Source organism: Desmodus rotundus, chromosome 13 (assembly GCF_022682495.2).
Source record: "Desmodus rotundus isolate HL8 chromosome 13, HLdesRot8A.1, whole genome shotgun sequence".
Classification (NCBI taxonomy): Eukaryota; Metazoa; Chordata; class Mammalia; order Chiroptera; family Phyllostomidae; genus Desmodus; species Desmodus rotundus.
The window spans coordinates 76,417,126-76,561,304 of NC_071399.1; the positions used below are offsets into that span (position 1 = coordinate 76,417,126).

General features: G+C 36.6%; 1 protein-coding gene across 12 annotated transcripts; it reads right to left on the bottom strand.

Moving 5' to 3' along the window:
* Positions 1-29,558: 29,558 nt before the first annotated feature.
* RBM26 (RNA binding motif protein 26) lies at positions 29,559-110,613 on the bottom strand. Of its 12 annotated transcripts, none has more exons than XM_045201553.3 (22): positions 110,063-110,602; positions 85,326-85,444; positions 83,927-84,063; positions 80,279-80,367; positions 79,406-79,623; positions 77,470-77,730; positions 75,790-76,029; positions 75,204-75,374; positions 74,692-74,847; positions 73,761-73,872; positions 72,478-72,637; positions 69,470-69,634; positions 68,694-68,825; positions 67,368-67,439; positions 59,995-60,120; positions 59,575-59,649; positions 57,792-57,959; positions 56,103-56,207; positions 52,599-52,811; positions 51,009-51,095; positions 40,172-40,285; positions 29,559-33,170 (listed from the first exon to the last, which is right to left on the bottom strand). In XM_045201553.3, exons 1-22 carry the CDS (start codon positions 110,131-110,133, stop codon positions 33,147-33,149), a joined length of 3,015 nt encoding a protein of 1,004 aa, XP_045057488.1. In that variant the 5' UTR covers positions 110,134-110,602; the 3' UTR covers positions 29,559-33,146. The 12 variants fall into 12 exon arrangements, with proteins under 12 accessions (XP_045057488.1, XP_024424646.1, XP_024424638.1 ...); XM_024568878.3 differs by lacking the exon at positions 29,559-33,170 and adding an exon at positions 37,836-38,570 and having other exon boundaries at positions 74,692-74,832; positions 75,204-75,344; positions 110,063-110,613; XM_024568870.3 differs by lacking the exon at positions 29,559-33,170 and adding an exon at positions 37,836-38,570 and having other exon boundaries at positions 68,694-68,816; positions 75,204-75,344; positions 110,063-110,613.
* Positions 110,614-144,179: the final 33,566 nt, after the last annotated feature.

The following is a 144,179-nucleotide window of genomic DNA, read 5'->3' on the forward strand; positions in this document are numbered from 1 at the left end:
AACCATTGTCTTGCATTTCTATGAAAAGAGATCCTTTTTTAAAGCACAGTAAGCGCTCAATAAATGCTGACTGCTGGGCTTGTGAGCACCTCCTGCTAATTTCTAAATGGATTCGAGGACTTTTCCAGGACTGATCTAACTGGAGCGCACACAGAGCCAGTCAGCACGAGAAGCAGCCTTACCTGAACTGCCAGTTCGAGATGGTTCCCTGAAGAGCCAAGCTGCATGGTGCCAGACAGACAGATGGAGTTTATTCAGGAATTTCTCCAGGGAGCCCAGGCTAAAAATTGCTACCAGGGCTCAGGAGAGACCGGCCCAGGCCTGGAGGCCTCTGGCCTGAGGCCAGTGCGCATCACAGTTACAGCCTGGGCTTCTTCTGTTGTAAAGAAGCAGTGGGGACAAAGGCTCCCACCCTACACGGAACCCGCCCCCCACAGCTCCGGAGTCAGCCAGCACCTGTTAGCGATGACCCCAGGCTCCCGTGTTGACGGAAGCGCTCCTTGGGTAACATCAACACCTACAGATATTACACACAATTACCCCGCATCGATTTTTTAAATTCCCCTTTATAATTTTCAATACTTTAAGGTTGTTTTTCAGCTTAATTAACGATGCAGCATTGAACTACTTTCTAAAGCACTGTCCCATGTTTACCCCATTCACAGCCCTTATACTAAATACTGTCCCCATTCTAGAGATGAGCAAGTAAGAGTCTGAGGAGGTAAGTGACTTGCCCATCACATGGCTTTGAAGCAATGGGGCCAGAGCCGCCTCCCAGATTTTTCCGCTTCCTTAGCCAAAGCTCCTTCCTCTGTACCGCACCACCTCATGCTTGCTGAGACAGGTGGGCGCGGCGAGGAACTCAGACAGGGTGGGAGGTTTTCTCAGAGGCTGCTCTCAGGTGTGTGTGGCTCTCTGATCAGGAGAGAGTAAGAGAGGGAGAAGGAAAGGAGGGAGGGAGAGAAAGAAGATGGGTGGAATGAAAAGGAGGGGAAGAAAATTTAACTTGCTGATTTCCACCCCTTCAAGTAGACCTTATGACATATCGGTACAAAATTTGGAGCATGTTTCATAATTAGAACTATGTCTAGCTTCAGTCCGAGGAGCTAGACTTTTCAAACGCGCTGAACATTGATGCGTGATTTCACAGCAACTTTTGTCAAACTAGATGTTTTGGGCATTAATTCCCTTTCCCTCTGCCATTGACCATTGTTGCCATTTCTGACCTGATGGCCCTCAGTGACAGAGAGGCAGGAACCTACTGAGGCATTAGGCAACGCCATGCCGGGGGAGGGAGAGGGGGGCCTGCTTAAGGCCTTGGGTGTCGTGCCCTTGGGGGGGTGTTAAATCAGCAAAAAGAGGCATTACATTTACCTTCTGCTACCAACTTCCTCTCCTGCAATCACATTTTGTTTTCCTAAATCTTTGTGCAAAAGCCCACTATTTCTCTGCTTTTCCTCAGAACCCACATCTTGTTCCCATGCTGTACCCAGAATTGTTTTTTTAGGGACAATCTGACTGAGGAAATATCTGTGAGATGCAACGAAAAAGACAGTTCCTCACTGCTCCTTACATAATAGAACTTCTGGGGGCCAACCTTAGAAACATCAAATTATAAATTGTAGGACTTTTGATTACTGAAATGTAACAATTAAATTATACAGAAATTTCCTTAACTGTAGGGTTGAAAGGAACAAAATCACTGGTAATTGGTCTCAACCAGAGTCAATAATGCTTTTCTTTTTATTTACATTTGGTTTTCCTATAAACTGCCTACTGGGTTGTGAGGAAGTAAGAGGCTAGCAGAAAACTGAATCCCCATCCATCAGTATTAATCTCACACTTTACTGTGGCTCCATCCATTTATCTTTCCGACACAAATTAGAAATTCAAGAGTTTTAACAAATGAGCCTGCAAATGTAAACTTATTAGGCCATATATTTTTACTACACACTGTGCAGTGCCTTCCACAAAGCTGTCCCTTCAGAGAGCATTTTCCTATTTTGTGTTATTGATGGCAGCTAACTAATCACATTTTTAATGTTGTCTTTGGGGAGGGCTGTTTGAGTGAATGTGCAAGCTAAACTACCCAGAATAAATCTACCTTATTAAATGCTTGAAATTATGTGTCTTTTACGATAAAGAAACTCCCGAGCATTGTTACATTTGCTAACCTTCTTTCTGCAGGAATCAAAAGACTGGGATTAATTAAAATAATACATCAAAACTGGGGTGGTGTACAGAATGTGTCTATGTGTGAGAAAAGGCCAAGAAAAATTGGTTAATTGGTCTCTTCATCCCTATTCACTCCCCTCCATCTAAACAGCTTTAAGTGTTGCTTTCTGAACTGAAACTGTAATAATGTGAGCGAGGAGACTCATTCTGTCTGCCTGTAGACAATGGCTGGTCCCCATCCCTGTCCCCACCCCTAAGAAAGTTGATCGTTTACATATTGTCTTTCTGATTAACAAAGAACTCCAAAATTTTTGGTCCCCGGACCCAAAAGCTCTAAAACATAGAGGAAGTATAAATATATTGTGAGCCCAGCACTGTATTTCTTCTAAACAAAGATGCAGATTTAAGGCCTCTGAACAATATCATGTTTCACAAGCGTCAAAAGAAAACATCTGGCCAGTCAATACTTCATCCTTTCAGCCCAGGTCCTCCTCTCCTTTAGCCACGGCGGGCATTCGGACGGTGGGCCCCTCTCAGTACTATGTACAATCACTTCATTATTCTGAGTTGGTTTAATTACTGGCAGGTCCTTTATTGCTGAGCTCAAGTGCTAATCTGAGCCCTGAGTGCATCTGCTTTCTACCTCTACTCTTTGTAAGTTTGGCACTCTCAGAAGCGAATGCATACATGGCCATAATTCTGGCTTGTCACATAAATTTCAAGGATAACAAATGAGGCTTAAGCTTGAAAGACGGAACGGAGATCATCTGGGAACCAGGGCTCTCAAAGGCACAAGTGGTACAGAATTTGGAGTCTGCGGCAATATGTCTACTTCGGGACATAAGGAGACGTGTTAGAAATTTGCCAATACGGGGGTGGCGGGTGGGGAAATGTTTGCAAAGTGGGAGGTGATAAAGCAAGAACTCGATTTTTTTTGCAAATTCTGTCCCGCTTGAGGTGTATGGCCTTTGTGAGAATGACATTTGGACACAATCAGCATAGGCTCTTCATAGAAATTAAAAACACAAGCAGTTCAAGACTGCATACGAGATGGTGTTAGTGTTCCTCTGCAATCAGAGTTTTCCCTCTATTACTTAGCTTGGAGGAGAAACATAAACCTGATTAGTACTTAACTAAAGTGTAATGGCTGATAAATTGGCCTTAATGTTTCAAAACTAGACAACTATGCTAAGGTTGCCTAGCATTTATTTCTTGACTAAACAGATACACTCGGTTTTCTCACTCAGTCACAGGAATCAACAATTTCGGAAAGCACTGGCTCTTTTGAAGTGTATTTCTTCTTTATCTTGGATTAAAGATTTAGCTGTTATTTCTAGCCAGGATACCATGGGAAGAAAGGTAAGGGCTGATGAATTAAGCAGAAAGTCGTGGCTGGCAGAGGTGAAACTGACTAGGAAAGCCTTCTGCATTTGAATCTGATTTGAAAAATGAAAGAAGGTGTTTATTTACTCACTCAGCAAATATTTATTGAGCACCTACTTGGAGCCGGGACCTGTTTCAGGTGCTGGAAAGACAAATTTAGTGCCCTCAAGGAGCTAGTGAAGAAGACAGCCGCGAAAGCAGGTAAGGACTGTGATAGAAACATAAACCACGCGTTTGGAAGCTCAAATAATCACTAAAGAAATATTTCTTCCTCTCAAAATTCTATTTGTTACAATGCTTAGAATCTAAATTACATTTGCTTGCATTGCATTCACATGAGGAAAGAAATTCTATTTTGCTCTTATGTTCATGGAAATAATATTCACATTTTAAATAGTTACATTGTTACCTTCATTGTGAACAAGATGAAATTCCACATCAGAGAAGAGTTTCTAAAAAGTTGGTTTACACAGAATTAAATAAATTATCATGTGAAATAGCCCATACCAAATGGTATTTATTCTTAAAGAGCACCCTGCAATTAATCCTTTATTTAAGCAAAGAACCCTGTTTTGATTTGAACAATCCCCATGCTTATTTGCAGTATAAGCCTGGATTTTCATATATTAGGTCTGAATCTCAAAAATCTTAGTGATAGGTCCCCAGGCAATACTGTATTGTCTCCTTAGGCCTCGATACTCTGCTTGCCTGAATAGAACAAAAGGCATTAAAAGCACTAATCCCTCTTGCCCTTAGGATAAGGTCCAAACTCTTTAACCTTTCCGGATCTGGTCTCTGCTTAATCCCCAGCTTCCCAGAGTGACAGAAAGCAGTGGGATCTCTGTCAGCTTAGATTCCTGAGTGTCTACGTGGAACAGAGACACTGCCACCCCTGCCACTGTTCCCTTCAGTCACGTTGGATATATAATGTGAGCCCTGAATGAATAAGCCACTTTTAAAACCATTTTTCTTGTGCTCCTGGATCCCAGGGTTCTTTGCTGCAGCGCAGCCTCCCCTGGCTCTCAGCCCTCCAATAGCCAGCGGTGCAGTGCGGCCTGCAACATTTTCCACACGTAAGCACTCTCGTTATCGTCACAATTTCTTACACGCCTAAGTACTATTTTTACTTCATTTCATTTCATTTTATCCACCTGGAAACTTTGAGTTTAAAGACAGAACTACACTATCACTATGGTAAGTAGAAAACCAGTATCACTTCTGGTAAGGAGGAGATAACTATAAAAACCACGCCTCTTCAAAGAATGTGTTTATTTATGTGCCACATTAAATCTCTGATGTGCCACCAATATAAACCAAACACCCCTTTAGAAACACTAGTAGCGAAAAGAAAGGCATAGGCCTTGGAGTCCAACAACATTGCATTTGAATCCCAGCTCCACTACCTACTGCCGTGTGTCCTCCCTCAGGTTGTTGCTGAACACAGATCCGGCTGCGGGCCGCAGCAAGCCAAACACGTAAGACGGGTACTGGTGAGAAGGAAAGCGGTTTATTCAGGTGCCGGCCTCCTGAGAAGATGGGAGACTCTCGTCCCAAAGCCCATCTTCCCATCTCAGTGCAGGTGAGGTTTTTATAAGGAGGGAGAGGAAAAGCAGAACAGAGATCAAGGGGAGGGGCTTGAAAAGTTCTCTACGTGCAGACCACACAGTGCATTCCCATAAGGACCTCGAAACCGGTCAAGCCATGACCTGGTGTGCATCATCCTTTTTTTATGTCATCCTGGTTTTAGGGTTGAAGGTCAGCAAATCTCCCAAAGCTGGGATGATTGAAGTTCTGAATCTATATATCTTTTGAAGTTATTTCCTAGAACTTTATACAAACGTGCTGTTTATCTATAGGCTACATATTAGTCAGAGTCCGTATTTACAGAAACAATGTCAGAAAGACTGGTGGGATGGATTACAATTCCTCACTGTTACAAGGTAATTTACCTGACCTCTCTGGGCCTCATGCTTTATAAGGCAGGAAATGATTACATAAGATTAATGTAAAGATTAAATAAGAAATATATATGAAATTCCTGGCCCATATTTTTAGTCTCAATTCAATGGTTTTTAGTACACTGACATATTTTTCATGCTCAGAAATATTAGATGTTGCTATTGTTATTATTTTGACATCACATAATCCCTCGATTGTGAATTCCTTAAGGTGTTGTGTTTATTCCTCTCTGAATCGCCATAACAGCTACTACTGGTCTTTGCTCCTCAGAGGAGGCAAATAAATCAAGAGACCTGCATAACCAAAGATTTTTCAACTTGTCTGTGGCATTTGTTTTCCATCCCTTTATGGATAGAGTCAACTGATCAGTTAAATTACTTCTCACGGTTTGACTGTAAATCACTTTGGCCAGGCTTTGCCTAATTCCCACCATAGGCTAATTGGGATTCTTATCTTTAAAACTATCATTCTTGAAAATAATCTGTATTTTCAATCTGATCTGTAATCATACAGATTACATAATCTGTATGTTGTCTTTTAGAAGATTTATTAATCAGTAGCAGAAAGGATGCGAAGTTTGAAAGTTGGAGGCATATGATTATAATAGAAGAAAAACCGTGTTTTATAAATCAGAAGTCACAGGATCCAGGACACTGAGACACTCAGAGTCAATTACAGCTCACCTTTCCCGGACACATCAGGAAGACTTTCTGTAGTGGTGAGGCATATACAGAGTCTAAAATTAGAGACATATGGTGTCCTGTTCGTAGTGGCCTCATCAATAGCAGTCTCCTCTCAGAATTGTCAGAAGGGCTGAGAGAATGTGCAGAGCTTAGATGGAGTTAGTAGGCCCTGACACAGAGCAAATGCTTATTAAACGTTAGCTGCTATTACTATCCTTTGTACACTTGATTATTGTGCTTATAAAACTTTACTGTCTGAGTACAGGGATTCAAACTTGGAATCACTGTAAATGTTTCAAGTAATTGAAGAAAGCCTTTAGGCATCCTATAACTGCTCTTATTTTAATTTTTCAATTCAGTTGTTTCATTAACCAGGATTAACTAGATTATGCTGTGGTTATTAAAAAAAACCAAAAAGTCCAACAAAAGTTTTTCTCGTTCTCTCCTCAATGGCAGACAACCCTCCAGGGCTGCTGGTCCCCAGTGCTGGAGTCTCAGGGCATCTCCCTATCAATCTGCATGTCTTCCATCACAGTGGGAGGGGCAATCACGCTGGAGACTCAGTCATTCTACCATTCTAATTTCCCCTCCACACTTTGGCCAAAGAAAATTGCATGGCATACCCATCCTCAGGGCAGCAGGTGGAGGAAGGCCCGCCCACATGCCGGAAGATGAAGGAGAACCAGACGGTGAAGAGTGGTAATGCATGCCAAGGCTGTGAATGGTCATAACCATCACTCCTCCGGGGGCTGGGGGCTGACCATTATAAATTCCCCGAGCTCTTGACAAAAAGCTGTTATTACATTACAGATCCAATCGAACACTTATCAAAATTCCAGAGCAGACATTACAGGTCCAGACATGAAAGAACAATCCTACTAAAACATTTTTAATTCACCCACAATTTCAGGGATTTATGATAGCTTTTTTCCCCACTCAAAACTCTGATCTTATTTCATGCTAGAAGAAAGGGAGTTGCCTTTCTTTGCTGTCCCCTGAGCAGAAAAAAAAAAGAACCTAATTCTCAGGCCCAATCCATGGTGGTGGGATTTGGACTTCCATCAATGTGACCATGTTACATGATTTAGGCAGGAAAACCACCTACAGAAAATCACTTCCCCGCGGGAAAGAGGCACCCCACGCTATAGACGCCTTCCTATTTCCTTTTATTTTTTGTAAAATAAAAATTTGTGTAATTCGACTTGCTGTATTAGCTTATCTCCCTAGTTGGCTTTTTCCTCTCCCTGTCAAACTATCGATACAAATTATATCCCAAGTCCTGTTCATTAGTTTCCATTTCTTCCTATTAATGTCCACATTTGATCGCCAAATCCACACCCACAGTCTCAATCACCCCAGCTACATACTCGCTGCATCATTTGAATGATCTCACTTCACAAATCTAGAAACACTCAGAATACCCCCCAAGGCCAACAATCTCTGTTGCATTATTTTAGTTAATATTCTGCCCAAATTTGAGATGTGAATGAATTCTGATTTCTTCATCTTTCTTGGCCCCTAATTTTATATGGTCTTAAGGCTTATTCATTCTTTTTATATCTTTGTTTTGCATACTCCTCCCTTTCCACTCTTCACCACATTAGACTTATTACCTCACACCTGGACCATTCAAATCATCTTCTAACACATCCCCCTTTCCCCAGGCTTTTCTGTTTCCCAACTTAAGCAGGCAGCCTGCACAATCATCCTGCAACTTGACCTCCTTTGGGTTAACCTCTAGAGGGAGGGGAAGAGATGCCTTCTATAACTTGTCACTGCATATACTATTAAATGGCAACTCCTCTCCCTGATTGGAAATTTCGTCTTAAGCATAATACTCTACCAAATAAAATCAAAAGCACTCCCTGATCTTAGGAAAGATCATGCACTTCCTTTCTCTGCCTTTCCCCAGCCGTCTCTTCTACCTAGCATTTGGCCTCCTATCTTCAAATCCCACTTGTCATTTACCACCTGAAAGAAATGCCTTCCTAAACTCTTTTGAACCAGGGTTGGCTCTGCAAATGCAACATAATTTGTGTGCAAATAATGAGAAAGCAGCGTCCCACGGAGTGCCGCTCAGACGTAGTCTGTTTGGTCCACATGGCAGAGTCGCTGTTATTGTTTAAACTAACGTTAATACCTTCAGGGACCCTGTACACTCCTCAGTTGCTTAACTGCTTGAGTCTGAAGACCCTGGTCTATGCTATGTCATGCTGGTGGCATCCTTTATTTCATGATCTTTATTTGTTATCAAAAATAATAATAATACATATGTTATGTTGATTTTTCCAACTAACTTGTATGTTTCCTTAGGTCAGAAAAATGTTTTTATACAATTAAAAGTTCAAATAGGGTAAGATGAATGAAAAGCACTTTGTAAACATAACTAGTCCCCAAGTTGTTGAGAGCTATGTCCTGCCAGCACAGGAGGATAAGTTCGAGCCATTCAGCCACCAAAATGGTTTTAGTTAGTGGGGCGTAAAACGTTTATGTTCATCTTAATTCATGATTCCTTCAAGAAAAAAAAAAAACCTATATGTAAAAACATCCATCTGGACTCTTTTGCGGCCATCACTGAAATAACAGCGGTCTAAATGAAGTTCAAGCCCTTTGTGACCTCTGACAGGAGCAAGAACTGTAAAAGGCATTTCAATGCACTTTCCCACATTCGCAGGAAGATTATGTCTTCTCCCCCTTCCAAGGAGCTGAGACAGAAGCACCAGGTTCCATCCACGCCCATCTGAAAGGACGATGAAGTTCAGGTTGTGCGAGGACACCACAAGGGGCAGCAAACTGGCAAAGAGGTCGGGTTCACAGGAAGAAATACGCCATCTACATTGAACGGGGGCAGCGGGAGAAGGTAGTGGGACAATGGTTCCTGTGGGCAGTCACCCCAGCAAGGTGCTTATATCTGAAGCTGGACAAAGACCAAAAAGATCCTGGAATATAAAGCCAGATCACACCAAGTAGGAAAGGAAAAGAGCAAATATGAGAAAGAAACAATTGAGAAGGCGCAGGAATAAAGTAACCTTACATACCATTGTCATTAAAAACTTAAAAACGAAAACCATCCATTTGAGAGCTCTTCAAATTCCAAATAAGAGAAGTAGTTGCTGAAGCAGGTAGGTCCAATATGGAAAGATGAATAAAGATAACTTCAAAGAAAAAGAATATCAAAATTCAGTAGAGAAAAAAAAAGAATCTCCGTGTTTAAAATAATTTAGAAATAGAATAGGAAAAATATTTGCAGGAAATATTTTGAGAAAATAGCAAGAGCTAGAATATAATAGTGACTAAAAGAGTAATTAATACTTATCAACTACTTTATTAATGCCTGACCCAACCCCACATGTCCCCACCCTCCTGCCTCCACCCCCACCACAGCTCTGCTGGGGACCACCAGCTTGTACACGACAGTAACCACAGGAGGCTGATTATGTTTGTTCTCATCCTAAACAAGGAGTTGACGTTCACAGGATTTACCTGAGGTTGCACAACTGGGAACCAAAAGCATCAGGAACCAAACCAGGATCTGTCTGCTTCGAAGCCAACATTCGTGGGACTAGGCTGCACAGTCTCCTATAGAACAAAATGGAAGCAGTAAGCTAAGTGATGACAATTGGTTCAAAAGTTTATTTTGAACTGCTATAAGCTTTACACTTTGTTCCCCCCCAAAAGAAGAAGGCCCAGAAGAATAATTCTAACCATGCCAGAAGATAAACAATTGTTAAGAACTATTGTAATTGAAATGAAGAAGGGGCGTCAGGCCTAGAGCTTGGCTGTGGCCATGGCCATGGCCGTGGCAGTAGTTTGGAGAGGCCTCCGCCTGGCGCGACACTTCGAGGTAGTGAACACACAAAGGCAGGAAACGCCAGCAAGACCAACACTGGTGAGGGCAGAGATTGCAGTTGACATTGTAAAATGGTTCAGACTTTTTGGATGATGATTTTGCAATACAGTTCAATATCTATGAAATGTTTATGCCATACAAAACAGAAATCTCACCTCTGGGAACTTAACGCAGTAAAGTAATACAAAGGTTGGAGTAGGAGGGAGAGAATCCTGGATGAACGGAGATACAGATAACTGTGTTTATAAATTAAAAAGCCTACTAGTGATAATAGAAAGATCCAATAGTTGGAAAAATATGGGGTGAAGTATGGAATATCATATAAACCCATTAAAATGTGAAGTGATTGTTTAGGGACCTTAGAAAAGTATTAAAATCATTCACAGGCAAAAGTAAAGCATTAATCTTATATGTATAATACTAGCTACTATTTTTGAGCACCCCCTGTGCGCTAAATTCTTTTTTTTTAAGATTTTATTTATTTATTTTTAGAGAGAGGGGAAGAGAGGGAGAGAGAGAAACATCCGTGTGAGAGAGAAATATGGCTTGGTTGCCTCTCCAACTGGGGACCTGGCCAGCAACACAGGCATGTGCCCTGATTGGGAATTGAACCGGCAACCTTTCAGTGCCCAACCCACTGAGCCACATCAGCCGGGGCAATGCATGTTAAATTCTGATCTAAAAGCATCACATACAGTAACTCATTTACTCTACTAACTACCCTATAAGGAAAGTGTTACCATCATCCCATTATGTACAGGAGAAATCTGAAGTTAACAAGCTACACCCAAGTTCACATCACCACTGAGAGCATGAGACAGGATTCCAACCACTTAGTCTGGCTCTAAAGCCCAAACTACTAACCAGTGTTAATGGCTACAATGGTTATGGCTCATAACCATATGAGCCGTAATTAAGCCAATGAAAAAATGAAATAGTATATGTGGATAAAGAATAAGGAATATTACTGAGGAAGAATTAGCACACCTTGGAAGTAGAATGAAAGACATTATTAATTTATTTTGTTCCTACTCCACATAGGGTCTGTGATTGTTGTAATAAGAGATTGCTCTGATAATGGTTTCATTCAACCCTTTCTGGAGTGTTAAATTAATTTTTGTGCTTCTTTCCAGATTCTCAGTTTAAAGACATTAAAAAATCTCATGATTGATATCACTCATATGTAACTAGCCATGTCTATTTGAAATTTATACACAGAGGCTCATAGAGACTTTCAGCCACAAAATTAAAAATTATAATAACAAAAATAGTAAAATATAAATAAAATATAATAGGAATCAAATTATTCCCCTATCTGTCAAAAAAAAGTTCAACTCTTGAATGTATTGTTTTTAGAATAGTGAACATTTCATATACTAATGTAACTTCTTTGATCCAAAATGGGATTAAACATTGTAAAGAAATCAGTGCACACCCAATTTTTCTAATTATATTTAATCCCTCAGTAGTTTAGTGGGTGGTGGCAAAGAGAAAGAGATTTTTTTAGGATATTACTATCTAAAATTATATATATTCAACTATTTCTTCAATTAATCCATATCATATGTTCTTCTAAAAATAAATCCCAAAAGAATACCGCAATAAGTGATGTTACATCCAACTTTTGCAAACCACTATCTGTTGCTGTAATGTCACATTTCATGTCAACACTAGTTCAAGAGTGTAACCCTCAAAATCTCCAACGTAAGTTAAGCTGTATTCGACCTTAAAAGGTTTCAACTTGAGTTAATGTCCCCTTCCTTGTTGCTTGACTATTACATCCCTAAAATACACAGGGACAAATTAATGCAGTAAAGCAAGCAGAGGTATTGTTGTAAACAAAAGAAACATTTTCATGTGTGAGCCCTGGAAAACAAGGTTTTTTTAACTTTATAGACATACCATATGCATTGTTTTAATGGGCATCAAGCAATTACCAATCTACTGCCTGTAAAAAGGAAATAGTTAAAGCCTCTTCATAACAAATACTGAACCAGGCTGTACATAGTACACATACAAATTATCAAAACGCCATATCATATACCATTTAAACACAGCCCATGAGATTGAATGTTGTAAGCCAAGGAGTTTTATCCATTGTTTCCAACACTACTTCAAATGGATTTATTTGAAACCTTGATTAAAAATGTATACTGGTGTGTCAGGGAAAGTATTGGGAAGTAGAAGTGTGCCTTTTAAGACCCATTATACAATTTTTATCATTCGAGGAACAGAAAGTAGGAAGCAAAACAACACATAGATTTTAAAATAACATATGAAGCTTACGACTACTCCCATCCTTAATTTTCCCCTACCAAAAAGGTGATATAAAAAAGCTACATTTACCGGATGGAAGAGCGCATGGCGGTGTACACCAGCATTGTAAAAATCAGTTTAAGAAGTGCAACCGCAGTTGTCTTTCCTGGGTGTTTAATTATGTGTTTGTTTGCCATGGTGGCCTAATTTAGTCAAGAAGATGAGCCTGCATTAAAAGCTGGTAGGAGAGGTAAGTAATCCCCAGAGTGGGCTGCTCGTGCTCCAGAGTTTAAAAGCTACACACACAGAGGCAGAAGCCAAGGCACGTTTGAGAAGGGGGTCCGCATGACAAACAGTGAAAGGCGAGCAAATCAAATTTTTCACAATTAGTTGAACAACAACTGTGACAGGTTTAGCGCTTAGCATTTTCATTTGTGTGCTCAAATTTGGTTATCTGTCCTCTTTTATGCAAATGCGATGTGACAGGAGAAGCTGGGAGCGCTGGAGCAGGCCAATCACTCACAACAGGGGCCAGGGCTGCTGGGCTGAGAGGCCGGGATTAAATGGACTGAATGCTGATGGATAAATGACAGGAGCGGCCCTGGAAGCCTCATGAACTGATTTAAAACTTCTGAGGGAGGATGCCAAGAATATAATTATGCTTTATGCCCCAGCCTCAACTGTCAAAAATAAGAAGATAACAGAAGAATACAAATTGTACCAAATGAATATTATCGGCATTCATAATTTAACTAAACCCAACATGTTTATCCTACATTGAAAAATAGATAAGATTGGAAAGCTGTGTTCTTCTGCCACAGGCCTTGGGACTGAAGCAAAGTTTAAGAATTTGTAAATGAAGTGCAACGGCTAGAAATCCAATACATGGCGGCTTTCTTCTTAAAGGGCTTCTCTCTCTGGCCAGGACAAGGACATCTCTGCGGAGCTGCCACAGTATATTCATCTGCAAATTTACGTCTGCCAAGAGGTTCAGGTTCGGGGCGGCGTCTCCTGTGCACTGGAGCACGGTCACAGCCCCCAGGACACTCAGGGGCCATTTCCAGGAATTCGCAGGGTGTCTGCACTCTGTCCCAAAGGGCACTGACAGGTTATGCTTCTATCAGCCAAAAGGGCTGAAGAACATGGAGCCTCTCATCTAGCTTGCTTCACCTAGGTCTGAGAACTTTATTGTCGCTATAAGTTCTTATCCAAATGTTTTGTAACATTAAATTTTTCAGAGGGTAGAGTTGCATCTGAAAACAAGGATATGAAGGAACTATTGTCCTCAGTTCCTTTCAACATTTGACTTTCAATTTCTCTATTACCACTATGCCCACACACACACACACACACACACGTTTCTGGGAAGACATTGGTAATTTTAGACAAAAAGATGAAACAGTCTCACACATGTACTTTATGGATAATTACATACACATAAAAGAAGAATGTAATCTTAACATCTTTCCATAAAAAAGGAGGATATGAAGCAATACCATACAATATGAAGAGATGCAGAAAGTAAAGACAGTAATGAAGGCAAACTATGTCTAAGTGAGCTACAGAATACTCATAGGCAAGAAAATACATAAATGTTAAAGTGTAATTTGTCCTAATTGATTGATGCTATCTATAAACTAATAAAAATTTTTGTTCTTTCTAATAAACTTTGACATAATTTGTTACCTAGTCCAGCTCTTAAAATTCATCACAAGGTTAACTATTGTAAACCCCTTGTTGTGTAAAATAAAAATTTTTTCAAAAGATTATTGTAGAACATGTCATAAAATTCAGAAAATATTAATTGGTACATATATTTTGTATGTATTTTGTATGTACCAATATATTTGGTACATATTGGCATTTAAAGTAAAAACATCAATTCCTGTGCAAAAGACTCTACCTTAATATGCTAATAAGAAACAAACCCATCTTCATAAGACTATAATATTACAAATAAAATGTTTGTTATGAAAGAAACCCCTTTCTAAATTTTTTATAGAGGTAAAAATACATGTTTAGAGAAGTATACACCATAAGTGCATATTTCAAAGACATTTTGCAAAGTAACCACCATCCAGATCAAGAAATGGAGTATTCCCAACACCTTAGAAGCCCCTGATACACCCCTTCTGTGTCATTAACCCCTCAACTGTAACTACTTTGGGGAATTCCTTCAGCACAGCTTAATTTTGCCCTTTTTTGAGATTCATACAAATCGAATCATACAAAATCTATTCATTGTGGTCTGACTTCTTTTGGGGGATGTGGGAGTGTCTGGCTTCTTAATTCAATATTTGGTTTGTGACATTTACTTGTATTATGTAACAATAATTCGTGCTTTTTCATTGTGTTTTCCACAGTATGTATTGAATATTCTACCACTGATGAAAACCTGGTTTGCCGCTATGCACATTCTTGTACATGAACTCTGATGCATTTATTTCCATCTCCATGGAGTGTAACCTAGGGGTGGGATTGCTGGGTCATTGGATGCACACACATATTTTAATATGAATATACAGCTTTAGTAGATTCTGCCTAATAGTTTTCTAAAGTGGAACAAAGTACTTTTTATATATGAAAGAAATCTCAATATGCCCTGTGAAATTTTGTTTTAGGTTCAAATAAGAAGATGGAGGAGGAGAAAGAGAAGGGAAAGAAGGAAAGAAGGCAAGAAAGCAAGAAAGAAAGAAGACACAGAGAGGGAGGGAAGGAAGGAGGGAGGGAGGAAGGACGGAAGGAAGGGAGGAAGGGAGAAAAGAATTAATTTAACAAAAAGTAAGTAAATACACCATACATACAATTCTCAGCCAGGAAATAATGGGCCCGAGGGAAACCTGAATGGGGAGCTCCCCAGCCCCGTCAGCGTCCTATAAGCCTGACCGTGGAAAGGAAGGAGTGGCAGTCATGGCTGCCAACTCTGCTTCTGCCTGCTTAGGGACTTCATTAAACGTGCTGCAGAATGATCAGTTCATTGAGTAGCTTCCCCCAAAGTGTGCTCTGGGTTAAAGCTAGATACCTCTGTCCACAGATCCCAGTTCTATGTGGCAGGCACAGGACCCCTTCTCTATTACTCAGAACACTGTTGGCGGCAGGGAGCACAGCACCTGGTGTCAGACCAGTGGAGTCAGGCCAGATCTTGATTCAGCAACCTCAGTACTTGAGTTCTGGCTAGGACATAATTCAGATTCAAACTATAAGAGAAAATGTATTTAGAAAGTCATAGAAGTAGAAGAAGTGAGTTGAAGAATAAATGGGCTCAGGAAACAAGCTACAGAGTCCAAAGATGGGTCCTTGGAGCTTAGGAGAAAGAAAAGCAAGTGTGCCTGAGGAGGAGGTGGGAGAGGAGTGGGGGAGGGAGGAGAGGGGGAGGGGATAGGCATGGACATGCTCCCAGAGGGTGAGTTGGGTCCTCTGTTCTAAGGGCTTTTCAGAGCAGGGAATCGTAGGGAGGTCCCCACAGGAGGATCTCCATAGAATATGCACCCGCCTTCCAGGTGTGTCCTTTCAGGGCCGTGGTCTCCACTGATTGGCTGGCACCAGAGCACAGCTGGTCCTGAGGTCAGCTGTGGCTTCACGTGTCTGATTTTGCTGCTGTTCTGAACCTCGGGCTGAAACGTAGCTGAGGCCTGGATGCATCTGATGCAGGTCCAAACCTCACTGTCCTGGGGGCTTGATGCTTATGGGCTGTTCTTCAGCCCCTTTTTTGTTCCTTCTCTAAAAGCTCTAACCCTCGTCACTAGCAACATGCCAAGAGAAGAAAGGTCAGGGGCAGGTCCAAACCACATGACCAGAGATATGCTGGGGAGGAAAGGTCGCCCTGAGGGGAAGTCCTTGTTTTCCCAGTCGTGGCCGTTGCTAGGCCGCTGGGGCTTTCCGCCCTGGGGACCCTCTGTACCTGGCCCACTGTCCTTGCTCTGCTCATGTCTGTCCAGCAGCCCAAGCACAGCATGAACCACGTTTTTATTTATCTAACACAACTGACTTTATCCTTTTAGAACAACAATAGTCCTGTTGTACCTTTAGTCTATAAATGTGCTTTTTCAGTAGGTAAATGGAGACACCTCACTGTTCAGACTCATAGTCTCACACAGTCGAGGGCCTGGACACTATTAGCCAATCGTCATACCAATAAGGCTCATCTGTGGCCAAAATGGCTCCATGCAGCTAAGAAGGAAGTCCATTTGCTAACTCCATCTACCAGGCACAGCGACACAACTCAAAACATCAGCAACCAAACACTCCGAACTACACTGAAGTCTATGTCACAGACACAGATTCTAATAGCGGACAGGGAGAAGGAGTGGAGATCTGAATCTCTTCCCTCCAAGAAGATTCCTAGTCTGAGAAGTTCCCCACTTTTCCCCAGAAACCATCAGGGTCTACTCTACAGAGTATTTTCTTCTACTTTTTTTTTTTGGTGGGGGGCACATATTAAAAACAATATGTTTCTACCTGCTAGTACACAGTCAGCTTGATCCTCACTGGATGGGCTCCATATAAGCTTTCTTCTGACAACTTGTTCCCCTGACCACCCCTAGCTCCGCCCCCACCCCCACCGGCCCACCTGCATGTGTCATGTCTTAGCTTTTGGCTGCTTTAATGGCCGGTGTCATAATTTCATCCTAAGGCAAGGATGGGTCTTCTACGACCTCTACGTCTTCACTCTCATTATTTTTTTCCATGGGTTCCAGGTTTTTACATCCATTTCAGCTTCACGACTGTTGCCCATATCCTGTGCCTGAAATTTTTCTCCTCCCAATTTTATAAAGCAGCAAGACAAGGTTTATGTTTTGGTATGTTATTCCTCAACCTTCTTGGGAAGTCAGTAGCCAGGGGGGAGGTGTATAAGCATAAATCCTTTCCGTCTGGAGTTCCCCCGCTCATTTCTCAACTTTCACCTCAGCCTTTAAAGGGGTATCGGTGGCCAATCGAACTACCCATGAATTAAGTAGCCAGCCCACAGTAGTGACCATTCACACTCGTCTTACCTCAGCAGACAGGAGGACACTCAGCAAACAAATGCTCCAGCCCAGCTGGGGTTTTCTGGGGTCTCAGGAGTCACATGGTGGGCCACAGCATCTAACACATGGGCCGCCTCCCCCACACATGGAGGTCGATGGCCAGCTCAGGACCTCCCCCACAGAAACTCCTTTTCCTTTTCCCATTTCTCTGTCTCTGGGCTGGCTTGCCAATTGTTAGGAAAATCTCCTGGGGCCTGAAGACCAAAGAAAGAGGCTGATAACTTCAGAATTACACAAGAGTTGATGAAAGGAACATACAGACTTCGGGGGCAGCAAGACAGTGAATCTCTCCAGTGAAAAGAGACAGCCATGTTCTATGTATATAGCCACGCAGCCCGTGCTCCCACGGGTGGCTTATAGCATGCGGCACGTGCTTGTTGAGAACAGTATAACACAAGGCAGTAAACAACGTAGAGGGCCCAACTTTTCTGTGCAAATACATTCCTTTCAGGTGATATGGGAGCCCCTCCTCCAGTGAACTGGTGGCATTAAATACCAGGAATCACTTAATATAACAAACACCTGATCTATTTTTCTCCACCGAAGTTTTATTCATCCTTTAACACTCAGCTCAGATGCGATTTCTATGAAACCTGCCTGCAGCGACTCCTTGAGACAAAGTTAGTCATTTCGTTTTTTTAAGCTTCACAAGACCATTTATCATTTGACGTTTTGTGCTAGAACTACCTGCTAGAACGCCCACCCTTCCCTGCTGGGCCATGAAGTCCACGAGAACAAAGGCTGTGTGTGTCTTTGTACTCCCTATTTCATTCCAACTCAGCAAATAATCAACACCCAGAATTGTCTCAATTGCAAAGTTGGTACTTAGTAAATGTTTCATGAAAGGATGAAAGAGAGAAAAGAGATAAATTGACATTATTTTAAAACTCCTTCAAAAAAGTTCAGGCAGAGCCCTGGCCGGGTAGCTCACTCGGTTGGACTGTCGTCCCAATACACAAGCTTGCAGGTTTGATCCCTGGTCAGGGCACATAAAAGAATCAACCAGTGTATTGCATAAATAAGTGGAACGACAAATTTATATTTCCCTCTCTCAATCCTTTCTTCTCTCTCTAAATATCAATAAATAATTTTTTATTTAAAAAAAAAAGTTCAAGCAGAAATTTCTTTTTTCACTCTTATATCCAAAAGGAAGAAAAAAAGAGTTTTTTCAAAAGTTGTACTTAAATCAGCAAGCCTCAGGTTTGTTTTTCCCGTTTGTTTTGTGTTTATTCACTTGAATTTAAATGATGAATAACGTGAATTACATGGCATAGCACAAGTGACCTTGGAGGTAATCTAGTCTAGGGAGACAGCTAATATATGGCACTGCTGGGGCCACTCTTCACCTCCTGCACCCACAGCAGACAGTACTAATCGATCATAGCACTCCTTCTCATTAAGCCCAGACTCAGCCTTAGAATTCTCAGCTCAGCACTTAGCACTTTCTGGAGTTGGTGGTCATGATGAATCCTGCTTCCCACTCCTGGTCTAGTTTATTTTATCTTATTACAGGTAAACAAAGGGAGGTCCAGGGAGGGTGAACAGCTTTGCCTAGGGCACAGAGCTAATTACTACTAGAGCCTGAATTGGAACCCTGGTCCCCTAAGGCTCTGTCTACTAAAATATGCTTTTTATTTCTCTAGCTGAATAATAGAAATGAATACAACATAGGACATGTTAGTTTTGGTCATTTTGTGTGTTATATATTACACATAATAGTTTAGAACCTTCACTTACTATTTCTCAACCAATGGTGTCAGCAGACCAATGTATCCTAAAGACCTCATTGGTGTGTCATAACAAGCCAGACTTCCCTTAAAGTCACAGTGGCATAATTTTTCAAAAACTGACTGTAGCTTAGTCCAGAATTCTGGGGCAAACATACCATTCTTTTAAATCAAAAGTGAGGTGCCTTTAAAAGTTTGTAATGAAAAGTAGTAAAACACAAAAAAATGCAATGAAAAAAAAACACTGATCAGTTTAACTGTTTGATATCTTATAACTAGCTTCTTAACATATCAAAAATGCATTTGAGAAAAATAGCTATGGAAATTAGAAAATAAGCAAGACAGGTCATTTACATTATATTTTCAACAAGTTGTTCAGTTGTAATTTTTATTAACTTTTTATGTATATTCATATTATCTTCTTCCATCCAGGAAAAGTAGGTGTTATGGAAGATCCAAGAATTGTCTCAATAGTATTTTTTATTTTTATTTTATTTTTTTAAAGATTTTATTTATTTATTTTTAGAGAGAGGGGAAGGGAGGAAGAAAGATGAAGAGAAGCATCGATGTGTGAGAGACACATCAATCAGTTGCCTCTCACACCTGCAACTGGGGACCTGGCCCGCAGCCCAGGCACGTGCCCTGACTGGGAATTGAACAGGTGACCTTCTGGTCCTCGGTCTGTTAATCAATCCACTGTTAAGCCACACCAACCAGGGCTATTTTTTATTTTTTAACAGAATTTTTTAAGTGCTCAAATGCTATAGATGTCTATCTTTATTACACAGAAATGCTTATGTGTAAAAAAAGAAGGCATGTAAAAGAAAACAAGAAATATATTATGAAGTGCAAGACTGTTTTCTTTTCCAGCACATAAACTTCAAATCCTCCAAAAGGGTAGACTTGTTCCATCCCAGTGGGCCAGCAGAGGCATAAGAAAGAAACGGAGAAAGTTGAAATAAATTAAAATCTCAGATTTCTCAGCCTCTTTTTCTTTGAGTAGCAAACTGAAAAATACTCTCAAAGAATCAACACCCAAGATACCTCATTACCAGAAATAGAAAGGCAAATGAGGAAGGGAGGAAAGAAAAAGCAAGCCTACAGCCTGAGAATAGATAAGAGAAGGCCAACAAAGTTCCTGGACAGGGAATCACACAAAGGTTAGCCATTTGAGGATAAGAAATGAAATAAACTATTAGCGAATAACAATGATAGCCTTTGGAGGGGAGAGAAGCCTGGTTTTTGTTGACCAAGAAAAAGTAGCTGTAGCTGACCTCTGGCTGTTATCTGAGCAACGTGTGTCCGTTTACTTCAGCACATGACGTACAAGTGGAGCAGATTCACGACGGTGGTCCTGTGGACGTGCCCCGTTGGAGACCTGGGGCATCAAAGCAAGGCATCAACAGCCCTCTTCTTCCCACAGTCCTGGGAGAAATGAGACGGCGGCGACTGCTTCTCCGACCCAGCCCAACCCTTCCGTGCTTGGCTCTGTAGTGCAAACTACAGTTCCCAGACACGGGGCCAGTGGGAGGCACTGTGGGGAGACAATGGGGGAGGGGTAAGGGGGAAAAGATGTTCCTACTCACAGCTCTTGTGTGCATCCTTCCAACATCTTTCATCACTTACAAAATCAGCTGTGTGGTCCCCTCCAAAGTCCGAGCAGCCCCTGTGTGTTGGTCCCTTTTCCCTGACAACTATCTGTCCCCTTCTATTCTTTGCTCTTGAGAGAGTGACAACCACCTCCATCGCTGTGTTAACTAACACTTCATTATCCATTTTCGTAAAATGTTATGTGAGTTTATCACCGAGAGACAAGAAGGCAGCACAACTGCATGCTTTGCTATCTGCAAGTGAACTGAATAAAAGACGCACAGGGACCAATCACAATAGACTTTGAAAAGAAGCAACGTGATTGGTCGCTGATCGTGTTGTGCATCTTTTTTACACAATGATTTTCGGACTTAAGAGCTAGCAGTGAACTTTGCACTAGACACAATTAACCATAGGTAACATACCATGTTAATTGATTTTGATTCATGGTGTTGGGGGACTGGGTGATAAGTAAAATTCGTGCACAGAGGAATGGCGTGAAAGCAAAGACTGCCTATAGTTATTTGTATTATTATAGGTACCTTCTTCCCCAGTCCTTGCAAATATGGAGGTTCACCATCTTCAGTCTTCCCTCTTTGTGTGCTCATGTCCTTACTGGGTCCTCTCTCTCATATATATGAATGCCATAAGTCTGCATCCCAGACTTCTCTCCTGCCTACAAGACATTTCGATGTTGATATCCCGCAAGGCCCTAAAGCTCAACATGTCAGAAGTGAATTCAACTTCTCTTATCCTACAACCCTGCTCCCAACCCCACATGTCCCATCTCGGAGTATGACACAACCATCACTGTGTTGCTCGGCCCAGAAATCGGGGGTTCCTTTGCCCTTCTGTCCAATGTCCTCCCTGCCTCCAACACATCCTCCGCACCACTGCAAAATGATTTATAATCAAAGATGAAATATAAACATTTCACACTCCCCTCCCCTCATCTCTGTCTTCCTTCCATTCCCCCTCCTTTTCCTTCCGAACTTTCACACCTTTCAGTGGCCGCTGCAATGCCTCAGGATGAAGTTCAAAGTTCTTAAATGCTCTGAACCTTGTTTCTTTCCAAACTCCATCTGTCTAGCTTCTGTTTTTCTTAAAACTCTCTTTTTCCTCCAAACACCACTTTAATTCGAAAGGAACCTAGCCAAACAAAATCACACACAGTGTTTTCTTCTTTGCACGGCCCTGCCTGTATGTCTGTATATATATACTTTCTTCTTTTGCATTTGACCAAATTGACATTATAGTTTTTATTTTGTGGAAAGTTTAAAATTATTTTTCTGTAACTCATTCACCTTCCTGTCCTGAGGTAGAGCGAATTCTCGCATTTTCCAGTCAGTCTCAGTGTGGCAGAAATGATCAGGGGTGCCACCGTGCCTATTGGTGCGGGGGGGGGGGGGGGGGGGGGGGGGGCGATGGCAGCGTTGGAGCAGGCAGGCCGAGCCAATAAAACACAGCTGGGGATAGGGAACTGGAGAGCAGCTGCCCGGGGTTGCCCCGTGCTGGAGCCCCTGGAGCCCAGCCATGCTCTCCTGTGAAACCCAGCCATGGTCTGGCTTCCTCCCCTGCTTCTTCCTGGGCTTGAGATGCTGGACCTTTCTTGCTCCCTGTTGCAGGCTCCCTCCGCCCACCCTGAACACTGCATTCCGTGTGTAGGAGAGAGCCATCGCTCTGAGCTTACTCCTGCTTCTTGCCCTGGCTGCTGTGGTGCTGGTTTAGGCTCACGGAATAAACAGCATCACACTTAGACAGATCTGTCCTCCTCTTAAAACTCTTCGCATTCTGACTGCTTCATGTTCCTTGCCATTTCTCTGAATACTTCTTTTCATTAATGGACATTTATATGGAGCTTTTTGCCCTCCTAAATTAGAAATCAGGGAAGAGAGTGCGTAGAGCAGGAAGGAATGCTGGGAGGAATGGCAGGGTGTTTGTTTACCCACTGGCTCGCGCAGCTTAGAGCAGGGAACAGGAGGAGCTGTGTTCCAAAAAGACAGGCTCTGAGCAGAGGCTGCATTGCATCCCAGGTACAATGACGGACAGACTTGAAGAAGGACCGTTGACTTCCTCAGACCACAGGGCAGCTTGGGTGTGGGTGGGCGCGGGGGCGCCGTGAGGGCTGGGTGTATCCGGTAAAGCAGCGTTTTAACGGAGGCCACTATGATTGGCAGTAGAGGCCATGGTGAGTGGCCCAGGTGTATCTGGTATGGAAGAATGGAAGGGGACTAGTTAAGACTGGATAGGGGATTCTCAGGTACAACTGGGAAAGATGGTAAAGTGGAGGGGAAGGCGCGATTTAGCAGTTACACAGGTGAGGGTGTACAGCAAATGATTTTCCTACCAGTTGGAAAGATAACTGAAACCATCTGATGGGAACTCTTTGAATGCCACCACCAAACCTAAAAACATAATGAATTTTCTTCCCTCTCTTTGCCTCCTGGTGCAATGGAGAACTCGTCTCTGTTACTAAGAGCAGTCTTTTTCATTGTGATTTGGATCTATTCTCGTCCCATCTTTTCGGGATCTATTCTCATGGCGTCTTAAACTATCAGTGTTTTCCACACTATCTTATTAGAACTCCTTTCTGTACAGACTGAAACATGATTAAGTCTCTGCCGCCTCTTTATCCCCCCTGCAAACTGCTAATGTATCTCATCTACCCTTAAAAGTCTCAAAACACCCTGCTGCCTGTACTGTCTCCAGATTCTTACTTTTTACTCCTTAGCCTATTCATTTCGCTCCCATCTCCCTCTTTAAAACAAACAAAACCACATAAACCAAACAAAAACATATTCCAGGTCCGTCAATCACTTGCTTATCCTAAAATCCAGTGCACATTTTCTGGACTTTTTCGCATTTCATCTTACTTTACCTTATAATATTCTTTATCACTCCCTTCTTCCTAAAACACCTTTTTTATTTTTTTAAGCCTTGGCCTCTATTTATAACTCCCATTCCTGGTTCTGTCTTTTCCCCTTCTAATCTTTCTTTGCAGAAGCTGCCTACATTCCCTGGATTCAATGCAGATTTCATTCTATACTTGATCTCTAGGAATCTCATCCTCACCTGTAGATTAAAATTTCTATAGTAAATAATTCTAAAATTATTTATCTCCACACTGCAACCACACTGGGCTTTTCTATTCTTCAGATGCACCCCATTGGGTCCCTCCATGGAATTCTTGCACAAAACTGTTCATTCCCTCAAGAAAGCACTCCCCATTAGTATACTCCTGCTCAGCTTCCAGATCTCAACTGAAGATCACTTTCATGGGGAGCCTTTCTTGACATTATAGGTTTTGTATCTCCCTTAGAAATCAATCGCTCCTTCAGAGCATTTAATTTATAATTTTGCTTTTGTTCTATGCTTCCTTCCCCTTTTGGATGATTGCAACCCTCCTGAACTGTGGTAAAGGGCAGGGAGTGCAAGGTGAGCATCAGTTGTTTTAATCCTCACACGCCGTTTCGTAGGTAGATGAACTCTGCTGTTTCTCAGACAGGAGAGTCCCTTTCAGGCAGCAAGGCTGAAGGAAACAATGACAGTCACCACGCATGCAGGACTGGCACTGGTGGTGGTGTAACCAGTGGAAGCAGTAAGTCTGTGGTACTTCCAGAAATTCTCAGCATGCAAACTCAGCTTCCTCCTTTTCTACACCTCAAATACGTGCTCTCAAGAGCTCACTCTTTTTCGGTAAGCACACATCCTTCCAAAATATTTCCCGAGACTGGATGGAACTGGGTAGATACTACTCTGCCTTTACTTAACTTTTATTTTGGAATAACTTAAATTCACATGCAATTGTAAGAAACAATAGATTCCACATACCCTTTACCCCAACGGTAATACCTTGCAAAACTGTAGTGCAATAAACCGCTTACCAATATTCATAGTCAAGGCACACGTCCATCACCACGACAACTCCTCCTGCTGCACTTCTGTGCTCACACCGCCTTCTCTCCCACCCCACCTCCTCCAAAACCCTTGGCAACAGGTTATCTCTTTCCTTTATAATTTTGTTATTTCAGGAATGTTATGTAAATGGAACTACAGTTGCCTTTTAGGATTGGCTTTTTTCACTTACAATAATCTCTGAAATTCTTCCAGGGTGGCATACATCAGTTTTGTTTTTACTGCTAATATTGCATGAAATGAATGTATCAGTTTAACCATTCACCCACTGAAAGACATTTGAGTTATTTCCATTTATTATTATGAATAAAGCTTCTATGAACATTTGTGTAAAAGTATGTGTGAATTTAAATGCTCAGGAGAGTAATTGCTGGTTCATAGGACATTTGCATATGTAGCTATTTAAGAAATTACATTGTTTTCCAGGGTGGCTATACAACTACCATAATTTTCCAGAGAAACATTCCCACTAGCAACGTGAGAGTGATCGTTTCTCTGCATCCTTGCCAGCATTTGGTATCACTATTTTTAGTTTCACCGTTCTGAAAGGTAGTTGTATCTCGTTGCAATTTTAATTTCCATTTTCCTAGTGGTGAAGGATGTTGAATATCTTTTGTGTGCTTCTTTGCCATCTAAACGTTATCTTCAAAAACCTCTTTCTGTCTTTTGCCTATGGATTGCTTGTTTTTTCATTGTTGAGTTGGGAGTTATGTGTATATTCGAGATACCAGTGCTGACACATATTGGTGCGCTTTGCCATTATTTTCTCCCACTTCGTGGCTTTTCATCCTCTACAGATTCTTTCACAGAGCCATAGTTTTAGGTTCCAACCAAGTCCAATTTATCATGCTTTTATGAATCATGATTTTGGTATCAAATCTAAGAACTTCTTGCCTGGCTCTGATCTCGAAGATTTTTTTCTTCTAAGAGCTTTACAGTCCTACGTTTGTCCACAATCCATTCTGAGTTCATTGTTGTTACGGTGTGAGACTTTGGTTAGGTTTTTTCTTTTATAAAAATAACGTCCAGTTGTTCCAGAATCATTTGTTGAAAAGGCTGTATTTCCTCTATTCAATTGCTTTTGCACTTTATCAAAAATCAGCTGGCCATGTGTGTAGGTCTACTTCTGAGATCTGTATTCTGTTCCTTGTCTATCATTCTGTGTCTATCCCTCTCAAGATCCCTTTATTAAGTTTTGATTACTGTAGCTATAAAATATCTTGAAATTGGATATACTAATTTTCCTCACTTTCATCTTTTTCAAAATTGTTATTCTAGTTCTTTTGCCTTTCCACATAAATTTTAGGACAATTTTGTTTGTAGCTATAAAAAGCGTCTGTGATTTTGATACCTACCTATACTATGTCGGATTTTCCAGCCCATGAACACGTCTCTCCAATTACATCTTTTTTTCATTCGCATTTTATAGTTTTCAGCATACAAGTCCTGCCACGATTTGTTAGATTGATTCCCAAGTGTGGCATTTCTTCCATCAACGCTTATACTTGGCATTGTATTTTTTTTCAGTCTCCAAGGTCCCGGCCCCATGGCAGTATACAGAAATATGATTGGTATTTGTGTTATGGTTTGTGGAGAGCCACAGATAGAAATGCATGCAGGGGGGCCTAAGTGTTCACATTTGGAAAATTCTGAAGTCCAGCTGGATAAGAGAAGTCATAGGCAGGTTCACGGGTACAACACAGCAAGTATCTTCAAACAATAAACCTGGATGTAAGATCTGAACAGTGCAGCTCATGTGTGACAGTATCAACTGTGCTGAGGTGCTCTTGTGGCGGATGAATGGGTGTTCTTTGGGGGAGGGGGGGAATACCTTGGAACTCACTCAGGTTGCTGTCATCACCTGACCTTAAGTGCTTCCCATGAGGAACATGAATTATCCCACATAAATGTGCTCTTGGCTGCAAAAATTTCTATGAAATTTTCATGTCTTTTGACGCTTGACAAAACTTACCAACTGAGGAAAAAACACACACAGAAATGTACTTGCTTCCAGGCTGCTTTGAATCAGAACGTGCACAAATGCAGGACTAAACCTGCAATCCACCTTTCTCTTCCCAGCCTTGGCGTCTTAGGAGGCTCTACTCTTTTGTGAGTGCTCCCATTTAGATTCTCCCCCTTTTCACTAGAGATTTTAGCAAAATTAAAAAATCCTACTCCTTTGGGTTTACTAAAGAAAGGTTGGTTAGGATTACATTACATTTTTAACATGGAATTTTCATCTATGTAGCATTACAAGTGTGACATGTGTGAGGGTCATCATGACTAATATAATCATATCAGTACTCAAAGAATTTTTGTCGTTACCTGTTTGGTTTTTATTTAAGTTCTTACCGCATTCACATGGCAATTGCTAAGAGCAAGAGAGCTTCCCTCTTACTATTCCTTAATTTTCTGTGAATATTGACTTAAACAACAACAAAAAAAAGTAAAACTGGCATATTACCTATTAGCTATTACCTATTTTGTGGCACATATCACAAAACAACTAAACAAATATTGCATTAAACTTAGTACAAATTCTACAGCTGTCCATTTCTAACTGCAAAACAGCAAATACCTATAACCCCTACAATCTACGCATTTCTTCCCAACACTGCTAATAAAAAACACAGAATGGCCATGAATTGTTATATTCTTTTTAAAAAATAGGTTGGTAATGTCAATGAAATTTTTTATTTAAATGAGATCTTTGGGGTAAAAAATATTTTAACATTAATGTCTCAAGAATGTGACAGACTTAAAAGGCTACTTTGCTTGTGTGTAATAGGCACTCTATCGTCCTTGAAATCAGAAGTAGGAAGTTGGTCTTTTCATTAACTGCATGACTCAAAATCTTAATAAACAAATACACTGAGGACTGTATTTCAAGCAGAATCAGGACCCTCATTATCACTGAATATAAAATATATTCTTGCATACTTTAATAATACATATTTTAAATATATAAGTGAATCAAAGATTGACAAGAAAACTGCATGACATTTGCAAACTCTCAAATAGTGGAATGTCATATTGTTAATTAGCTAAAACATGACCATTACATGGATAGCTCAGGAAAATGTGCATAGTTCGCAAGGAAGTTTATTCTTCCCAATAAAATTATCTGTTCAAAAACTGGAATTTCCTATTTATGACATAGGCGGGAAATATATGGAACCCACTATCTTCCCAATTCTATATTCTTCTTTCATAGCTATTTCATGCTGTTTCAGTAACAAATGTTCATAAACTTCACAGAGAAAATGCACTTTGAAGAAAAAGCAGTTTGGTGACTTGAGATAAAAAAAATACGGGGAACTCTGTTGTTGCTACAAGTAACTTGACACCTCTTTGCATATTCTTAGAGTGGATATGGTATTAAGAAATGTAATTCCCATCCTGGTTCTGCCATTTTTACTTTACAATTTAAAAAATTATCTTCTTCTTTTCAATAGTTATGAGATTACAAAAGTTCTTGAAATTTTATGAAGTGCCATAAGAAAGATAAAAATCAGCCCTGGCTGGTGTGGCTCAGTGGACTGAATGACGGCCTGTGAATCAAAGGCTCATCAGTTCGATTCCCAGTGAGGGCATATGCCTGGGGTGCAGACCAGGCCCCCAGTAGGGGGTGCTTGAGAGGAGACCGCACATTGATGTTTCTCTCCCTTTCTCCCTCCCTTCCCCTCTCTCAAAAAAATAATAAAATCTTAAAAAATAAATAAAACACCAACTTCACATTTGGTCAAATGCATCACATTTTAAAAGCAAGTGTACTTTGGACCCAGTAGTTCTAAGAATATATCTTGAAAGAATAATTAAAGATGTTCAGAGATACAGCGCCATTTATGTTAAAATTAAAAAATGAGCTCTGGCTGGTGTAGCTCAGTGGATTGAGTGCCAGCCTGTGAACCAAGGGCTGGGTGGTTTGATTCCAAGTCAGGGCACTTGCCTGGGTTGCAGGCAGGGTCCCTGGTGAGGGCATGTGGGAGGCGGCTGCACATTGATGTTTCTCTCCCTCTCTCTCCCCCTTCCCCTCTCTAAAAGTAAATAAATAAAATCTTTTAAAAAATGGAAAGGCTTTTAAGTCCTCAAAATGAAAATTGATCCAATACATTATAATTCATCTACAAATGGTGGGGCTTGGAAATAGTATAAATCTGTCATTATAAATGAAGACTACAGAAAAGTATACATTATATTACCTCATTTAAAAATGTCGAGTGATGATTTATAGGTGGCAGGCTTTCTATCATCCTTTCTTTTTATTTTGAATTTCTAGCTTTTCTACAATAACATTTATGTGATTTTTTAGAAAGATTTTAAAAGACCAGCCCTGGCTGGTATAGCTCAGTGGATTGAGCCCGGGCTGTGAACCAAAAGATCGCTAATTCGATTCCCAGTCAGGGCACATGACTGGGTTGCAGGCCAGGTCCCCAGTAGGGGCCTTGTGAGAGGCAACCACACAGTGATGTTTCTCTCCATCTTTTTCCCTCCCTTCCCTTCTCTCTAAAAAAAATAAATAAAATCTTCTTAAAAAAAAATAAAAGACCAAATTTATACATACTTTATACAGAAGTACTTTTCAGGCTAAGGTACAAGAAAGCTCACAAAATGTGCAATCTGCAAGTATTTCACAGGGACTGGCAATATTTATGTAAGAAACATAACTCCTTTAAATAATTTTACCAAGTGTGTCATTATTAAACAAAGTGCTCTCTATTATTTCAAGCTAGAGTCCTCTACTATTTCACATTCAGATCCGGCCAGATTTTTATCAAGAGTTATGCACTTGGAAATAATGTATTTTCTCATAGAAGCAGTGTCACTAGCGGAAACCAAGCTTATTTAACCCAGATTACAGATGACAGAAGGTATTTCTGCAATAAAAGAAATTTTATCATTTGATAACATATGAAATGAATATGCTAAATGCTGGAAAAGCAAATTAAGTCAGGAGAAATGTCCAAATGAAAACCGAAAATTATGGCGGCAACTCCAGTAGTTTTGGAGATTGATACTGTAAGCACTTGATGCCAAATTTCACGTCAGAATCCATGGCAGTCCTTCTCTGACATGACGTACTTCTGTTCTTACTGCTCATGATAAGGAGAAACGTTCTGGCCCCCAAATAGAAGACCGTTCCTGGCAGTAAAGAGGCAGCAGCTCGGGAGCACAAGGTATGGGAGATTTGTGTGTGTGTGAGAAAAGGAGCCACTAGGCCAGTAACACATTGGTACCACAGGTGACCTAAAACAATTCAAAGTGAGAATGGAGGGCAAAAAGGGGAAGAGGCAATGTGAAGCCATTTCTTCACATAAACATTTTCAGAATTCTCAATTGTGTAATGCCTGAGGGCTGCAAACTTTTCTACCTATTGATGTACGATACAGGACAATTTTTAAAAATTTAACAACTGCTTTTAGGTAAGACTATTTTATTTAAAATTTTTTCAAAATATAAAAATAATAAACATCATGGATATTTAACAAAACATAATTCAACTATAAATAAAAATGTTGACAACCCCACATAAACATGTACTACTATAAACATTCTAAGCATAAAAGAGTAGTTTTCAAGTTTTACCCTTTTCAGTTCAAGTTTTAGTACTTTTAAAAATAAACAAACAAACAAAAAAGCTGCTACAGCTTAACCAATTACTTTTCCTCCACTCAAAGAGCAGGGAATTGTTTTCCCCATGCCAACACACACTGATGAAATGGACACGTATGGGCACAGGTATTAAAAACTGTTAACAGTCCAGTCTCCAGACAAGAAAAGATTCCTTTGGTGTTTCAAGGCTCAACAATCCACAGAAACTGAGTTAAATTAAACCACTTATTAAAGAAACTCTTGTGCCAGACAACATGGTCTATCACACCCAAAACAGGTTGCAGGATTCTGAGAATCAAAAATAAACATCTATGAATGCTTTGCTGATCTTAAGAATTGTGTCTTAAGAACATTCACTAAGGTGCTGGAATGAAGTCTTGTGGATGTAGAAAACAATCTACACATTAACACAAAACTTGTACAATGTAAATAATACATCTCTTTCAACTCATCAAAATATTCTATAAACACTTAAGAATTACCCTGCATCTTGTTGAGTAAAAGACAAATGGGAATTTAAACCAGAGCAGGACTACACCATATTTGGGGACTCGAAGAGTTTCCCACTGGAAATACAGACAGGAAAACTGAGCCAAGCTGAATGATCATTTTTTAAAATTCTAGCCAGGTTAACACCGTTCCTCTTACTCAAAAGAGCCGATGACAAACTGAAGAAACTATTTTCTTTTGGGGAAGATGGGCACAAATAAATATGATGTCATTCTGCTTGTTTTTAAATTATGGGGTGTTTCTAATGGCTGGGCTCTTTACTAACCACCAACCACATTTATAATTATGCTCTTATAATAAAATAAGTCACAAGCAATCAGAGATTAAAGCCTAGCAAAGTCTAAATAACAGGCTCAAAAATGATACTGAAAGATTTTATAGCACCAATGACTTTTTCCTAAGACACTTTGGGGCTGCATCACTTTAAAGTATTATTTACCTTGTAAACAAGACCAAAATATTCAATTGATCTGTATTTTGAGCATAAATATTTATAAACTCTATTTTAAAAAAACAAATATAGCATGACTAGAGCAGCTAGTAGTGTAAAATCCAAGTATATTGAAAAATATAAAGATATATATAAAAAGGCTTCCATAATGCAATCATGCAAAGGTAAACTGCTTCATTCAATTACACAAAAGTGATTCTGCACAGTTAACTACACAAGGCTCCATGAGAATTCTACTCAGGAAAATGAAATAAAAAATCCTTATCTTTAATTCATCAACACATGGAAATTTATGTAACTGACCTTCGGACTCTCACGGCAATCTCTAAAAAGTGCAATGATCTTGAGAATCAAATCACCTGAACTCTGATTCCAAATGTAAGTTCAATTTTGTTTTGCTTTATTTTGTTTTTAATTTAAAGGCAAGGGAAAAACAGGAAGATGACAAAAAAACATTGAGAACGGTAGTGTGTGGTCCACACCCAACAATCAGCTGAAACTGGGAACAGCAAATATGGCCTCTACAGACAATGTTCTTTGGGTTTCTAACGCAGCACATAAACCATTACTGGATGGGCAGAATCTTTCCTTGAAAAAATACTGAATTAATCTGGGAAAATATTTACAAATTCCCTGCAACTATATGCTAGTTTGCAAATACAAACTAAAACTAAAGTCTATTTTTAAAAAGGCCTTGTATACTTACTAGGTCATAATTATGTTAGAAGACCTTCCAAAGTATGTATTTTCCTTCACACCATGCCTAACATTAACTATGCTGTCTCCAACTAAAGTAGATCAAAATAGATCATTTACATTATGACTGATGTGTTCATTCTTTTTATTTTTCATGAAGACAAATGCAATGCATACTCAAGAAAGAAATGTTTACAGAATAGTCAACTTTGCACACACACACAAAAAGAAAATATAGCATGAACAAGGGTGAATATAATCAAGTGCCATTTGGACATTTCCAATAAAGAGTTTGTACCACGTATAACCTCCAACTTCTCAAATGCCTCACGAGAATCTGAAATACTCAAAAATTGATTTTCTGAAAACTGGTTTTTAAATTGATGCCCATTATAAAAAGGGTGTTTGGGGTAAATACCTAGGATTAAATTCAATCATACTCTATAAATAATTCTAAGCCATACTGCTTATTAATAAATAATATGGGCATATATCTTTTAAGATAGGAAAATTATAGTAGTCTTTAACAATGTTAGACACACAACATTATTTCCCCTTGCTTTTAAGATTGTCTTTGATGTCTTGAGTGTAAGGAAAATGTGGAAAAACTGTGTAAATTAGACATTTAATAGATATTTTTTCAATACTGATACTCCAACAGGTCATCCTGCAATGCTTGAAAAGAAAGAAAAATGGTCTCATTGTTGGTTTTGAAGAGCTAAGAATATTTTAAAAAATTATTCAGATAAATGGCCTTGGGAACAACTTCACTAAGTATATTTAGAAGAAATAAGCAAGGGTGAGTAAAAAAGTATTTTACCATCTGTTCAAAATCATTTTAAGTGACTATTCTAACTCCAGGAACATACTCCATTGAACCCCCTCCCAAAATGTAAAGTAAACCCATACTTAACGTTTCAATCATTTTCTTCATTCTAAATTTTCATGTGAATCAAAACAGCATCATGTCTTTACAGATTTCCTAGACACAATCTCAGCTTGGCTGAGACAGAACTTACGTCACATTAGGAAACCAAGAGGTCTTTTGCCTTCTTATGGTGTATAAAAAATAAATGGCTATAAAGTAAGGGGGAAAATATTTAAGAATAAGGTAAAACAAAGCAGACACTCAGATATACTTCTGGACTCAGATGTACCCTTAGAGAACTGTAAAGATAAAATGCTAATTATAGCACATGTAAACATCTATTCAAATGGATAAAGGGCAAACATGAAATGCCAGAGTGTTATCATTGTAACAGTCGTCTCCAGACAGGACCAGGTCTTGCTGCTGTAGTCACAAAGCTAAATTCAGGCAATGATGATCTCTCTCTGCTGGAAAAAGAGAAGACTATTAAAAAAACTGAAAATAGTAAATAAATCTAAAAATTGAATCACACCATAAATTGACTTCCAATTTTTCCAAATATCAAAAAGTCTATTTGAGAGAGAATCAAAACGAATGTTGTAGACAGATTTCACAAAAGGTCAACTTTGGCTTAAATGATGTTAACAAAACCTCTCTGCATCATGCTTCCTTAAAACACTAAGCTGCAAAAATCTCAACTCTACAACATGACTATGATCTAAAAATTTTGGTTAGGAAATGTAGTAACCAATCAAATAGCAAATTTTTAGAGGTGTGGGTAGGCCAAGTAATTTGAAAAAATTGTGAACAAATGCCAAGATTTTATATATAAAAATGAAAGCAAAAACTAGTTTCCTGAAGATTTCAAAGTAATTGCAACGTGTATCTAATTTCTTTGAATTCCACATGACAATCATTTTGTTTAGTCACATTGTATATGACATAAAATTCTATGCTAAGCACAATGATTAAACAACAAAAATAAAAAGGAATACATCAAAATGAGACAGTGCTTGGTATACAAAGGAAGACTAATTTTGGATGATGGGGAGGTGAGTGGATAGATGAAGTAACAATGAAGGAGGGACTAGGGAGGAGCAAATATAATAAATTGATACCAAAAAGGTAAAATAAAAAATACTTTCAATTACACTAAGTAGTAACATCATACTTATAAACTGCAAGAAAATTATTTATTACCAAATTAGAAGTTTTTCAACTAAGCTATGTTTTCATTAGAAATTACTGAGCATAGCAGTCATGTTCTCTAAGATTTGTTTCTGAGGACCTTGAGGAAGCTATTTTTGAAGATTATCTGCTGTCATCTGATAGGTATATAAGAATCAGAGAGAGTAAAATACCTACTCTTCTCTAAAAGCCTGCATACATACCTTACAGCAACTAGCCAGTTCAAGAAGTTAACCAGAACAAGGCAGTACCTGAGGTCTGGGAAAAGGAAATTTTCTGCCTGCCTTTCAAATATTATACTCATAATTTAATACTACATTAACTTTCTACTTTAAATTTATAGGGTTTTAGAAGACTAAGAAAAACCCTGAGAATGATCAAAAAGTGAACTAACTTAACCAGAATTTCATGCAGGATATTTTTGTTTTAAAAGGCTAAAAGACTTTTGTAAGAGAAAAAACAATAGTTTACTATAGTACTTATATAAATTCTGGATAAAGTAAAAATTATTTTCTATACTTAGTTCACATTACAGGTAAGGGGAAAAAAGAAAATTAATCAAGTTTGTATAATACTGTAATGTAGCCATTGATATTTTAACATACCAAACATGCAACTGTTTGCTTTCTTTTTGTAACCCTTAGAGTCAGTGATTAGTGTTCCAAGTATGACTGGAAATACCATCCTTACAAAACAGTTCTAATGACAGGACATTTCCTTCAGTTAAGCTCAGCCATACTTCCTACAGACAATGGGCTAAAAAGTGAAGTCTTGTTTTCATAGTAAACTACTATGATACGTCTGGTCATATTACAATAAAACAAGCACTATGGAATACTCTCCCATTCCTACATGATTTCAATAAATGCCTGGGCATTGGTTAAATATTAAAATTAATTTTTAAAATGTTACATCATCCAACATTTAAAACACTGCTTAGAGACATAAAATACTGAAATATGTAAAATGACAACTCAACCATCCCTTGAAATAATCCTATTCAATCTTTTAACCAATAATACATAATTTCCCTCATTTTTTTCCTGTAACAAATATCTACCTACATCGTTCTCAATCCTTTTTTCACTCCCAACTGAGCCTAGATCTATACCAAAGCAAAAAACTTGTTATAACTGTAATTAAAAACATGTTTCACGTTTTAGGTAGCACATTGTAATAGGAGTTTTAAACTGAGTTCAGAAGTGAATGGGAAAGTTGCAGGTAGAAAGGAAAAGTGCTAGTTAATATGGAAGTTAATCTGTACTTCATAGGCTGAATGGAATTTGTGCCGGTAAAGGCAAGCTTTGAAAACACCACATACAAAACTGTACTAAGACACATAATGTGAATTATGATAACCAAATCAAAATTGTTTCTTTTGATAAGATAGAAACAACAATAGCAGTAACATGTACGCAGAGTTGGTATAGATGTATTAAATTGTTTTAGATTAAACACTAATATATACCAGGGAAGCTATAGATGTGAAAGGGATCTTAGAGATCATCTAGTCCAACCACTTTCATTTTACAGACAAGGAAACAGCCCTGGATAAGTTAAGAGACTTGTCTAAGGTCACAGAGTGAGTTACAGAGCTGGGACCAAAAGCTGAATCTCTTAACCCTTGTCCAGCACTCTACACTAGGTCATCTTTGGATATAAAAAATTAGTAGGATGGACTAGAGATTGGTGGCTCTTGCCATTTCCAAAACCAAAAGGCTATTTTACTCCTGCAACTGACTACAACATTTAATTCCCTAAAATATTAATGGCTTACTAATTGTTACAGATATTCCACTAAGACTACACATGCATTCCTCCGTTCAGCATTTGTAACCCCAGTGGTGCAATGCTTAACAGCAACTGTTTAGCAAAATGGTCCCAATGACTGAGAAGACCTTCAAGAGATATTTTTGAAAAATTCATAAGAATTCACAAGGAAGGTAACTGTCACTCCATTACTGGAGGTTCAAATATGCATTCATTCATTAATTCATCCAACAAACATCTTAGTGCCCACTAAGAGTCAGGCTTTGTGATAATCACGAGATAAGAAGATGAATAAGACATGGTCCCCTTCCTAGAGGAGCTTGTAATCTAGTGGGGAAGACAGACGTATAAACCAGATAAATTGTATTACAACATAAGTACTTGTAACAGAGATATGAACAAAGTGCTGTATTAAAAGGGAGGGTAAAGGTATAAACTGGCTAATGACCAAGTAGTCTACTAATATTCTGCAAGAACTACCACATTTATTGCACACACGATCTCATGCTCAATCAAATTAAAAAGGAGGTAGCGATGGAGAGGTTTTTAAAAAACTGATAGTTGGCACTGGAACCAGAATTCGTGCATCAAACCTAGTCCTTCCATGACCAGCTGTGACTTTGGACAAGTCACTCCATCTCTATTAGCCCAAGTTTCCTTATCTGTAAAATGGAAATTAACAACTATACCTTAAAGGGATATCTTAAGTTTTAAATGAGAACAGATGAAAGTACATGTAGAGTACTAGTATTTATAAACATATTAATTTAAAAAGTTCAATAGCAATGAAAATCTAAGTAATATTTATAATTAAAATCATATTAATGCTAATAAAAATATAATTGTGAGCCTAATGAATGTTGCTAATACCCCATACTTCAGGACCAAAGTGAAATATACTTGTCTTCAGATTCATTCATAGCAAAATGGCTTATGTTACTAGAGAATGTAAAACTAGGAAAAGTAATTACCTATTTGCGAATTTAAATAAAAAATAGGTAATTTCAGTTACATTGTAAGATGATTTAAAAATCATCATGGAGATTTAACTGGCCTTTAAAAGATTTTCTTTCTTTATAATACCTGTTTGGTGTAAAGAGAAGAAACGTGAGCCTCTGCCAATTTGGCACTTTCACGACTACTAAAAAGAAAAGAAAACAAACTTACCTAACAAATCAGAATAGCACATAGTCAACATACAAGAGACTACATAAAAGTATATCACAGATCTAAATAAAGAAGTTTTCAAGTAAAGTCACCATTTGACAAAAGAAATTTGATTTTGGAATTTTAAATACAAACATAATGTACCAATTATAAGTCAAAACATTCCTATGAAATAGCATTACTGTCAAGAACATATATATAACTTTAACCCTGAGTGTGGGAAAAATCCATTAGTCACTCCACTGGCAGAAGACTATGGATGATAGAATTATAGTTTGTGATTGTGAGGACCATAGTATGTAAAGAAAATGCTGTTTTTAATGTGATTTTTAATATAATCACTATAACCTCAGAAGGAACAGAAACACTTTAACCAAAAATGAATTTAAAAATGTAAATATATCATCTCCCACCCCCTCATTCTACAAAGTATGTATTTATTTCCTGAATCAACTTTAAGTGATCGTGTTCACTTGCCAGCGATATCCACATAAAATATCACAATATTGTTGCAAATGTCAAAGATTTTTATACAGTATAGGAAATGCACACTTAAAATATCAGACTGAAACACTTACCAAACAGTGTTTTCCTAAAGCAGTATCTATAGTACATTTCTTTATTCATACATCTTCAAATGGTCAAGTGTTCTTTCATACATCCAACATGTAATGTGATGGTTTTCTTAGTCACCAAATGTTAGCTCTACTTGAAGTCTGGCTCCAAACTAATCAGCCTGCTTTTAAATTTTAAGACATCTGTTGAAAATTTATAGGATCAAACCAAACTGAAGTGGTATAAATTTTAAACATTGGATTGTACATTATTGTAAAAGTACCAGTAATCATTATTATTAAGAGTAAGTTAGTGATTATAGCTCCTTTTGTGATAATTGGGGGGAAGGGTATATTACCATCAGGAATGGTCTACTTTAACTTTTTTTTTTCTTTTCTTTCTTTTCTCTTTTTTTTTTAAATCAAGGAACATTGTATTGTTTCTTTTTTTTATCATTACTTTTTTTTCTTTTCTTTTCTTTTCAAGAGACCATTCCACTTTATTTTAAACATCTGAATGCATAAGAAGGGAGTCATATGCAAAGCAGTCATACACCATTATCAATGAAACCCATATGGTAAAATACATACACAAGTCCAACAAAAGGCTAATACATAGTAAAGCCTAAGCATACTACTATGTAATAATATGAATACATACTTGGAGATTTTAGTTAGAGTACTATGTTATCTATTCATTTTTGAAAACATTCATTAAGATTTTAAATGCAAATTCATTCCTTATTTGGAGTAAAACAAAATCCTCTAAGTTATAACAAGTATTGGTCATAAGTTTTCAGACCTATTCATTAAATTACAAAGAACCCAAAGAATTCCATAATGTTCAGTAGAAGTTTGTAATAAAAACATTGCATGTTTCTAGTATGTCTTTAGCAATTGTTTACTGAAATAAAATGCAAACATCAATCTTTCAAAATACAGGATCAGAAGGTAGTTTTCTTCTCTTTTGTCTATTTGTGAAATCCATCTCCATCACATTTACCAAAAATTGTTTTTACAAATATGTAAAAGTACATTAGATAATACTAATGAAACACAGGTAGAGTTCTAGCATATGTAGATCAATGATCAGTCAAATCATCTTCTCCAAGAACGAGATTCATTGTCCTCTTCCTCTTCATCATCATCTTGAAGTAATGAGTCATCCACCATAGACTCTTCCTGAAACTTTAGGTTAAAATGCATTTAGGAATTTACACACACACAAAAAAAAAAAGAAAAAAAAAGAAAAAGGTGATACTTTTAAATACACATTTCTCCCAACAGAGTCGAATACAAAAGGTATTTCTAAAGCTAGAACATTCAAGAAACAAAGAAAAGCAACCTTTGCGGACTCAATGGTTTCTCTACAGTATCTATTCTTGTTTGCATCATACAAGCACTAAATTATCATCAAAGTAAGCCTCTGTACATGTCGTGTCCCCTGCCTCTCTTTACCAAATGACGCTATCTGCTGCAGAACATTGCTTAGAATATATTTTTTTTTAAAGAAAACATCAGTAAGTCTTCTCTGACTTACCCTAACGCTAGACACTAAATCAACCAAAAAATTATATAAAAATCTAACCAGATTTTCTACTGTATGTAAACAAACATTTTCTTTATAGCATTCCTTTCTTTTTTCTATTCCTTTCATAAGACCTTCTTGGACTGCTTTTCAAACTTTTCAAAATACCTAATACCAGGAGCTCTCCTGCTTTGCTCCCCATTCAATTCAAACTCATGGAAGGACAAAGGTATAATCTAAAATATAAAATGACAAATCATGTATGTGAGTTTCAAAACACACAATTTATTCTTGCATTTGACTATGGAGATGTGGAAGATGTGTAACAGCCTTGAATGCTCTTCAAAGTGAAGTGACACTATGAAAATCTAAATATAAAACATGGATTCCTTCAGTGTCCCTACCTTACCTTTATTTCTTAACTTCCTCAACTGTTTCCTATAGCTTATTAATGATTAAACAATACAGAGTTGCTTATTTTTAATATTGGGTTGTTCAAAGGGCTCCCTATTCTTTATGCTCACAAGTCTAAGTCATCAGACTAACTGCTGTACTCAAGAAAAATGTAATCTTCCACACCGACCCTCCGCTCAAATATCCTCTCAACTGTACTTCCCATCTCAGTTCTCGGTTATGGAAAGCTTTATCATCCCTTAGGGTTCAGCTCCACTGTTAGCAACTCCTTCAAGATTCTTCTGGATGGAAATAATCACTCTTTTGGATTCCGGCGGCATATTGTTCAAATCTCTATTCAGCATATCAGTGTGCCTTTTATTATAATTAGTTTCTTATATGTCCGTTACCACCATCCCCCTTTCCAGATTATAAGCTCCTTGATGATAGGGACCGTGTCTTATTCATTTTTATGCCTATCACAGTATCTACAATATAGCAGCCATTCATTCTAGTGAACTAAAACAGTATGAATTAAAATAAAAGATACCTGAAAGATTAATAAAGCAATTGAGCATACTCTAAAACTTGAAATATTATAAGTTCCTGTGGATAAAAATCTACTGAATAATTATTTTCTTCTAACAGTAAATGAAAACTGAGTATGGGTAATTTTAATATATTCTTTTTGAATTAGCAATCCACAGATTTCATTAATCCAGAAAACATAAAGTTGTCTGCATTTATCTGATATCCCTACCTGAAACATGGCTCAGAAATAAGTTTTATGTTAAAATTATAGCCAAAAATACATTTTATATAAAAATGTGAACATTTAAGGACAACTAAGTGAAAAAAACAAACATACTTCCTCTTCATCAGGTTCAACTTCTTCTGTTTCAACAGCTGAAATATTAGTTATTGGTTTATTCCACGCCAGTTTCAGATCCTGCCCTTTGAAACGAGCTCCATGAACTGCAGCCTAAAATAATTAAGACATGGGAATATAAATAATTAATAATTTCTGAAGAAAAAAATAAAATGTTATAGAACCCAATATTTAAATTAAATTAGCTAAACACAGTGAAGACAGCTGTCTATTAATTTACTTTCTGGTTATTCTCTACTTACTATATATTATAAAGTACTTTTTATGGTTATTTCTAACATCAGCCTAGTGACTGGAAATTCCTTTACAAAGAAAACAAGAACAATTTCTCGTAGTTGATTAGAGTGAATTCACTATTGGCCACTGTTTGACTAGAAGACTATGTCTACATGTTTACAATACAATGATAATTGCCATTCAAGGCAACAGTCTCAAAATACTTCAAGATGCTGAATCAAAGTCTAAATGAGAATCAATAGGCTAACTGTTGTTCACTGCATTTTAATTCTTGTTAATTTACAAATGGCATATACAGTAACTATAATTAGAAAACTTTAACAGAATTATAATTTTTCATGTACAAAATATCACATTTTTAAGTTACATCACATGATCACAAAGTATTTGATATTATCACTGTTATAAAATATAAGCATTTCAAATCCTGAACTTTTCTCTTACAAACTGAAGTACTCTCTACAAAGCTTTCAGAATTGCCTATCGAAGAAACTTAGTAAAGTCTAAGTATTTGCCACATTAAGTGGCTGCTTTGGACATTGTGCAAATTGAAGTAACATGGACTAATATAAATCAAAGCAAGCAACAAAATGAAACAGCACAATCTCAAAGTACAGCATAATGTGAAATGTAAAAACAACTACATGTTCAATGATCTGACCATGAGTAGTGTGATATTAAAGTCCCCAGGTATGAATTTTAAATCTGTACATATAAATTTATGATGAATTTAAAAGATTCCATGCCTATTAAAATGTAGCTCAGCAGTCTTTAGTCCAGTCTTCTCACAATGTCACATAACTAAATTGTTTTAAGTACTTAATATATAAGAGTTAAGTTCAGAAACAACTTATAATTTTTTAAGCTGTAACTACTACATAAATAAAAATATATTATTGTAAGCAATTCCAATGGTCTCATGCAAAATGTCTACTCATAAAACTCATCATCCAGCTAAAAAAGCAAAAAGTGTTGGTGACATTTTTTAGAAGTTCTTGACAAAAATTTCTGATGACCTAATATTGTAAATTTCCATATTCAGCATATGCTTCTTCAAATTTATAAGGTAAGTCTACAAATCTCTAAAGTTTTAACTTTAAAATTATCTACAGGATGATTTTCAAAGCTAGGTATGTTTAGCTTTTTATTAACTGTTCCACTAGAAACTTGGCCATTTTACTGTGTAAATTTTTTAAATAACTGGGTTCTTGCCTTTTGAAGATATAAACTTATTTCGGGTAACCTATAACATAAAATCTCTTGCTAAATTTATGTTTTTCCATTACTATTTATCCCCCTTATTTCCCTTCCCCAGTATAAAATCTTTAAAATTTAAAAATTTCTTCTGCAACTCACCCATTTTATTTTTTAAAACTTTCAAGTCACATGAAAGAAAAACATAATCCATAATTACTCCACCCTTAAGTGTAACCGCCATTCAATGAAGAGTTTGTAAAAAAGTCCTACATACATACTAAAAGGGTTTGCATACAAACATGTATGATACATACGTGGAAACATACTTTACCGGTTTTACAACCTCCTTTTTATATTATTAACCCATGTTTTTCATAGACCCTTTCCCTATATCCATACATCACTTTTCTTGAAGGGCTACACACACAGTTATTTATCATATTTAAACAGATTTCTTGAATAGAGTTTTGTCTTATTTGACAGATTTTTTTTCTCGTCAACATTTTCTTCATATGCATGTTTTTCTTCAAGGAGGAAGGGTTGTTGCTGTTTTTGCCACAAAGAAGTTTTAAATTTTCATAAACTGAAACTTATCAACATTTATCTTACTGGCTTCAAGATACTCTGCCAGGCCGTAAAAAGCTCTCTCCACACTAAGATTATTTTCAGAAATCCTGAGTTTTTACTAGTCTTAGGTATTAAACAAAATTTATTCAATTTGAATTTAGTTTGATATAAAAAAATAAAGACATATGTCTTATTTTTTCCAGTTTCCCAACATTATTTACTGAATAATTTGTTTTATTCCCTGATTTAAATATAACATCTCCTTCGTTATTTGCTAAAATTCTTGTATTTACTTATTAGGTCTATTACTAGACTCTATTTTGTTCTATTACCACCCTATTCCTATATTAATTATTTCATAATAAATTCAATTATCATTCCTCATCCTTTTCAGAATGTTCTTGGTTATTGTAATGCTATTGTGTCTTCATGGCTTTTTATTTTTTAGTTTTTCTTAAAGATTTTATTTATTTATTTTTAGAGAGAGGAAAGGAAGGAGAAAGAGAGGGAGAGTAACACTGATTGGCTGCCTCTTGCACACCCCCGGCTGAGCACCTGGCCCACAACCCAGGCATGTGCCCTGACAGGGAATTGTACCAGTGATCTTTTGGTTTGCGGGTCGATGCTTAACCCACTTAGCCATACCAGTCAGGGTGACCTTTGGAATCTTTTGGCTACATCCGGTATCATGCTGTCTTAATTATTGTCACTTATAAACTAGATGAATGCTTTTCATAGTGTGAAGCATACTATGGCAGTTATTTCAAAGTTCTGCAAGCATTTTATTAAAATGTACTTTAAAAATAAACTTTGTGCCCTGGCTGGTGTAGCTCAGTGGATTGAGTGTGGGCTGCAAACCAAAGGGTTGCCAGTTTGATTCCCAATAAGGATACATGCCTGGGTTTCAGGCCAGGTCCCCAGTAGGAGGCATGGGAGAGGCAACCACACATTGATATTTCTCTCCCTTTTTCTCACTTCCCCTCTCTCTAAAAATAAATAAACTCTTTAAAATAAAAATAAACTTTGTAACTATAAAATTTTAATCAAGAATTATGTTTAAACATATTCATTCTATAGGGTATCTATCTGAGCAAACAAAGGTTGTAGTAATCATAAAGGTAAGCGTGGGACTAAATGTAAAAATACAGAAAATGTAATACTAAATGTAGCCCTGGCTGGTGAAGTTCAGTGGATTGAGTACCCTCCTGGAAACCAAACTATCACTGGTTTGATTCCTGGTCAGGGCACACGCCTGGTTTGCAGGCCAGGTTTCCCAGAAGGGGGCATGTGAGAGGCAACCACACATTGGTGTTTCTTTCCCTCTCTTTCTCCCTACCTTACCCTCTCTCTAAAAATAAACAAATCAATTAAAAAAAAATACTAAATGTGAAGTGTAATAAAAAAATAAAATTTAAGAAATACACAAAATAAGAAAGAAAAGTGAAGGAAATAACCTCAGATGGAGATAAAACTAAACAGAAGAAAAAGGAAAAAAACCCCAACCATATTTCTATAAATACACAAAATCATAATAAAATCCATTTAGATAAAAAAAATTTTTTATCTCTACAGCTTTTAATAGAACAAGAATCATTTGCATGTTCTTATTCTACCTTAATTTTAAAAGCCAGCATCATATATAATACTAAAAACACTAGCAGTGACATCATTCATCATTTTCATTCATTTCATGAGCATGAAAATGACATTTCAAGACACTATTACTAATGTTTAAAATTTTCTAAAAATACTAACAAATAACAAAAAGTAAGTGTATAAATACAAAGTTGAAAGTAGAAAATATAATGAAAGAAAAGATCTCATTTAAAATGGCAAAATATAATTACCTATGTAAAGAAAATCTTTAAATGCTCTAAGACGACTAAAATAAAAATGACTGAAAAACTTGAAATACATTGATGTTCCAGAGGAAGATTTAGTATTATTAAGAAGTTAATTCTCCCCTAAGTTAGTCTATCTTTTTGGAACCAGGTAAGTTTATTCTGAAGCTCATATAAAAAGTAAACATGTAAAATCCACCAGAAGATTCAGAAAATAAATAGTAATTGGGCATTAAAGGGAATCCAAATAGTCCTGACAAACTGTTAAAATATGTTATAAAGTCAGTTTAATTACGAGTAAGAGGCACATGAGCAGAAAACTAATAGAAGAGTCCAAAACATGCCCAAATAAACATATTAAGACATTTTTATGTACTAAGGAAAACCAGCTTTACTCAATGAAATCAAAGAAGGCTTCATTTTACTCCTTATACCAAATAATTTTCTTATGAAGTTTTTTAAAAAAATGAACGTAAAACTGAAGAACAAAAAAAAGGGAAAAAGAAAATTATTAAAGGACTAAGGAAAAATGCTTATCATTTCGGATTGGTGAAAGCCTTCCAAACTATAGAAAAAAATTAAATAAACAACTCACTATTATTTCATGGCAAACTATAGCACAAATGAAAATTCATAAAAATGTTTCTGACTTATGTGCTAATTTTCTAGTATATAAAATGCCCCCACAATCTGCTCAGGAAAAAAATCAGTAGAATATATAACTCATCAAGATGATAGGCAAGTGACATTAATGACTGAGGGAAACAGAAATAAATAGCATTTCAACAAATGTGAAAACTGTTCAACTTCAATAAAGAGAAAAGTGAATTAAAACTGAAATGAGTTGGTATTTTACAAAAATAAAACTGTTTTATATGTAACTGTGACTTACATACCCATGGACTTTTTTAAGTAAGAAAATTGGTAAAACTACTATGTATAGTACACACTATGGCAAGAGTATGGAGAAAAGGCACTCAAACATATTTGGTGACTTTGTTCAGTAAGTTAAAAATATTAATGTTTATAAAAACATACCTTTGGTGGGTAAGCAAGTATGGTACAACCTTGTATGGAGGGCAATTTCAGAACTGTCCATAAAACATTTAAATGCACATATCCTTCCACCCAGCAGTAAGGTACCAAAAACATATCCTATAATCATATTCACAGATGTACAGATAAATATGCACTGAGAGTATTTTCACTGCTGTACAGTAAGAGAATAAAAACAAAGCCTGCCAATACAGCTGATTACATCTGGTGCATCCATATAATGAAATACGTATGCAATAACGAAGAAATAAGGCAGCTCTTAACATGAAATTATCTGAGGATAGACTGGTATTGTGTAAAAAGTCAAGGTAAAGAACACTGCACATACGCTATCATCTCTGTGAGGAAAAGATGTATTCTCGTAGATTCATAGGCTCAGTATGAAAATATAAACAAACAAAAAAACCCACCTAAAAATATTTGTAATCCCTGGGCAGGGAGAGAACTAAGGGTAAGGATGAGAAGACGATTTACTTCTTATTCCACAACCTTTGGAGTTCTTATGTCATGAACATGTATTGTCTATCCAAAAAATAAACTAATTAATTTTAAAAACAAAATTTAAAGCTATATTTTAAAGTAGAAAAAAAACCTCAAATGTGTAAACCAGCAACCTTTAACACAATGAACATTATCAATAAATTAATGTATGCTGTCAAAATTCAATAATTTTTAAACATTTGTACAATCTCTACTTTACTGAACCGTGTTTTGAAACTGAAAAGGAATTTGTTTGAAAAGCGTTGTTAATTCCTCATCTAATTACTATATAAAGCACAACTACAGCCATAACAATAAGTCAGAAAAACTAGAGGATCGTCATCTAAACTTCTTCCCAATTTAAAATTTTTACATTCATTAAAACAGTCGCAATGCCTACAAATACATGCCTGCAGTATGTATTAATGCAGTATATAATTAATTAATGAACCATAAGGAAAAGAACTCAGAAATATTAAACTTTTCTTCTCAGCAATCATATTATCTGTGGTAAAGGTGGTATCTTTATTTTCAGACATATATAGAGCACATAACTAATTATGTTCGTGTCAGTGAAATGCTGTTTTCAGCATGAAAAAAGGAGACACAGGTAAGAAGACCCTTGTGATTATGCAAGTACAGTAAAAACCATATAATCCAGAATTAACTGGCAAGTATTAGACCAAGTTCTTATTCTTTCTTCCTACCTCTATATGTGTACATGTATGTGTGCATGTGTGTACAAACCTTATAGTTTAGAATTAAATGGAAAATATCAGCTTGAATTTTCTTTATACACGTGTATATGTGTGTGAATATGTGTGTGTACATGTGTTCATGAATGTATGTATATACTTTCTACTCCCAGCTCTGACCACTGGAAAGGATTGTGACTGTAACATACTCAGTAGTCATGAATACCCCTAGTACACAGACTATGATCTCTAAATACCTTTGCTCAGTTAAAAAAAATCAGAGCTCCTTAGAAAAATAGCCAATCCCCAGGACTGGAAGAGAAAATGAGTAAGATGAACCCAGAACACCTTTTCATACAAAAAGGAAAGATACTATCATAATCCATGAGGGTCCTGTCAGAAGGACCCTCATACCAGCTACTTATACCAGCTACTGACCAAAAGTTGGACAATATATAAATAACTGAGAGAAATGAATCAATACTCATGAAATATTTTGACCTATGAGTTCATGATTGTACGATACCAATCAAGCTACCTCAAAATATGAACCATATTCTGGATCCTTAAACAAAGTGAATTAAAAAAAAGAAGAAGAAGAAAATTGGGGAATGTAAACCCTGATGGATATTTAATAATTCCTAGGAAACATCAATCATTTTTAGGTGTAATAATAGTAATGAGTTGTATGTTTTTAAGGCTCTAACATTGAGAGACACACTGAAATGTTTACAGATGAAATGATATCACCAAGAATGGCTCCAAAATAAGGACAGGAGTATTGTAGTGGGTGAGTTATGGACAAAATAAGATGGGCTGTGTGGGGGTAATTGCTGAGACTCTATGATGAGCATAAGGGATTCATTTCAAAATTCTAATTTCTATACTATGAAATGTAAAGAATAAGTGTTTAAAAGCTAAAGCACTTTATTCACAGGCTTTGCTCTAGTCCTCTGCCTATTTATTCTTGTACATCATCATTCGAAGTTTGAAGCAAATTAAAAACTAAGGAAGCAGGCATATGTACAACAGAAGGGGGAAAAGGCTAAAGATTTGAGAAATGACGGAGGAAGGAAAAGGATGAAAAGTAGTTATGAGGCATGTTCAGTATCTTACATGGAAAATGGTTCTGGAAATAATTAGCATTTGGAAAAAAAAGGGGTTAAGCAAAATTAAACAGATGTTTTTACCTTCTGCCTTTTCAAGTTGCTTAGATTGTGAATCTAAATGAAATACACAAAATATAGCTTTTCACAAACTTATCTAACAAGACAATCCTTTGTTAGGGGAGCTCTTGCAGAACCAGTGTTCTGTAAAAACTGTGAGAAAACTGACCTAAGGTCAGAAGAGTTAAAGCTGCAATCCCATCCTAGTGTACCTTACATTTTTAGTAAACATAATGATTAAAACTAATCTATAAAAGAAAGCTAAAACCATGTTTATTAATGTTTGTAATAACCACAGTATACAATGTTTAGGCAGAAATTACACTAAAGGACCACAAATTAAAAAAAGAAAGGTAAAATCAAATTTTTAGAACTTACAGGGAAAGACCTCTTTCCATTCCTTAAACTCTGGAGTCCAAGCTACATGGCCACTTTCCAACAAGCTTTAGACGTAGATTTACTAATTCTGGTAGCACAGTGCTTATCATATAGCAGCACTTAAAAGTAAATCAGTAAAAACATACACAAAAGACTCTTAGGTATATGATCTGATTTCTCTTGATTGAATCCACTTACACATATTGTTCTTGCTATTAATTTACTATTTATTCAGTCAGCCCCATCAATTATTAGCTATTATTACATTATTCTCTATGAACCCAATTTTGTATTTCTAACTTCAGGTCTAAAGAATACAAGTTTTGAAATTATTTGCTCTTTCTTGTCTCTCTTCAGTTTCCAATCATTTCTCTTTCTGGGGGGAAAAATGCACAATAATAATTATAGCTAACATTAAGAGGATTTACTATGTCCCAAGTATTGTTCTAAGTACTTCATAAGTTGTGAATTAGTGAATCCTCACAACCTCTGGGAGTTGAGGCATAAGTGTAAAAAATATACTAGTAGAACAAGATTATTTTTCCTTTTGAAATAAAAAGCTATACATCACTTTGGGTTTGAGACTGATTTGTATGGAACAGAAAATTAACTGTCCTTTTCTAAAACTGGATCCTTGTATCTTACAAAGGTATAGGAACAATTCAGAGTAGGAACAATAACATTCTAACCAGTCATGGGAAGAGACTACTTTTTTGTCTTGTTTGGATACTAATCTGTCTTTAGTACATGGGGTGGTGATAGGAAAAAGGAAAATAAAGCAGTAGGAACCATCTTCTAACTAGAAAGAATCAAACCATAACCATCTTGGCCTAAAGCTAAAAGTGTTGTGTTTATTATATTATTATTCCTTAAAATATTTTGGTCTTTTTCCTAGGTAAAATTTCTCACTTTTCAGTAATATTTGAATGTCTTAATTAACTTATTCCTGTACTTTCAATTTGAAATATTTTGCATCTATTGATTACAGAAAATAGAGAGACATTCATTCATTCATCTACAATGGTTCAGAAAATAAAAATAAAATATTAGAAAATAAACATTAGCAAAGGCTGACAAATTTCTTGAGGTCTATCCTTTATCTTGACTTTATATCCTCCTACATTTTTATATTAAAATTTTACGAGTGACGATAAATGCAATCTTTTTTGTACTTTTTAAGCATTCTTCCATGACAAAATTAAAAATCAGCACTCCTATGTCAAATATACCAATTTTTCAATTTCTGAACTTAATGTTCCCTGAAATCCAGAAGTTAAAAAATCAGTGCTTTAGCCTGTACTCTGCCTGTATAAGCTTCAATTGAGTTTCCTATTCTCTTCTAAAATAGAATGTTACAAAATTTAAAGAAATGTTACATCTTAAGAAAATGTTTATGGTTTAACAACTTCTATAACTTAATTCCAAGTGTTTAACACACCAACGGCAGTTTCTCCTTTTAGCCTGTTCAGTAAATCCAACTAAAATGGTTATTTATCCTGAAAAGATAACTTTCATTATATCTAACTTAAGCTATTTTATCACTTAACTCACAGTTAAAATCTTTCTTACACACATTAATCCCTGGTCTTTTGAATTGACTGCTATTCGTTTGGAAAATAAATATTGAATAAATTTATACATCTGAGGTGGAAAAATTAAGACTCAAGAAAGAAGGTAAATGTCAATAGGTCTTAGCAACAGCAAAACCTCCAAAAATTACTAAAGAGGCAAGAGGTTTATTTTCCCCCTCATTAGCCATAGAAGTAAGCAGAACGAAGTAATACATATATTTTTAAAGTTGTTACTAAATCCAAAAACTTGGTAATACATTTTCTAACCATGTATACAATAACTAACAACTTCCTAAAAAATAAAACAGAACTCAAGTACCTAACATTATTATACTGAAAATTATCACGGAAGCCATCATTTAAAGGAAGCTTATTCTTAACTTGTATTCACCAATACCTTTGAGGGAAAACTTGATCAAATATCTACTTTTCCAATATAACATTTACATATAAGTTTGTAAGAAAGTTTTAAACTCTTATCAATTATAAATTACAAGTTTTTATTTTCACAAAAGATCATCAAATAAGAGTCAAAACTATATTTATTAAAACAAAAGTTTAGAATAAGGAATTCCTAATCTATAAAACCATCCACTTACCCACCCCACTAACCTAGAAACTAGGTTATTCCAGGGCTCAGCTGAACACTTTTCTGCGACTTATGAGACCCACTGTCTTTAATTGGTTACAATGTCCCAAGAGCAACTCCTACCAGGTAAGCTCCAGCAATGTACCACTGTGCTGGCAGGAGATACAAAAAGGATAAATCAATCTTTAGAAGGTTTTCTAAAACTTATTTACCCCACAATCAACTTAAAACTTCTGAAAACCAACAAACTCTTCCATTCACATTATGTTAACCAATTTGGAACATTAACTGCATTTTGCCAAGGACAAAATGATACATCTATTTTTCTACAATCCTAAACAAAGAACACACAAAGCTTAAATGGTTCCTATAAATCCCCCACACCTCATACCCATTTTTCATTTTTTGATCTTTTAAACCCAGAAGAAAGACAAGGCTGCATATACTCTGTGGTCATTCTTTGGAAAGACAATTCAACATGTAAATAGTTTAAGACAACAATACTGAAAGGACCCTAAAAAGCTAGAGCTTTATACTATGTCTTGGGCAAAAAAGTTGTAGAGGCATAGTTGGGCATATGCTGAGCTAGGGACAATTCCTTAGGGTTTAGGCAACTGGGACTAGGAAGCAGCAGATACGAATGGTTAAGAAGGGCAGCCATGAAGATTCTACCTCGGCTTCTACCTTATCCCTCACCATTCAGTCTGACAAAGACGACTGGGCCATCTGAGAAAAATGATAATGGAAAGTGGGGTGACCTTATCTCCTGTGAAAGAGAAAGGAAGCAGAATTCCTGGTGTCTCAAGAATATAACTTGACAGTGACTATAAATTCTTTTATAAATTATTTCATGTTATACATAGCCTAACTGCTTTAAGACATTCTTTGAGGCCATGAATTCTACTTCATATTTTCTATCTATTGCCAAAATGTAGTTATTTGGTAAGTTAAAAAAAATTCATTTACATTAAAACTTAAAAGCAAGATTTGTACATTTAAATCCGAGTCTTCAATAAGTCAGAGTATTTGTAATACTTACTGCTTCAGCTTCTGCTCTCGTCTTGAATGTAATTACTGCGTGAAGTGAAGAGTCATCAATCTGACAATCTTCAATTTCACCATATTGCTTTAAATTAAAAACAAGTATTTCCTCCAAATAAATATTTTGAAATAGCCAAAATCCTAATGGTTTTTAAAATATTTAAATATAAATAAATATAATCCAGAGCATATAACAATTTATCATGATTAACAAAAATAATGATGAATAATTCATTTTAGTACTTGATACTGTAAGATAAGGGGTGGTCCTATCTTCCAAATACAATTTACTTTATTTTACAATTTAATTGACTATACTTTCTAGAATTGAGGAAAGTTATACTTAATTGAACTATTCTTTAAATAAAGGAAACAATGATCAAAGACAGCTTCCTTACTGTCTTTCCTTTTATACTCATTAGTCTGACCTCAGAATATGCTAAATTCTCTCTAAAGCATAGTATTTAATCCTCAGAATATTCCAAGGTTTTTGGGGGTTTTCTGTATCATTTCCAATTTAAAGATGGGGGTAACAAAGACTAAGAACTTAAGTGATTTCCCCAAAATAATAAAGTTAGTTACCAGGCTAAAAGTCCGGGTCCTTTGATTCAACAATTTAACACCAACTGATCCTGCTTTCAACTTTTACTATAGACTTCGCTAGACCATACATACACATACACTCTTTTAAGACATTTAAAAGCTAAACATATGAAATTTTGCTTGTTTTGTTAGGTTTTATTTTTTACACGGAGAATTTTTCTACAAACAGCAACTTTATCTTTATCATATAAAATTCTATTTCTTTATATATCATTAATACCTTCCTTCTTTCTTACCCCAAAATCAAATTATAAACACAATCTCATTAAATGCATACACACACTCCATACGGAAAAGTTCTGTAGAGCATAATAAAGACAACGGACTCTAGAATCAGTCAGAACCCAGCTCTGTCAGTTACTAGCTATGTACACTTGAGTAAGTTACTGAATCTCCTTATCCTTCATTCTCCTCATTTCTAGAACAAGTACAAAAAAGGCACCTACCTCACAGAGTTGTCAAGATAATTCATAACACAGTGAGTTATATAAGGCACTCAGACTAGCTCCGAAAAAGTAAGTGCTCTACAAGTTTTAAGCTATAATTTTTATCCACTGTGACCAGTAGCAGTTTCATTTCTAGGTTGGCTAGATCGATCAAGAATACAATATTAATAAATAAAATTCCATCTTAATTAAAAAAATCTGGATGACCTCATGGCAATGCATTAAACTTTAAAAGTATTAAATAAAACTAAATTATAGGATTTTCCTCTCTAAAACAATAGTTTAAATCACTTATTTCACAATACCCGAAGGCCTACTAAGTGTAAGAATTGTAACATTTTTTCCAGGTAATAATTAAACAAACAAAAACACCTACAGTTTGTTATTTAAATAATAACATTGTAAATTAATCATACTCTTTGGTCAGATTATGCGTTTAAATTACTCATGTCAAATAATTTCATAATTTCCCCTTTAATATATCCATGATCCCCAGCAACGATTATCAATATTGGTTTTGTGGTGCAGTAAGAAAGTACCGCAAAATGAGGAAGAAGATCTTCTCTATCACTCTCTGTAAATGCAGAAATCTCCAATGCCCTGGGACGGTGATCCACCACAGCATGACCAGGCACACCTCGACCTCGACCTCGACCTCGACCCCGACCCCTGCCTCGGCCATGAGCTGCACCTCGACTTCTTGAATGAATTCCTCTACCTCGACCAGATGAAAGAATCCCTCGTTTTGCAGCCTAGAAGAAATTAGACACACAGGTTAAACATCACAATTACTAACACAAGCCAACTGTTATACTTTGTCAGATAAGTCAGACTTTTATACAATATGACATCATATTCAAATAATGTCCTATAAAAGGATCTCATAATTTCAGTTGAGGTTTATACTTTCTAAAGTGAAAGCAATTTATGTAGTTGATGAATTTAGAAAGCAAAATAACATTAATTTAAGCAATGTTTTGAAATTATTAAATGTGCTTTCTTCTACTAAGTTCTTACTCTTAAATACATCAGGCATCACAAAAAGACCAGCAACTCTTGATTTCCAAATAATAGTGTCAAGTGTTACTTCTGAAATCAATTTAATACAAATATATAAAATACCTACATATACAATAAATGTATTTTCCCATTTGTGACTTTCGAAGTGTTTCTATTTGTTGCCCTGTTGACTTCAGTAGGTAGTTATCTCAAATTCATTATTTTGATCACTTACAGTAACATCATCATCCCAATGTTGCACAGTAATTTATATTCCGCCACATCACTCTATACGAATAGCACACCATTCTTTCATTCCACAAACATTTAATGAATACTTCCTGTGCACAAATCCTTACCCTCATGAAACTCAAATCCTAGACGGGTAAGACGACATTCAGCAACTCAGTTTATATTCTATAATTACATTAATGAAGTGACTCAAAAAATGAAGAACAGAACATTAAAGATCTGCACAGAACCTAAGATATGCAATAAGTAAACTACCAGAATGAAAGTTTCATGAGGATTTTCTCCCCTGGTTTTATTCTCTACTTTATCCCCAGCACATATAATAGTAGCTGGCAGACTGTATATACTTAATATTTGTTCAATGACTCAAAGAAAGAACAAAAAACAAGCAAGGCCAGGGTAAAAGGGAGGGGGGTGGTTACAGCATAAACAAAGGAACAAAGCTAAAAGGAACATAGTATTTCAAAGCATGAATAAAATCCAGTGAAGATGGACCACATGGGATGGAGAGATGAAGCTGGAGAACTAGACAGAGCCAGATCATGAATAACTTTAGGAACCACATTAAAGATTTTGAATTTTATCCCAAGAGCCATGAAAATCCATTAAAGCAGGGGTGTCAAACTCATTTTCACTGGGGGCCACATCAGCCTTGTAGTTGCCTTCAAAGGGCTGAAATAATTTTAGGACTGTATAAATGTAACAACTCCTTAACTGTTAAGGAATTGAAATCACACTCGGCCCCTTGAAGGCAACCGCGAGGCTTATGTGGCCCCTGGTAAAATGAGTTTGACACCCCTGAATTAAAACATTTAAAGCAGAGAAGTAGAGTGATGTACTAAAATCAGGGTTCAGAAAGTTATTCTGGCCAGAGTTTTAAGAGGAGAGTAGAAGGAAGCAGAGAACAAGCTGGGATACCAGTCTTTAGTCTCCTTCAATAACCCAGCTACTGAAGACAGCTGGTCTACAGTGGGGACAGAGAGGTAAACACGTTTAAGATATGTTTGGAATTAACGTGTATAAAACCTGGTAATTAACTGGACATGAATACCGAAGGAAAGGGAGGAATCAATGAAGACTCTCAGATTTTCGGTTTGGGTAATTGTGTAGATGCAGTTTACGGGCAAAATAAGCACAATTTTCAACATGTTGAGTCTGAGGATGTAAAACATTCAAGTGGAAATGTCAAGGAGGCACCACTGCCAAATCTCTGCCAGCGTAAATATTTCCACTTTTTCATCTTAAATCTTAACAGTAAATCTTAACATTAGCTAAAATAATCTAAAACCCAAATATATATAAACTTCAAAGGTCAAGGATTAATGTTAAGAATAGAACAGCATACACAAAAGTATACTCTGAAGAACAAAGTGCTCCCTGAAAAAGGGAGTCTGTGGAAAAGTAAGTTTGAGCAATACTAAATTTTTAATATGTATTTTTGGAGATTTACAAATTAAAAGCTTCTTAAAAGCCTGATAGCCAAAAGTCATGTTTAATATAACCTTTTCCAAATTTATTTGGCCTCAGAGCTTTTTCACTAATATCTGTTAACAAAAAAATGGAATTGGTGTGGTGAATGACCACACTCTGGGAAACACTACATTACTGCATATACTAATTGCAAACTAAAGTTTAGCCATTATAAAAAATGAAGAATAAAAAATTATTCAGTGTTGGGCTATATCATGATAAAGAACTAAAACACAGACAAGTAAAAATATTAGTAATACTATTATTTATTTACTAAAATTATGAGCCAAAACTAATTTTTAAATGATAATTTTTTTAAAATCCCAATACAAATATCAAATCTGCAGAATGGGGAAAACACAATTTCTATATTAACAAAAAAGAAATCTGTATTTTCCAAAACCTGTTACTTTGGGCAGGACACACAGGTAACCACATCAAACTTCCACAGAATGCAAAAATGTGCAGGTTTAGGGGCACCGTCTCACGGCTTTCTATGACTGTTAGATAAGACAGAGTTCTAAGACAAGTGCAGTGGCCGCTAACTGCTAAATCTTTAATACCTGGATGATTTGCACTGTGTCAGAAAAAGATGATCAAGTGGCTAGCAACTTTGTAAAAAATTACTATTCTCAGATTAAGCAAAAGTAATAATCTAAAATATTAAAATTAAATTGGAACATCAAACAATAAATATAGACAAGTACCAAATACGCTAATGACATTAATTTCCTTGTACTTAAATATAATTCTGATTTTTAAACATCATTTTGCTCAATGTTAAAAATTCTCATGTATATAAATCAATTTAACTTGATTTTTATATAATCATACGACTGTAAGAAAGTAGCTTATTTTCTCTTTTATAAACATCTACAGCACCATCTATAGGCAAAACTTAAGTAAGCATGTTCTTCAATATAGTTCTAATGATAGTTCTAATGATAGAAGATTGATCCTTATAGAACTTAATAAAATATGCTTATTTATGCATAGGATATCTATGAAAGAATAACTGAAAAGCCTTCAATAGGTTTTGGTCCAGGGAGAAGGACAAACAAAACCCAGAAAAGTAGCAAAATTCACTAGAAATGGAAGGACTCAGGTATATAGGTAGAACTGCTGCCATCCTTCATTATAAAACAGATTTTATTGGCTCTAAAAAATTTGTTAAATTCCGTCTTTCCTATATCAACTCCCAGTATGTATGCCAGAGACTGCCAAGAATTTTTGACTAGAATGATGGGCATGCGCTTTCAAATTACCCACCACAACTACATCTGCTCCTCTTTAGCACTCTGTGTAGCTATGATGAAACATACCTCCAGCTGTAATTCCGTATACTTTCTCCTAAGTTCAGTGACTTCTTCTCCAGCTTGCATCTTCTTATATAAATCCAGCTCTGTGTCAAGCAATTCTTTCTGCATCTATAAAATAGTAATTAATATTTTAGGCGACAATAATTAATAACCTACACTTATACAAAACTTTTTACAAAGAACTTTTACACATTACCACTTAATCTATATATTTCTTCTCTATCTCCTGGTCCTACCACCCTAGTCCAAGTCATCAATCACCTCTCGTCTACACTACTGCAACAGCTTCCTCACTTGATCCTACTTCCATTGATTTCCCTATAATTCATTTTCCATATAGAGGCCAGAAAGTTCTATGGACTGATACAAAGTAATTTTTAGGAAATAACCGGGGAAAAAAACAATACGCCAAGGTATTAACAAACAATATATAGTACACTTTTATGTAGGAAAGCATACATACATACATACATACACTAAAAAAGGGAAGAGTAGGGAACAATGTCAGGGATCAAAAGGGAAAGGTCATCTATATACTTATATGCCTTTTCATAGTTTAACTTTGGAATCATGTTCATGTTTTACATATTCAAAAAATAAAATTAAATCAGTAAGCCCTGGCTGGTGTGGCTCAGTGGACTGAGCTCCAACCTACGAACCAAAGGGTGGCCAGTTTAATTCCCAGTCATGGCACATGCCTGGGTTGCGGGCCAGGTCCCCAGTAGGGGGCACAGGAGAAGCAACCACACACTGATGTTTCTCTCCCTCTCTTTTCCCTCCCTTCTCCTCTAAAAATAAATAAAATCTTAAAAAAAAAATTATATCACTAAGAATGAGGAGGAGCCAAAACTGAATACATACAGAAATACACTCAACTTTATCAAAATATAATATAACCACACAAAAAGAAAAAGTAATCCTAGACCACAGTTCTGATTCTATACCATTAGTGGAATTTATTGTGAGGCTATGAAGACTACAAATAAATTCTAAATTTTATTTTAGTTAGTTGTTGGAAGTAGCAATTCTGAGACTATATGGAATATATTACCAGACTGCGCAAATGAGTACTGTATTGATGTTAGTGGAAACCAAACTGTCATTATAGGAATGGGCAGATAAAATAAGGAATAAGAGAAGGAAAGGAAGAACCCTATGGTGTTGGATGAGAATCAGAAATATCAATAGGTAATAATGACTTTATATTAGTATACACACACCAAGTGTAAACATGGTATATAACTCTGGCTTTTTTCTTAATCACTTATTACCATCTGAAATTAACTTGTTCACTTATTTGTTATCTAATGAATTTTCCCTTGGTTCAAAAAATACATTCTGTACAGTGCTGTCAGAATGTCAGTCTTCTGTTAATGTTTTATATCACAAATTCCTAATAAAATAAAGCTCAAACTCCTTAGACAAACATTCAAATACCTATATCATTTTTCCTTCAAGCTATCTTTTCAAGATTATCCATAACTATTCTAATTCTACCTGTAATCCACAGAATTCAAAAGATGAGTAATTTGCCTGTTTGTGTTTCCTTATTAATTAATGAAGGAAGAGGGGAACAGTAGCATACATTGGTCAGATTTTGAGCAAAGGGTATTATCTAAAAAAAAAAAAGAATCTTAAAACAATGTAATGTTTTGTTTTTTAAGTAGTAACATGAATAACAACACAAAATACCTGAGTCTTGGTTTTTATACTTTTTGGAAGACAGCGTCCGGGAGAAGTAGCTTTGACCTCATCTTTCAACTTGGTAATATTTTTTGTCAAAACCTCTAACGTTTTCATTATTTCTGCTTTATCTTCAGACTTCATTGCTTTGTTTTTCTCCAATTTTGAAATTAACATCTGACAATTTTTTTAAAAGAGAAAAAATATGATGCTTATTCTTATTAATCCAAACAGCCAACTAAATATAAAAATAAACATATACTACATTTAGTTTATATATTATATTCATAACAAAGATTACAACTACTAAAATAGCAGATTGGTGATGCTACCTATCTCTATTCAATCCTTAATCTTGTCTTACTTCCTAAAAACTATAGTATTACTATCTGAATATAAGAAACTCAATACAGTCCCTGAAGAGTTATCAATATGAAATAGTGCTGATAATTTTATTTTCTTTTTGTCTTAAATTTCTATTTATTGATTTTTTAGAGAAGAAGGAAGAGAGAGAGAAACACTGATTGTTATTCCACTTATTTATGTTTTCATTCATTCATTGGTTGATTCTTACATGTGTCATCACTAGGGATTGAACCTGCAACCCTGGCATATGGGGATGACACTCTAATCAACTGAGTTAACTGCCAGGGCTGGACAATTTCTAATCTACTGGTGATTATTACGCCTCCAAGTACTTCCACTCCAAATGGAAACTGTAACCCAGAATGAATTACAGGAAAAGTTTTGCTTTCCTTCCATATAAATAAGGTATTAGGAATATGGGATGTGTAATTACTTTACTTGTCACAGGGCAACAGTACCTGGCTAGCTTAGGAATGATATTCCCACCATGGAGAGGGAACAAGAAGATAAAGAGTATTATGGGGTAGAAGATACCATACAATACCATATGTTCTCTGAGTCGAGATGGCTTCAGGTTTGGGTGTAAAGCACTGTAATTTGTCTTTTCAAGCATATCAAAATTTAAATTATAAAAGACATCCATTTTAAACCATAATGTAAAGTTTCTGTATTTTCTTCAGTATTTTGAAATGTCATTTCCTTTATTACCAGACTTGATCAAGAACTTATACTAAGTTAAGGTCATAAACTAGAGCAACACTGTAAAAAAGAAATACTGCAAGCCACCTGAGTAATTTTTAACTTTTTAGGAGTCACTTTAAAAAGATAAAAAGATACAGCAAATTAATTTAAGAAATAATGTATTCTATTTAACCAAAGATATTGTGTTCCAATTCAACAAAAATAGAGATGTTTTATTTTTTTTCTTCATACTACATTTCTGAAATCTGGCATGTACTTTATACTTACAGCACATCTCAACTTGGACTAGATGTATTTCAAGTAAATAATAGTCAGATGTGGCTGTTAGCTACTGTATTGGGCAATATAGGACTAGAGGATCACAAACCAGTTAAAGAAAGGTACATATCTCAATATTGAGAAAGAGGCTCCACATCAGTGTCTGTTGAACAAAGTACTTTGCAGCAACATGCCTGGATAAACATTCCTTACCTTCATTTCAAATCTGATAACCATAGTTCCATTAAACTACTAAAATTCCCAGTCTACTGTTTAATGTATGCTCTTTATCCCCCACATACTAGCAATTGATAATATACTTAATCATTTCATAATATTTCAGTTTTACCATTATCAATTACAGTAAATATGTTTTTCAGGAATATGTATACAGTGTAAGATTAAATTAACTCAATGTTATAACATTTATAAATATATTTTGCCAAATCCAGCCTTAATATTTTACCTTCTGTGTTTCAATGTGCTTTTCTAAAATTTCTTGTTTCCTTTTCCTCACATCCTGCTGAAGCTTCAGTGCTTCCTAGAGAAAGGGATTAAAAATATCATTAGACTATTTACCATTTATTTTTCCAATGAACAAAATGATTCAAGAGGACAAAAACGGTTTTAACTGTAGAAGCTTGGCAACGAAAATTAAATGCAAAGTTTTCCTATTTAAAGATTAAATATATATGCAAGTTTTGAAAAGTCAGGACAACGTATTGTTTCAAGAAAAAAAAATTTAACATTTACTGCTACATTACGGAACACAAACTTCAGTGGCAGCTGACATACTCCTTTCAGTCTATTATAACCATTGACAAAACACATACATGCACAAAAGCTTTCCTACATGCAAGTTTTGTACAAAAGCAGCTGTACTTACCTGTTTTTTTTTCTGTGCTTCATTATTATCAACTGCAGAGGGGGAAACAAGTAAGGTTTTTTGTGCAGCCTTCAAAGCAGCTGGATTATACACCGTTTTTGTTAGGCCAGTAGATGTAGATAACACCTACCAATACAAATTCAATTTTGTAAAAAATGTATCAAGCATCCATGATTTCCTAAGTTCTGTTTCCTTATAAAACAATGTTAAAGCAGTTCTGTAAAAATTTAGCACACTAAACTAAATGTATTATATACATATAATTAAATCATTTCTTGATTTGAAAAGAAGGGTATGAATGATGGAGAAGCTGTGACATAAAAAATTTTAAATTAATATACCTACAGGAAAAGAGCTTCACAAAAAACAGACATACAAAAACTTCACAAAAAAGTCATTCCTATACCGCTGAGGAAATATTAGTTGCTGAAACATGTGCTAGTATTTCTAGTAACTAAAGAAAAGCTGTATCTAAGAGCATGGCACAGCAGAAAACTGAATGCTGGCCCTCAAACAATGTGTAGCTGTTTGTCCCTCATGGTACTTTGTAATTTACAGCGCAGAAATTAAGTTTGCTGCTTTCTTTTCCATTCCTTTGCTAGTACTGCTCCTTCTGCTTCAAGTGACCTTATTCCCTTAAGCCCAGCTCAGGTTCAACACGACTAATCGAGACGTCCACAAAATCCTAGTCATTTATTTCTTCTACCTAGGTCCTTCTATGAAAATTCATTCCTACAGCTATTAAGATATTTACTAAATATGACCTGATGATATAGTTTCTCTCCCTGTCTACCCAGTAAGTGCCTTGAAACAAAAACTATGTCTTTCTCCTCTTTGCATTTCTTCCACGACCTAATCCTTGCTACTAATTAATTATGAGACCCTGAGTAAGTTCAAGTACCTTTTTGGGCCTCGGTTTGTTTATCTATAAAATGAGAGAAAATTCAACTTGATGATGTATAATTTCCTTAACAAATGCATAAGGGTTTCTTGGCTTTATTCCTTACTATATATTCAGTGCCTAGAACAGTGCCAGGGCACACTGTAAATATTCAATAAACCAAACTGAATATTCACTAAATATTTAAATATTCACTAAATCAAACTGAAATGATGATAGATCAGAATGGACAACCTTTTCTACATAGGGTTCAAATAAGTACCATATTTTGTCAGGTATGATGGGCACCCACATTTTTAGTGCTAATTCCCATGTACAATGCTCATCCTAATTTTTCCCTCAAAAATTTGGGCAAAAAAGAATGCATTATACACAGCAAAATATGGTATATGGGTTCCTTTTTAATCTGTAAAAGCGAAATATTTTGAGTTCCATGGGGGGCGGGGGAGGGCAGTTGGTTACTGGTTCTTAGAAAAGAATACAGGAATCCCTTCATGGAGATCTATTTTGAATACTACAAAAACAAAACATGAAATCATATATATATGAAGAATGTAACTTCCCAGAGGAAAAAACATAGCTTCCAAAGTCTGAAGGAATTCATGACCAGAAAGAGGTTTTATTAAAAACTATATAAATAGAAGAGTATCAATGAGGAAAAAGAGCTCTACCTTCTAGCCACTAAAATGTAAATATTTGGGTACCAGACAAGCAGCAATCTGGACTCTACACTGTAATCTTTTATCATGAAATTAGATTGGGGAACATCACTAATTAACTAAAGTTTAGTTAACTCTTCACTATTCCAGCACACTAGCTTCTAAATAAAATAGATCAAGAACACTAGTATTCAAGAACACTAGCTTCTAAATAAAATAAAATCCCAGAATACTATATTTATACTTGTTCTACACAGCACAAATGATGTTTAAAAATAAAAGTTCTTTGTAATATTTGATGTGTATCAAAATTTCACTGCTAATTTTCTGCAATGAATGAAAACTAACAGCCAGGTATCACTAATATATAAAATGGTTTATTCATAAAACACAGAATAAACAGATTTATCTAGTTTGTAGTCAAACTTCAGTCACCATTCTTTGTAATTCTAGAGAAAAATTTCTCCCATGCTACCTCACCACACACTGTACACTGCCAAACTGTGCAATTATATAAAGGATGAGACAATAACTTTAAAGGGAGAAACACAAGATAATCTGCTGAAAACAGAGTTGGAGTGTTTGTTTCATAAACACTTCATGAGAGTTCCGTAACAAGTTGAAAGTTGTAACCAAAAAATATTTCTGTACTCAAATCAGTTGGGAACAATAAATATCATAAGCTTATCTTCTAGTTTCAAAATGTATTTTATCCAAAAAGCTGTGAGAAAGCCAGAAGTAAATAAATTATTTCTTTGATTAAACATTTCTCCAATTTCAGTGAGTAGGGAATGCTCCTTTTCAAAGCTATTTTATTAACATCAGATATTAGACTAATGAGAGCTTTTCAAATTGAATAAATGTATTTGACAAGAATGAGAAGACTCCTTTATTCCTAGAAACATCCCACTCCCTTATTTTATCCAGGAACTTCCATTTGTAAAAATAGAACATCAGCTAACATATTTCATTGAGCTTAAGACATCACTAATTTTGAAACACATTATCCTTTTATATTTCCCACTAAAGAATAAAAAAGTTGCCAATTACAACCATGAACACCAATGATTAAAATGGAGCCCAATTTCAGAGGTGTAAAGTGTGAATGTCTTAAAACAATGAAATATATGACTGCAAATATTACCCACAGTTAGAATCTATTTGATTCCAGAGTTTAGACAGTAAGAGTTTGGCTAGCAAAAATATCTGTATATTCAAAAGAAGAAGTCAGAGTTGTGATAAAAGAGAAACCTGTTAAAAATGAAGCCAGTGGAGGGAAGTAACAAGCTCAACAGAAAAGATGCTACAGTGAAGAACACAGTCAAAGTACAGGCAGTGGACTTTGCAAACTACCACACCTTCTCTATTTTCCTAACAGGTTTCTGTATGTGCTGTATTTTTACATATTGACCTTATTTACACTGACCTTATTTCATTCACTTATTAATTCCAACTGTTTGTGAATTTTTATATTTTCTATATATACAATCATGTCATCTGTGAGTAAATACAGTTTTATTTCTTCCCTTCCAATCTTTATGTTACTTACTTCATTTTCTTGCCTTATAGTACTGATGAGGCCCTCCCTATACTACTGAAAAAAGTGAGAGTTGATATCCTTTCTTGTTCCTGATCTCAGAAGGAAACATTCAATATTCCATCATTGAGTATGTTAGCTGTAGGGTTTTTCTGCATATATATTTTGCCAAATTAAGCAAGTTTCTTTCCATTCCTAGTTTTCAAAATGGTTAATGTGATGCTGTTATGAATATTTTTTTGTTCTACTGAGATAATCGTATGGGGTTCTTCCCTTCCATCCTCCACCCCAACTTTATTCTGCTAATGGAGTGAATGATAATGATTTCCAAATATTAAATCAACCTTGCATTTCTGAAATAAATCCTACCTGGTCAGGATGTATTATTACTTTTTTCATATCACTGGACTTCTGCTAATATCTTGTCTAGGATTTTTCCGCCCATGGTTCATGAGACATTGGCTTATAATTTTCCTTTCTTGTTATAGATTTTTCAGGTTTGGTATCAAAGGTATATGGAATTATTAAGATTGGCTAAAAAGTATCATATGCTTTGTTTTTAAAATATACATCACTAAAATTACTACAAAAGAAGGTATTCGAAATAAAGTAATCCAAGTATCACCTTTTAATGAGCAATGCCCAAGTTTGAATCAAATACAAAAGAAACACAGTTATGATGCTTCATAGTCACACTCACAGTAAGTTAGCTGTAACAGATTTCTAGAGCAGAAGTGCCTTGTTTAAATGCCATGAAAATTCAGTATCTGAGGAGTTACATGTAGGAAGTTTATTAATATAAATTACTATATGGTCAATTTTTATATTAAGTAAATAATCATCTTTTCAATAAATCTGAATGTTCATTTATGATAGTCTCTTTCAGTAACATATACATGTGTTTTCTATAGCAAAACCTAACCAATTAGAAATTCTAGTGAGAATAACATGATTTAAAGTTAAATCTGTAAAATATTTTCAGGGATTAACAGTTTTATTTTTCTCAATAGTACTAAGAAGCTTAAGAGACACAAAGGAATTAAAGATCTTGCAGAGAAATATTTTAATGTCAAAGAAAAATGTGTAGTCAGTAATCAATTTTTGCTATAAGTAGGAAATAGCTTAGTTCCCAGAAAATTCTGTATAGTAAATAATTTTAAAAACCATATTTCTTTGAAGGAAAAATAATCTTGATAGCAATTTTGATTGAGTAATCCAGGTAGTAATCCTGACAGAGGCCAATATATTTAAAAAAATAAAAATTAGTCAATAACAGTTATTAAAAAACTCACAAATTTTCTTAATCTTCCTTCCTATTTAAGGTAGCAAAATTACACAAGTACAAATTTAAAAAACAAAGGTTTACTTAAATGACTGCATTTAAAGTTAGGGAAACGGAGTGAGTAAGGCTTGCTCAGAATCACACAGAATGTCAGCTACTAAATCAACAGCATTAAGTTTCTATACGGCATGCAATGTTCCTTCAGTTTTACCACACAATTTCCCTTTTAAAAGTGCCATGGTACAGATGTTAGTATATCATCATGCAAGAAAAAACAAAACAACAATAAAAACAAACAAAAAGATGTATTTCCAGATAACAAAAAAATACTGCGAATAAACAATATCCTGCACTATATGTCTGATATACCTAAAACTGGTAATAAGAACATTAAATATTCAAGTGATCAGCTTGCTTGTCAGAATTTAGATGGGTTTTAAGGAGATAAAGTAGACAATCTAAATCTTTTTAAGAAAATTAACCCGGATGGTATATGCAGCAAATGCCTTTATTCTTCATAAATCTCCCTAGAGTAAGCAGAAGCACTCAAAACATCATTTGACTTCACTCAATATCAATTTCATAGCTATTATAATATCTTTAATATTTAGCTGTATCAATTGGTTTTAAGTTTCTCCTCTCTTAGCCCTCTCACAAAAATGGAAACTTAAAATTTTTTTCAAAATCGCTGCGGGGTATACTCAATGTTATTTACAATACATTTGTGTATTTATTTTCTTTAAGAATGACAGAAGATACTGGGTAGATACTAGTTTTGAGACTCTTCCCTGCCCTCAATAATTTTTTTTTTAAAGTAGCAATATCTGATGATGGAGAACATTCTTCTATTCTTCCTAAGACTTTTCTGAATAATTAACCTCTAAGGATTCTGCAGCAAAAATCACTATGGAGTGGCAAGAAACAGCACCAAAAATAAGCAAAAATAAAATGCTATTCTTTAAACAGGTTCACTGAAGATTACTGAAAGTTATATATTTGTAAATAATTGCTTTCCTGAACAGATTCTTTACAGTATTTACAAAAATTTTTTTCATAAACAGCTCACTGCCATTAGTGATTTTTCACAAATTTAGTTTTAACTATATTAGTATATTATGCTATCGATTCCAGGCTTCTACCCTTTTTATCCTAAAACCATATAAATCATGCTTTAAGAAAAAATGAAAGTAATGTAAACCTAATCAAAGTAAATATTTACATATTGCTAAATTTATTAGCACAGACTAAGGGACACAAATTTAGAGAAAAGGGGGACATCATGTGGAAAAATCTGGAGGTTTCACAGAACAGGTTAGAGAGTCTGCAATCTTTAAAAGAATGACTAGAATTCAGTTAAGCACAGGAAAATGCATTCCAAGAAAATCATCACCAAAAACAATAAAAAAAGAGACAAGAAATAGCAAGATAAAATGAGCAGAAAAAAAGACTCCTTAGAGAAAAAAGGACTAAAGTAGAGGTAACAGAACCAGAATAACTGAGGTATGATGAGCTGTCAACCAAGCTAAGTCCTTTAGCTGCGAAATGAAGATTTCTGTAAGGAACTCACATTAAAATGAGTCTGAGAGCAGGATGGCGGCAGTGAACACTAGAGGAGGGGCTGGCAGCTACGATACTGTATCTAGAGGCCCGCGGGACCTGAAGGTGATAGAGATGTGGACTACAAACACAAGCAAATGACTCAGAAGGCTTTTAGATTATACAAATTGGAAAATGGTAGTATCACTTCCAAAGGTGAGGGCTATAAGAAATTAATTTATGTGGGAAGTAATGAATCATTCTTAGGCTTATTATGACTGAAGTAATGCTGAGGTGCCCAAGAGGGAAATCTAATTTATAGAAGGAGACTGTTTTTACATAGTAAATAAGGAAAACAATATACTAAAGAATCAGTGAAGAGAGCATGTGTTCTATTTACCTATGAAGTCAATTTCCTATGTAATCTTCATAATGGAAAGAGCCGTGGACCAAAAATAGGAAACCCAGATTCTAGTCCTAGCTCAGTAACTCAGGTGTATAGGCCAATCAAAAACTATTTGGGCCTTAACCTCCTACCCCTGCAGAGGTTGTGGTCAAAAAACTTACAGCGTAGGTCAAGTTCATTTGTATCGCTCAGATCAGCCTCGACCTCTGCAGGGTTAAAGTGAGCACATAAAAATCGCAAAGATTACCTAATTCTCATATTCTGTGACTCCATATACCTCAAATAGGACTAAAGATCAGGGCATTTACTCATACCTAAACAGGAAAAAAAACAACCCACATCTACACAGAACCATAAGATAGGCCCATAAATGGTCTTAATTTAATCAGTATTTGCCCCTTCATTAAAAAAAGACTAAATGTACTGTCAGGCTGTACATAATAGTTGTTAATAATAAATAAAAATCTTACATTTACATCATCTTTTCCAATTTACAAACTACTTTTAGCAGTCCATCGCCTTAACCACTCAGTCTCCTCGTCCACTCACAAAATACTTTTAAATAATTTTATTTAATCCTTACAAAACTCCATGAGCAAGACAAATCTTACCATCACCATTTGATGAAAAAAAGGTTCATAAAGATTAACAGCACTGCCCAATGTCATGCAGTTAGTAAGTAAAGAGCCAAAGCTCAAACTCCAGTAAAATCCCTAGCTCATGGCCCTTTCTATCAGCTGCCAGAGTCTTCAAATTAAAATGTAAAATATCTCTAAAGAAAATACAGTAAATACAAAAAAAAGAGAGAAAGAATGGAGCACATGGAAACTATAGTGAGCTGCAAGTATTAAAATGCTAATGCAAAAAGTAAAAAAAAGGTAGGCAAATATTTTTCTTTTTCAGCAAAGAAGGTAGGAAAGCAAAAAGGTAGGAATAAGAGATATAGATACTACTAAGAAGCAAAAGTTTGGATCTATGAAAAAATTAAAAAAATAAGATGCCACCTGAAAACATTTATGAAGCCAAGACAAACACATCATGCTTCTTCTTACCTTTTCAGTTGCTGAAACAGATGGCTTTGATACAAAACCCAACCTGTCCTTCACAGATAATTTAGTTACATTCTAAAAAAATTGAAATGGAAATATTCAGTGTTTCCCCAAACATATATAAGTCTGTTGGGATTTTGAACATTCTGATTCTACTAACATATACTGACTATAAGTATACAGATGTTAATCACAAAACCTGAGTCTTTTTCAAAGACAGAAACAGAAAGAAAATGTGTATGGAAAAAGCAAACAGTATGCAATATTACTCAATCATGAAAAACTATGATATAAAATCAGATGTTTGAACCCGGTAGTTGCTAAAGTCCCCTCCACTGATACAGAATCCATAAATTCTTAGAATCCTATGTTGACAGACAAAGTTTGAACACTGTAATATTAGATTTGAGTAAATAAAGGATGTGCCTACTTCTTGAGCTTAAAAATAAAGGCCATTGTTTCCTAAAATATGTTTGCTTTATAACCAAATATACTACATTTGCTGATGATTTGGAATAGGATTAGTTTTTTTTTTTTAAATAACTAATAATTTACCAATTTACATTCTGCATTTTTAATAGAATGTGAATACATTACTTTTCAGGAATTATTCAGGAAGACTATTTTAATAAGGTGGCATTCATTAGCTAAATAGGATAGTATATCCTAACTATTTTATACAGCAAATGCTGAAACCTCTGGAGACAAAGGAAACCTAAGTTTCAGAGACGGAGGGTGTAGAAATAAGAAACTGCCACTCAAGTATGGAAGGGAGTGGGAAGGGAATGACATATGGAGAAGAAAATCCGAGAGTCAGGAATAAGTGATGCGAAGTCCTGACAGAGCTGCATAAGTAACTTGAGTCAGTGTAATATTAAGCATGCTAAAACCTGATGGTTTAAGCCTTCCTGTCCCAAAAGCTTTGAGTTTAGGCTACTGCATAATTGTCTCTGGAAAAGAATTCTAGCTAAGTAAAAGATGGTGGGAAAAATAAGATTTAATGTACTAAACTTCACTTTTCAGGCAGATTTGCTGGAAAATATCTCTTCCACAAAGTGAAAAAGAGTTCTGTCTTATAAATAAGTTTTAAGTAGAGAATAATTAAAGATTCAGATACTACAGAAAAGATAGAATGTGAAAATGTTATAATAGTAACAAAAATATTTAAAGATGAAGTTCAAATATGTAGACTATATTTCTGTATAAAATATATACAGAAATTAACTACAAAATATACACAAAAATTAACTACAATTTGAATCACCAAGGGAAAATAGTTTACTGAGAACTTACTATGTGACAGACACAACAGTAAGACTTCTAATTTACCTGAGGAAGATCTGAACTGGCACCCTGGGCTTCTGCTGGTTCAACAGTACTCGAGGGTACTGGACCCAACCGTTCTTTGACGGACTGCTTCACAACAGGCAAAATGGGCTGCTGGACTAAAGGCTGCATTACCTCAGAACGAGAAAAAAAGGTTAAATAAGCTAATTAGCTCATGAGCATGGAAAGTTACCTTTCTTATTTTTTTACTAAACTGCCCATGCAAAGGGCGTCTTAAAGTGCAGCTTGTAGTCAAAACTTAGCCACCTTCCAAATTTCTTCATATGTTTTTCTTTGCATTAAGAACTTACAGAGTAAAAGATTAAAATCTACACTACACTTTTTTATTCTTTTTAATAAACAGGGAAAAATTAAAGAAACAGACTGCTGTAAGACACCTCTACAAGCAATTAATCTAACATTACATACTGACTGATTTACTGATTAAAAGAGAGAGACGGAGAGAAACATTTCCAAGATAAACCATAGTCTGACTTCGTGAAATATGTAAAGCTACCATGTTTGTACTGTCTCCTATCTACCCGGGACTTTTCTATATGCTTTACATATATCACCTTATAATTTTCTAAACTACAAAGTAACTTCAAAATAAAATGAAAGAAGAGGTTAGAGAAATTAAGTGACTTCCTCAAGTCTACACACTTAACAGTGGTAAGAGGCAGGATCTAGCTCAAAAGTCTACCTGACTGCAACGCCTCTGCTCTTAAATATTATGTTTTCTAAGAAGAGCATTTAATTCACACAAATTTCTCTCTTACCTTTGGAGAAGTCGTTTGTAACTGCTGGGTGCTTCCTTCTCTGTGCCAATAAACCTTAATAAAGCGATTGTTTAGCACTGCTTCTGTACTTGATATTGCTTTCTTTGCTTCTTCGTAAGTTGCAAATTGGATAAGGGCACCTTCAGGATCACCATTATAGGCAACCTAAGATTTCAAATATTAAAAACAGTGGATTTCCAAATGAATCTGTTGCTTCATAACAGTAAAATTTCTCAACAAGTGAAATACTGCTTCTTCTAAGTAAGATTCTACCTTTACATTTCCTTAAATCTAGATTGTTACCATAGCCTACTTTCACTCCAGAAGAAACGGTAACTGAAGACTGTCCAGCACAGTGGAACAACAGCCTCCTCTACGTGACAATTAAGAGAGGATGCTCATCTGTAATACAGATGTTATAAATAAGCATTCCAAATGCTTTATTTTTACCCCCAATACTAGATTGACTATGAGAAATAACCCCTATGTCAATGAGTGACTTTTGGCCAATATCCAAAGTAGGTGAAGACAGAAAAACTCTTTAAAAGGGGGTAATCTCTAACTAAAAATTACAAAAAATCCATCTGTAAAATCTTCCAAATATGGAATTCTCAAAAATATTTCCAAGAGCATAAGAAAATTTAAGGAAAAAAGTCGTATTTTACACATAAGGAAACTGAGAGTCAAAGAGTATATGACTCTACAGACCCATATTAATAAATAGCAGATACAAGGCTCTTTATTTCAAATTTCTTGTTCTTTCAATAAAAGCGGTATTTTCCAAAGTGTGATATATAAAGTGCTGGTGGTGTGAAGCACTATGAAGTAGGGATTAAGAGCACAGACTCTAAATCAAGCAGCCTGACTAAAACCTTGACTGCTACTCTCACAGGAGCATGAGCAAGTTATTTCATCTTTCTGTGCCTTTGTTTCCCCTTCCATAATGGGGAAACCCACACCACAGCATTGAGTCATATAATTCATGTAGAACAGAGAGTATATAGTACGTATTCATTACTGTATTCAATAAATATTTGTGATAAGGATGATTTTAGATAGCATTTTGATTAATTATGCATTTATTGGGATTTAAAACATCAATTCATCAATATGTTTACTAGGATAAAGTTATTAAAACTGGTGTTTAAAAAGCATGTATTATATAAATAATAATCCAAGTGTATGCAGATACAGCAAAATGACCAGTAAAGAAATGAGAAAATATCAACCTCATTACTAATCAAGGAAATGCAAATTGAATAGTGAGATACCATGTTTTGCCCCTCAGCTTTGAAAAATTTCTTAAATTTAATATTACCAGTGTAGTGAGAAAATTGTGTGAGAAAAAAATATTCTGAGAAATTTTTGTCTAGATCTAACTGTGACACATCAATTAAAATGCCATAAAAAGATACTCAGGCCTTAGCCAGGAAGCTTAGTTGGTTAGAGCATTGTCATGATACAACAAGGTTGCAGGTTCAATGCCTGGTCAGGGCACATACAAGAATCAACAAATCAATGTGTAAATAAGTGGAACAACAAATAGATGTTTATATATATAAGAATCAGAAAATAAAATTTTTTTTTAAATCAGAGATATTCAATGTTAAATAACTATAGGGTAATATATGTAAGATAGGTACACATTTTTTAAATACATGTATGTTTTACATGTGCATATGGATTGATTGATAAGTAGATACATACATACAGAAATTAAAAACAAAATAATCGAGCCCTGGCCAGTGTGGCTCAGTTGAAGCATTGTCCCATAAACCAAAAGGTCGCAGGTTTGATCCCCAGTCAGGGCGCATACCAGAGGCAACCTATCAATGTTTCTCTCACATTGATATTTCTCTCCCTTCCCCTCTTTCTAAAAATCAGTAATCATGTCCTCAGGTGAGGATTTTTAACAAATCTAGAATAATACATGATAAATTGTTAACAATGACATAACTACATTATGGGGATATACGGGGAGAGAAATGTAAAGGACACAGAGTTGACATACAAACTTTTTAAAGTGTATTTATTTATTTTATTTTATTTATATTTAGAGAGAGGAGAAGGGAGAAAGAGAGGGAGAGAGACATCAATGTGTGGTTGCCTCTCACGCGCCCCCTACTGGGGACTTGGCCCGCAACCTGGGCCTGTGCTCTGACTGGGAATCAAACTGGGAATCAAACTGGGGACCCTTTGGTTTGCAGGCTGGGAAATCTCTGTTGCCCTACCACAAGCAAGCATGCATTTTTTCATCAGTTACTTTTATATTATTTCTTAAATGGCAAGAAATAAAAGTTTCCAAATTATCAACTTAAGTTGTACTCTCTAAAATTTATTATTTTTATCAGATAAAGAAAATAATTTTAATTGACAAGATCATAAAAACTGAAAAAGAAAACATTCCAACATTATTTCAACACTTTTAACATACCACATAATGTAAACTCAACACTAAATATCCTCACAAGTTATATGCACCCAAGCCAAGGTCCAATTTTAGGTAAAGTCAAATATAAACTACACTGATATTTATCTTAGAAAAATGTTAAAAAATGGTACAGGAAAAAGTAAATGTTTAAACTAATTACGAATTACATGGTATTTGGGTCCCACCTGTTAAATGCATCTTATCAGAAAAGCAGCAAAAAGAATCTGACTAAAGCATTCTGTTGTAAAAATTTGAGAAACTGAGGAAATGAAAACTACAGTAATATTAAAATTTACTAGTGTGATTATTTAACTTTGCTATAATTTTGTGATAACCTCTACTGAGTAAAAAGTATATATATAATATGATCAACCAAAACTGCTGCCTCTTCAAAGTACAAAATTTATTCAAAAATCATACATCTAAAAATATAAAAAGTTTTATTTCATATCCAATTTAAAAAATTTAGATTACCAAATTTTTCATGGTATTTTGTTATTTATAAGAACACTTTTCTTATTAACCTTTCTCTCTCAATAATTGAGCAAAGAAAACAGAATCACTTCACAGTTCTTACCTGTAAGTTAACCAGAGTTCCAAATCGACTAAAATGCTCATTAAGTTTGCTGATATTATTTAATTCTGGAGGAACTTTTCTAAGTTCAAGTTTGGTATTTTCATTTCCAAACTGAACTTTTTTCTGAAATCCTGGGCTGTTTGTTCTATTAAAATTTGGTCTGTAAGAAAAATCAAGTTAATTAATACATTCATTTATAAATCCTGTTCCCTATCAAGTACAAAGAATTAAATTTTTATAATTTGTTTCTTTTTTCTGAAAACTGAAATTATTAGTTGATAATGAAAACTGAAATTTCTTCCAAACAAATGAAGTCTTCAAATTAGTAGTGTTTCCATCTTCATGGAAGCCAACTGAGAAGGATTCTTCCAATTGTTTGAACTTGGTACTTTCAATCCACTCCTACTTAATTAAAATTGTTAGCAGGAAAGGTCTTAGCACCCTATTTCAGTCAATTTGCTTATATAATCTTTGTTTCATTTCTGCAAAAGCTAGCTTACTGAAATTTATCTTATTTTAAAACGTTGATTAAAAGTGACTGTATCAACCACTTCCCAACTTCAAAAGAAAGTCCATAATGTAGACCATACATTTGGCACTTGAAAAAAAAGGGTAAGTCTATAGCCCAGAGAGGTTTACAATGCTTGCCTTAGGTCACAGATTTAAAGGCAGAGGCACAACTAGAAATTATCCACTTTTAAATGATGTTAAAGCTCTAAAAATGTGTAATCCTAGTTTCTCCTCAAACATGAAAATTTATAAATGAATAATCATCAATACCCCAGCATTCTGATTCTTTACCCCTTTCTCTGAAACCCTCCCTGGACAACTTCAGGGCCTATCCAACCTCCCTCACTACCTCCCCCCAAAAAGATGCCTCACTAGCTCTAAAAAGGAAATGCCCCATGCTAATAATGCCTCTTTCCAGACCAGAACCACCCTTTCTTCCCTTATAGTAAGTTCATGACTACCCTTTATATAGGTAGTATTCAATGACATCTCTAATATAAGGAATGTTTTTTGAAGGTGGGGGAAGGTGGAAAGAGGAAAATTATATCCTCACCCATCACACCATTTCTATATGAAAATGCCTTCCAAGTACCAGACAACTAATTAACAAATTTTCAGAAAACAACTTACACTTTAGGGGGAAATTGCCTATAGAGTAAAATTATATATATTTTACTCTATATATTTTGAAAAAGAATACTGTCATAATAATTCTCCAACTACTCTACAAATTACTGCATAATAAAAGGCCTCGATTTTCCCTTCCAACTTACTTATCAAACCAAGTCTTCTTTGTAGTAACTCCAGGCTCCCCAGAACCAATGGTTCTTTTCCTTGACTCTGAATCCACTACTATCCTCATAGTGCTTTTATTAGGAGGCTTTTCTGTTTGAAAAGAAAATAAAAGAAAACACAGATTAATATTTTCTATTTACCACACCTACTTCCTTAAATTCATATTTTGAAAACAAAGTTCTGGCTTTTTTCCACATTATGTTTTAGAAAAAAATAGAAATAAATGTACATTCAAATATAGTAATAATAAAGGGATTTTAACTTACTTCAAATTCACTTCAACCTAACTAAAAAAGAACTAGTAATTCTTCCATTTAAAATTACATATGATTTTGCAGGCCACTTCTCTTGGGAGGTGGTGGGGGGGGGGGTGGTAAAACCCATGTTACTGTTCCCTTTGCCATCAACCTCTTCACAAACATGACCTTATGACCTTTAAGAATTGATCATTTAGGCCCTGACAAGTGTGACTCAGTTGGTGCAAAACAAAAGGATGCCACTTCGATTTCTAGTCAGAGCACATGCCGGGGTTGCAGTAGGGCGCGTACAAGAGGCAACCAACTGATGTTTCTCTCTCTCTTTCTCCCTTCCTTCCCCACTCCCTAAAACTAAATAATTAAAATCTTTAAAAAAAAAAACGGCATCACTCTCTAGAGTTTAAAGAACCTAGTAAGACTGCAAATGACAGAAAATACTCAACAAAATCTACCTCACAAATTACATTCTTTTGTAAAATTCCCTTTCCCTTAGAAATACAACATTATCTTTACTCTCATGGGAGACCAAAGGATTCAAGAAACAAACATAAATATCTTTTACTCAACCCCTATAAATGTAGGACTTTTTGGTCTTTATAAATGTTTTGTTACTCTTGATATGAAAATGACTTTAAAAGATTAATCATAGTACCTCTGGGTGGCAAATCCATATCTCCTGATGTCAGTCCTATCAAGTTGGGCCTTTGTGCGTGCACTCTGTGTCTGTACATAGGTCTGGAAGTGTTGGTTATGCTCGGGGCCTCAGGATTATAGCCATCTGTGTCATATGTATCTGGTAATACAAAAACTGTAATTAAAAAACAATTATAAAACTTCATAATTTTTCTATATATTGGTAATAGAATAAGTAAACTATATGTTACTAATACAAACCTAACATACTTCATGTTTTAAAAAGAAAATTTAAGTTTTATAAAAATAAAAATGTTATTTAAAAATATAACTTAGTTTTTTTAAAAAATCATAACTGAGGATTTACATTTAATGTACATTCACCACGTCTACATTTTTATTCTATACCATTTTAGAGAGAAAAACAGATCTGCTACAGCAATTCACTCTCTAAACATTTAAAAATTCCTCAAGTAAACTATGATCTAAAAATATATTACATCATGAACATAGAGAGAGCCAAAACTGCACCTGCAGTAAAAAGAGAGGGTGGAGCAGGAGGAGGCTGGTGATGAATGCCAGTTGTTACTACAGCAGGAACAGAACTGGTTGCAGAGTTTGGGGGAGCATCCATGCCAGATGGCTGCAAAGGAGGAAGTGGAGGTGGTGGTCCTGTCAAAACCAAAGAATAAGAAATATCATCTGAAAGCAAACAAATAAAATAAGTTATTTATATATCCAAACATGATATTCTCATTCATCAAACTATAATATCTACAAACACCAAGCTCTTACAACTATATTAGTTTTCTAGGGTAAATATCCTTTAATGTTTTCTCAAATAGGTTTCTCTTGAGCTATAAAGAACTACAGGCAGCTGGGATTTATCAGGGTTGTACATAATTCAGAGCCACTCTGAACCATAGTAATCCAAAGGTTTGGCATAACCAAGCAAAGTAGGGGTGAATTCTAAATAGGAATATCTTGTTCTTGATTTCCAACATCTATAAAATTACTTTAGACAGTTTTAATAAAAGCAGGCATCAAATTATTAACTTTTTTAAAAGGCTATCAATAGACATATAATAAGTACAGGCAAACAAACATATTTACTTACCTGTGACTGGTGGTAGACTGGGTGGTAATGGGCCTGGTGGTGGCACTGGGGGTCTCAAATTCACAGGTGGGGGTGTCAGAATTGGTGGAGGTGGGGGGAGTCCAGGAGGAGGTGGTCCTTCAACAACAGGAGGCTGTGCTGGGAAAGGCAGCATACCAGGAAGATTCACGTCTTCTACAACTACTGGGTCACTTCCATGATCAAAAGGGCACATGTCTCCTCTCATACAGAAACCCTTTTCTGTGAGAAAATAGAGAAATATTAAAAGTGCTGGACATATAAATTGTTCTCTTTACAAAAGTAAGATATTTAAAAAATAGGAATATTTTTAAATATTGGACAACTGTAATTAATCATATCACAAGAGCTAATTACTAATTCCAGTAATTTACAAATACTTGTCAAATGATAACATAGCTAACACATACACTAAAAACTATCAACAAATTCAAGTGAGTGTACCTAGCTAGCAAGATGGCATAATACCTATATATACAAGACTTGTCCAGAAAAAGTCCAGCCAGTGTTAATATAATGAGATGGTTTGCATGACATGATGTAACTGGGTGGTCAAGGAGAGTGTACTAAAATGCACATGTGTGAACAACTTCACTGTAGTAGGCAGTGGGGGCGATAAATACCACTGAGTGAGCATGTATACTGTGTGGCCATCACAATGAAAATGACTGAGCGAGTAGAGCAATGAATCTGCATCAAATTTTACTTTAAGCTTGAACATTCCTCTGCAGAAATTATTTGGATGATACAGAAGGCCATAGTTATGGGCAACTGGTGATTGGCAGCTTCATCATGACAATGCGCCTGCTCATGCATTACATCTCATGCAGAGTTTTTGGTGAAACATCAAATCATCCAGGTGACTCAGCCCTCGTATAGCCCAGATTTGGTGCCCTGTAACTTCTGGCTTTTCCCAAAACTCAAATCGCCTTTGAAAGGGAAGAGATTTCAGAACATAGATGAGATTCAGGAAAATATGACAGGGCAGCTGATGATGATTGGGAGAACTGTGTAAATCCCAATGTGCCTACATTGAAGGGGACTGAGCCATCACTGTCCTATGTACAATGTTTCTTGTACATTGTATCTTCTTCAATAAATGTCTCTATTTTTCATGGTACATGGCTGGATACTTTCTGGACAGACCTTGTATATTTTTCATTACAAATACTTCCTATATTTAAATCTCACTTAAAACTTTAAGAATACTGCAACTATGGCTTTCATATAATTTATAAAACTTTTACAGTAAAAGCTTAAGAGTCTTCATTTATAAAAGTCTTAAATAGGTAGTATCACATTTCTAGGTTCTACTTACATACCAATAACCATTTTACTTTTAAAGAAGTGAGTTTTGTCAAAAATGTTTCAGTAGCAGATTCCTTCATAAGTAATGCTGTAGACATTACTTGTGTTTAGTAAATTCCAAAAATATATTAACACTTACATGCAAATAAGTATCTTTAAATTGATACTCAATAGTGAGTGGTGACTAACTAATGAAGTTTTTAATTATATTGAGGAATTCATGGGTGCTTATGATTAGTCTCCCACCATTTCCAATAGGTTAAGTCTTTGAATAACTATGGGCAGCCTAAACTTACAGAATTTAGTCAGCTGGAAATATTAATTCAATACTTCATGAAACAGGTCAAGACTTACCATCATAGTCTCTACACCGTTTCTTTGGCATTGGTGGTCTGACATACGAGTTATGGTCCACCTGGTCTTCATGAAATTCAGACCAACTTTCGGTAGTGTTATTACCATGATGGGTAGGAGCAATTACTGTTATAGTGCTGCTCAAAGTAGGTACAGGGTAATGACCAGATGAAATATTAGGTACCGAGGAAACAGGAGTATAATTGTTTTCCAGTGGATCTGTTCTATCCAGGTCGTATTTAGGTTTTACCAGATCCCTTTCTGCAACAAAATATAAAAGACCTATAAAACTATATTTAAAAAACACATGCTGCAAATATAAGAAAAAGTAACATTTTTTGATAGAGAAAATGTCCAAATTTTATACAACCCTCCTTTCTTTTAAAAGCTAATAATGAATACACCATGTTCCAAGATAAGCTATCTCTATTCAATATGACCTAAACTATAAAACCACACATAAAGTTGCTGTATTATTTAATGAGTTTTTTCTTGAAGTTGTTTACAGAAAAATGATTTTAAAATTTTCTTCACTGCAATCTTATATGTGTAACTTCAGCCCACAAAAAATATGCAATAAAATAAAACTAATTTTTTCTGCAATTAACATTTAATTGTCATCCATCTAAAGATACCAGTATGCTTTTTTACAGTGAACACTATTTGACGATGTGACTCAATGAGCAGAGGAACAAAAAGGAGTTCATATTAAACATGACAAAGAAATTAACTGGGCTGTATACGGTCCCAAGGAAAGAGGAAAGGTATTAAGGAAATTCATTTAAGTGAAGCAATGTGCAGAGGCCTAGTACACACAGATCACTGGGGCGGGGGGAGGGATCTAAAAGAATAATAATAAAGAACTACACAGCTTATACAACGGCTACAAAATAACTTCCTAGACTAAAGATGGCTATACAATAAAGGTTACAAGGGTAGCTAAAATCTAAGCTTGATTAAAGGTTTTTTACTCAAAGGTAATTGTTGTTTTATGGCTATAGAATCTTCCTTTCAATAATAAATATTGCAAGGAAAGTTATACATGTTGGAAATGACCTCGTCTTGCAAATACACACATCTGAAATGAAAACCTGTAACTGTTTTCATAGATTTGAAGTATAACTGATATATAATTAACTGTAAATATTTAAAGTATACAATTTAATGAATTCTGATATATGTATACACCTGTGAAAAGAAACACCACAAACAAAATAATATGCATACAATATACATACTCATCAAGCCCAAATGTATCACTGTACCTCTTGATAATCCAGCCCAGGCAACCACTGACTTGTTTTCTGTCATCTTAGATTAGTTTCCATTTTCTAAAATTCTGTACATATGTATTCTTTTCTGTCTGACTTCTTTCACTTGGTATAATTATTCTGAAATTCACCCATTTTGTTGTATCAATAATTCTTCCCTTTTTATCCATGGTATGGGTATACCACAGTTTGTTTATCCATTCACTTATTGATGGACATTTAGGTTGTTTCTAATTTTTGCCTATTACAAATGAAGCTGTCATGGTCATTTGCGTACAAGTCTTTGTGTAGAAACACACTTTCATTTCTCTTAGATAAATACCTAGGAGTGGAACAGCTGGATCATTTGGTAGGTGTCAGGTTTTACACTTTTAATATATCGTCAGTGTTTTCCAAAGAGTTCCAGTATATCTCTACCCTCAACAATACTGGATAAAGTCAGTCTTTTTATTAGTCATGCTGATGGATGTGCAGTGTAATTCACTGTACTTTTAATTTTCATGAAATAAAAATTTTAAAAGAAATTTTGAAAAAGCATTCATTTGGACCAAATCAAAATGGAAAAAATGATAACAATGACAAAATTAAAACAACTTTTAAGACCCTAAAATAAGAAGTTTTCCCCAATAAAAGAATTACAACCAAAATATACACATATGATGTACCCCTGCTTCGTGTTCTGCTTCTGCTTCTAGTCCTGCTTCTATCCCTGTCTCTGTCACGAAGCCTCTCTTTACTCCAACTTCGACTCCGACTCCTGCTGTAACTGCGACTCCGTCCTCGTCTTCTATTATACCGGTCTCTGTATGAATCTCTTCGAGGAGGGTTTCGATCATAATCTCTTTTGCGAGAACGATCATCTTTTTTCCTCTCATCACGACTTCTAAAAAAAAAAATATGATCATTTCTGTGTAAATAATTTTTAAGAAGACACAGGAAAAACGCTAATTAAATGCAAAAGTAATTTAATTCTTGTAACATCACGATTTTTCATCACACCATCAGAATATGAACATGGAAAACTCAGACAACTGAAAAATAAATGTGATCTGCTTAAATATTCTAAACTCCTTTAAAAGAAAAATTCAAAGTCTTATGCGTAAAGGCATCTACACCTATGTCTTATAGTACACAATCTTATAAACGTATACTTGTACATATGTACACTATGTCTGTTCTTATAAGCATGTATCACATGCACTGTATTCTAAATGCCTTTGAAGCCCTGACAAAAAATAGTAATGAATTTATACTAAAGGGAAACTTCAGGAAAAAAAAAAGTCTCACTGAGATTTCATGGAATTTTTTAAGAATAAAAATAATAACAATAACTAATAAATGCCAAGCTGTCCTAATCACTTTCAGGAACTTGAAATCTTAACTAGATATTCTTGGTAGAAAAAGACTGAGTTACACTTTCTCAGACTAATAAAAGAATAGACATTACTTGCCCCTGCATAAAAGATAATCAAGTCTAAACATGTGTATAAAAGATAACCAGTGTCTAACCCCCGAACATGGTTCAATGAATTAATCACCTATTTTCTCTGTATCGGGAGCTTGACTGGGGAGGACTATGATTTAGCCTTCTGGAAAACTTCTTCTCTCGCTCTTCCTCCTTTATGATCTGATATACAAAAAAATGAGTAGAACTTTAGCAACAGTTATTCCTTGCCATGTTACTATTTCAATGACTTAACGGATATGAAAATATAAAAGCAAAACTATCATTCTCTAAATGCATCCAAACAAATAATTCTCTTCTAAGTACCATCATTTAGTTTAAACACTTTCACCATTCTGAAAGTTAAAGTGAATCTAAAAGAAACTCATAAAAGCTTATCTTAGGTAACATTTAGTGGTGAGAAAACGTTTTAAGCAAGAGTCCCCATTTTAACATTATGAGTGAAAACCCAACTTTATCCCTTCTTTCAAAAGTCCAACATACATTCATGTTTTGGTTTCATGAATTTGTTTGGCACTGAACAAATTAAGGAATATAGGAGAATGCATTAGCACTAACCAAGTCATAAAAAAGGAGAACATTTGAAAAAACAATACACAAGATAAAATAGTTCTTCAGTTTCTCATGTTAGTGTGGCAGCTATATGTTTCTCTTTCCTCTGTAAAGCCTCCATTCTTATTATATAATTTATAGAAAGCAGCCCTGGAAAACCTGCCCTTGTTCAGTACTACTTTGTCAAGGCCAGAATTTTCCATGCTGTACCGCCCAGAACACTGTTTCCATATGACATTAATAGGAGTTACTAGAAAAGAAAAGGATTTAGAGGATAAATAAAGTCAGAAAATATTGAACATGTGGCGTCTAGAAATGTGATAGGGCTCAAGATTTGCATCTTTAATAAGAACCCTAAGATATTCTGATGTAGGGAATCTACAGATAATATAAACATGTTCTAGTTTATGCCACTTGTTCCAGCACCCCTTTAGGTAAGAGCCTCTCACTATCAAAAGTGTCCCACATTGGATGATAAATTAAATGGAAATCCTACCAACAGACCAAACTCTGACACTGCTGAAAAGCCTTATTTTAAGAGTTTGTCTTTTTTTCTTATACTTTTGTTCTCCCGTCACCCACATCAACCCTCCCCAACCCAAAAATACTGGGCACAAATAAAACCCTCCTCAGGCACTTTTTCCTATTTGCCTCAATGCACACTCGTGAGTAATTTATGTTGGCAGATTATCATATTCCACAGTACGTGCTCAATTGGAAACTTTCACTACACCCACAGCATTTTTAATCCAGATTGCCATATGACATTTTGACAATTCTGAATGATCGAGGTAAATATTTGTAACAATTGGTTAAAAAAAAAACTGTGCTAAAATATTATTATATAAATAGATGTAAAACTAAGGCTTTGCCACTAACTGGTTTTGGCAGAAGACTTCTTACTGTTTCTCAAACCAAGAAACCGTGATTTACTAAAGATTTTTAAAGAAATTGTCCTGACCAGGTAGCTCAGTTGGTTAGAGAGTTGTCCTGATATGCCAAGGCTGCAGGTTCAATCCCCAATGAGGGCACATACAAGAATCAACCAATAAATGCATAAATAAGTGGAACAACAAATCAATGTTTTTCTCTCTCTCCCCCTTCCTCTCACACTCTAAAAAGAAAAAAATTAAAGAATTAAAACATACTTTGTAATAGCAAAATCAGGAACCAACCCAAACTTCCATCAGTGGGAAAAACTTAAATAAATAATTGTATATATCCATATGGCGTAAGTAGTTTCCAGCACAATAGCCATTATTCCTTTCTTTCTTACTAACAGAATCCCTGTATTGTTTGGTATAAAATAAGCAGTTATAAAATTACTTCCCATGCAAAGAGAAGTAATGGGGGTGTTTTATGTGTGTGTCTGTCTAACTATATACATATTCATATGTGTAAATATGTTTAGGTATACTGGAAAAAATTGTATTTCAGAATTATTATGTAATCATTATATACGCATGATATATACATATATTATTGCATAATAAATATGTATTAGTTATAATCTGGGGAGAAAAAAGATCTATGAGGGGTAAAAAAAACAAAGGTCACAACCATACCTCTCACCACACAACAACCTCTCAATACTAATACAATTACCATTTACTAAGAAACCTACTATTTGTCACATATTATACCAGGTGCTTTGTAGACATTACTTAACTATTCCTCACAACAACCCTATAATATTTCCATTTCAAAGCCGAGTAAACTAAGGCTTGAAAAAGGAATGTTTTCAAAGGTCACAAAGCAGTGACTGGTAAAGCCAAACTTTTAACCAAGATTTGTTTGACTAAACTAGGCTAACTGCAGAAATATAAAAGTTTAATTGCAAATAATTTTTGCTGGAATTACAATCTTTAAATATCAAATTGAAGAGATCTGAATTATTATATGATTATTAAACAAGAAGGATCATTTTGTATAAAAAGTAAAAACTTCAAAACATCTTAAAGTATCAGGTCATTTCAATTGTGGTAAAGGTCATTATATTTTGACTACCTTAAAAATAGTTCCCTAGAGCCCTGGCTGGTGTGGCTCAGTGGACTGAGTGCTGGCCTGTGAACCAAAGGGTTGCTGGTTCAATTCCCAGTCAGGACACATGCCTGGGTGGTGGGCCAAGTCCCCAGTTGGGAGTATGTGTGAGTCAATCACACACTGATGTTTCTCTCCCTCTCTTTCTCCCTCCCTTCCCTGCTCTCAAAAAATAAATAAAATCTTTAAAAAAAAAAAATTGTTCCCTACAAAATGGTTGTGGAAAAAAATCAAACAGATCTACTCTCAATCTAATTATTTTCACAGAACATAATTCAGATCATAAGAGTCCATAGCTATAAAATACTGTGCAGAAAGGCCTGCTTGAAAGGTAGATCCTTGGCTGGCGCCTGCGAACTTTTATTTCTGGAGGATTCCCATCATTCCCTGATAATAACAGCTTACTTATGCCTGTATTGTTTGTGCACACGGTAGAGCTTATGATGAACACCTGCTTTCCTCATGGGAATCTAGAACATACTAGGTAGAAGGAACATACTAGGCAGAAAGCACTTATGTGGCTAGACCTAAATAAAAACACTGGGCACTGAACTTTAACAAGCTTCCCTGGTTCACACATATTGTCATTATTCCTTAAGTACATCCTCTGCAACTCCACTGGGAGACACCGGAATCTTGTGCCTGTTTCCCTCCAGGCTTTGCACCCCAGTCTGTTCCCTTTGCTCAATTTGTTTTATATCTTTTCACTGTAAGAAATCATAACTGTGGCCCTGGCCGTGTAGATGGGTTGGTTAGAGCATCATCTAGATACATCAAGGTTGTGAGTCTGATTCCTGGTCAGGGCACATACAAGAATCAACCAATGAACATATAAATGCGTGGAACAACAGATCAATGTTTCTCTCTCTCCACCCCCGCCACCCCCTGCCTCTTCTTCCTCTCTCTCCAAAATGCAATAAATCAAAAAAATTTTAAAAATAACAAATTTAAAAAAAAAATCATAACCATGAGAATGACTATATGCTGAGTCCTGTGAGTGCTCCTACTGAAATCATTGAACCTGGGGGTGGTCTTAAACACTAGTGACACAGATACAAAAAATACAACTCAGTTTAATTATCCCTTACATGTTTTTAAAGGAAATGTAAGGTTTAACACAAATCCTTACCTCTTCCTTTTTTATATCTTTTTCTTGGTGCTGAAAAAATTCTACCTTTAAGCTTCCTGATGATGGCTGCTCTGGAGGAGGTAGATAACTCTTTGTATTCACAGCATCAAAAAGTTTTTCCACAAATATCTGTGTCTCTAAAAATAAAAGGAAACAAAAACCCTACATATTAAGACATTTGCTAAGATAGTATTCTCCACTTAAAAGCTTCCTAACCAGTATGCCATGGTACAAGTCCCGTGGTAATGCTGATCCATTCAATTCTCAGGGTGGTGGGAGCAGGAATGGCCAGAGCTTCTCGGCCAGTCACTCCCAGCCATGTACTTTACCCCATGTGTAAACACAAAGATTACCATCATCTAGATGCTGGCCAGTGAAAAAGCACTGTGCTAGACAACATTCTAAGTAGTTTCCTAAGGAGAAATATCTTTAAATAAATAAGTATTCAGTCATTTCCTTAATCTTTAAAGAAAAAAAAATAGCACCAGTTTAAGAAAGATATAAAATTAGTAATGAAAAGAAAAGGCTATCTTTATAAATAAGCTATGGATATAATCAGTGATGATCTATGGATATAATCAGCAATAATACTGTTTGTTCAACTTCATTACAATTACAGCCTGTGTCTCTCACTGAGTTCCTTTAATACTGTGGAGAATCTTTTTACTCCTATTAGTATTTATTTTTGTTTTTTTTGTTTTTTTTTTGTTTTTTTTTACTCCTATTAGTATTTATTTTATGATGAATTTACTCCTGAGCCATAGGTTTTTGCTTCTTCAGTTTCTTCTGGGATTTTTTTTTCTTCTGTGCAACCTCCTCTTCTGGTTTAGGCACAATCTGCTGTTTTTCAGTGAGGATCATCTCAGCGCCGCAGGGAGAGCTCATGGATGGGTTTATCTGTGGATGAGCTCTCTAAGTTCTGTGCCGCATCCTGGGAGCTTTGTTCACCTGGATGTGCTCAGTGACCAGAGATCTACATCGAAACCCTTAAGTTCAGCATTAATCCCTGTATTTTTAAGCATGTGAAGCAAAAATTCACCACTCTTTTTTGGCCACCGACCCTGCATTCAGCACCCCTGTTTGGTCTGGGCACACCTACCAACTCCACCATTGTAACAACAGAATGGGGCACATTACTTCTATAAAGTGATATCCTTCAGGTATTTGGTGGCTTTTTGGATATGCAAACCTTTGATGGCCAGGGCACTTTCACAAGGGCTCTTAAAGTGAGCACAAAGATCTGAACCTCTTGATCTGCACGATTTTGTGAGGTTTTCTGGGTCAAGTGAATAGCAAACCATTTTCAGAGGACACCTCAGGCTGCTTCAGGAACAGCTGTATAATCTTATTTTAAATAACTTATTAAAATAAAGTAGCATCTTTAAACCAAAGATCTTACCTTTTTGAAGAAATACATCTAGTTGATCAATACATAATGCCTTTAACTCTTTTTCACTTTTGTCTTTTTTCACCAAAGCAAGAACATATTTCGCTAGGGCTGACGGATCTGCATCACAGCTAAAGGAAAAAAAGCAGTTTGAAGGAAATTTAACCATAAATAATTGCCAACTCTACAAATTCCAGTTACAAACTGACTTAACATAATAAGAAGTTTTATGAGTTAATATATGTAAAAAGCACCTGGCTTGTAGAAGGCAATGAAGAAATATAAATTCTCCTTTATATTAATATACTTTACATGATGCATGCTGTTATCATTTGGTATCCTTCCAAATATATGTTTTAAGAATTCAACAGGCTTAATTATTATTAAAAAGAGAAATTATAACAAAGTAAAAATAATTTCAAAATATCAAAAAACTAATATAATTGGTGTGGTATGATAAAAATACCAAAAGACTTTCCTCCCTCCAAACTAGATAATTAGCCAGAAAAACACTGAAAAGGAGTATAATAAAGAGAAACTTAAAAATATACCACTCAATAATTATTATAACAGAAAAGAAAGTCTAGAAATAGACACAAACATATATAGGAATTTAGATTTTACAGTGGTGGCATCCAAATCAATAAGGAAGAAATGAACTATGCTACCTGCTCCTAAATTCCTGACCCTTGGGAATGATAAATGTCATGAGTTGATAAATGTCTGCTGTGCTACTAAGTTAATTTTCATGGTAATTTGTTACTTATCACAAGACAACTTCTCTCATATATCTACTACTATTAATTTGCACAGATACATGACTATTTATTTGCAAAGACTTGAAGTGGCTTATAACCTAAACAAGAAGGAAAAAATCCATTTTAGTGGTACATAAGAGATTTTTAAAAACTTTTTCTTTGTAATTTACTTCAAAATACTTACCCATACAAACAACTTAAAACAAAATGTGGATAAAATAACTTAGAGTAAATCAGTATTTTCACATCTATTTATAATGAGCATGGAAATACTTAAACCTGAGATGCAATAAGCATGAAAAAATGGGATAATAACCTCATGATGTATCTGTAGATATATGTGGCAACCTAACATTACTGCATGAGAGCCAATGAAACAGTACTTACACATGTTAGATAACTTGAATAAACACAAACAACTAAACATTAACCTAACTGGACAATCTAAACATACTTTAGTTCACAGAAATCACTGTGACATGCAACACTATCTGTGTTATACAGTTTCATTGCCAATTGCTGTTAATAACAAATTCAGGGTTTCTATATTAAATCCAAATGCTATAATTTGATTCAATACTGCTTTGATTGTTGGGAATTTCCAATTTAATAATGGCTTTTCTAATTATATAACTGTCACTTTACAATTCTCTAAACTAAACCCCAAATCTATTCGATTCCACGTTAGAGTTTAAACAGAACACTATAAAAGTGGATTACAATGTTAGTAGCTAAAAATCTAGAGGAAGATTTTGTAATTATTATGGTCTACAGACCAAGTTTTATAGACAGCAAGACAGAATTCCCAAACAATCCTTGTTCAACAACTTCTATAGGAAGCAATTGGAAAAAAATCAAGAACCAATAAAAGTCACAACCACAATAAACTACCACACACAAAAAACTTAAGTGCTTAAGACAGTCTAAAAAGCAGGCTACTTTTTAAAATTTGTTAGACTGAAAATTACATATTACAAGGTTTACAATTTCATATTAACATCAAAATAATAGTAAATTTGTTTATGACAGGCAATCTTTGTTAAGTTCTGTAAGAAATTACTTTATTTGTATTTCAATATTTTTGAAAACAAAAAAGGTATGTACTGGCAAATTACAGCCTAGTAAAAAATAATCTGAAGTAAAAACTGACTCCAGAAAAATACAAAGAATTGTAAGACAATATTACAAACAACTATATGCCAACAAATTGTACAATCTGGACAAAAACGAATAAATTCCTAGAAATACACAATCTTTCAAACTGAAACAGGAAGAATCAGAGAATCTGAATAAACAGATAACAACAAGTGAAACTGAAGCAGTAATCAAAAAGTTCCCAACACAAAAGTCCTAGACAGAATGGCTTCACAGGTAAATTTTTACCCAACATTTCACCTGCTCTTCTCAAACTATCCCAAAATCCAAGAGGAAGGAACACTCCACTCCCAAGTTCACTTTACAAGGCAGGCGCTATCCTAATTCCAAAATCACATTAAGACACTAAAAAGAAAGAAAATTATAAGCCAATATCCCTGATAAACATAGATACTAAAATCCATAACAAAACATTAGCAAACCAAATCCAGTAATACAATAAAAAGATCATACACCTCCCTGACTGGTGTAGCTCAGTTGGTTGGGCATCGTCCCATCACAAAGCAAAAGGTCACCTGTTAGATTCTGATTCTCTGTGAGGACACATGCCTGGGCTGCGGATTCAGAACCCCGGTAGGGACATGTGCGAGAAGCAACCAATCAATGTTTCTTACATGTATGGATTTTTCTCACCCTCTCTTCCTCACTCTAAAAAATAAATAAAATCTTTAAAAAAAATCATATACCATAATCAAGTACGATTTATTCCAGGGATGCGAGATTGGTACTGTATCTGCAAATCAATAAAATGTGATACACCACATAAATAAAATGAGTAATAACAAACACATGATTATATATAGATGAAAAAAAAGCATTTGATAAAATCCAGCACTCATTTATGATAAAAACACTCAGAAAACTGGGAACAGAGGAAACGTACCTCAGAGTAATAATAATAAAGGCCACATATGACAAACTCACAGCCAACATCATCCTCAACAGGCAAAAACTATAAGCATTCCCCTTAAGATCAGGAACAAGACAGGGATGGCCATTTTCACCACTCTTATTCAACATAGTACTGGAAGTCCTAGCCCAGCAATAGGACAAGAGGGAGAAGAAAAAAAAAAAGGTATCCAAATTGGAAAAGAAGAAGTAAAATCACTATTATTTGCAGATGACATGATACTGCATATAGAGAACTTGAAATAGAGTCCACCAAAACACTATTAGAACTGATAAATGAATTCAGTAAAGTAATAGTACACAAAATATATATCCAGAAATCAGTTGCATATTTAACTGATATAATATGCAATACTAACAATAATAAACTATCAGAAAGGGAAACTAAAAAAGAAATCCCATTCATAATTGCTTCAAAAAGAATAAAATACCTAGAAATAAATTTAACCGAAGATGTAAAAGACTTGTACTCAGAAATAAAAGACACTGAAGAAAGAAAGTGAAGAAGATACAAATAAGTAGAAGCATACACCATGTTCACAGATAGGAAGAATTAACATCATTAAAATGTCCATACAACCCAAAGCAATCTACAGATTCAATGCAATTCCTATCAAGATACCAATGGTGTATTTCACAGAACCACAACAAATATTCCAAAGATTTATATGGAACCACAAAAGACTCCGAATAGCAATAACAATCTTGAGAAAAAAGAACAGAGTTGGAGGAATCATGCTACCTGATATCAAGCTATACTACAAGGCCATAGGAACCAAGACAGTATGGTGAAACACACAATTCAGTGCACAGATGATGTGTTGTGGAACTGTGCACCTGAAACCTGTACAATTTTGTTAACCAGTGTCACCTCAATATATTCAATTTAAAAAATTTGAACATATCTATATTTTGTTATATTATTAAACTTTGTATAGTTTAATAATATAACAAAATGTTATAGATCAGGGATAGGAAAATTGTGTTCTCTTTTTATTTGTCTTAATTAAAAGTACCAATGCTGCATCATATCAACATCTAGCAATGATAACCTGCTATGCAAAATTAATGATGTAAAAATGTTAAAATTACCTAATAAAAAAATTATATACACATAGTAAGGGATCAGTTACTTTAAAAATCTGTCTCCATGGCAAGCAACATTGATTGTTCATTAGGTACTTTACCATACCAGTTTGTTATCTGAATGATACAAACTGGTAACAAGTTTGTCATTTGAATGATACATATCTTGTGAGAGCTAGACTTTACCCTCTGCTATACTGCTAGTATTCTAGAAACGAGAAATTAAAGTGGGGCTGAAATCTTCGTTCAGATTATAGAGAGACCAAAATATCAGATTCTGAAAATGTGTAAGGACAAAGGACACTGAAACAGTGGCAGACTTCATTCTCACCTTAGCATGCAAAATTCCCAGATTCTATATTCCGTAAGTACTTAGACCAGCAAAAACATAATCTGCCAATAAAGCATGATTCTAACCACAGAGTAATTACCCTGAGAGAGAGAGAGAGAGAGAGAGCGCGAGCGAGCGTGCGTTTGGGAGGGAGGGAACAGTGGAGATAGGGGAAGGTGGGGAAAACTCAAAGAAAACCAGAAATTACAAAATAAGGCATGAGACATGACCTACCAATACCATTGGTGAAAGGTGTAGTGGAAGTGAAGCAACTAAATATTTTAGTCAATAGTAAGTCAAATGAGAAAAGGTATGAAATAGTTGGGGGAAAACTTAAATCATAAAGATTAAAAAAACAGAAAATTGAGAACTAGAGAGGAAAGGGTGCAGTTCTCCTATGCAGTACAGACTGCTACTGATTTCACTCTAGGTGCCAACTTTTGTAAATATATAAACAAACTCAAACAAATTCTTAGAAAATGACCAGAATGGTAAATGGATGTCATAATTAGATAGCTTAGTAGTGATTCTCAGTCTGGATAATTAAAATGCCAGAGAGAATTCTGTAGGTTTTCAAATAACTGAAGGGCTATCACAAGAAAGGATCACATTTATTCACTATATCCTCCATGTGATATGCTGCATTTTGCTGTGTATAATGTGCTCCCATGTATAATGCGCACCCACGTTTTGGACCCAAACTTTCAGGAAAAAATCTTTCACTTTAACTTAATTCAATTTTTATTTATTTATATTTAGAAACCTAACTATCGTATTTTGCAGTATTATTTTGCATATGGATATCGTTATTGCTTTCTAAAATTATACTTTTAATGCATAAGCATAAATAAAAGATGAAAAACATTTATACAGATATGGAATTGGCACTACCCATGTATAATGCACATCCTTATTTTTCCCTCAAAAATTTGGCCAAAAAAAGTGTGTGTTATACATGGCAAAATACTCTCGTTAGAACCAGTAAGTGGAAGCAACAGATTGTGTCTTAAAATACAGACTTTTTTTTAATGATCGGAGGCCTCCCAAAGGCAGAATAAACTGCCTGAGAGAAAGTGAGTTCTCCAACAAGGATAGACGGAATAGCCCCTGACAGATAAGCACTGGCTTGGATAGTAAATCCCTCACAAACCTGAAAGAATAATCCTTAGGTTTAATTTTGTTCATGGGATATTATGTAGATATATGAAATATAATATACAGTATTCTTTTCAATTACTGATCTATAAATGAGTAATAAAAACACTTTAATTACACTGTATAGATAAAATATGTTACATAAGGTATTTTCATCAAAATCCAAAAATAGGATTTCTTACTGATGTGTGTAGCTCTAGGCCTAACACAGTACCTGACACAGAATACTGAAAGAGAGTATGTACAAATCTATCTCACTAGATCAATACAGTTCACTTTTGTCAGGGATCCTTTCTTTAATCTTCATAAAGTTCTGAAAATAAAATAAATATATCATTTACTGATTATCTTCTAAATATCACATTTATCTTTCAGAAATATTCAATAAGCACCTTCTATGTCAGGCACTGTTCTAGATCCTGAGTATACAACTTCGAAAAAAAAATAAAGTTCCTGTCCTTGAAGACTTTACATTAGGGGTGTAGGCAGGAGCTGCTCCAGCAGGGAGGAGCTGGCAGAGCTGGTGTAGGGAGGAGACAGACAATTCATAGATATATACAATGTATTGTCATAGAAACAAGTGGTCTGAAAAAAACAATGCAAGGTAAAGGGATAAAGTATAAAGGGACAGATGAAAGGAAGGAAGGAGAAGAAAGGAATAAATGAATATACAAGTATCTTAAGTAAGACATCAGGGGAGGACTCTAATAAAATGACACTTAAACAGGGTTCAGATTTAAACACAAAATCAATATTGAGTGCAAGCAAGCATTTTGACTATCTGGAAAAAGGACATCGTAGGCCAAGGTACCCAACAGAAAAGGCTTGAGATGGGTGCTTACTTCATACATGAGGAAAGAGTCCAGTGGGGTTGGGCAATGTGAGCATTCAATAAACATTCAGATTTCTAATCTCTCACCCCTGTAAGGATTTAAAATCAATGGCTTCAATGAGCTTTGATAAATTTAATGTACAGATGGCTATGGAGTCATTCAAACCAATGATTTTGAAGGATAAATATAAAATTTTATCAATCTCTGAATATATTGTGTTAAGGATACAACTAATAATAATGGCCTTGAAAAGCATAGGGCTGATCATCTTGGGGGGTCATTCACTTCCAGTTGTTATCTGGGGAGGTAATGTACACACTTAGTGTAAACACTAAGAAATCACAGAAGCTACAGCAATGCAAAAATCAAATGTTATAAGAAAGTCTCCCTCCAAAACTGAATTCTCTTAATACTTTAAATAACATAAATTAAATCAGCACTAATATAAAGGTTATAATTACTCCTAACACCTTCATATTAGTTTTTACTTTTTAAATTAGAACTTTCAAAATAGTAATAAAACAGTTTAAAAAAAGCTAACATCCAATAATATTTCAAAAAACTTTTATTCTACTCAAGTTTCTTAGAGGCTTTAGAAATTCAGAAAAAAAACAGATAAAATTTAATCCAAGCTTCCATTTTCAGTAATCTTGAGAAGGAGGAGGTGGAGGTGGCAGTGGGAATTTAAAATTAATTTTAAATATGTTAACTCAGTAACTTGAGAACACGAATATACACCCACATCTGTTCCTACCAAATTTTCATTTTACATTCAAGAAAAATACCTAATTTGCATAAGCCATGCTTCTATTGTTCTGTACTTAGAATACTCTTTTAAAAATCCAAATTTCAGGCATGGGTAAACACGGCTCACCTCCTCACACAACCACATCAAAATTACAACTAAAGTACAGAAAAACCATCACTCAGAACCATCAAAATCAAGTTGAATGGAAGTCTGAAAACCAAGGATTAAAGAAAATACATCCATCCAGACTGGTTGGAGGGGCAGAGACACAGAATGGGCTGGTCCCACATCCACATGTGGTGGATAAAATTTTGGCAGGGATATCTCCGGAGTGGAGTCCCAGCCCCATACCAGGTCCCCAGCCCAGGGTTCTAAGTCCCTATAACTTCTGGCTGCAAAACCCAGCAGGGATTGAGTGGGTGGAAGAAAATGCTGGAGTCTCAAGTAGTTCCTCACAAAGAACCCACATAGGGACTCACCTACTCAGACTCACTCCCTCTGAGCTCCAACACAGGGGCAGCAGTGTGAAAGGCACCAGTGGCATATGGAAAGAAACTGAAGCGTCTGGCATCAAGGCGAGAGCTGGGGGACAGCTTTTTCACAGACAGAAGGGAAGGCAGAGGCATATGTCCTTTTTCTATCCTTCCGCCGCAGAGTCACAGAGCTGGCAGGCAGGTGGCATATCTGAGACTCCATCGACCTGGCTCACACTGTTTGCCCCACCCTGGAAACTCCAGTGAGACTCCATCCCACCCAACTTACAAGCCCACCAAACTATTAACAGTGACTATTCCATATGAATGGCTGATCTTGGCTCATGCTTCATAACTTCCTAAATCCTTTCAAATAAGCAACAACTGACCCCAGCAAGCCGCCAGCTGCGGCCAGCCACCCCCCGCCCCACCTCTTGCTAAGTGGCCCCAGGCCCCACACTAGCAACAGCCAGCCTAGATTCACAGCTTGGCAAGACTGGGAATCTCCAAGACCAGCACAAGTAGCAGCCATCTCAGACTGCTTTATAGTTCATGCAAGGTGGCCCTGGGCAAAACACAGGTGGGGCTGAACTTGGCCTGTACCACCCAGGTAACCCCAGGGCCAGCTCATCCAGTGGACAGCTACAGACCATGTCAAAGCACCACCACCCTGCCCCTGCACAGCTGATCATCCACAGAGGGCAGAGGTTGGTGGTCAGTGGTCACAGCAAACCCTTGCGGCTGACTGGCCTGGGTAAATCCCTTCCATTGACCTGCCAACAGCAATCAAAGATCAACCACAAAAGGGGGGAGTACTCAGCCCACAAGAAGGGCATACCTCAAGTACCCAGCTTAGGGGAAGTTGCTCTACTGGACCCTACTGGAAACCTACTACATTAAGCCACACTACCAAGACAGGGAGTCATAGCAGCTCTACCTAATAAATAGAAAAAACACAGAGAGGCTGTCAAAATGAGATCAGATGGCCCAAATGAAATATCAGATCAAAAATCCAGAAAAAGAACTAAACAAAATAGAGATAAGCAATCTATCAGATGCAGAGTTGAAAACACTGGTTAAGGATGTTCAAGGAACTTAGTGAGGACCACAGCAGCATAAAAAAGATCCAGTCAGAAACGAAGGAGACACTAATTGAAATAAAGAACAATTGACAGGAAAACAACAGTACAGTGCATGAAGCCAAGAATCAAGTCAATGATTTGGAACATAAGGATGCAAAAACCAACCAACCAGAACAAGAAAAAAAAAGAATCCAAAGAAGCAACGCTAGTGTAAGCAGCCTCTGGGAAAACTTCAAGAGGTCCTACATTCACATCATAGGGGTGTCAGAAAAAAAAAGAGAAAGAGCAAGAAATTGAAAATCTATTTGAAAAAGTAATGAAATAAAACATCCCGAATTTGGTGAAGGAAATGACCTCCAAGTCCAGGAAGCACAGAGAGTCCCAAACCAGATGGATACAAAGAGGCCCACTCTAAGACACATCATAATGAAAACACCAAAGGTTAAAGATAAAGAGAGAATCTTAAAAGCAGCAAGAGAAAAGAAGTTAGCAGGGGAGAAAAGCAGCAGGGGAGTTCCCATAAGACTGTCAGCTGATTTCTCAAAAGAAACTTTGCTGGCTAGAAGGGATTGGCAAGAAATACTCAAAGTCATGAAAAGCAGGGACCTACAGCCAAGACTGCTCTACCCAACAAAGTTATCATTTAGAATCAAAGAGCAGATAAAAAGCTTCCCAGACAAGAAAAAACTAAAGAAGTTCATCATCACCAAACCATTATTATATGAAATGTTAAAGGGACTGAAAAGGAAGTATATCAAAACTGTGAACAATAAAATGGCAATAAATACATAACAAGTGAATCTAAAAAACAAACTAAGCAAACAAGAAGACAGAATCATGGAAACAGAGAGCGTTTTGATGGTCGCCAGATGGGAGGGTGGTGTGGGGGAATAGGTGAAGAGGTGAGGGGATTAAGAAGTACAAATAGGTACTTAAGGAATAGCCATGGGGATGTAAAGTACAGTACAGGAAATGGAATAACCAAAGAACTTATACGTTATGACTCAAGGACATGAACAATGGTGGGGGGTTTGCCTGAGGGAGTGGGGAGTGCTGGATGAAGAGGGGCAAAGGGGGAAAAATTGGGACAGCTGTAATAGCATAATCAATAAAATATAATTAAAACAAATAAGAATTGAAAAAGAAATCCAAATTCCATTGCAACAAATAGCATACATTGAAAAATTCAACTATGGTACTTTATTACATAACTTCATTCAGTTCAAATAAAGAGGCAAAAAATAGGTTATTTATATGTAGCAATTAGTTACAGCAAAGGTTACTCATTGAGAATAATCACACCCACTTAATTTCATAAAAGAAAATCACCACCACAAAACAGCATATCGAATCCATGAGCATCATACAAACCACTTATCACTAAAAAAAAAAACTTATCACAATACATGTAATTATAACACTGAAAACTCTTCAGCCAGTTCCTTCATTTCCCTATATTTTGAACCCAAGAAAAAGCAGTGATTCCTTCTTACCTTGAGAACAGTGGTTCTTAAACATCTTGGTCTCAGGATCTCTTTACTCTTAAAATTATAGAGAACTGCAAGGAGCTTTTATTTAAAAGAACTACATCTACCAATATTTACCATATTAACAATTAAAACTGGAAAACTTTAAAATTATAAATTTTTAAATAAATCCACCATAATATAACTATCCCCCCCAAAGAAAGGATAACCAAAAAGAGGGATTTATTGATACAAATAAGTGGAGCTAAAGATAGCTCCAATGGTGGAGCTATCTTTAGGCATAAGTGAACCCAGGAGTTCAAATAATGGCACCAGGCTCCTCTTCTTTCCATCCTGCTTTCCCTTAGTTTACTTTTAGACAGGTCGCCTTCATGTGGCAATAAAGATGGTCCACAGCAGTTCCAGGCTTACATTATTCTGACAGCTAGTGAAGCCCAAGAAAAGGGCCTGCCCTTCTCTCCCCCTGCACCATATTGGTCCATAAAAATAACAAATCTCCCCCAGCATGGGCCATATCCCCACTGCAGGGCAAGGATCAGCACAGCTCCATGACTAACAACCTCACTTGAAACTAAACACACTATTTTTAAAATTAAAATAAATGTATGTATTTTCACCAAGAAAATGAAATTTTTGTGGGAAGACTGACAATTTTTCACCTTTTTTTTTTTTTTTGCAGACACCATTAATGTCTAGCTTAGACAAGACTGATACTCATGTCTGCTTTTACATTCTACTGTTGTGATATGCTGTTTTGGTTGAAATATATGAAGAAATTGGTTTCACAGAGATATATATAGCTGGAAAAATGGGGACTTCACAAACCCTACAAAATATGAAAGGGTCTCAGGAAAGGCCAAAAGTTCTTATACCACACCTGAGAACCACTGCTTAAAAAATTTAGAAGATATGTATCTATTAGGTGCCTGATTCAAAAGCAAAGTCAATATTCATCTCCTCAGAGATAAAACCTAATAATTAGACTGTAAAACTCTATACTACTGAGTGCAAATACATAGCCCAAATGGCAAACTGAGCAGATAGGTGTGGTTATATAGCATCATACCACAGAACTCTCTCTTAAAAGTGGGACCGCAGATGAAATGCTGATATGGCAGCCCACAACAAAACCCCATATTTATTTTTTAAAAGATTTCATTTATGTATTTTTTAGAGAGAGGGTAAGGGTGGGAGAAAGAGAAGTAAACATCAATGTGTGGTTGCCTCTTGTGCGCCCCCTACTGGGGACCTGGCATGTGCCCTGACTGGGAATTGAACCAGAGACCCCTTGTTTGCAGGCCAGTACTCAATCCACTGAGCCATGCCAGCCAGGGCCAAAACCCTGTATTTAGTGTATGTTTTTACATTCCAATTCATAACTGAGGAAGAGTTAAATTCTCTGGGAAAGGGTTCTGCCTGTGAAAAGCCACCCCTTCAGTTACTCGTAAGTGGCTTCACATTCTACTTAGTTACAAAACAGATTAAACAATGAAACACAGTAAAACTTTAAACTTTCAAGATGCCCAAACCCTCCTCTCCACTTTAGAACAGGTGTTAAAATCTGGTTACTATGTTTTAAGTACTGTTCCCTTTCAAATCTACTAGTCTTCTAAACCAAACTTAAAGAGGACTTGGAGGAAAGTCAGCCTTTCCTTGTAGTAGTCTGGTATTGTGGGAAACAAAAAACAAGAAATGAAAAACAAACAAAAAAACACTGGACCGAACTCCAAAAACCCAGGGTTCTTCAGATTTCTAGTCTAGTGTTATCTTACTTTATTCATTAGTTATATAATCTTGGGTTAGCATTTTATTTCTCTCTAAGCTTCAGCTTTCTCATTTTCAAAACAAAGGCACTAAGCCATATGGTCTGAAAAACTGGGTCATTTTTAGGAATAAAATGCTAAGCTTTCACCATCATTGCACTCCCTCCCCTCCTCTCATTTCCAGAAACCTGTAGTTCACTGAACTTCAAAATAATTAAGAATGTAATAAAAATTGTTTTTCTCTCTAGGTCTTTTTCAAGAGCCATAGAATACCCTTTTCTGAACATTCAAAGGCAAATCTTAAACCTTTAGGAGAAATAAATAGCAAATGAATTTTCAGAAGAAACGTTTTATATACTTTTCCTAAATTGCCAGACCTTAAGATCCGTAGTATTTCTACCACTGTTAAACGATTACTATTGCTGTGCCTGTTTCCCAAACAAGGACTCTACCACAGCTATGTCTACCTTTTCCCCAGATCTAACCACAAGGTGTTACAAAGTATCTACTAATTATTACATTATATAAGGGCATAATAAATCACCAGGCATATCAACCAAAACTCACAAACAACTCTCAGTGTAGGTCAAACCCAATTATGGCAAACATAAAAGTTCACTGTCAAAAAATCTAAGATACAAAAACAAAAATCAATAAAAAAATGTCTCCAGCATTTTGACAAGTCCTTCCTAGTTGCACCTTCCTTCCATATCCTGACTGCTGAGAGATGGCCCTGATATATATTCAGTACATATGCACCAAAAATATTACCTTCCCTTTGCCTAAAATATTACCTTCCCTTTTCCTATCTCCTGCCAATGTCCAAATTCAGGCATTTCACAACTCACTCTTAAAACAAGGATTTAAAAAAAAAAAACCCACTAACTAATCTTCCCTGTCTCCAAAATGCTACTGTCTAATCACACCTATGGTGTCTTTAACACCATAGGATCAGTCTTAAAGAGATATGATCAAGTTATTCCCTTGCTTTAATAATCTTCCCCTCTGTCCATAACCTAGTTCCCAAAACGTCCAAACACTTCGGCATGGCAACAAAACCACTTTTTAAAATGTAATACCAACAGTAATGAGCTGGATTCAAAAACCTCTTCCTGACCATAACAAAGTCATAATTACTCACAGAATTTTACTGTTCTTCCAATTTTGGCTATTCGATGTCATCAGCAGCTTAAAAACCTAATACAATCCAGACTGGTCACTTCAAGTTTATGAAAAAGTTTTCAAAACTGAACTAATCTTTTTCATAATCTTTCTGTTATAAACAAACTTTTTAAAAAGGTAAAGTAAGTACATGAGATATCATTAAGGAAATTAATATAAACATAAAACAACTGTCACACTGACAATTTCTTATAAAATATACCCAAAAGGTCCTACAAGTAAAAGTACTTGTTGCTGCATTTAAAAGTTTATTACAGATGTCAGCATCATGGCAGGATGAGTGCTCCCCTCCCTCTCCCCTTTGATTTACAACTATCAGACATCCATAACTGAAAAAGAAAAAGAAAGCCTCTGCCCAACTATCAGGACACCCAAAAAATCCATCTGTGTGTCCTGAAAGTCAGGGGGACAGGGCCCATAGAGGTGGGGAGCTGGTCACTGATGGCAAAGAAGGTGTTGGCCAGGACAGCAGCAAGCCAGAACCTTTCTGGAAAAGAGGTGGAGGGTCAAGGCTGTGAGTGGGGATCTGCGGCGGCCATGAGTACTACAGCTGAAGGGACCAGTTGCTCTCCCTGAAGAAAGATCACAGTGACTGGGGAAGAAGAAGGGAAGTAGGCAGACAAGGAGAACTGAGGGAAAGTGTCTCCCCACTGTCTGCCCCAGGAGGCAAGAAGACCACCCAGGGAAATCTGGGACCCCTCCACTTGAAGATCCCCCTAGTAGGTCGTGGGCACATCCAAAGCCCCAAGTGCTAAGGCCACACCTCCCCGGGCTTTGCCACCACCCTTTGTCTTTTTTTTTAATGCCCCTACTCCCAAACTTTGCAGCAAGTCAGCTCCAGTAAGAAAAACAAAAACTTGTGCTATAGTGCCACTTTCTAGAAAACAAAAAACTCTTAACTACCAACCTGGATGTTAAAACTAAGAAAAGTGTCATTTTCTAGGACAAGCCAGGTGTTAGGATACAAAACAACTCTCAATAAATTTAAGACGAATGAAACCATACCAAATAAGCATCTTCTCTGACCATAATGTTATGACTAGAAATCAATCACAAGAAGAAAACTGAAAAAAACACACAAAGACATGGAGGCTAAATAACATGTTACTATAAACAACAAATGGGTTAACAATGAGATCAAAGAAGAAATCAAAAGATAACTTGAAACAAACGAAAATGAGAAGACAACAATCGAAACTCTGCGGGACACAGAGAAAGCAGTCCTAAGAAGGAAATTTATAGCATTATAGGCCCATCTTAAAAGACAAGGAAAAGCTCAAATAATCTAACTTTATACTTAAAGGAACTTGAAAAAGAACAACAAACAAAACCCAAAGTGAGTAAAAGGAAGGAAATAATAAAGATCAGAGCAGAAATAAACAAAACAGAGTGTAAAAAAAAAATACAAAATATCCATTAATCCAAGAGATGGTTCTCTGAAAAGGTAACAAGAATGACAAACCTGCAACCAGACTCATCAAGGAAAAAAATAAATAAAATTGGAAATGAAAAGAAGTAACTGACACCTCAGAAATATGAAGGATTTTTAAGAAAGTATGTTATTACAAACAACTATATCCCAACAAACTGGACAATCTTAACAAAATGGATAAATTCCTAGAAACATACAATCCTCCAAAACAGAATCAGGAAGAAACAGAATATGAACAGACAGATTGATTACAAGCAGTAAAATTGAAGCAATAATCACCCCCCCCCCCAAACCAACCTCTGGCCCAAATGGCTTCACAACTGAATTTTACCAAACATTCGGAGAAGAACTAATGCCTCTTCTCAAACTACTCCAAAAAAGTTCAAGAGGAGGGAAGACTTCCAAGCTTATTTTATGAGGCTAGCATTATCCTAATCCCAAAACCAGATGAAGACACTACAAAGAAAGTAAGTTATGGGCAATATCTCAACAAAATAGCAGCAAACCAAATACAGCAATACATTAAAAAGATCATACACCATGATCAAGTAGGATTTATTCCAGGGATGCAAGGTTGGTACCATATCGGCAAACCAACAAATGTCATACACCGCATAAACAAAACAACAGATAAAAACACACGATCATATCAGTAGATGAATAAAAAGCTTTTTGTAAAATCCAGCACCCATTTATGATGAAAACTCCCAGCAAACTGGAAAACAGGAGAAACATACTTCAGTGTAATAAAAGGCATATATGACAAACTCACAGCCAACATCATCCTCAATGGGCAAAAACTACAAGCGTTCCCCTTAAGATTAGGAACAAGGGATACCGGCTTTCACCACTCTTACTCAACATAGTACTGGAAGTCCTAGCCCCGCAATCAAAGAAGAAATAAAAGGCATCCAAATTGAAAAAGAAGAAGTAAAAGCACTATTATTTGCAGATGACATGATATTGTATATAGAGAACCCTAAGGAGTCCACCAAAACAGTATTAGAACTGATAAACAAACTCAGTAATCAGTTGCATATTTATGTACCAACAATAAACAGAAAGGGAAACTAAAAAAGAATCCATTCACAATTGCTTCAAAAAGAATAAAATACCTAGAAATAAACATAACCAAAGATGTAAAAGGCCTGTACTTAGAAAATTATAAGACACTGAATAAAGAAAGTGAAGAAGATACAAATAAGTGGAAGCATACACCATGTTCATGAATAGGAAAGGAAGAATTAATGTCATTCAAGTGTCCTTGTTACCCAAAGCAGTCTATAGACTCAATGAAATTCCTATCAAGATACCAATGGCATATTTCACAGAACCAGAAAAAAATTCCAAAGATTTATATGGAACCACAAAATAGCAATCTTGAGAAAGAAGAACAAAGTTGGAGGAATCATGCTACCTTGCATCAACCTATACAAGGCCATAGTAATCAAGACAGTATGGTACTGGAATAAAAACAGACATATAAGTCAATGAAACAAAACAGAGAGCCCAGAAATAAACCCATGCCTTTAAGGTCAATTAGTATTTGACCAAAGAGGCAAAAACATACAATGGAGTAAAGATAGTCTATTCAATAAATGTTGTCAGGAATATTGAACAATTATGTGCAAAAAATGAAACCACACCACTTTCTTACACCATACACAAGAACAAACTCAAAATCGATTAAAGACTTAAGTGTAAAACTTGAAACCATAAGAATCCTAGAAGAAATCATAGACAATAAAATCTTTGACATTTCTTGTAGCAATATTTTTTCTGATATATCTCCTCAGGTAAGGGCATAAAAAAATAATTATTAAACAAATGGGACTACATCAAACTAAAAAGGATTTTGCACAGCAAAGAAAACCATCAACAAAATGAAAAGAAAACCCACTGAATTAGAGAACATTCACCAGTGATGCATCTAATAAGGGGTTAATATCCAAAATTTATAAAGAACTTACAAAACTCAACACAAAAAAACCCAAGAAATCCAATTAAAAAATTGGCTAAGGACCTGAATAGACATTTCTCCATAAAGGACATACAGATTGGCTAATAGACATATGAAAAGATGCTCAAAGTCTTATTATCAGAGAAATGCAAATTAAAACCACAGTAAGATTATCACCTCACACCTGTCAGAATGGCTATGATCAATAAATCCACAAACAACCAGTGCTGGAGAGGATGTGGAGAAAAGGGAACCCTCCTGCACTGTTGGTAGGAATGCAGATTGGTGCATCCACTGTGGAAGGCAGTATGGCATCACCTCACAAAACTAAAAATGGAACTGCCTTTTGATCCAGCGATTCCACTTCTGGGAATTTATCCAAAGAAAGCCAAAACACTAATTCAAAAGAATACATGTACCCCTATGTTCATGGCTGTGTTATTTACAATAGCCAAGATTTGGAAGCAGCCCAAATGCCCACTAGTAGATGAACGGATAAAAAAGCTGTGGTACAGTTAAGTTACACAATGGAATACTCCTCAAATGTAAAAAAGAAAATCTTACCTTTGGGATGGCATAGATGGACCTGGAAAACATTATGCTAAGTGAAATAAGCCAGCCAAAGAAAGACAAGCACCCTAAGATCTCACTTATAGTGGAATCTAATGAACAAAATAAACTAACTCACAGATGTAGAGAACAGAATGCTGTCAGAAGGAAGAGCTGGGAGGCTGGGTGAAAAAGAAGGGATTCAGCAAAAAACAAAACAACAAAAAAAAATCCTCATGGACACAAACAAAAGTATGGTGATTACCACAAGGAAAGAAGGGATGGGGGAGGCAGAAAAGGGTAAAGGGGGGATAAATAGTGACGCAAGGAGACTTGACTTGGGGTGATGAACACACAACACAATATACATATGATGTATTATATACAATTCTACATCTGAAACCTATAATTTTATTAATCAATGTTACCCCAATAAATTCAATAAAAAATAAAATAAAAATAATTAAAATGATTCTATGTTTCTACAGGTTATAAAATGTTTTCCTAAGTTTAACTTCTTGGTTTTCATTAGAAATTGAGGCTTTAATAGTTGAAATCTCAATATATGTAGGAATAACTTTTTTTTGTTCCAGAAGGAGCCCTGGACCACTTCAAAAGATGTTCTTTCAACTTAGAAAACAGAAATTTTCAAATAAGCAGGCTTTTTGTTTTATGTTAAATTGCATGGGACGCATTATAAAGCAAGTGAAGGAAAATGTGTAGGGTATATTCTATCAGTAAACAATGGTTGTAAATTAGGTCAATAGATGGGCTCCAGGAAACCCAAGACGGCCACTTGGTTCTTCCAGGCTCCCTGGAAAACCCCATTTTTTGTTTTTTGCATTTCTTCATGCATTATGGTGCACTTAAGCTGGACTTAAATTAAATGAAGAAACGTGACATGATATTGAAGGAGACATCTTATGTAAGTGCCAAGGTCTGATAAAGTTACTTTAAGAAAAAACCAAGTTGGTAAATGCTTCCTTTCACAGTCAGCTCCCAGGAGAAATAGGCTTTAAAGATCATTGACTGCCACCTAGAGATTTTGTTTATTATAAAGAAGATCAAATAAAAGCCTCTCTAACATCACTGGAAGGGACTTTACGGGCACCTAACCTTGAATAGATGTCTACCCGTCTCTGACACTCACCTCCACCTACAATGGTCATCAAAAACCCCTCTAAGATGTGAAGCCACTGACATCAGAAGTACACAGCTATCCCAAGATACCAGCAAGATCTGTATACCTAAAGTCCGATGCTGAACTCTGAAACCATTGTCTGTCTTTACCTGTCTGCTAATAACATTAACGATAGTAAGTTATACTTGTTCTTTGGGTTTTTCTATATACTCCAACTGTTTATGATTACTCAAGATGTGTAAGATAACTTTTAATAGTCTTTTTATGGCTTATGTGAATTTTAATACTCGATGCAAAAACTCACATCATGATAGTACACAGAATAACCCAGGGTTGTTTTTCACAATGAAGGCCATAAGACCTCACTGCCTTCCCTTCACCTGCCCTTCCCTTTTCGGAAAATTCAGTCTCAATTCACATCCCATGCTTACCCTATCACCCACCCCCAAAGATCCATCCTTTCAACAAGATGATGTTGATACTGAGACTTCCTAGAAATGAGCCTTCCTAGTGCTATGAGACCACACTATCTGACCAAAAAGTTGGTCATCAATGCATCCTTTGGACTGACTGATGACCAAATGGGAAAACCATAGACCAAAAAAGGGTTATAAAATAAAACTGACAAGTCCAGTGATGGAAAATAACCTCACAGAGTGATCTGATCATAAATTCCTAACTGGGCAGGTCATGGTGGGTAGTCAAGGGAACACATAATCTTGTCAAGTATCTCGTATCTTGAGCCCACCCACCTTTAGGTAATCTCCCTTCTTTCCCTCCCTAATTCCAAATGTATAAAAGAAACTGCAAAACTGTTATTCTCGGAACACTTCAGATTTTGCTTCCTGGTAATGCCATCGGTTTCACTCAAACTCTTTTGAAAATAAAAATTCTCTACAGGTTTGGATATTCATTACATCACCACCTGAATAATTTGGAAAAAATAAAAGGGCAATAAGAGAATTCAGAGAACATTTGTTTTCAAAATATAGTTTGAAGTTCAGATAAGAGAACCTGGTGGATATATAGCTAAAATTGGAGATAAGACCTTAAGGCTTTGAAGAGCGGTTAAGTCCATGATAAACATGAGAAATAAATGCATGGAGTAGAGGCTGTGTTGGAAAAGATCTGAAATTCAATGTAAATATGCATGAAATATATGCAACATCCTACAGAAGGAAGTCTTTAATTAAACTTTTAAAGAATCTGCAACACATACAAAAAAATTTTAAGAACCACTGGCATGGATAATAATAGAAACCATCCATGGGAATGAATGGAAATGCGTTATGAATGACATGGCAGGAGAAGAAATGGTTGAAAAACAGAAAAAGTTATGAAAATAAAACTTGCAAAATATAATTAAAAGGCAAAAAAAAAAAAAAAGAACTAAAGGGAATAGAACTTATCTGAGAAGAAAACCCAAAGTATCAGGCAATCAAGACCTCAAAAGTTTAAAAATATAAAAAAGGCAGCATCAACATTGTCCCACGTTATACACACAGGTCAAAGAATATAAAATTTTTACATTTAGTAAACAAATCACTGATAACACTGAGGTAAGCAATTTTGGTTGAAAAGCAGAAACTATTGTAAAACATTAAAAAACAAATGGTTGGAGGCAAGTGAGTGAAAAATTAAAGACTGACTACTGTATTTCAAGATTTACCACTGAAAAGAAAAGAAAAAGCTAGGATCCAAGTGACTAGAGGAAAAGTATGATTTATTTTTTGTTGTTTTTGCTGCTACTATTGCTGAGATTTTCTTCCTTAAAGAATAGAAGGTTGACTTTCTATGCCCAAAGGAGTCTGCAGAAAGGGAAAGATCAAAGGAAGGAAATAGGAGCAAAGTTCAGGAGTAAAATGATCACCTTTCAGTTCTTCCTACAAAACAGGAACAAAAATACATTTTAATGTGGTGAGAAAGGTACAAGTAACAAGTGAATAACAAGTGTGGAAAGTGAGGAAAGGCTACAGAAACTCCAAAAAGAGGTTTCTTTCTTAAACTCTAAAGGACTGATACCACCATAACGCCTTAGAACCCTGACCCTTTACAATAGCAACTACTACTATGAAAATGTAATAGTAAAAAATATCAAACAATATAGTAAAGGACAGTATAGTAGTAAATTAAAAAACATGACTCCAAAGTCTAAAAGCTTTAAATCACTGTCTGGCCACATGCTATAGCTAACTCCAGGATTCTGGACAAGTTATCTTAACTTTGTGCATCAGGGTCTCAGCGTCATCACTTGCAAAATGGAGGTAACAATGCTCACCTCATGAAACAGAAAACTTTTATCGGTGCATACAAATATTAGGTGGTAGTGGCAGTAGCAACAGTGTAATAGTAACAGTAGCAATAGTAATGTAAACTATTTGTGTTTAACCAACCAATATTTAATGAAGGAAAGAACTAGGCTCTAAAAAATGGGCCTCATTCAATCCTTTCAACTGCAGCAGGACACAAGTATAATTGTCCCTATTACACTAATAAGGTAAGGGGAGGTTCACCTGCCTGAATTACTCAGTTAATAAGTGGCAGAACTATGATCTGAACACTGGTCTATGTGGACACAAAACTTATTTTCTTTTCACCACACAACTGTATCACCTTAGCAGTGCTTAGCATTAGCAGCAGGAGCCCAAAACTACATGTTCTATTCTATACTGCTAACCTCACAAAATCTAGGCACATTATTAAATGTCTGCCTTTCAATTTTATTTTCTGAAAAACTTAAGGGGTTTCATGAGATCTCGAGGTTTTCCTTTAGCTAAAAACATTCATGATTTTATAAAAGATTTAGTGATATGTAAACTCAGAAAAAGTTTTAAAATACAGCAGAAAACCTTTTCTGTATAAAAAACAAAAACAGAAAGATTGAAATTGAACATCCAGAAAAACTAAAACAAACAAACAAACACCTTAAATTTTTCCCAGGACTTCATTCATCAAAAAGAAGTGAATGTTAAAGAAACAACAATATCTATTTTTTTTTTATTATTAGCAAGTACTGACTAAGCAAATGTTTTGGAGAAAAAAAAACATCAATCTTAAGTATTTCAAGATGCCAATTTTAACACCTAAATTTTTAGTAATTTATGGAAAAGAAAACTCTGAACCAAGGTATACCTACAGACCTTATAATCAAATAAAATACAGATTTACAAACTTTTACTTCATGCTGAAACTGCAACCAGGCTAGTTTTATTTTAGGTATCAATCTGAACTCTCCTACCCTAAAACCCTTCACTGACTTCCTATAATCCTCCAGCAACATCCAAAATCCTTAACATGACTCAACAAAGTCATGTGATCTGACTCCTCTCTCTGAAGCTATCCAATGCTATTCTTCCCCTTGCTCTTTTTTCAGTTTCCTTCAGTTCCTCCAAGACACCTTTTTTCTTTCATTTTAGAGAGCCTTCTTCCAATCTCTTCAAAACCTAAAATGCTCCCATCCTTTTGCCCCAGCAAACTATTCTTCATCCTTCCAGGCTGAGATCAAATGTTATCATGCCAGGAAAGCCTTTCCGGACCTCCCAAACATGTATTTTGACTGAATTCTGGACTTCCTAACTTGTAATTACTTGTACAACACCTGTTTTGTCTGCTAAATGGTAATTTGAATACGGGCACTTCATGCCTTGTTTCCTACTATTTTCCCAATACCTAACACATTGCTTAGCACAGAGTTGAATAAGTGTTCAATAAATGTTTGCTGAATTAATATATTCAAAATGTGGGGCAAGTCCAAGCACAAGTACCTAAAAAGTGCTATACAAATTTGAGTTACTTCTTACTCTTAGTCCTTCAAGTGTTTCTCCCTCAAACAAGTACTTTTTGGCAATTACACAGCTTTAAAGTAAAGCAAAAAATCCCTCCAGATTAACAAACTCATCTTAAAGTTTTACAAAACCAAGGTTAGAAACCACAGGCCTTAAATAATTGGAATCAGCTTTAAAACTCTAAAAGAATTCACCTCAAATGCAATTAAAGGGACAGTGTGATTTTACCACACCAACGTACATTATAAAAGGACCAATCCCAATTCCTACTACTGTAGTATCGTACTTATTCCAACAGTAATAACTGCAGTAATAGTGATCTGAGTAGGCTATATACCTGGAATATGCTTTATCAAAACTAAAAAAAAATTTATAAGCATACACACTAAATAACCACAACTAAGCTCCTTTTACGAAAAAAGGGAAATGGTACTAAAGCTGGTAATTAAAAAACTGGAAGCTTAAGAGAAGGAACACTATTTTGACTCAACATTTTTTAAAGTTTTCTGTTCATCTAATACAGTGCTAATTATAAACCAAGCAGTGTTCAAAGATTTTCTTAATACATATTCACCACCTTCTCTATTTTAGAGAACAGAGGTACTGTGTTAAGCAACTTACCCCATATTGTACAGCTGGTAAGTGGCAGAGGCAGAACGCAAAACCAGCCATCCCCACTCGACCTGTCCCTCTACCACTACACCACACTGAGGCGATGCTCACTCTTTCCATTCCACTGCAATAGGGCTCCAATCTCTACCGCTCCACTCCAGTGAAACCATTTTTGCTAAGGTCACCAATGACTTATACGTTGCCAAATCTCAGGGCCACTTCTCTGCCACCACTGTTTTCATCCATGCTGCAGCATCCCATCCAGTCGCCAGTTTGCACTGTCATGCATTCCTTTAGTGATATATATCCCAATTTTCTTCCAACTCGAATCTGGGTTCTCTTCTTCCCTACCTACCTATTGTCCTAGGAAATCTCCCAGTTTCATGGCTTTAAACACCATCTGCAAGACGGTATTTAAATTTCTCTAGTCCTGGCCTGAGGTCTAGACTCATACACCCAACTACCTATTTGACACCTCACTCAGGTGTAACTAACCACCTTTCCCTCCATCCCAGAACCTGTTCTCTTCCTGTCTTCTCCCAGTTGCTTATGTTAACTTCTTAGTCCTCACCCTTGACTTCCCTTTCTCTTATCTTCTACATACAATCCATTAGCAAGTTCTATCAAATCTACGTATAAAATACACAGGGTCCGGCAGAAGTACCACCATTGAGTGTTGGTAGGCACGTGAATGTCTCGCACCAGATGGACAGCAATTTGAACATTTCCCCTGAAATGTCATATGGTGTGTCTGAGTGTGATATTGTTATGTTACAGAATTACATGCTTATGACTTTGTAATACAATTTTTGGTATAGATTACCAAAGGGGCATTATTTGTACCAGACCCTGTATTCAGTTGTGTCCGCTATCACTCTAATGCAAACTACCTACATCTCTGCCCACAATGCCCTTCAGAATAGTCTCCTGGCTTCCATTTTTGCCCCCTTAATCTCCACAAAGCAGGCAGAGTTAAAACAAAATCAAATCAGTCCTTGCCTGCTTTAAATCATCTAATGCCTTCCCATTAGAATTTAAATAAAATCCTAGCTCTCGACCATGGCCTCCAAGATCCTACATGACTTGGCCCCTGCCTATTTCTTCAACTTCATGTCCTTCCACTCTGTCCCCCACCGCCAGGTTCCATGGGACCCCAACAGCCTCCTTTCTCTTTCTGGAACACACCACGACCATTCTTGTTACAGAGCCATTGCACTTGCTGTTCCTTCTGCAAGAAACATTCTTTTTCCAGACTTTCACACAGATGTTCCTTCTTCCCCTAAGGTGTTGCTCAACTGCCACCTACTCTGAGAGGACTATTAATCAGTTTTACATGATCTTCTATTATTACAATCATCATTGCTCTTATTATATTATCTTATCTGCTTATTATGTCTTGTCAACTTTGGAATTTGAAAGCTCCATCCCCAAAGCTTCCCACAGTACCTAGTCAGGTGCGTAATAAATTCCTTGAATGAGTGGATTTTCCTCAATCAATTTTAAGGTGTTTATTGCAAGCCAACCAATTTTGATACAGGACTTGGCCCATGATTTATTTATGTATTCAAAGATGGATCCTTAAAACACTCCTTAATTTTTCTGATGTAAAGCATTTCAGCACTCTGAACCCCCGGCCCCCAAAATACACACGCAGCCCATCATCTTACAGCATCCCACTGAAAACTGCTAAATATTCCATATGGATAGACTGCACGTTCTTCCTCCTCTCCGAGCGAACAACCGTGTAGGTGGGAAAAGGGAATTTTACTGAGCACCTCAGCACCTGTTACATCTTCAATCAGTTGAAGAGAGATGCCGATGAGCCAGACAGCACATGGCATATGTGGCCTTTCTTCCAGAAAGTGTTTAGGTAAAACGTAAGTGGCTTAGACTAGATCCAAATCCCTAATAAAGGCCACTCACTCCGTTTAAAAAAAAAACACAAAATAATCTGTAGGCAGGAGGTTATGCTCGGATTCACCAAAAAAAAAAAAAAAAAAAAAAAAAAAAAAAAAAAAAAGCCGATTTACTAATGAAACACAAGTGTGTCCGTGGAGATTGGGGTCGGTCTAACATAACGGGAAACCAAAAGCGGGAGACAGCGGTTTAAGGACCAACTCGATGATAGGAAAATGGCTCTCCGGGATATGCAGAACCTGGGAACGAGGGTGGAAAAAACAGAGAAAACCCAAGAACCCTGGGACCTCCGTTCACCGCTTCGGCCTCCCCCGCAGGCACCTGGGGAAACTGCAAAGATCTGTGTCCGCCTATCTCCCACCTCATCCCTGCAGATAGCCCGGATACTCACATGGGCTCGAGAGTCTTGCTGAGCCAGGACTTCAGTGCCTCGAAGTTTTCAATGATCATTTTAGAAACCATCCACAGAGGCCCCGAGGCCCGTCTCACTCCTCCGCCCGCCCCGGTCGCGGCCGCTACCGCCGCCGCTGCCCCCGCCCCCTCCTCCGCGCGCCGCCCGCGTGGGCCGCGGTGGGAGGCGCCGGTGGCAGGTTCCCGCGAACTGGGTTCGGTGAACAGCTGCGCGGGGACGGCCGCAGGCCGCAAGTCCACAGGGTGCTAGGAGCTCCCCTCCCCGGACCCCGGCCCGGGCTGAGGCTGCAACGGCTTGCCCGGGCCCTCCCCCTTCCCTCCACCCCAGCGAATCTTTCTGAACCAGAAGCGCAACACGCGTCTGGGCCCGGGCTTTCTCTCGGCCTGGGGACCAGGTGCTTGTCGGTGACGCAGAAAAGAAAAAGTGAAGAAAGCGAAGACGAAGACCGTCTCAATGGAAACGACTCGGGGGGTCTTCCCGGCTCCCAGCACCCCCGAGAAGATGGCTGCCGGGAACTCTCGCGAGAATTGGCGAGGTCTCGCGATGACTCCCGGAGCCTGCTGGGAAGAAACGTAAAATTGGCCGATAGCAAACTGTTCGATTTGTTCTGTGTATTTGCGTGGGTTGATGTTTTTGTGCCTTTTCGCACTTTGATAATCTTAAGGAATAAAGACCTTTTTTTGTTTAACTAGGTGGGAAAGATCGGTGATTTCAGAAACAGCTGGAGCCCCAGCTCGTCCTCTGTAACACGCGGCCGTGGCGCGTCAGGTGGAACCAACCTGGGGGCTGGAGCGCTCCTGGGGGGCGTCCCCACCCGCGTGTGCCCGGGCTCACGGCTGCCCCCGGGTTCCAGCGTCGCTGCGCTGTACTGCCTCCTCTGGTTACTTGCGTCCTGCGGTATGTGTGTGCTGTGCTGTAGTTTGGGAGGCATCGGCCGGTCTAATGTAACCCACGAGACTTCCCGAGGGTTAGTGTCTTGTCCGAAATTACTCAGTTTGTTGACAGAGCACTAAAAACCTGGGGGTACCTCAAATGAAAGGTGAAATAACCTTGACAGCTCTCAAATAGTTTCCAGACCTCTGAAACGTTCGGGCTTTTCCCCAGCTAAAAATAAGAAAAGTGTGTTTTTAATTCTCTTCATTTAGAGCGACTCGGCAGCAGAGAGGGAAATTTAGGTAGTCTCAAAAGAAAGAACCTTCATATCAGCATCGCCCCAAAATTAACTTCCCTTCTGCAGGGTAGTCAAATGAGTTTGATTTCTGCCTGAGTTACTCTATTTGCTATTATTTGCTGCCCTTAAGGTACTAGGTGAAATTTTGCAAAAAGTCTACTACCCATAAACTATAATAAAATGAAAAAAATTCACAATGTAGACACTTAAAGTAGACCAATAAAAAAGTCACATATGACACTTAATTGTCATTAACTACACCAAGTTTATAATTTCCTATTTATAATAGCCTGGAGTGAAGTGTCCAGAAGCAGTAAGTGGAAAAGATTGTCATGTAAAAGCTAGACATTTGTTTTAAAATACAGCATAAAGGTAGGATGCAAATTAAAATCCGGTTAGGAAATAACCGGGGTGTTGATTAAAGCACTTTAGCTAAGTGAAGTAAGCCAAACACAGAAGTGCCACTTGTGTGCGGGACCTGGAATAACCCAACCCAGAGACCGAAAGGCGAGTCGCCAGGGTTGGGAGGGGCCGGGAAGAACTGGGAGTTCTTTTCTGCTGGGAAGAGTTTCAGCTGGGGACGATGGAACAGTTCTGGAGGTGGGCCCTGTTGAGGTACTGAATGCCGTTGAACCGTATGGCTAAAATGACAAATGTATGGTATGTGTATTTTACTTCAATAAAGAATATTATATTTCTAGAGAAAAGTAGCATTTCAATTGTTTAGCCTCTTTATTTAAAAGCCTTGTAACTAGCCGATTCTACCAACGTCTGCAACCTCATCACCAACAGTTCCATAACTCTGGCCATTCATCCCAGACTTCCGAGGCTAGTCATCGTTCTACTGTCGTATACCATATGCTCCAGGAAAACTGATTTACTTTTCCCCCACTTTTCCAAACATTTATTCACATCATTTCCGCAGGAAATGTCTTTGCTTCTTTCCCTGGCAGCTAAACTTCCTTCTCTCTTAATACCACTGCTAGTGTGTGTTTGAAGTCTTCTCTTATTTTCCCTAAACAATAGCAACAACCTTTTAATTTCTCTGCCTCTTAGGTCGCCCCCCTATCAGTCCATATTTGATCACCTGCATCATCATTGCCTTTATAGCAGTCATCGTGAAACTTGGATCTAAATCACGTTACTTCGCTGCTTAAAATCTTCATCAACTCCCACATTGTCTTCAGGATAAAAGTCCAAATTCTTGGTGCTCTCCCTCTCAGGAGCACACCTGTGCCTTTCTCCTCTCTCAGGGATGCATGTCCTGAACTCTAAAGGTCCCCACAAGACTTGCAGCCACCGTAGCAGTGGGCAGTGGCAGCTCGTCCAGGGCTAACCTGATCCCGTCTCCACGGCCACTTCTCTCTGACTTTCCAGTGATCCAAAGCAGACCTGCCTGGGCTCATTTCTTTACTATAACATTTCTAAAGAGCCAAAGCAGCCCCACCTAGACTATCTTTTGTTGCTTCTACTGTCCTAAGCCTTTCCTTGTTTCACTGTCCCCAGCTTTAATAAATGTATGTACACTCAAAAAAATTCCAAAATTTTTAACATCCCATAAAGACCTTTCACAATTAAACCCCTTCCTTTGCCTTAAAAACTTCTTTCAGTGCTTTTCAGCCTTTGATCCAGCCATCCTGAGCTATTTCACCTTCCTTGAAAGAGGTGTGATCTAATTAAACTGAGCCGGTGCAAAATGCGTTTCCCTCCCTTTCACTTGACGGACTCCCACTAATCCATCAAGATCAGTGCATCACCCTGGGAAACCTATCCCTGACCTCTGATCTAAAGCAAGAGTCCTCTGAGGTTTTTCTCAAATCAGCCTGTGCTTCCTTCTATGACAGCATTCATTGCTTTATTTTTGCAGTTATCTTATTATCCGTTCCTTAAGGGACTAAGCTTTGAATCTCTTACTCCACTCACAGCCCCCAATGTAATAGAGACAATTGTTAGTTCTCCATTTTTTGAATGATCAAATGAAGCCCTACCATTTCCATGAAATCTTCCCTGACCAATGCAGCTGATAAGCAATCACCTCCTCTAAATCCAGGATTGAGTGCTTGTTATCACTCCAAGGTTAGTCATCAGAGCTGCCTAGCATGCTTTTCTTCCTTAACCATTAACATTTACCCTCCATTAATTCAGTGCTTCATCTTTGGCTTTGCTTTTAAAAGTGATAATTAATTAATGTGATAATCAATGCTACTAAAAAAAGATTAAAACAACCCTTATAGGCTACTTTCTCTCTTCAGTAACAAACATTTCAGAATGTCCAGTACTAGGTTACTGGTTAACATGTTCCAACACACCATGCTCTTCTTATAAAGCCCTGTGACTGTTAGTGCTGTTCAGTTTGCCTGGATTGTCTTACCTCATTGCTCAAATACCATCTTCTCACAGATGCCCTAGACAAAGGTAGTTGCCTCTTGGTTACTACCTGTAGAAGAGGAATTAAAACATTTTATTTAGTTTTCTCATCTGTCTCCTTATCTAGATTATGAGCTCTTTAAGGACTGGGACACAGGCTTATTTTTCTTCATATTTCCTGCACCTAACACAATGTCTGCAACTCAAAAGTGTTTATTGAAGGGTATGTAAGAGGAAATAAGAGGAAAGTGGACGCAGGGAAAATATTTAGGATAGGCAAGTCATAATGATGTATCTCCTAACAAACCTATATGTATCCTTATGGTTTACTTAGCTGCCCTGATCCTAGGAATGTTTTCCAGAATGTGGTGTACTCAGGTTCTTCCAGGTCTCTCTCCTCGCTGATGGCTACAATCTTACTACTCTCAATAGTGCTTTTGGGGTCTTGTTTAAAAGCTCAGTCTGCATTTCAACATCACAAAGATACTCTGTGTTTTCTTTTCTTTGTTTTACAGTTTATCACTCTCTCCAGCAAATCATATTTAGGTCTTCATTCTCTCTGCAGTGCATTTGTATATCCGGTGTAAGGTGGGGATCTAGCTTGTTTTTTCTCCAAACGGCAAACCAATTTTTCTCCATAATTCTGCTCAATCAATAGTCTGTTCCTTCCCTAATGATTTTTTTTAATCCCCACCCTAGGATATGTTTATTGATTTGAGAGAGAAAAGCATCCATGTGAGAGAAACATTGATCAATTTCCTCCCATACACACCCCAACTGGGGATCAAATCTACAACCTAGGTATGTGCCCTGACCGACAAGGAAGCCCACAACCTTTTTCAGTGTATGGGACAGCATTCCAACCAAGTGAGCCACCTGGCCAGGACCCTTCCTCATTGATTTTTGATGCCATCTTTATCATATCTTCATAAGTCCATTTCTATGTGGCTCTGGTTCTGACCATTTTAACTGGTCTCCTTGTCTGTGACAACACCAGTACCATGTTTTTATTTGCCATTATCTTATAGACTATCTTAATATGTAATAGACTAAATCCCTTCTCTGCTCTTCTTTTTCAAATTTTACTTAGCTAAATGTGAACCTTTGGTCTTCCATATGCTTAAAACAAACTTGTTGAGCTTGTCAAAAAATCCTTCATTAAATGTATAGATTCATTTGGATTGAATTGACATCCTATATAATTACAGGGGTCATTAAAAAAAACCAGAATTATCTTCTGGAGAGTGGGCCCCCTATAGTACAGGGTTCCCCTGCTAGGAACCCATCTATCAGTGTACCAGCTGGGGTTGTTGTGAGAGGCTGCGTTTGACTTCACTGAATTTTTTTGAAGACTCTTTCAACATGTCCATCCATTTCATGAGTGCACCTGCCAATACTGTTCTGAGTGTTCAGGAGTTTTTGACCAAAAACAGAATTACCCCCATACCCCACTCTCCCTATTCACCCAATCTTACCCCAAGTGATTTTTGTTTGTTTGTTTCCCTGGATGACAAAAGTGTTCAAAGGGAAACATTTTGCTAATGTGGAAGAGGTAACACAGAAAATGGGAGAAGCACTAAAAGGCATCAAAATCGATGAGTTCACAAACTGTTTTGAGCAGTGGAAATAAAATCTCCAGAGGTGTATTGCATGAAACGAAGAGTACTTTGAAGGTGACTAAAGTTTAAACATGTAAGAATACGTACACAATTTTTATAAATAAATTCTGGCTTGGGGGGTCCTCCCTCATATATTTGCACCTCGGTGACCGCCCAGATACACATACCTTCAAGAAAGGAGTCACGCTCAACCGCAAGGCATGTAGTTAGCTGACAGCCTCCAGCTGTTAGCTCCTGGGTTTTCTCAGCTGAAGTTGTGCTCTTCTCACAGCAATCTCTTTCTCCCCTGTCCTTCCTCAACCAAGACTGAGCAGGACATCGGATAAGGGTCTACTTAACCCTGGGATAATAAAAGCTTTGCCAGATCTGTTAAACTAATGGCTCCCCGTGCCCAATACTACTTTCTCCCTTTCCTTTTCACAAGTGCTACTCTCCACCACCCTTTCTGTGCTTCTGACTTTACCTCAGCTTCTGCACCCCAGAGAGCCCAACCTGTAAGTTAAATCATCTGATTCATTCTAATTTTATGAATTTTTAAAAATTATAGTTCATAATAAAATTTAACCATAACTTATAACCCAGCTACTTCTTTAAAATCATTCTTAGTCACCTCAATTTAATATGATCTCTCCCAAGACACACCTTCTAACAAGACTGACTTTCTATGGCCATTATTTAATTAGCACCTATCATTTTATTTTTTTAACATACATACATTTTATCTTCCATGTAACGCTCTGAATTTAATCCCCTATGACCTCCTGAAGTACCCTGTTTCATCGGTTGCTTCCTTTTCTCCTATTTTCAACTCTTGCACTCTATTTAGTTTTCCCAATTCAATTTTCAGCTAACGTCTACTGCAGGTCTGTTGTGCTTCGGACATACTTGCTGGAAATACAGTGATGGACGAAAGAGACATGAAACTTACACCCTAATAGAGAACAGGGACATTTAACAAATAATCACATAGGGAAAGATGTGTAGTTACAAATACAATTAGGTATGATGAAAGAAACAGGAAAATACAAACCATTGTAATAGTTTAGAAAGATTCAAGCATGGCCCCTCTAAGGATATGGTATTACGTGATTAAGAAGACTGATTATAAGTAGAAGTTAGTCAAGTGAAACAAAATAGAGGCAAGAACATCGTAGGCCGACATCATAGCTTGTGAGGTGTTCTGAGTGAAGGACGCACCAGGATCTTAAAGAATGGCAGACAGGTGGCAGGGTATCGGGGTAGGAGGAAATGGCTGCTGACTAAATTAGATGACCATGGGCTGTGTTAAGATTTGAACTAGATTTTATTTCGACTATGATGCAGTCATAAAAGGTTTTCAGTATGTCAGGATGAACTGAAAACATGAGCATACATGTGTACTTCTTTTAAGAAACAGTTTAATTAAATGTGGGGATTTTTAAATAAAAAACAGAAGGGATGCAAATTACCTTTAACATAATGCATACCAAGATTTTTAGTTCTCTAGAAATAGAATTAAGAGCAACTTAAAGATAATATAGTTTTCTCACTTGAGACTAGACACATAACTTGGAAAGAAAAATAATGCTTGCTGTGGGAGGTAAGTCCTTAGATAATTCAAGGTGAAACACTAAAGCAATAGGTGATAGTGTAAACTGGGATAGAGAACATACTACAATTTTCCCCTTACTGCGATCAGAGTACTTCTGCTAAAAAAGGGTTTGAAAGACAATCACCAATTCTTCGGTGTATTACTGAACAAAAATGGGGGTTCAGCTGCCCACCTCCAGAAAAGGCAAACTCTAGAGGTAGAGGCTGGTGAGGAAGGAAAAAGGTTTTTATTCAGATGCTGAATGTTCTGGAAGAATGGGGGACTCCCCATCTCAGAGCTCATCTATGCAAAACCCAGACAAAACCCAACCATCCTAAGCAAGAGCAAATGAAAGGCAGTGCCTGAAAGTCCCTGCTGCATTTTAAGACATCATCCTTTGGCCCTGGCTGGTGTGGCTCAGTGGAGCATGGCCTGTGATCTGAAGTGTTGCCAATTCAATTCCCTATCAGGGCACACGCTTGGGTTGCAGGCCAGGTCCCTGGTTGGGGGTGCGCAAGAGGCAACCAACTGATATTTCTATCACACATCCATGTTTCTTTCCCTTTCTTGTTCCCTCCCTTCCCTTCTCTCTGAAAATAAATAAAAATAAAATCTTAAAAAAAAATAAAACACCATCTTTTGCAGCCCAAGGTGGATGCTAAGCAGTCATCCAGGTAGCTTAGTTTGTTCCCAGCTGCAGTCCAGCTTCAGACTCCTTCCTAAAGGCTGCATATGGAACCAGCGTAGCCATTGGCCATGCAGCTGCTAAGGCTGGAAGGCCACAAGCTTCTGAGTGAGAGAGGGCACAAATGCACCAGTGGATGCTTCACCAGTTCAGGGAGAGGGAGAGCCTCCTTCCTGGAGGCCACGGGCCTCGTGACTGCTAAGGCCACATGGTCCATGGAGAGGAGTGACAAGCAAGAAAGAGTTTCTTTGTTCCCCTGGGACTATATTTGTTTGAGGTGTGGAATGGGCCAGGTGCTTTAGCAAAATGCCCAATTCCCAAACTTGCCCGTGCTTTGGGTTGGTCCACTTCCCAACCAATCGCTTTTTTCCCCAGGCTAGACCAGGCCTCTTTGGTCCAGCACCAACCCCCACTACCATTCTAACTTCTTTGTTTTATTTTATTTATTTTTAGAGAGAGGTGAAGTCAGTTGTCTCTCTCACACCCCCAACTGGGAACCTGGCCCACAACCCCGGCATGTGTCCTGGCTGTGAAGCAAACTGGCAACCTTTTGTTTTGCAGTCTGGCGCTCAATCCTCTGAGCCACACCAGCCAGAACTCCATTCTTACCTCCATTGCACATGTGCCTGCCTCCTGCTGGGTCCCCCCAATCTGGTATCAGAAGAGGGTAGGAGAGCCTTGTTCTCTATGCAATTATCTTGCTAGCCTTACACACTCAGTGTAGGAACCTCTCCCTGCCACCATCATGTCCACGGCTGGGGATACTCTACTGGTGCTCTGTCAACTCTGTGCTCACCCCTCCCCCCATCCCCTAGTCCCCAAATACAGCGAGTTGCCTGGACTCGGGGCCCACCAACAGAGAGTGACTGAACCAAGGCCTGGGAAAAGGAACCCTGAAAACCCCGCATATCCTCTCAGGCAGTGCAGAAGGCAGCCTCACTGGAAGAAGCAGGACACCTGCAGCTAGAAGCAGGACCTCCCCACTGGCGTTGAGTGTCTGCTAGGCAGGCACTCGGTTACCTGGGCAACGCAGCCTAACACCTGCAGGACCTGGCACTGTGCCATGAAACTCAGTGTCCTCGCCATGGCCCCAGGTGGTTTGCAAAGGCCTTGACTGGCTATGGGCCATGCCTTCAGTACTGGAACCTCAGACTTTCGTACCTGAGGGGCGTGGCTTGGTGCATAAGCAGCTCCCAGGTCCCTGTTGCCAGGGCCTAGCTCTATCTCCCCGCAGCCTCTCCTGTTCCCTGTCCTCAGCCCACGCCCAGCCGTCTGGACAGGCTGTCCATCCGGATGAAGTACACACTCCGTTTACACTGACTATTGAGTGTAATGGCTCCCTATAGCAGTACTTTTACAGAAGGGATCCAAAATATACCAAAACAGTACAAAGTAAGAAGACTAGGAGTTGTGCTATTAATATCCTGAGCTCATTACTTTGTTCCACAATAGAGGAAATTTCCTTACATTTGAGAAAAGCACTGTCCAATAAAAGTAGGATGTGAGTCACATATACAATTTTAAATTTTCTAATGGCCACATTTTTAAAACATAAGAAACAAAACAAAAAAATAGGTGAAATTAATTTGAATAGTTTTATTTAGTCCAGTTTATCCAAAATAGTGTCATTTCAATGTGCAATTAGTATAAAAATTACTGAGATATTTCACTTTGTTTTGACTACTAAGTCTTTGAAATTCAGTGTGTATTTTACACTTAACAGCACATCTCAGTTCCAACAAGCTGCATCACACAAAGGCCCAATACCCATGCATTGCTAGCGGCTGTGTTGTTGGGCAGTGTGGCTTTCAAACTTTATAGAGTGTCTTATGTGGGCATTTAATGGTGCCTGATGTCTGTTGTTTCATTGTTCTTGGTATTTTCCTCTGCTCCAGCTCTGGCCCCCAGTAAGAGTGTGGGATTAAATTTCAAAGGCCTTAATTAAGGTTCTGCATCGTTACTTTTGTAATGGACAGTTTTGTCCTCAAGCTACTAAGGAAACAAGAACAAAATGTAGAGGTGGACCTTCTTCAAAAGATTGTTTATTACTCCCCTCATTTATATGATCCAGAGAATAACAGAGGGAAGGGGAGGTTAGAGTATACATAGTTTCGTTCTGTTTTGTTTCCTGACTCTTGGCTTGAAGGACAGAGACATCTCCATGATAAATATTTGTTGGAAAAAAGCAGTGAAATAAAATGCTATGGCAGAGTCTCCATAGATCTCTGGGGAGTATATGCATATAAGCATGTAAATACCTACTTCCCATAGAATTCCAAAATGAGGTTTATGAATCTGCTTTGCTCTGTCTTGGAGTGGTTTTCTAGAGGTATTTATCCACACGATAGCTAATAGAATGTCATTTGTAGCATGGCAGATGAAACACGTCCCAGGAGCCTTGACTCGTAGTCTGATTTGTCAGACTCTCGCCCAGGTGATAGGTGTTGTTCTCCAGTGTTTATTCATTCAGCAAACATAGGTTGTCTAAGGTGTGCTACAAACTTCTCTAGGCCCTGGAGGTTCAGATGTGAACAAGACAGGCAAGGTCTCCACCCTCAGGGAACTTGTATTCTAGCCAGTCCCTTAGGCCGTCCCAGGGACCTTTTCGTTTTTTGGGTCTCTGTACCTTAATATTAAAAAAAATTTATTATGGAAAAATTTAAACATATACAAAAACAGAAGTATGATTTCCCCTATCATCCTGTTTGTACAATGATTGACTCGTGGTCAATTTTATTGATACTCCATCTTCTCCCCTTACCCCATTTCAAATCATTTCTGATAGCATGGGCGTTATTACATCATTTCACTGACAGTTTCCCATACTGTGACATATTTTTCCCTCTGGATAGTGAGATTTACACCTATCTGTCATCATCATCTAGGTCGGTTTGTACAGGAGACTTTCGAAATCTATGCATGTGTGTATGAATATATAATATGTTTTTATGTGCATACATATCTTCAACCTCCATGCAGTCAATCATAGGTATCCTTACTCGGAAGCACACCTAGCATGTGCACATTTTCACGCTACCCAGACTATGTGTTTCAGCCAAAGAAAGCCGTAAAAGCCCGTTGTCATGTTGTCACTCTTAAAAAGCCTTTATTGACTCCCCATTTCCCAGGCTAAAGTACAAATTTATTAATAATGATACTTAATTGAAATTAAGTTCTTTCTGGTATTAAGCACTGTGCTAAGTGCTTTGCATTTATAATGTTCATCTTCCTGATTTAGCATTCCCATTTTAAGCCTTGAGTTGCCCAGGCATGGCAGAAATGGAACTCAGGTCAGTAAAAACCAAGGACCACATCTTTTTAGATTTGTTATTAATTGGCACATGCCTAGCACTCCAGCTTCACATCATACTCCTTCACTTTTCACACTCCACAGTGCTGCCAAACCAAAGTATTTGTAGTTCCCCAAACAACACTGCATTATGTAATAGATACCTGGTATAGGCTAAAGAAGTCGTCAAAACAGCTACATAAGTATATCTTATTAGAGAATTTGGGATTTCTTTAAAAGTATCCAACATGATGAGAAAAACTAGATGGAAGGATTTCACCACATATATATTATAATTAGTATTTTTTAAATTTCAGTAGAGGAACATTATAATGTTTTGATGTGCTGGGCCTGTAAAACCTTTAATCAGTTTGTAAAAGCAAGCCACGCTGTTTTTTATTCTGTTCTTTACACAAGGAGGGCCTTCTGTTTAAAGCAACCATACCCAACCCTGTCTTTACATAGCTCCTAATCACCCTTCAGGACTTCTCTTAAAAATCTCTTCCTTCAAAAAGCCTTTTCGGACTGGGCTGAATGTTCACGGTGTTTATTCCTGTTATAATTATATCCCATAAGTACGTATTGTTAATATTTGTCTATCCACCATATTAAAATATTAGGTGCCTGGAAGGCAAAGTCCTTGTTTTCGTTCACTGTTTTACTCTCAGTATCTAAAATACAGTCAATCATTTGCTTGCTGCAGCGAGGGAGAGCGCACACCGTGCAGAGCTCAGCGTTTCAACAGGTAGGTAAAGTTAGAGAAGAACATCTGTAGAGTTAGTCGGAGGATGGCCCCAGCGGAGACTGGTCCGAATCTGTAACCTAGAAAGTTGCCGGAACAATCAGTGTCTTGTCTTCGGAACACATGACTTTGCATGTAGTCACTGTTCTGTTAGTTTGTCTGCGGTCTTATTTAGAACACCGTGGGTCTGACCGAGCCAGCGTTAGGAGTCTGAACTTAGTTTTCCTTGCATGTCATGGTGGTTTTGGACATTTCTTTCCATTTTGTGAATGATAATACTGTTTTGAAAGTTGTGGTTTTTATTTCAATCTTCAGTTCGTCCCGCACATTTTAGTGGTCAGCTGAACTGGTTTTCTCTTTATCAGAAGATTAATAAAAAGTTCCTGTCGTCAAGGAGTTCCCAGTTTAGGCTATTTTAATATCATTGGGTATGTGCCATATTAGCAATACAAATAAAGTATTATGGATTTCAGGAGAAACAACGTTTTTTTAAGCCCCCATTTTGTTGAAATCCTGTCACATGCAAAGCTCTACATAAATAATGTGTTAGAAAAGTTACATACATTATGTGTTAGAATAGTTACATTCATTATTTTACTTAATCCTCGACAGTCCTATGAAATTCATGCTATTTTTTTAATTCTCATTTTAAAGTCAAGAAATTGGGATGTAAAAAGGTTAAATAACTCCCTCAAGCTCACCCAGCTAAAAGATGACAAATCTAGGAATTTATTAAAACTGTGCTGGGTACCATCCTAAGTGGACTATATAAACTTCCAGAATAGACTGTAGAGTAGCTACCACTCTGTCCTATGTCACTGTTGAGGAAACTGAGACATGGGGAAGCAAAGTAACTCATCTCAGATTGCAGAGCTCATGGCCACGTTGGAGAGACAGGATGCAGACCCAGGCAGCCCAGATCCATGGTCCATGTGCATCACCATCTGGTCTGCTGCTTCTCTGGAGCCCTCTCCCCACCCCTCCCCAAAACAATGGAAATTATCATTGTATAACCCTTGCTGGGAACTGAAGAAGCAATAATGATCTATTACAGATGCTTAGCTGACAGGTTCTGGCTCAGTGTCTCATGAAATTGCAGTTAAGACGTTTTCTGGGGCCACAGTCTTGACAGTCTTGCCTGGGGTTGGAGAATGTCTTTCCAATGTGGCTTTTGGCAGGAGCCTGCAGTTTCACCCCGTATGGGCCTCTTCATATGGATGGCTAAGTGGCCTTGTGACATGGTAGCTGGCTTCCTCCAAAGCAAGTCATCCAAGAGGGAGCAAATCAGAAACCACAATGTCTTTTATAAAAAAGCTTTGGAAATCTAACACCATTACATCCACCACATTCTATTAATTAAAGTCAAGTAACAACCCACCTGAAGGGGTAGGCATCACCCTTAGAAAGCAGGTACAATGTCAGAGAGTTTGTGGACATATTTTAAAACCGCCTCACTACCGTTGAGGTTGGGAGAGTACTCTATCAGTGATTCCTCCAGAAGCCTCAGCAGAGAACTGACTACTTGCCTGTCTATATAGTACCTTTTGGGACAGAGACTTTGGTGGTATGCTGGTTAATGTTTAGCAACTGGCTTTCCAGAAAACAAAATATGTGGATACATACGTATGTGCGTAAGTTTTACTGACATAAAGGGTGTGTAGCATACAATTTATGACTAATAACAAAATATACATTATTCTTTATTATAAATTCATACAAATTGGTTCTCACAAAAAATGTTTCAGCTGATTTTTGCAAAATGCTTATGTCTGTAATATTTGCTGTATCAGTCTCTTATGCCTAGACAATCCACAAAACAATAAATCAAGCCCAGCTATGTAGCTCCTGCCAGCCTCCGCGGTGTGAAGGCTCTCACCATAGCCACACCCCAGTTACCAACATATCACTGAAAGCAGAGTTGGGAAGAGAGTCCCAGGGATACACCGTTACACAGTATTTCCACTGTGCAGATACAATAGATACAAATAACCCAAGGAACGTAAGTAATAAAATAAAGTAGAATAATTAGGAAATGATGATTTTTGAGTATTTATTGCCTTTTAAATATAATTAATTTTAAGTTCAGACAATTTACCTTCCACCACATGGGGAATACCCAGTATTTCCCAATATTTAATCAAAATTAAACACATGAACCAATTATGGAAAACAACATCTTATGTAAGAAGTACCAGTAGTTTGAGAGAGGAATATCAGTCAGAACAAACAAGAGGAAATTAGAACTGAGGAGAGAGAGGAAAACCTGAATTTTTTTAGCAGGCATTCTTAAAAAGATTTAAGTACAACACAAAAAATTTAAAGAATTTAGTAGAAAAATGGAAGGATTACATGGTCACCACCGAGACACTAGTCGATGATCTGCAAGATAAAAGTAGAAATCATAAAAAACAAAAGAGGTAGCTGGTAATTCTTTGAAACACATCACGCATTAATACATCATATATTATGCTGCCATGACAAAGAATAAAACATATAGGTACTCAACTTGTCGTGTAAATCATTGCTTAGCTGGGGAAATATTTTATATTCCATTTAGCCTAAAAATATGTATATGGTATCTTAATCAATTAAATATGAATATCTTGACATAACATGATAACACAACATGGTTTTATGATTATTACAATTTGAAACCATAATAAAGTAAAAAACTAAAATTCCTATGTACAATTCTAATACATGTAGAATTTTTTTTCCTGTACAACCCATTTAAGTTGTACCATGTATAGGGATGTATTAAATGGAACAAGTACTTTAACATTTATATTCAGATGTTCATCTTGCCAATATAGGTGGCATATTAGCAGAACTTAACACTTATGAAAGTATAAAAGCAGTTTAAAACTCTTCTCTGTAATGTTGGCAAATGAATTAATGGGATTAACCATGTCCCTTTGTTTCTAAGTAAAACCAAAATACACTCAATACACAACAATGCTACTGCGGAGCCAGCAGAGGGAGCCCAAACTGTTTTTTGCTTTTTAACCTAGAAAATTATTTTAAAAGCTGTTGGATTCTTTTTTTTTTTTTTATTGTTGTTCAAGTACAGTTGTCTCCATTTCCCCACCACCACTTCCCTCCACCCCACACATCCCCACCTCCCACCCTTGTTCCGTTCCTACCCCTCTTTGGTTTTGACCATGTGTCCTTTATACATGTTCCTTGATGACAGGTCCCCTTCCTCATCCCCCTTGTTATCCCCTTCCCCTTCTCCTCTGGTCACTGTCAGTTTATCCTTTATTTCCATGTCTCTGGTTATACTTTGTTTGTTTGTTTTGTTGGTTAGGTTCCACTTATAGATGACATCATATGGATTTGTCTTTCACCACCTGGCTTATTTCACTTCTCATAATAATTTCCTGTTCCATCCATGCTGTCATGAAGGGTAAGAGCTCCTTCTTTCTCTCTGCTGTGTAGTATTCCATTGTGTAAATGTACCACAGTTTTTTGATCCACTCATTTACTGATGGGCACTTAGGTTGCTTCCAACACTTGGGTATTGTAAATTGTGCTGCTATGAACATTGGCGTGCATAGGTTCTTTTGGACTGGACTTCTTTGGTGTTTCAGGGTTCTTAGGATATAAGCCCAGCAGTAGAATTGCTGGGTCAAAAGGCAGTTCCATTTTTAGTTCTCTGAGGAAATTACATAGTTTTCCACCAGTGGCTGCACCAGTCTGCATTGTCACCAACAGTGTACTAGGGTCCCCTTTTCTCCACAACCTCACCAGCACTTGTTTGTTGATTTGGTTATGATGGTCATTCTGACTGGTGTGAAGTGGTATCTCATTGTGGTTTTAATTTGCATCTCTCTGTTGGCTAGTGATGCTGAACATCCTTTCATATGTCTCTGGGCCCTCTGTATGTCCTCTTCAGAGAAGTGTCTGTTCAGATCCTTTGCCCATTTCTTAATTGGGTTGTTTGTCTTCCTGGAGTAGAGTCATGTGAGTTCTTTATATATTTTGGAGATCAAACCCTTGTCGAGGTATCATTGGCAAATATATTTTCCCATAGAGTTGGTTCCCTTTCCATTTTGCTGATGTGTTCTTTAGCCATGCAGAAGCTTTTTATTTTGATGAAGTCTCATTTGTTTATTCTTTCCTTTATGTCCCTTGCTCTAGGGGACATATTTGTGAAACTATTGCTGTGTGGAATGTCTGAGATTTTCCTGCCTATGTTCTTCTCTAGGCTTTTATGGTGTGTGACTTCTATTTAAGTCTTTTATCCATCTTAAGTTTATTTTTGTGTATGGTGAAAGCTGTTGGATTCTGAAAAATACTGTTGTTATTTAAATAATAAAAATGTATTAGTAAGAATAATTTTGTACTTTGCTTAAAATAATACATTCCCAAACAAAAAAATATATTGATATCATTTACTTTATTTATAAATGGCAAGCACTTAAAATTACCAGTCTCCTGGTAATTCTTTCTGTTTACTTTTTGGTTACATTCAATAGACTTGACATCAAAAAAAATTTTGCCAAGATTTCTGGTTTTGTTAAGGTGGACTAAACCAATATGGGAAACTTCCAGCTTCAAACATAAAGCATGTTAAGTAAACTATGACATATTTTAAATTTAATTCTTGCGTATGTAATATAATATAAATATATCCCATCCACCCAATTCTCAGCCCCTCCATGTACACAGATAAATTACCCATTATTAGTTTTTTATTTATCCTTCCATAATTTCTTCATGAATATAAAGTTTTATTCTAATCCATTTTTCCTTATGCAAAAAGTAGTATATCATACATCCTACTCTGTATCTTGCTTATCACTAATATACCTTCAAAATATTTCTGTAAGCCTACAGTATAGACCTTAGGCGTTTGCTTGAAAAATTTGTGTAGTGGCTAGGAAGTGTATTTTCAGAACATATCATGCGGCCCTGGCTGGGTAGCTCAGCTGGTTCAGCTGGTTAGAGTGTCGTCCCCGTCCACCCAGGTTGCAGCTGGGTCCTCAGTCAGGGCACATGCAAGAACCAACTGGTGAATGCATAGATAAGCAGAGCAACAAATCGATGTTTCTCTCTCTCTCTCTCCCCCTGACTTTCTCTTTCTCTAAAATCAATAAAAAAATAATCTATCATAATTCATTTCCCTGTCCTTAGTTGATGAACTTTTGAGTTGTTTCCAATCTTTTCCTATCGCAAACTATTTTTTATTTTTTTCAAAATAAAAGTTTGTTTAGAAGGTTACAAAGGTAAAGAAGGGGCTCTTGGAGCTTAGGGGAAAGGTAAATGTGCGTGCACCTGGGGAGAAGAGGGTAAAGGGAAAGGTGCAGGCATGCTGGGGGTGGGGGAGAGTGCCACAAACTATTTTTTAATAACAATCTGTTACGTGAGCCATGTTGTACGTGTGGAGATCAGGCCGGAAGGATAAAGTCCCCAAAGTGGAATTGCTGGGTAAAAAGACATATGAGTTTGTAATATTGCCAAATTCCCATCTATGAAGGTTATACCCATTTATATTCCCTCAGGAACCATGTTCCTATTTCTTCACAATATTTCCGACCGAGTGTTATCAAACTTCTGAGTTTTTCCAGTCTGATAGACAAAACATGTACCTATGTGTAGGTGTGATGTACATTTCTTCTATGAGGGAGTTGAACCTTAACATCAGATCCATTTGTATTTCCTTTCCACGAACTCACCGTTCATAACTTTTTGATCATTTTTCAACTGAATTGTTGGTCCTTATTAATTTGTAGGTGGTCTCTCTTTGTTAGGACAAGTAGCCATTTGAAGTGTGGGTCACCACTTCATTGTCTTTTGACTTATGGTGTTTATATGGCATGTGGAAATTTTCATATTTACATGGTCAAATGTATCCGTCTTGTTTACTGCCTTGCAGATTTGGGGTCATAGTTAGAAAAGTCATCCTCATTCCCCAGTTATAAAGAATCGTCTCATGTTTTATTCTGGTGTTTTCATGGTTTGTTTGTTTTATTCATTGATTTTTGGATTGTGACTTTACTCTGAAGTACAGTGTGAATTAGGGATCCAATATTATTTTTTGAACTAGGTAACAAAATGTCCCAATGCTACCAATACAGTATAATATTCTAATGACTTCATCAAAAAACTGTCAGAAATGAATTCAGTAATGTTGCAAGAAACAAAATCAGTATACAAAAGTCAGTTGCATTTCTATACACTAACAGTAAACGATCTATAAAAACATAAAGAGAACAACCTCAGTTACGAGAGCATCAAAAACAATAAAATACTTAGGAATAAATTTAACAAAGAAAATGAAAGATCTATACACTAAAAACTGCAAGGAATTGATGAAAGAAACTGAAGAAGACACAAATAAATGAAACAATAACCTGTGTTCATGGATTGGAAGAGTTAATATTGTTAAAATGTCCATAATACCTTAAGCCATCTATAGATTCAATCCCTATCAAAATTCCAATGATATTTTTCACAGAAATAGAAAAAAACAATTCTAAAATATATATGGAACCACAAAAGACCCCAAATAGTCAAAGCAATCTTGAGAAAAAAACAAAGCTGGAGTCATCACACTTTCTGCTTTCAAACTATATTACAAAGCTATAGTCATCAAAACAGTATAGTACTGGCATAAAATTAGACACATAGAACAATGGAACATTGACAGCCCAGAAATAAACCCATATATGGTCAACTAATATTAGCCAAGGGAGCCAAAAATATTCAATAGGGAAAGGATTTTCTCTTCAATAAGTGGTGTCGGGAAACTATATATTCACATGCAAAAGAATGAGTAAAATTAAATCCCAATCTTAAACTGCTCACAAAAATGAACTTAAAATGGGTTAAGGACTTAACTGTAAGACCTGAAATCATAAAAGTTATAGAAGAAAACATGGGAATTATTTTTTGGATATGATACCAAAAGCATAAGCAACAAAAGCAAAAATCAGCAAGTGAGACTACATCAATCTAATGAGCTTTTGCACAATTGGTAGTTACCAAATAGCCACAGAGATGTAGTTTACAGCTTAGAGAATATTGTCGGTAATGTCGAGATAAAAGTGTATGGGGCTCAGTGGGTACCTGAAACAGTGGCAGCACCAACTCTGTAAAGTACATAATTTTCTAAACACTTAGCTATATATCTGAAACTAACATAGAATAATATTGAAATTGAAAAATTAAAAAATAATGAAAATAAATTAAAAGCTTTTGCATAGAAAAAGAAACAACAAAATAAAAAGGCAACCTGTGGAATAAGATAAAATATTTGCAAACCATACAAGCATATCTGATAAGGAGTTAATATCTTAAATATATAAGAAACTCAAATTGCTTAATAGCAAAAAATACTGAATAATCTCATTTTAAAAATGGCTTGAGAATCTGAATAGACATTTTTCCAAAGCAGACATATAGATGGCTAAAAGGTACATGAAAAGATGCTGAACATGACTAATCATCATGGAAATGCAAATCAAAACCACAATGAGATAGCAGCTCACACATGTCAGAATGGCTATTTAAAACAAACAAACAAAACACACAAAAATAATAATTCTAAAAAAAAATAAAATAAAATAAAAACAACAAAAAAAACCCCAAAACAAGCAATAAATGTTGGAGATGATGTGGAGAAAAGGGAACCCTCATACCCTGTTGATGGGTTGTAAACCGATATAACACTTTGGAAAACAATGTGGAGGTTCCACAGAAAAACTAAAAAGATAACTACCATGTGATCCAGCAGTTTTACTTTTGGGTATTTATACAAAAAAATGAAAACATTCATTCTAAAAGATACATGTACACCCCTGTTCCTAACAGCATTATTTACCATAGTTGAGACATGGAAACAGCCTGAGTGTCCAGTGATAGATGAATGCATAAAGAAGATGTGGTATACATAGACAATGGATACTGTTTAGTCACAGAAAATAATGAAATCTTGCCATTTGCAGCAACATCAATGGACTTTGGTAGCATTATGCTAAGTGAAATAAGTCAGGCAATAAGAACTCTCCAAGGCCTTGGCCAGGTAGCTCAGTTGGTTACAGCATCATTCCAATACATCAAGGTTGCAGTTTCAGTCACTGGGCAGGGCACATACAAGAACAGAAGAATCAACCAATGAATGCCTAAATAAGTGGGACAATTAATGCCCCTTCCCTCCCCTTCCTCTCTCACTCTCAATAAGTAAAAAAATATATATATAAAAAGAAACATCCTCTGAGTTAACTTATACATGGAATCTAAAAACAATAACAACAAAACAAGCGCACAGATAATGAAAACAGATTGGCCATTGCCAGAGGCAAAAGGTTGGGGAGGCAGGTGAAAGAGATGAAGGAGTTAAAAGGTACAAACTTTCAGTTATAAAATAAATAAGTTATGGGGATATAATGTATAGTGTGGCAAATATAGTTAATAATACTCTATTGCATATTTGAGAGTTGCTGAGTGGATCTTAAAAAGTTCTCACAAGGAAAAAAATATATAACTATGTATGATGATGGACTTATTATGTGATCAATTTCACAGTATATACAAATTATTGTGTTGTACACCTGAAACTAATACAGAGTTATGTGTCAATTGTACCATAATTTTTAAAAATAGATCAGGTGACTATATTTATGTGGTCTATTTCTGGGCTGTCTCTTCTGTTCCATTGATCTATTTGTCTATTCTTTCATCAATACTACATTGTTTTGATTACTGTAGCTTCAGAGTAAGTCTTAAAGTCACCTAGTGTCAGTTCTCAAGCTTTGTTCTTTTCCTATAATGTTGAGTTTGTTAGTCTAGGGTGTTTTCCTCACATAAACTTCAGATTCAACAAAATAACTTACTGGGATTTTGATTGGGATTTCACTGAATCTATAGATCAAGTTGGGAAAAACTGACATCTTGATAATTTTGTCTTTCTATCCATTTATTTAGTTCTCTTTTTTTTTCTCTGAGATTGAAGTTTTCTTCTATACTCTTGTACATATTTTACTAAATTTATACATAACTATTTAATTGGGAGGAAGGTGCTAATGTAAACGGTAATGTGTTTTTACTTTCAGAACAAACTTGTCCATTGCTGTACAGGGAAGCAATTTTGACTTTGTTAACCTGATATACTGCAACCTTGCTATAGTCCCTTACTACTTCCAGGAGGCTTTTGTTGTTGTAGTTGTTGTTGTTGATTTTTTTTCTACATGGAGAGTTTTATTTCTTCCTTCCCAATCTGTGTAACTGTCATTTCCTTTTCTTGTCTCACTGTATTGGCTAGAACTTCCAGTAAGATGTTGAAAAGCAGTGTGAGGGGGGAACATCCTTTCCTTGTACCTGATCTTAGCTAGAAAGCTTCAAATTTTTCACCATTAGGTATAATATCAGGTGGAGGGTTTTTTTTTTTTGTAGCCATTCTTTATGAGGTTAAAGAAGTTCCCCTTTCTTCTGAGTTTGCTAAGTGTGGTTTTGTTGTTATTATTATTATTATGATTTATTATTTTTTTAACAGGAAGGTAGCATAGCTGGACTCACAGTCCAAAATTTGTTTTCCCTATGGAAGGCAGCAGCTGAAATCTCTGTTCAAATCTTTTGACTTTATCTGGGTTACTTTAAATCTTCCCTGTGCAGGGAGAGTTCAGAGAATTTGAAATTCGTCCTCCCTGAACCTCTCCTTTATGAGACTTTTTTTTTCTTTTCAACTACAGTGGTCACTGCAAACCCTGTGCTTTGTTTTTTGTTTCTTTAAAGCCGATATGACTGTGGGTTTCAGTCCAAGTTTCAACTCCCTCACTGGAGCCTACCTGCAGGATAAAAATTATACATATATAATATTATGTATATTATTTACATATATAATATATATACATATATTCACCTGTTGCTACTTCTTTCAAGTGTTGACTTCTCTCCAGTTTCTGCCTGATGTGGGGCACTCCCCAGCTCATGTAGGTAGTTGTTTTCTACCCACTTTTTAAGAATCATGAAGTATATTTGAATTGCATCTCTGATGTGATTGCAGAGAATTGGGTTTAGCACACAAACATTGGGTGCAGGGAGCCGCAGGTAAGAGACTGATGATGACCTGAAGTGGGGCAGTGATCATAAAAATATAGAATCAAAAAAATTAATAACATCTACAAGCTTATTATAGTGGTCAGCTTTGTGACCCTGAACTGCCACATTTGACCCATCTAAAATTTAGGGAAGAGCATTTTGAGATATTGCGTTCCAGCATGTCACCAGTTTGGTTTAAATAAACTCTTATAAAATTCAAAAAAATTAAAAATAATAAAATTTCCTTCATTGTATAGGGAGGATCAGAAAAGAGGTTGAGGTAGTAACAGCCAGAATTACTAATTGTTTATCACCTAAAAGTTATAAATGAGGCAAAACTGAAGAATTACTTACAGCCTTAAGCAAAAATATTCATTTTCCATTTTTTTCTCATTTTTTAAAATTGTTCTTTTTTTTATTGTATTTTTCTCTCATTTTCCATTCACAGAAAAGAAATCCAGGCATGTCTTGAAGTACCATTGATGTTCAATTGCAGAGATACAAGATATCAAGTAGGAATTTTGTCAGCTACTAGCAGTTAGAGACCGAACTACAATGGCTTAAACAACTAAGAGTATTCTTTCACATAGAAGAAGTTCAAAAGTGCGCTGTCCACACTGGTACAGAGTTCCACAGACAACAGGAATCCAGGCCTTTCTACTTTTCCACAGTACCTTTCTTACCACGCCTTCCGTTTTCAAGGTCACAAGAAGGCCACTGGAACTGCAACCATTATACATCCATTTCAGGCTGGGATAGGTACAAATGGTGAGGAGTAAAGGGACTCATCCAAGCTTTGTGATAAGATCCTTCTGGTAAATCCCATCCTATAACTTCTGCCTCTATTTCCTTGACCAGCACTTAGCTGCATAGTCACACCTACCTACAAAGGAGGCTGGGAAGTATTCTTTTTAAGCTGGAACAGTTAGTACCTTGAATAAAACTGAGATTATGTTACTAAGGACAAAGCAGAAAATTGATACTGGATAAACAGCCAAATTTCTCTGCCATGAGTACCAAATGATCTCATTGGATTTCTCTCTTTCTTCCTGTGTTTTTCTCAAAAAAAAAAAAAAAAGGAGGGGGCATATAATGACCCCCTAACAAAGTTCAGCTGTCTCTCTATAGGCATAACCAATCTAGGTGCTCAAGTGGATTGGATCAGGCTTAGGCTACTCTCCGCCTCATGGTGGCAAGACAGCTACTAGAAAGACTCAGCTTACTGTCTCCCATTTTAGCATTCCCAGTGGAAGGAGACCACCTGTTTCTTGATAATTTTAGAATGAGTCGTAAGAGGGACTCATGGTTCTTGGTATCATGTGCCCATTCCCACAATCCTTGTAGACAAGGCATGTTCTGCTCTGATTGATCAGCTCTGTATCATAGGCCCCACCCTCCTGGGTCAGTCCCAGCTAAACCATAAGGACTGAGTTGGGGCAGGCATGTTCCCCTAAACTAAACTCAGTGTCAGAAAAAAAGGGTGACTGGATGCCAGGCAGGTGAAACCAGCAGGCTTAGTACAGAGGATAAGATTGGAAGGAAAAAAAGTTAATTTAGACACTTTTAGTCTAGAAATAAAAATGTAGGCAAAGTTGTGGTAATCAAACCCCTGGAAATCATGCCAGGGATTCTATTTCTATTGTTTTTAGTAATATTCAATAACACATCCCGGCTGGTGTGGCATAGTGGATTGAGCACCAGCCTGTGAACTGAAAAGTTGTCAGTTCAATTCCCAGTCGGGGCACATGCTTGGGTTGTGGGCCAGGTCCCCAGCTGGGGGCGTATGAGAGGCAACCCATCAATGTTTCTGCTCCTCTCTCTCTCTCTCTCCATTCCCCTCTCTGTAAAAAATAAATAAATAAAATAATAATAATAATAATAATAATCAACAACATAATGTCCACAGGGAAAAGAGTACTACAAGCCAATGCTGGTAATACTGTGAGCATTATGAAAAGCTCTCACAGTTCTAAAACAACTCCCAAAATATCAAGAAGAGGATTTTCATAAGTATGCTATTTATAGGGATATTTATTTGTGGTAACTCCTTTAATACCTAAACCATGGAGATTCAAAATGATACACAATCATAAGTTAATCCTTTCAACATTCTGCAATAAGAAAAGATTATAAGGAGAATGGGACACCGAGGGATGATGTGTGATATTCCAAGGTCACCCGTTAAATCAGCGGCCAGACAAAGCTGCTGATGCTCAAAATATATGACTCATTCTGTTCCATGTTTCTGTACCTTATTTTAGCTTATCACAATGATTGGTCTTTTCTTGGCATTTTTTGGTGGTGGTGGTGATTGGCAGAAAATGAAAATGGTCATATGTTTGAAGCTCAGCGTCATCTGCCCTAGGGAAATAATAAACAAAAGAGGACAGCGCAAACAATCAAAAGAAAAAAGCAAACGGGCACAGCAAGAAATCTAGGGAGAAAACTTGCTAGTTGCTAAAAATAACTGAGAGTGGCATGTAAATTGAGGTACCAGAACTTTCAATGTGTGGTATGACAGTGAGTACACTTGGAACTGTCTTTTACTTTGCTTCTTTTTAGCATAACATCAGACTTACAGAAAGGTTTCAAAAGTACTACAAAGAATTCCAGGATATCCTCCATCCAAATCCCCTGAACTTTTATTGTACTCACAGTCTTCTTCAGTCTCTCTACGTGTGTCCATGCATGTGCGCACACACATTTCTGAACCACTTAAGAGTGTCAGATTTGATACCTCTTTTCTGCTGCATGAGGTCTGTTCAGAGGGTATCCGGCCATGTAACATGAAAAATAGGGACATTTATTGAAGAAGATACAAGATACAAGAAACATTGTACATAGGACAAGGATGTCTCTGTCCCCTTCAAAGTAGGCACCTTGGGACCTCACACAGTTCTCCCAATCACCATCAGCTGCCCCGTCATATTTTTCTGAATCTCATCGACAGTCTGAAATATCTTCCCTTTCAAAGGGGATTTTAGTTTGGGGAAGAGCCAGAAGTCACAGGGCACCAAATTTGGGCCGTAGGGGACTGAGTCACCTGGGTGATTTGATGTTTCACCACAAAAGTCTGCACAAGATGTGATGTATGAGTGGGCACGTTGTCGTGAGGAAGCCGCCAATCACCAGTTGCCCATAGCTGTTGCCTTCTGAATCATCCAAATAGTTTTCACAGAGGAATGTTCAAACTTAAAGCAAAGTCTGATGCAGATTTGTTGCTCTACTTGCTCATTTTGAATGTGATAGCCACAGAGTACACATGCTCACTCAATGGTGTCTACCACCCCCACTGACTAGTATGGTGAAGACATCATTGTTTACACGTGCACATTCCAGTCCACTCTCCTTAGCTGCCAGGTTATGTTGATGTTGCACAAACCATTCTCATTTTTTTAACAATCACTGGACTTTTTCTGGATAGACGTCATACTCTTTAGTGTGTATTTACTAAAAAGAAGGACATTTTCTTCCATAACCACAATACAATTTTCAAAATTAGGAAATTAATACTGATACAACACTATAATTTACTCTACAACCCTTATTCAAGTTTCACTAATTGTCCTGATAATATCAATGACAACAAAAGAAATTTAGGATCAAGCACTGCATTCAGTTGTTGTATCTCATTACTTTCCTTCAATATGGAAATCCTGACATTTTCTTTATAGTTCATGAGGCTGACACTTTTGAAGAGTACTGGACAATTGCTTTGTATAGTGTCCTTCAAATTAGGGTTTGTGTGATATTTTCTCATGATTAGGCTCAAGTTATGCACTTTTGGCAGGAATACAATGGAAATGATGCCATGTTCTCCTCACTGCACCACATTAAGAGGCATATACTGTTGACATATCTCATTACGGGTGAAGTTAACCTTGATCAATGACTAAGGTACTCTCTGTCATGTTTCTCCACTGCAGCGTTATTATGTCACCTCTTACAATTAATAAATGCTTTTGGGAAAGGTAATTTGAAATTATGTAACTATCCTGTTAATCCCCAAGCATTTACACACAAGTTTTAGTATCTATTGATGACCACTGCCTGACTCAATGAATTAAAAGAAGGAGTATCTTTTAATTAAACTTGTTTCTAAAATGTATACTAGTCATATTATGCTAACTGTTAGCATAGTCATAGGGCTTTCATTATAGATGAATTCTTACAACCTAAAAACACTATAATCAATGATAGAGAGGTGGAATACAATTTTAATATGCCTAATAATGAGCTAAGGACCATCAAAAGGCATGCGTAATAGGGGCTTTAAATGTTCTAATACTGACTTATGGTGATGGTCGCACTATTCAATAAAGTTACTAATTGAATCACTGAATTGTATACCTGAAATGGACACATTTTATGATATGTATAATGGTGATATGTTTATTGTACATATCATAAAATTAAAGGTATAAAAATAGGAAAAAATAGTTAAGGAAATAATAAAAATGATTTGATTCAGAACACAAAAACAAAGGCCAATGACTATTCAATGTCATGATTCACATAGACAACAAATAACTTATATTGAAATCAAGGGTTCTCAACTTGCTTTTATATCATGGGCCTATTTGGAAGTCTGATAAAGCCTATGGACTTCTATTAAGAATAATGTTTTGGCCCTGGCTGCTGTGGCTCAGTGGACAGAGCGCTGGCCTGTGAACCAAAGGATCACTGGTTCAATTCCCAGTCAGGGCACATGCCTGAGCTGCAGGCCAGGTCCCCAGTTGGGGACATGCTAGAGGCAACCACACATTGATGTTTCTCTCCCTCTCTTTCTCCCCCCTTTCCCCTCTCTCTAAAAACAAACAAATAAATAAAATATTTTTTTAAAATAATGTTTTGAATACATAGACTATCTAGGGTTATAAAGAAAATCAATTATTTTGAAACAATTATAAAATATTTTTGTAGTGTAACAATATATGTGATTTTAAAAATATGCTAAATAGCAATAGATCTTAAATATAAGCAAGACAAAGTTAAATTTTATTTTTAGAACACTTATTAGTGTGGTGGCTGTTGTTGATATTTTTTTTTAATAGCAATGTGCATGTTATATGAGACATCCAGTTGACTTCTAGAGTTTGTGGGGGGTTTTTTCTTTTTTTTTTTTTTTGGTTACAAGGGTTGACAACCTAGATTTTCCAAAATATATTATCATAAGTTTAATTAAAGTACCCACAGCTTGCTTAACAAAAAGCAAATAGATTCTGTCAAGGAGTACCAAAAGTCTCTAAAGTTGCTTAGTTAAAGTTCTATTATGGGGTTATATAGATTTACCGTTTGGAAGCCCAGGGTTGCGCTGAAGTTGACTAGCCCCAGTACAAGAGCGTCTGTGGACAGGGAGGCTGAGAACTGATACTCAAGTATTGTTTGAGGGACTGATAAACATAAATGATATTTCGAAATATCTGCCACAACTTCACTGTGATTTGAAAGTATCTGTGATTTCTACTGGTTACAAGGTCACAGGTACTAAGATTTTTGCCAACGTTCATACTTAAAGAATTTTCTAAATTTCAGTTAAATGTCACTGAAAATAAAGGTGTATATTATTTTTTACTCATCAAATTCAAGAACCCTCTGAATCCTATCCATGGGCCCTTTGGGCATCCAAAGACTCCGGATTAAGAATTTATAAACAGACAGATAAACAGAATTTGTAGTCCTTTTGGCCTCTTTGGTGTAGTTACAGAATGCCTGAAGACAAGTTAATTGCATCTGTAAAGCTAGAATGTTTTCAGAGAAAAGAAAAATTCTGGTTTTGTCTATGTCAAGTCTAAAGACTCAAAAATAGAATCCTAATTCAGTTTCTTTTAAGATTCTTCCTTACAAAATGTGGTCAAAATACTTAGTGCTATTTAAAAAATTCTGATGACAAGACATCTCTTCTCTGCTCTTTCATTTCTAGGCATAAATCCAGCCCAAGGCTTTTCTGCCTAATCACTTGTGATAGGAAGTAATTGATCTCTTCTTTCTTATTCTTATGTCCAGTTTGGGGCTGCCTTTTTCTTTATCATCCTCATCTAAATTTAGATGTTGCATTCTTTTTCTTAAAGCCATTGCAAACAGGAAAATCCAGTTACGTGTTCTTGAGTAGTTAATTCTTTCCTATGACAAAACTCATTTAGTCCCAAAATATCATCAGGTTTTTCAGTTCTCTGAAACAAAAACATTAGACATAAGTTTTCTGTTACCTATATATTAATCAAAAGAAACATTTCTGGAAATAGGAATTAAGGTATCATAAAACTCACACTGTTCGGAAGTCAGATTTGTGCTTTAATCCATATCATGCCAACCTGGGCACTTCTCACACTATCTCTGAGCTTCAGTTCTCCTTGGGGGGGAAATGAGTGGTAATTTGCTATCTGATCGCTGTCATCTACTGCCCCATGTTGATGCCCTTTCCCCATCTGGCTGGTCTGCCCATCCCCCAGCTGTAAGGAGTATCTGTTGTTAGCCACACAGCTGCCCCGCCTAGGAGAACTGCTCTCTCCTCTTTGGTAGAACGGAACACTGGATCAGCCACATCCTGAGGGTTACAGCTCCAACCCAATAACTGACAAGGGGCACAAAAGTTGGCCCCCTTTCCTCGAGATGGGACCAGAATGTCCTTGTTTCCTTGTGGCACTAGACTAGAGCTCATATCCTGGTGAGACTACACCTGTGTGGAGTTCCTTTCCTCTGTACTATCCTGCCCCCTTAACCCTCCTTCTCCCGAGATCACTCCCTCAACTAGTCATTTTAACAAGAATGCCCATGTCAGGCTCTGTTTCTAGGGAACTTGACATAGTTACAGTCCTACAGTAGGCATTCAGCAAATCTCTGTGGACTGACTGAATGAAGTTAACCCGGTTAACATTAATCATAAAAGATATAGACAAAACCTAAGAATGCTTTACATAGTTTACAGCAATAACTATGTCTTGGGAATATTTTTTTCCCTTTGTTGAGTTTTCATTTACTATTTCTTAATCCCCACCCAAGGACATGCTTATTGATTTTAGAGAGAGGGGAAGGGAAGGAGAGAGAGAGAAAGAGAAAGATCCATGTGAGAGAGAAACATCAACTGGTTGCCTCTCGTACCCTCCTCGAACCGGTACTGAACTGGCAACCTAGGCATGTGCCCTGACTGGGAATCAAACCCAAGACCTTTCGGTTTACCTCTTGGTTTATGGGAGGATGCTCCAGCCAACTGAGTCACACTGGCTAGCGCTGCCTTGGGAATATTTCTTAGCAAGTTCTACAAGCATGAAATGTGTGTCCCTTTCTGATAAAAATAATTAAATACTGAATAATTTCCAGAAAGAGCTTTCCCCAAATGCTTACTCAATGTTCAGTAGGGGACGGCCTATCCCCAGCCACTGACCTAAGTGATCAAAGTAATGAACTCAATATTTAGGGAAGAAAGGAAAGCTGACAGCTCATATTCCCAGGGTTCAGCACCTTTGATTAATTATTTATTTCTATTAGAAGGGATACATTATAAACTTATTAGCAATACAGTATTAAGAATGTATGAGAAGACAATGCAGTAAGTGCTCAACTGTGAGACTAACTTTCAATTATTCAGTGATAAGAGGCGGGTAATGTAGATGAGTGGTCTGGAATGCCTGACACAGTTTGTAGCAAACCAGAGAGAGCGGATGCAACTCTCATTTACCAAGATATCTTCTTTTAACTATCAGTACAGTTTAAGTGGAGAAAGTAGTTGTGTGAGTTTTGGAACTTCGTACTGAGAGAAATTCCATCGTTACTTCTCAGAGCAATCACAAATACAAGAGCCACTCTGGTGTGTAAGAACAGTAAAATCCTGGATGGCACAGTCTGGATTCCAGCTCCATCGGTGTGTGGACCCTGTTCTCAGCTCCAGTTATCAGTCCTTCGGCCTCACGTTGTTTTCTTTCAAGGGGTATTTGGTTTTTTCTCGCCTGGGAAGCTTTTTATCTGCCCTCTGATTCTAAATAATAGCTTCTTCACTGGGTAGAGCCATCTTGGCTGTAGGTCCCTGCTTTTCATTACTTTGAATATTTCTTGCCAGTCCCTTCTAGTACACAGTTTCTTTTGAGAAATCAGCTGACAGTCTTATGGAAATTCCCCTGTAGGTAACTGACTGCTTTGCTTTTTTCTTGCTGCTTTTAGGATTTTCTCTTTATCTTTAACCTTTGGCATTTTCATTATGATGTATCTTGGAGTGGGCCTCTTTGCGTCCATCTTGTTTGGGATTCACTGGGCTTCCTGGACTTGCATGTCTATTTCGTTTACCAAATTAGGGAAGTGTTCTTTCATTATTTTTCAAATAATTTTTCAATTTCTTGCTCTTTCTCTTAGTAGTGCTCCAGCGTGGTCTGTAGCTGTCCATTGGGTGCCAAGATTTTTTTTTTTGATCAAGAATAGATGTTGAATTTTGTCAGATGATTTTTCTGTGTTAATTGGTAATGACAATGTGATATTTTTCTTTAGACTGTTAGCATGGTGAATTACAATGGTTGAATTTTTGTTACTGAGCCAGCCCTGCATTCCTTGGATAAATCCCACTTGGTTGTGATTTATTATTCTTTTTATATGTTGTTGAATCTTATTAGCTAACATTTTGTGAGGATTTTAGTGTCTGTGCTTTTTAAGGTATGAGTCTGTAGTTTGCTTATAACATCTGTGTCTGGATTTGATGTAAGTGTAATGGTTGGCCTCATAAAATAAACTGGGAAGTGTTCTCTTCTATTTTCTAGAAGAGATTGCATATTACTTTTCTTTCTTTTTAAATGTTTAGTAGACTTCCCTAGCAAAAAATGTCTGTACTGGATCATTCTTTTTCAAAAGATTTTAAACTGAATTCAATTTCTCGAATAGTAATAAGGCAATTCAAGTTACGTATTTCAGTTTAGATAAGTTTTGGAAGTTTGTGCTTTTTAAGGAATTGGTCCTTTTTATATTATGTGCATATGAGTTATTAAATTTATGTGCACAGAATTATTTATTGTATTCCTGTATTATCCATTTATTGTCCATAGTGATATCCTTTCTTGTGTTCCTGTTAGTGTTTTTGTGCCACTCATTCAGTCTTGCTAGAAGTTTATCAACTTCACTTATTTTTTTCCAAAGAACAAGCTCTTTGTTTTACTGACTTTGTCTACTGTTTTTCTGCTTTCAGCTTCATTGATTTCTGCTCTAATCTTTATTATTTCCTCCATTCTTCTTGCTTTGGGTTTATTTTTCTGTTCTTTGATAGTTCCTAAATTGGAAACTTATGTTATTGATTTGAGACTTTTCTTCCTTTCTAATATAAATATTTAATACTATAAATACCTTAGTAAGCACTGCTTACCTACTATCTTTCAATTTTAAGATTTGCTACACATTAAGATTATTAGTCCTGCCCTGACTGGTGTGGCTCAGTGGGTTGCGGATTGTCATGTGAACCAAAAGGTTGCTGGTTTGGTTTCTGGTCCGGGCACATGTCGAGGTTTCAGACGAGGTTCCTGGTTGGGGTGTTCGAGAGCAACTGTTTCTCTCTCACATTGGTGTTTCTCTCCCTCTCTTTCTCTCTTTCTAAAAATAAATAAATTCTTTAAAGAAAGATTATTAGTCTGTTGTCTTATATATGATCAATATTTCTCCCAGTTTATCCATTGTACTGTCTTTATTTGTTTACAAATTTTTTAAATATTTATGCAATCAAGTTTACTATTTTCTTATTGCTTCTGATTTTGAGTCATGATTAGAAAGTCTTTGATTACACCAAGGGTAAAAAGGAATTCACCCATTTTTTAGTACTTTCATGATTTTTTAAATTTGTATTTAGATTACTAATCCATTTGGAGCCTATTTTTGTGTATGATATATTCATCTAATTTTATCCTTTTTCAAATGGCTACCCAATTGTTCCAGCAACCATGCATTAAAATGTCTATCTTTAACCCAGTGATTCGAATAACTTACCTTTCTTATATATTAAATTTCTATAAGATTTGGATCTCATTCTGGCTATTTTATTTTATTTCACTGGCCTATTTGTCTATGCATGTGCCAGTACCACACATTTTAATTATAGAGGATTTATATGTTTTTTAATGTCTGGTAAAGCTAGTTCCCCATTCTACTGTTTCCTTTTCAGTGTGTTCCTGGTTATTCTTGCCTTTTTATTTTCCTACATGAACTTCAAATCAACTTGTCTAACCCCCCCAAAAGCTTAGTAGTATTTGTGTTGATTCCTTGTTAAATTTAATCTTGTTCAGTTAAGCCCCAAATTTAAGGTATAACTTTTTAAATATCCTGACTCATTCAGTTTATTCTATATCCCTTCCAATTTTGTATCATCACAGGTTTGAAGAGTATGCCCTCAACGTCATATAACAATTCATGCGATTTATCAAACTGTGATACATTATGGGCCAAGGATACTCTTTTGCTTTAATATCTTAGACACTTGCCTTCCAAGTGACATTGACCTGTGAATCGTTTGGGAATGTGTGTTCAACCAATTTTTAATCAAGCCATCCAATCGACCCATATTTCCCTAAATGGTCCATAAGTGTATGGTCGTCCATTTGTCAAATGTTCTACTGTGGTTCAAGCCATATTGGATAAGCCATTTTCATTTGGCTCTAAAAACAAACATGGAAGTTCTTTCTTTTAGAAAAATTATGAACTCAAAGGCCTAGAAGCAATTGGCTTAATTGATTAGTAAATGACTTATTAAAAATCAAACTATGGTTCCAGTTTTTTTGGAAAAGATATGGGGTCTACCCCCGGCTGGTGTGGCTCAGTGGAATGAGTGCTGGCCTGTGAATTAGGCTGCTGGTTAGATTCCCAGTCAGAACACATGCCTGGGTTGCAGGCCGGCTCCCCAGTGGGGGCGCGTGAGAGGCAACCACACATCGATGTTTCCCTCCCTCTTCCTCCCTTCCTTCCCTTCTAAAAATTTTTTTTTAAATCTTAAAAAAAAAGATATGGGGTCTATCTTACAGACTATAGGACACTCTTTACATCAGAGACTATTGCATGGTACTCTCCCCCCATAACATATGGTGGTAGGAATCAAGGGGTAGAAATAGGCATAACTTCTCTTATTACCAAAGCTAATATTCCACTTGCAGAATTTTTGCTTCATGTCCCATCATTGAGCTCCACTGGTTTGGAGGTCTTAGGTCCGGGATGGAATGATTCCACCAGAAGACAAAATAATGGTTCTTTTGAATTGGAAAATAATATTGTCACCTGGTCATTTGAATGTGTTATACCACTAAATAAACAAGAAAAAAAGTGTTGTTCTACTGGTTGGTATAACTGATTGCCATTACCAAGAGGAAGTTGGGTTGCTACTATTCATAAAAGCAAGGAGGACTGTGTCTAGAACCCAGGAATTCTCTGGGCTACCTCTTAATACTTTCATGCTCTAAGATAAATGGAATACTTACTCAGCAACCAAAAATAAGTAAGTGAAAGACAAGATTACTGAGAATACAGACTCTTTAGGAATTAATTTTGAATCATTCTATCAGGTAAAGAGCCTTAACCAGCTGATATTTTCCCTGAGAAACAGGGAAACATGGAGAGAACAGTAGAAGAAAAAAGTCATAGATTTCAACTACAGCCTCATGGCCGGTACAGAAACAAGGACTGTAGTAGCTTTGGATGTTTTCTATTTGCTTTCTTTGTGTATCCATTTATTTATATAGATTAGTGATTTTTCTCCTCTTTCTTTTATTATTTTACATACAAGTATCTGGAGGTTAAATTTATAATTTATCCTTTAGATAACAGATTATTCTGTGGGTCTATGGCTGATTTACAAAACACTAATTACAATAACCTTTAAAACTATGTGTTTCCCATTTTGGGGAAGAGAGTAAGAACTTCACATGTATGAGGAATAGCTTCATCTCATGTTGGGTGGAAGACTTGAACTGTTTTGTTGTTGACTGGAAGTCTAAATTCATGTAGGAAAGTGCATATGGAAGTTGAGAGCCAAAGGATGGACTTTATACTGTTATTAATTTGTCTCTCTCAGCTCCAACCCACCATTCTTTGCCCAGCTTTGCGATACGATGTGATACCCAACTGGACCCTCTGAACATATCTTATTCTTTCGTTAGGGGAGTATTAGATTTTGTCGGTAGGGAGCACTGGTGTGATCCTCCAGGCAATAGCAGTAGAAATACACTTCTCTTCCAGGTTCCGATCTTTGATATTATTATTTGGAGCAGGAAATTAGCAGATGAACCCCAGCAATGCCTCGAGTTCATCATCTGAGGGCTCTGGCCTGCCTACACCTTCTGGCAATGGTGTGTCACTTCCAGAAATTAGCTCCAGCCCACTCACAACCTCCAGCAATGGGGGCCCCCTTCTACTGACTGGTGCCAACCTCTGGAAACTTCTTCATCCATTCACAGGTTGTGTGTTACCGTGGTAGCTGCTTCCTCTCTCAAGAGATCCAAATCTCAGCCAGGGGTCTGGGGCAGACTTCTCCTGGTACTTAGTTCCTTTGTGTCTGTGTTTTCACAGCCTACAGATAGTAACTGCTTTTTTGTTTCTTCATTGAGAGTTTATTTTTTCTTAGAGAGGGAGAAGGGAGGGAGAAAGAGAGGGAGAGAAACT

Excerpts from the sequence above, each read along its gene's own strand:
- RBM26 (XM_024568824.4), bottom strand. The coding sequence starts at position 110,133 with ATGGTTTCTAAAATGATCATTGAAAACTTCGAGGCACTGAAGTCCTGG. Across the intron at positions 75,375-75,789 it reads CAGTCTACCACCAGTCACAG|ATGATATTTCTTATTCTTTG; the intron begins GTAAGTAAATAT and ends GTTTGCTTTCAG. Across the intron at positions 67,440-68,693 it reads CCAGTTCAGATCTTCCTCAG|AATGTAACTAAATTATCTGT; the intron begins GTAAATTAGAAG and ends CAATTTTTTTAG.